Here is a 144,179-nt window from a genome sequence, read left to right as displayed (position 1 = left end):
ATTATGCAACTGAATTAACACACATTTAAAATGTAACTGTATTCAATTTCTTTTTAAACACAAATAAGATATATTCACACTAGGCACAACCAAGTCCGGGCTTCATTATCCCCACTGTCCCGACTGCCCATTATATAGTTATTTAGTTATATTGTTTTGTAATATTTTAGTCGTTCAGGATACAGGGATATACGGCTGAATATTTTGATGAACAGATTCACTGCTTTTGACCCTTAAAAAAATCATCATGCTCTCCTATTCCAACTGGGCCAGGGCACGGAGCACTTACACTAGAAGTCATCCTTGATGTGCTGAATTGAAATAGTTATTAGATATGGACAAGTGTTTACTTGTTGATTTTGAAACTAAGGTGTGCAGTATGAATGTATTTTTATAGTTTATATATATATATATATATATATATATATATATATATATATATATATATATATATATATATATATATATATATATATATATATATATATATATATAACTTATTTGATCTATCTTATTTGATCTTATCTGAGACCTCATCAAGATGGCGCCGCGGATGGCCGCTTCGGCGGGGGGCTCTCCAGTGTTTGCACTGTTTTTGTTAGTCTGTCCTGTTTTATGTTTGTCAAACACGATCAGTTACACCAGGGACGAGCTGCTGAACATTCGGCAGTGCACACCAACTAATCAAGAACTGGATTTTGATTTTTGTGGCGTTTTGCGGAACATTGTAGTCGGCGGAGCAGCCGCATTGTGGAAACGCTACAAGACGCGCAAGCGTGGGAAGCGAGCCGGCGCGCTCGTCAGGCTAAGACAGCGCGGCTTCAGAACGGCGCTGCCCAGCATTCACCTGGCGAATCTCCGCTCTCTTCCTAACAAAATGGACGAACTATTTCTGCTCACATGCAAAAACAAGAACTTTAACAACTCTGCTGTCCTGTGTTTCACGGAAACCTGGCTAAACGAAGCCATTCCGGACAGCGCATTAAACCTACCGGACTTTCAGCTGTACAGAGCAGATCGCGATACGGAGTCAACGGGCAAAACGCGCGGTGGTGGGACATGCTTTTACATCAACAGAAGGTGGTGTACGGATGTAACTGTGTTAAAGAAGATGTGCTGTCCTGATGTGGAAGTGCTTTTCATTAACTGTAAGCCGTTTTATTCACCAAGAGAGTTTTCCTCGTTCATTCTCGTCTGTGTTTACATTCCACCGCAAGCACACGTGAGTACTGCACTGCAACAGCTGGCTGATCTGATCACAGAGACAGAACAACAACACCCGGACTCTGCTTTTATCATACTTGGGGACTTTAATCAGGCAAAACTCACACATGAGCTGCCTAAATTCAAACAGCACATTACATGCCCCACCAGAGGCAATAAAATTTTGGACCATTGCTACACCACAATAAAGGATGCATATCGCTCCGTCGCCAGAGCAGCTCTAGGACTCTCCGATCACTGCCTGGTTCATCTTATACCAACTTACAGGCAAAAACTTAAAACTACTAAGCCAGTATTAAGGACTGTCAAGAGATGGACCAACGACACAGAGCAGGTCTTACAAGCCTGTTTTGAATGCACTGACTGGGATGTTTTTGAAGCTGCAGCCACAGATCTGGACGAGCTCACAGAGACTGTAACATCATACATCAGTTTCTGTGAGGAGTTATGCATCCCTACCAGGACCTACTTGTCATTTAACAATGATAAACCATGGTTCACACCAAAACTCAGACAGCTTCGTCAGGCCAAAGAGGATGCTTACAGGAGTGGTGACAGGATCCTGTACAATCGGGCCAGGAACACATTGACAAAGGAGATTGGTGTGGCTAAGAAAAGCTATGCCAAAAAGCTGCAAAACCAGTTTTCAGCTAACGACCCTGCATCAGTGTGGAGAGGCTTAAAAGATTTCACTAATTACAAGACACCGTCCCCCAGCATCGACAGCAATAAACATATTGCAAACGAGCTGAATATGTTCTACTGTAGGTTTGACACCTATGACCAGACACCTCACACCCACCCGGACCATCTCCCTACACAGCCATCAACACCACATCAACACAGCCCGGACCATCGCCCTACACGGCCATCAATACCACATCAACACAGCCCGGACCATCTCCCTACACAGCCATCAACACCACATAAACACAGCCCAGACCATCGCCCTACACAGCCATCAACACCTCCAGCCATCTTCCTCTCCCCCCCTGCTCTTCAGATCAGTGAGGAAAATGTGCGTCAGATCTTCAGTAAACAGAAGAGAAGGAAAGCACCAGGGCCAGATGGTGTCTCACCAGCCTGTCTGAGAACCTGCGCTGACCAGCTGGCTCCCATTTTCTCCCATATCTTCAATAGATCACTGGAACAGCGCAAAGTTCCATCCTGCTTTAAGCGCTCCACCATCATCCCAATCCCAAAGAAGCCAAAGATCACAGGACTCAATGACTACAGACCTGTGGCCTTAACATCTGTGGCCATGAAGTCATTCGAAAGACTGGTGCTAGCATATCTGAAGGACATCACTGGACCCCTGCTGGACCCCCTGCAGTTCGCCTATAGAGCAAACCGGTCTGTGGATGATGCAGTCAACATGGGACTGCATTATACCCTACAACATCTGGACAAACCAGGGAACTACGCAAGGATTCTGTTTGTGGACTTCAGTTCTGCCTTTAACACCATCGTCCCATCACTGCTTGAGTACAAACTGGCCCAGCTCTCTGTTCCTAGCTCTGTCTGTCAATGGATCACCAGCTCTCTGACAGATAGACAGCAGCTAGTCAGAATGGGCAAAATCACATCCGACAGCCGCACCATCAGCACTGGTGCCCCCCAGGGATGTGTTCTTTCTCCACTGCTCTTCTCCCTGTACACCAACGACTGCACTGCAAAAGACCCCTCCATCAAACTCATTAAGTTTGCAGACGACACTACTGTTATCGGCCTCATCCAGAACGGTGACGAGTCTGCATACAGACAGGAGGTGGAGCGGCTGGCGTTATGGTGCAGATACAACAACCTGGAGCTGAACACGCTCAAAACAGTGGAGATGATAGTGGACTTCAGGAGAAACCCCCCTGCACTCCCCCCACTCACCATCATGAACAGCACTGTGGCTGCAGTAGAGTCATTCAGGTTCCTGGGCACCACCATCTCTCAGGATCTGAAGTGGGACATTCATATAGACTCTATTGTGAAGAAAGCCCAGCAGAGACTGTACTTCCTTCGTCAGCTGAGGAAGTTCAACCTGCCACAGGAGCTGCTCGTACAGTTCTACTCAGCTGTCATCCAATCCATCCTCTGCACTTCAATCACCGTCTGGTTCGGCTCAGCTGCCAAAACTGACCTCCGTAGACTACAGCGAATAGTCCGGACTGCTGAACGAATCACTGGCACAACCCTTCCTACACTTCAAGAACTGTACTCTTCCAGAGTGAGTAAAAGGGCTCGCAAAATCACTCTGGACGCCTCACACCCAGCACACTACCTGTTCGAACTGTTACCGTCTGGTCGGCGCTTCAGAGCACCGAGCACAAAAACAGCCAGACACAGGAAAAGTTTCTTTCCTCAGGCTGTCTACCTTATGAACAGTTAAATATTCCCCTACTGTGCAATAAATATGTGCAATACTTTCTCATACGCACTTGTACACAGCACCTTATATCAATATACAATGCAATACTTTCTACATTCGCACTTGTACACAGCACCTTGTAACCCGCATATTTATAACAATCTGTACATACAACTCAACATCCAGGTTTCTTCACTAACCGCATCTGTTTAATGTTCATCATTTTTTATTATTATTATTTTATTTTTTCAGATTATTTTGTGTTGTCACATGTCACTTTATGTACACTGGAAGCTTCTGTAGCCAAAACAAATTCCTTGTGTGTGTGAAGCACACTTGGCAATAAAACCGATTCTGATTCTGATTCTGATTCTGATTCTGATTCTATTTTAGTATGTAGAGCTATGCTACGACATGTCCCTTTGGGGATTAATAAATTCAAACAAACAAACAAGTTACACAAACCAGGATAAGAGGGTCAAATGCAAAATGGTTCAGATAGTGTGAGTATACCCTAAGTCATCTCTATTCCATTAAAGATGTCATAGAATGCATCAATACAACATGCTAAATTGTTCTCTGAAATTTAAAGTTATTTGGCTTTGGCGAGTGCACAAATTCTCCAGAAAGATTTACCACCCTGATCTCACAAGAAAACGTAAGTATTTTACGCTTTGTCAGTTTAGTGGCTAATTCGTACAAATTCGTACAAGTTCATTCGTACGAAATTGTATGATTTTAAAAAGGAGGCGTGGCACCTAACCCCACCCCTAAACCCAACCTTCATTGGGGGATGAGCAAATCGTACTAAAGCGTACTAATTAGATCATACGAATTCATACGAATTAGCCACTAAATCAAAAAGTTACGAATTGCCGTGAGATTGTGTTGGATTTACCAGTCCATTTTCAACCTTACAGTAGGAACTAGCCCTCATGTGATAGAGTTGATTTTGAATAAATTTGGAGGGTCATATATCATATAATAAATAACGATCACTTCAACTGAACTGGTAGAGAGGTTTATTTTAGCTAGAAGGAGTGAGTGAGCTGTCTTTATGCCATCAGAGTATCCTAGTTTGCTCACAGAATGAGCTGAGTGATATGACACAATGCATAAGAACATGTGTCTGTTGACTCATTACAAACATATGCAGAAATTAAATTTCACAATATACACGTTAACAGGTTAAACAAAATATGCATTTAAACAAACACTATGCCTGTTCTGGGTGGTTTTAAATTGAATTTTAATCCATGTATGCTACATTTTGGGTTCTGATGCTGTGAGCAAATGCTTCATGGTTGCCTGCACTGCTTACTCTTCCCTAAAGCCTGTACCATTTTAAAAGTTAAAGTCGCACATACAAAGTAAATATAGTTATAGATAAGTGTAATAATAAGAGGAAAAAATATCTTTATTGCAATCCCATTTGGAAACATTGTGGATGTTCAATCATATTGAGGATCCTGTGTGTCAGTGTTTTGTTCCGATTGGCCTGTTTTTCACCAGAAATTTAGACAATTATGTTTGAGAATAACGCTATGTCATTTCCTCTTACTGAACTTATTCAGCTATGTCTGGGTATATGCAGATTTCATTCTATGGCATCCTTAATCTCCAACTTGTTAACTAATATTAAGCAGATGGTCTTCTAATATTTTAAAGACTTGAAGGTGGCATGTATTTGCATAAGCTATCAGTGTTACCCATTTACCATTAAACAAATCCTCTCTCTGCGTTTACTGTAGATTATTAAGAGCATTTTTTATTACAAATAAAATGCAAACTGCAAATAAAGAGCATTCATTTCTGAACGAACCATCTAAATGGGGCTGATTTATCAGATTGAGCAAACTACTGCATAGTGATAATAAATCTGAACAGTAGACATGGGGACATTGAAATATTATAAAATTTTTGCTAATATAAAATAATAATTAAATAGATAGTCAATGTTTTAACCCAGTGCTGTGGGGTATATTTTGTGTTTATATGCATTTAGCATTAATGCATGTCTAACCAATTAAAACATTAAGTCAGATATGCTTTCGTTAATGATACCAAACCATAACATCTCAAACTGAACAGGAAAACCATCATCATCTGAATCATTCTCCCCTGCAGCTGTCCATATGTCCTTCATCACTATGGCTAGCACCAAAATAGCTCTAGATTTACAAAAGCTGAAACTCAGAGAGAGATTTTCCCAGATGGTACAAGTTAGCACGGTTTACAATATTCTATTACCCCCACACAACTTCTCTCCAAACAAGTCAGATTGATTTTTCATGGAGGAGATTATGAGTAACTCACTCAGTATGTGCTTTATTTATAAACCCACGGGAGTCATCTTATGGAAACTATTTTCCTATGCGGGCTTTGCCAGTTCTGTGGCACAGGGCCTGGGCATAAAAGAGAAATTGTCTTTTTTTATGCTGATCTGTGATCAGGTTTGTTGTGTCTGTAGTAATAATTAAGTTCTGGATTTAGGATAAAAAATAAATAAATAAATCATATATTTCAAAACTGTTACTTATATAAACAGGATGTAACAGGGATCAAATCAAAACTGTTGACTTTTCCAATTCTTTTTTTTTGTGTGTGTGTGTGTGTGCAGTATTTGTTGAATCCTGAAAACTCCAGTATGACCACATGTGCCATGATTCAGAAATCGAAAGAGATCAACATAAACCCTTATCAAAGTTTGACCAAAATAAAAATTACAACCCTGTTTTTTTCTGAAGGCTCATTCTCTTTGGTATCATTACATACCACTATATACATTTGTGGAGAGCGCCAAATATGTTCCAGGAGGTCAAATTTTTTTCAGTTTTTGTTTTTGCGAATCCACCAGAGGCCGCTGTGTACGCTTTTTGAGATCTCAAATTTCTCTGGCGAGTGCCATTTGCACCTGCTGTTCTTACATAAATCCACCAGAGGCTGCTGTAGATTGACTGACTTGCTGACTGACTGATCGACTGACCCACCCTCCTCCTTCCTTAAACCCAACCAATAGTGTTTTCAAAAGCACCAATTGACCCATTTTTAAAAAACAATACAGAAATTTTTACCACGTTTTCAGATTTGACCACATTCTCACCGTTATTTACTTGTTTATTTTATATTTTGGCTTCTGTGTTTGTCTTACATGCTTTCTGGAACCGTTCTTCGCTGGACTTGAATCCCGTCGTCACAAGCAATTCCTCTCTGCCAACATACATTGCGAGCTAACTGGACAAACTTGTAACAGCAGGAAAGCCGTCCATACGGAGGTAAGCAGTCAGCTGATAAATGTGACAATACCGCCTCGTACCGCCCCGTAGCATTCATTTTAAAGACAAAATGCAGCCATACCGTATGTAGTTCTGGCTACATAATTAGCAATCTCCATGAATGTATATAGGGTTACGTTTTCAGAATGAGCCTATATTGAAAACTACTTGATCTATATAAATTGAGTTATCCTATTCACAGTGTTAATGCATCTAAGATCAATTTCAAAGCATTTTAGGATAATTTTAGCAGAAAATCTGGGACAAAGTTGGTACTGAGTTCACACACCACACCCTCTGGATGGCTACAATAGCTGTTCTTATGGATGTACTTGGGATTTGAAAACCGATACTTTTTTTCATACTGGCCCATATGTGTTGTGTTGAACGATTAGCTCAACTCTACATATTGCTTAAACAGAAGATGGGTGAGTGGGGTTACTTGAAGCTGGCGTACCCATGAGAATCAAAATCAGGTGTGACAGGGTGTGGAAACTCGGCTAAGACGGAGATTTACTGAAAGATACAATTAAGCTTTCTGCTCATCCTGCCACTTCATGACAAATGACTCATAATTACCTGCTGAATCCTGCTGATTATGGTACAAATAATCACCACCCTCTCAGTACAAAAGAGCAGTCTTCAAATGTAAATTTCCTTTAAAGAGGCCTAGGAAAATGATAAACATTATCAAGTCAAAGTTCATAGCATCGAATCATGATTAAACTGTTTTGAAGCAATAAACTATATAAAAAAAGAGTAATAAACTCCACATTATGACTTGAATGGATATGTTATAACTAAATGCCAATGACTCCGGCCATGTCGATGAGTAACTTGATTACAAACATAGCAATCCAGTGCAAAAGGGGAAATCCAACATTTTGAATTTGGTCTGGGCTGACAGAGCATCTGTAAATAGAGTTTCCATCCGGCCACATCTTGGCCACAGACTCTGCCAAGTGCACATTCGAGAGTGACACGCAGGTTGCTGTACTTTATGGCTGCGCAAGTCTGTGGTCCCAACAGAGGCTCATAAAACATGTTAAAGATGGAGTGACAGGGCAAAACTTGATGTCTGTCTAGACCCTGCACCTAGCCTGACCTTTATTTAACTCACCACAGTCAGTGGCATACAAATGGTTATGTGTCCTGCCGCGTCAAGTCAACTGACCCTATGCAAATACCTAAACCAAAATGGTAATTTCAGTCAATACTCTTTCTCTCTCTCTCTCTCTCTCTCTCTCTCTCTCTCTCTCTCTCTCTCTCTCTCTCTCTCTCTTTCTCTCTCTCTAAAACTGATAGATCAACAGTTTAAGAACATTTGGTTTTTAGCAATAATGTAATCCTCATTGTTCTAACCCTAAAAGAAACTTCGCTGTATCTTTACCATGCAAGTACAAAATAACCAAGGCAAACAACCAATAAAAACCCTGTGTTAACCGAAAAGCAATGGTTGTAACACAAACAAATATTACATCTAAATAGGTCATAGCAGTAACTGTACAAGCTCTTATTTTGACTTCAGCACATCTTTACCACAGGACACCGATATTCTCTAACAAGACATCACTATTCTTTAACAGGACATAACTAGTCTCTCACAGGACATCACTAGTCTCTCACAGGACATCACTAGTCTCTCACAGGACACCAATATTCTCTAGCAGGACATCACTAGTCTCTCACAGGACATCACTAGTCTCTCACAGGACACCAATATTCTCTAACAGGACATCACTTGTCTCTCACAGGACACCAATATTCTCTAACAGGACATCACTAGTCTCTCACAGGACATCACTAGTCTCTCACAGGACACCAATATTCTCTAACAGGACATCACTTGTCTCTCACAGGACACCAATATTCTCTAACAGGACATCACTAGTCTCTCACAGGACATCACTTGTCTCTCACAGGACATTAGTTGCTCGTAGGACATCATTAGACTTTCAAAGGAAAATATTAGTCTCTCACAGGACATCACAAGTCTCTCACAGGACATTACTAGTCTCTCACATCTCTTCTTCAGTCTCTTCCAGAGTTTCCTGTTAGTTTCCTAGCTATACTTTTTCCATGAGATTTTCCAGAGATTTTTAAATCAGATTTAGGTCAGGACTCTGGGCTGCCGTTTCATTGTTTTAATGTTTTCAGCTTCAAGAGACTACTTTACGGTACTCGTTGTCCTACATAAAAATTACTGGCTGATTGAATGATGAATGCAAGGAAAGAAATACTGCTAGATGCTGACAGAGTTTCTCATAAACATTTGCCTTCTCTCTGCCATCTAGCCACCAAACCATGACATTTCACCTCCACCTTTCACTGACTTTGCTGTTTGCTTCACTGAATATTCAGTTTTCCACATTTGATGACTACATTCTTTTTTACTAGACCCAAATAAACAAAGTTTCCTCAGCAAAGTTCAGTTTAATCCTTTGATTCATTCTGCTGATGAGGGATTTGTCAGAAGAAACTTTCAGTCCAAATTCTCTTAAATGCTGAGAGGCTGTAAGCCGAGAGACAAATCCTTACCCTGTTCAAAGCTGAACTAACTCATGCCTGATGCAAAAACTTATCTAATTATAATTGTCACATTCACTTACGTAATGTATGAATTCGTAACATGAAGATACAACACAGCACTCACACGAAGAAAAACATAAATATGCAAATAAGGAAACAACATTTCATTGTATACATACTGAGTAAAATTACCATTTTGGTTACGATATTTGCATTGGAACACAGAAGAAATGTGTGCCACTAACTGTGATGAGTTAAATGAAGGACAGCTAGGTGCAAGATCTGTAAACAAAACATGATTAGTCATAGGCAAAACTAATATTTCACATCACATGTGACCACTTTCTAGAATTAGACATTGCAGTGGAAAACCTTGGCACCTTGTCAAATTAAGTTACATATTCTTTTACTTCAAGTATAGATAGTTGTATGTGTGCATTACTGGATACCTACCAAGGGAAATGATGCACCAAGTTTGCTGTAAAAACCTTGAGTCTTGGCATGTAAATTTGACACATGCTACCTACTGTATCTAAACAGATCTGGTACACCCCTTCAGGACAAAAGGTGTTCCCTGGTGGAAGTTTATGCACCCTGCCACACATTTTGATGATGTGTTACCCTGACCTCCAAAGTTTTGGATGCCCTTAGTAAATGCAACAGCATAATAGGCAGTTGGTAATAATGTTTTGTCTTATCCGAGTGTATATGCGTGTATATAAATCCATTAAACACACCTTATCTGTAAAACAATGGCATACGATACTGAATGCTACTGACTCTCTTGTTCATGTTTTTTTCTATTATTGTTTCTATCATATAATATATTGAGCATATTTCAGTTTGTTCTGCCAAGCATTTAATTTTCCAGATAAAATAAATACCCAGATTGATTATAAATGATTGATTATAGTTTATTTATCAAGTATTGATTTATTATATCTGCCTTTTTCACGATATAGCCGATATGCTAAACGCTGATCAAATATTAGTGTCTGAAACATTGTTTGTCTCTAGTTTCAACACATTCCCGTTTCTTTCAGTACTATTAGAAGTCAATTAGCAATTTCACAGAACTTCCTTTAGAGTAATGGTCTTAAACTCAATTCCTGGAGGGCCGCAGCTCTGCATAGTTTAGCTCCAACCACAACTGCTTAATAATCTCTAGTAGTCTTGAACATTTTGATTAGTTGCATCAGCTGTGTTTGACTAGGGTTGGAGCAAAACTGTGCAGTGCTGCGGCCCTCCAGGAATCGAGTTTGAGACCTATGGTTTAGAGCAAAATCCAGTTTCATCAGCTGGCTCCTGTCCAGCAGGCCATCCTTATTGAACCCTGCTTACAATGTTCTTGTTCAGACCAGTCAGATCATTTTCTACAGTTTCAAGAGTCACTAACCTGCTCCTCTAATTCACAAGAAATAGTCCTGCTGCTACTGCATACACATACTTACTCCTGAAACACATGGACACAGATAGACACACAGCTGAAGCATCAACACACAAAGAGAGCCTCTTAGATGGAGCGGCGCGGCTTCCACAAAGAGCTCAGAACAGTGCTGTGATTCATCTTCTTATCGCTATCCAGAGGCCTGTGAATGGGCTGCTTCAGAAGAGCGAGGACTCTGGGTAATCTGACTCGCCGCTGTTTATCTCTGGTTTGGTGGGAGGGGGGAGGGTGGCACAGACCCACAGAGTGGTGTGGGGCAGGCAGGAAGAGGGTCAGGAGCCAGATCCGGGCACATTGGGGAAGCTGGTGTGCTGGGGCTGACAGCTGCAGATGACGCTGAGTGATGTAACCCCAGTGGGCTGCAGATGTGGAAGAACACAGGAAATGGCTCCGAGAGCAGTGTCATTGACCCTTTCCCCACTGCCCCTTGCCCTCTCCAGGTGGACAGACCTAAACGCCTGCTGAGCCACCAGCACTAGCAGAGCTGCCGGCAAACAGGGTCACTTCCCCACACAGGACTCATCCCTCAACGCTGGAAAGGACATAGGAAACTAGCTGTAGAAAAGCACTGGTGTAAGACCATAAACACAGATGAACAGCAACCCCCACTCCAGAACTCTTTTACGCTTCCAAAAGGGATGACGTTCATCTTTTGACAAAATTGTGGAAAGATGGCCGAGATACAGAGGTAAGATGAGCTGTCCAGAAAAGTCCTTTATGTTTCTATGGGGTCCTGGAGTGGTCAGTGAGAGGAGATAAAAAAAGTAAAGAAGAAAACAATTCAAGGGTTCATATGAAATTTGTTTCTCTTTAGGGAGCAAATGAAAACAGGAAATATTGCTGTTTTAAAGTCTATTCACCAAAACCTCTAATGTTTCAAATACATCAAAAACTCAGAATGAGTGGTTTAATCCTAGTCATCTGATAAGAAATAAGAGATAAGTGATTTATTTTAGACTTTTATTTAAATGTGAACATTGATCTGCAAATAATGTTTGTAGCATTAGCATTTGGGCACAGATTATCCAGATGCTTGATGCTTAGGAACAAAACAGGCTCATTGTAAATATGTGCCCCTGTCTACAGTTCTGGAGAGTGCAAATTATGTAGCCAGAGGTACAAATGGCTGCATTTCATCTATAAAATAAACACTATAGGGCGGTATGACTTCGTTTGGATGGCTTTCTTTAGTTTGTCCAGCAGCTCACCGCATACACTGATGAACTTGGGATGTGGAGCTGAGTTGACTGTCATGACGGAGTTTGAGTTTGTCAAAGAACGGTTCCAGAAAGCAGGTAAAACAAAAGCAAAAAAACAAAGACAACTTGGTGAAATTACGTGGCTGTAACTGCTTTTCTTTTCTAGATTGCTTTTGAAAACACTATCGGTTGGGTTTAGGGACGGGGGTGGGTGGGTCAGTTGGTCAGTCAGTCAGTTAGTTGACAGCTAGATGACCTGGACCGCTGAAGTGTATATTGCGCCCTCTGGTGGATTTAAGCGTGAAGTGGACATGCAAGAAAAATTTGAGATGATCAAAAAGCATACATAGTGGCCTGTGGTGGACTTGCAAAAACAAAAACAGTGAGAAGCTGGTGTACCTCCAGCTACGTATTTCACAAAAATACAGAAATGAAGACCTGGGTTAAGATCCGTAATGAACCTGGGTTGCTTAAGAACCACTAAGAGTAATTTGTGGGTATTACATGAGAGCAAGTTTGAATTCCACAAGAACCAATGAGGTTTAGTCTCATCGATCAAATAGTTATGATTGAAGACTTACCATAAACAAGCTGATTTGTCAGTTTGTTTGTTTGTTTTACTTTTAATTTTTTTTCTATTTCATTCATTTATATAATATTATAATATAATATATAATATTAGTTCTTTTCCATTTTCCAAAGGTGTATTTTGGGTTTGGAATAAGAGGCTAAATTAAGGATTTCAGTTTTAATTTGGGAGTGAACTAACCCAATATTTTTATATCTCTGCAAAAATGAACACTATTTGTTGAAATTGATCAAATAGAAAACAACAAAACCCAAACTAAGTTGCAAATTACTTCGATTTTATGACTGATAACTATGAAATGTGGAAAAATAGTGTTGAATTTTATTTTGTCTGAATAAATGCTTCAAAATGAACACAAAATTTTTTTTAGTATTAATACAATGGGCCCTATCATACACCCAGCGCAATAAAGTGCAAGACGTGTTTCCACAACGTTTTGCTATTTTCAGACCAACGCAACCCTAATTTTCCAACACAATCTCACGGCAATTTGTAACGTTTTGAATTAGTGGCTAATTCATATGAATTCGTACTAATTTGTACAATTTAGTACGATTTGCTCATCCCCCAATGACGATTGGGTTTAGGTGCCATGCCTCCTTTTTAAAATTGTACAATTTCATACGAATGAACTCGAAACTGAAAACTGACAAAACATAAAATACTTACATTTTTAAATCAGGCTGTAATTTTCCCGTTTTCCGCCACGTTGTTTAAACAGCAAACCCATTTGCGCCACTTTGTGGACTCATGGGTGTTTCGGTCTAGAAGAGAGGTGTTACGGCACATTGTTGGTGCGTTGCTATTTTGAGGAACTAAAATGACTGTTCAATAGACCAGCTGAAAGCAGGTCTAAAGTCCAGCGCAGAGCGCATAAGTTGTGCGTCTCGCTTATTGCTTAATACACACAGGATGTACAGCTATACGCAAATATCTTTACCAATGAAAAAGAAGTAAAGGGTTAAAATATTTTTTTAAATATAACTTTCTACATAAATATAAAAACCACTGCTTTCATGCCTTCTTCATCTCGGGGGGGCTTTTTTTAGTTTATTCATGACAATTTGCTTTGGTATAATGTTATTATTATCATTAGTATTATTTATTATATGCATATTTACATTTGTTTTATTAAAAACAAGCCTAGATTTGCCCACCTGTCAGGTTTTGGACCATATAGGGCAGGGATGGGCAAACTCGATCCTGGAGGGCCGGTGTCCTGCATAGTTTTGCACCAACCCTAATCAAACACACATGCTTGTAGCTTTCTAGTGATCTTGAAGACACTAATTAGGGTGGTCAGGTGTGTTTGATTAGTGTTGGAGCAAAACTCTGCAGGGACACCGGCCCTCAAGGATCGAGTTTGCCCATGCCTGATATAGGGCATAGCATGTGTATTTGGATATTACAGTTGTTTGACCACACTTTGTTATTATTGTTCATTTATTCGTTTGCTGGGAATTAACTGAATTTAGAAATAGTTTGAAACAAATCTTTGAGCTTAACAAACAAAAATAATCGATGTCTGTACGTACAAAATGTTTCCTTATCCACGAAAGAGAGAAAGTGAAAGTAAAGGCCGAATGGAGAAGGCTCATTCTCTCATTTTCGCACTGCAGATGGTCTCTCGCTAGTAAAGCATCCTGCCATGGTTGACGTAACTGACTCTTAAAGGGAAGGGGAGATGAGACTCTGATTGGTTTATTCTCAAAACACAACCAGAACATATTAAGAGAATAAGCTCAACCTTGTTAGACCATGTGCCATGGCACAGAGTGTATTTTTCCGTCTTTAAAACAGCAAAAGTGGATTAGTGCTTTTGCGCACTGCGCTTCAGACTTTGCGCCTAGATTGTTAAAATAGAGCCTGATAACTCATTCAACTAAAATTACATTATGATCAAACTTTACAATATGATACTTCATAATATGAAATGTTGCCAAACTCAGTTTTGGCTTATCTTATTTTTAAAGTTTTCATGAATCATTACTTGCTTTTTTAATGCATTATTTTTAATAAAGCTGCTTTACTAAATTCTCTGTAAAGTACTTTTAAAACAAAACTGATTTTAAAAGGATTACAAAAAATACAAACATAAAACATAATGCAAATAGTCTAATATCGGCCAATAAATTAATATGTGTTATGCAGCGGACAGGAGACAGAGGTAAGGAAACGTTAGGGTGTTTATTAAATGACAACAAGGAGCACATGAAGGATAGCCAGGAGGATCAGGAATGATGTTGGGGTCTTTTCCTCCGTGGCTGGGTAACAGGAATACACGAGGATGGACAGCACACACCAGATACAGCTGACAGAGGATGACACAGACTTGGAAGGACTGGAAGACAGGACGATTCGGGAGGACCAGGAAGACTAGGAGGAATACAAAGAGAACAGGTAAGTAAATCGTTTGTTTTAGCTGAGGATGACTACGCTGAGTGGTCGCTCAGTTGTCCGCTTTCGTCGAGACGAGCCCGGACAATGAGCGACTGGAGTGCTGTGCTTTTATCTGGTGCTCGTGAATGTGATGCAGCTGTGTGCTCATTAGAAGTCAGGTGATGGTGATCTTCGTGAGTGGGGGTCGTGAGAGCCTGACCAATCCATGACAGTACCCCCCTCCCCAGGGCCCGCTCCTGAGGGCCGACACCTCCGACGCCGTGGTGGTCTCCCTCTGCCTCTAGGCGCTGGGAACTCAGGGTGGCTCTCATGAAACTCCACCATGAGACTAGGATCGAGAATATCAGCTCTGGGAACCCATGTCCTTTCTTCGGGGCCGTACCCTTCCCAGTCCACCAGGTACTCCAACTGGCCACCACGACGTCGGGAACGCAAGATCTCCTTCACTGCGTAGACGGCTCCTTCTTCTAGGAGCAGTGGAGGAGGGGGTTCCTCTTCGTGGTCAGGCTCTGTGGAGGGAAGAACAGGATCGTGATAGGGTTTCAGGAGTGATACGTGGAATGTAGGGTGAATACGGTAGTGAGAGGGTAATTGTAGTTTGTAGGTGACGGGGTTAACCTGTTCCACGATGGTGAAGGGACCAACAAATCGGGGACTTAACTTGCGAGAGGGCAGTCGCATGCGTATGTCCCGGGTGGATAGCCACACCTTTTGTCCGGGTGTGTATCTGGGTTCTTCAGACCTTCTCCTATCGGCGGTTACCTTGCTTCGACGGACTGCCCTCTGCAGATGTTGATGAGCCTCGTCCCAGACTCTCTCGCTCTCCCGGAACCAGTGATCCACTGCGGGGACATCAGATGGTTCGCCATCCCAGGGAAAGAGCGGTGGTTGGAAGCCCAGGACGCACTGGAATGGCGTGAGTCCGGTGGAGGGTTGCCGCAGTGAATTTTGGGCATATTCTGCCCAGCCCAAATACTGGCTCCAGGAGTTCTGGTGACCACTGCAGAAGGTCCTCAGGAACCGTCCCACCTCCTGAATCTTCCTCTCTGTCTGCCCGTTGGTTTGGGGATGATATCCAGAAGAGAGGCTGACGGCCACACCTAGGAGCTTGAAGAAGGCTTTCCATAGACGTGAGATGAACTGTGGACCTCTGTCCGACACAATATCTTCTGGAATACCAAATGACCTGAAGACTTGATTAAAGATATTGTCGGCAGTTTCAAAGGCTGTGGGAAGACCTTTCAGAGGGATTAGTTTGACAAACTTTGAGAATCTATCTACTATGACTAGAATACAGGTATTACCTTCTGACGAAGGGAGGTCAGTGATAAAGTCCACTCCTAGGTGTGACCAGGGACGGTTCGGAATCGGCAAGGGATGGAGCTTTCCAGCGGGTAGATGACGTGGGCTCTTGGATTGGGCACAGTCCTTACAGCCCTGAACATATTGCCTCACATCCCTTGCCATGTTTGGCCACCAGAATCGTTGGGATACTAGCGAGAGAGTATTGTTGATCCCTGGATGTCCAGTGCCTAGCGAGGTATGTAAGGAGTGGATCAGATCTACCCGGTGTTCAGGTGGTATGAACTGCCGATGAGGAGGGCATCCCGGCGGAGCAGGGGCTTCCGGAGTGGCAACGACTGGAGGAGCGTTCCAGGTGATCGGACAAATGGAGATGTGTTCGGGAAGAATCTTCGTTGGGAGTTCTTCATGATCGTGATGCTCGTGTAAACGAGAGAGAGCGTCTGCTCTTAGATTCTTGGGTCCTGGACGATAGGAAATGGAGAAATCAAAACGTGAGAAGAAAAGTGACCATCTGGCTTGACGTGGACATAGTCTCTTGGCCTCTTTGATGTATTGGAGGTTTTTGTGATCTGTGATCACCTGGAACGGATGTTTGGCTCCCTCCAACCAGTGACGCCACTCCTCCAAGGCTAGCTTGATTGCTAGAAGCTCCCTGTCTCCTATGCTGTAATTCTGCTCCGCCGGGCTCAACTTCCGAGAGAAATAGGCACAGGGATGCAGTCGGGGCGGTGTATCATGATGTTGAGATAATACTGCCCCGACGCCGGTGGTGGATGCGTCCACTTCCACCACGAAAGGAAGATTTGGGTCAGGATGAGTCAGGAGTGGGGCCCTTGTGAACTCCTTCTTAAGAAGGCGGAAGGCTGCGGCTGCTTCTTTGGTCCACTCCAGTCCTTTGGGTTTACCCTTGAGGAGATTAGTGAGAGGTGATGTAATCCTGCTGTAGTCCTTGATAAACCGTCTATAAAAGTTAGCAAACCCAAGAAACCTCTGGAGCTCCTTAATGGAAGTGGGTTCTGACCAGGATAGAACAGCCTCAATTTTCTTCCCATCCATACGTATACCGGTTTGGTCAATGATGTATCCCAAGAAATGAATCGACTTCTGGTGGAATGAGCATTTCTCCGCTTTGAGGTAGAGGTGATGTTCTCTCAATGTGTGTAGGACCTCCGCAACGTGTTGGCGATGTTCGGCCTCACTCCGGGAGTAAATGAGGATGTCATCTATGTACACTATTACACAGTGGTGAAGAAACTCCCGGAGGACTTCATGAATGAAGTTTTGGAATACGGAGGGGGCGTTGACCAGACCGTAAGGCATGACCTCATATTCATAGTGGCCAGTAGGGGTCACGAATGCTGTCTTCCATTGGTCCCCCTCACGTATTCTTATCAGATTATACGCGCTGCGGAGGTCCAATTTAGTGAAGACTTTAGCTTCTCGGAGCTGTTCCAAAGCGGCTGGTACCAGAGGAAGGGGATATCGGTATTTTACTGTACCGTTATTTAGGACCCTGTAGTCGATGCATGGACGCAGCCCTCCGTCCTTCTTGGCCACAAAGAAGAAGCTTGAGGCGGCTGGTGATTTTGAGTGACGTATGTACCCCTGACTCAGAGCTTCCCTTATGTAATCTTCCATTGCCTGATTCTCTGGAAGCGAGAGCGGGTAGATCCTACCTCTTGGCAACTGGGCATCTGGAACTAGGTCGATCGCGCAGTCCCATGGCCGATGCGGCGGTAGCTGGGAAGCTCTCTTGGGGCAGAAGACATCATGAAAGGAGCTGTACTCCTTAGGAATGTGGATAGACTGCTTCTCAGGAGGGCTCTCGACCGATGTTGCAAACAAAGAAATGGGGTTCCGACCTTGAAGAGGGAGATTTGGAAAACAGGCAGGTGTACATCCAGATCCCCATTTCTTTATCTCTCCTGTGCCCCAAGAGATGATGGGATCGTGCTTCACCAGCCACGGGCGCCCTAGAATGATGTCCATATTTGCACCCTCCAGAACCAGAAATTGAATCCTCTCTTGATGTAACAACCCCACTTGAAGAAGGATGTCTTCGCATTGTCGATGGATACGGGTCGAAGATCGAGTGCACTGGGTTATCGGTTGTATCTGGTATATATGCGAGGACGCCTCAGTACGGAGGTGGAGTTGACGACAGAGGGATTGGGAGATGAAGTTCCCTGCTGACCCGGAGTCGATGAGGGCTGTGACAAGGAGAGAAATAGAGGCAGTAGTTATTTGTACGGTGGTAGTAAGTGGTTTACATTGTTCAATATTCGTACTGAATACACTCACTGAAGTCCGAATGGGACGAAGGGGACACTCCATACGGGTGTGTCCACTGACACCGCAGTATAGACACAGACCCCGGGTCAGCCTCCTCTGTCGTTCCGCTGATGTCAGTCTTCCAGACTCTATTATCATGGGTTCTGGTTCTGGAGAGGCTGTTGACTCAGGCGATTGGAGGAGTGCAGACGAGGGGGTGATGGTGTCCTGTTGATAGGAACGGAGACGATCGGAACATCGGAGAGAATGTTGGATGAATCTCTCCAGACCCATTGTATCATCTAATGTGGCCAGTTGGATTCGGAGAGTGGGTTCCAAGCCGAGCCGGTACGTGGTCAACAACGATCTCTCATTCCATCCACTTGCAGCTGCTAGAGTGCGAAACCGGAGAGCATATTCCTGTGTAGATAGAGTACCTTGCTTTAGATGATACAGCTGCTCTCCAGCGGCTACTTCCCCATCAGAACGTCCAAACACCTCTTTGAAATACTCCGTGAAGGTAGTGATGGAATTCATGACCGGCCCGGCTTGGTTCCAGATCGTCTCAGCCCATTTAAGTGCAGGTCCAGAGAGTAGAGATACGATGTAGGCGATCTTCGACTTATCTGTGGGATATAGAGAAGGTTGCATTTCGAATATGAGGGAACATTGTAACAGAAAACCATTGCACTCCCCCGCTCCGCCTGAGTAGGGCGCTGGTCGGGCCATGGGACTGGAAGGAAGGGCCGAAGAAGAAACTGTGGAGGCGGAAGTGCTCGGTGCTGGTGGTGCGTTGGAAAGTGGAGCTGGTGGCTGTAGAATCCGCTTCAACTGGTCCACCAGCTCTTGAAGGTGATCGGGGGTGCTCATGTTGTCGTCGTTATGGGTCCGGGCTTCTGTTATGCAGCGGACAGGAGACAGAGGTAAGGAAACGTTAGGGTGTTTATTAAATGACAACAAGGAGCACATGAAGGATAGCCAGGAGGATCAGGAATGATGTTGGGGTCTTTTCCTCCGTGGCTGGGTAACAGGAATACACGAGGATGGACAGCACACACCAGATACAGCTGACAGAGGATGACACAGACTTGGAAGGACTGGAAGACAGGACGATTCGGGAGGACCAGGAAGACTAGGAGGAATACAAAGAGAACAGGTAAGTAAATCGTTTGTTTTAGCTGAGGATGACTACGCTGAGTGGTCGCTCAGTTGTCCGCTTTCGTCGAGACGAGCCCGGACAATGAGCGACTGGAGTGCTGTGCTTTTATCTGGTGCTCGTGAATGTGATGCAGCTGTGTGCTCATTAGAAGTCAGGTGATGGTGATCTTCGTGAGTGGGGGTCGTGAGAGCCTGACCAATCCATGACAATATGGTACTGAAATATCATGTTTGCAACACGCAATGCTATCACCTGGAATGCCTTTTACCTCTTCAACATATTTCTGCTCAGGTTATCTGTGTGCCCTCTTTCTATCCACAGTGAGTCAAGATATAGAAAAGAGGTCAGCTTTGATCGGAGAAATACTGCCAAACTACCATTTCACTGACAGGCTGCATTACGCTACATTAGGTGGAAGGTATTTGAGGGTGCTGTTTTATCCCACGTCAACTTCTCAACTAAGCTTCTATCACCAGCATTTTACAGCCAATAAACAGTTTCCTCTTTAGCTCTAGTGGCATCTATAACATTTAACAGATGGGTTCAACATATGCAGCTTTGGCGAAGAGCTCAAACCACAGCTATAAGCCTTAAAGGGCTAGTTCGCCCAAATATATTCTGTTAACACTTATTCAAATTTAACTCCTTTCAAACTTGTACGGCTGGAGCTTCTTCTGTGGAAAACCTACATATTTTGAAGAATAGTGGTAACCAAACAGATTTTGACCATTTACTTCCATTCCCGGATAAAATATTGATCTGACTGAAATTGGACATCCATCAGAATGACTTGTTTTTGTTCCCAAGAAAGTGGTGACTAATTTTTTGTGACATAAACTATGTCTCAGAATTGGTAAAAGTCTACAATGTAACACTTAGTGCATTAATAAAAAGAAAAAAAATGTATGAATTGTATGAATAATCATTAGTTTCAATAGAAAAAAAACATTCTACCTTACGGTTTTATAATAAAGTAACCATCGACTGCTTTTAATGGCTATAATAATGAAAGTGGTTTTGTCGTAGGCTTTTATTGTACAGCCAGAAATGTGTGAAGCTTTAATTATTTCCAGATGTAGTGGACCTTTTTAAAGTACTGCTGGTCTGGCTTCAAACAAGTGTGTTTTTTGGGGGGGCAGAGGTGGTAGAAAACTCTATCAAATGAATCAAACTACAACCAGATTCAATCAATATCAAACTCAAGGAACTCTTATATAAATATACAATCTCAATCTGACCTCATTTGCTGTCTGAAGTAGCCTTTCAGGTGATATGTTAAAGCACGATTAAGCATGAAAGACATTCACTGAACAATAACATGTAAAGCAAACAAGTATTAACCTCTGCTAAAATGGTGGATTCAAAATCAAAGTTTATTGCTAAATTCATAGTTTCCTGCTTTGATGTGAAATTTTTAACAACATCACTGGCCTCAAAATGAAAATTATGCCAATATGCTTTGCTGATAAGATGACATGTTTATTACACGCCTGCAATAATTCCTGTTTGTAAGGAGTGCCAGTGATAAGATCATATCAGCAGTGTATCACTCATCAAGCTAACTTTTAGATTTAGATGCACTGTTTTGGATTGCTGCCTTGGACTTGAAAGTGTGAGTACATGTTTGAGTAATAAAATGAATGCAAACACAAATAACAGTTCTACTTATGTCATAAAATCAGTTTATTTTGTTATCAAAAACTCTGTTATCAATTAGTTAACTTGTTCTTCTGTTGAACACAAAATAAGATTTATTAAATAATGTTAGGCATTGACTTTCTTAATATATTTTTGTTAGATACCAATTGTCAATGGCTGCTTTTTTCTAACATTCTTTGGAATATCTTGTTTTGTGTTCAATAGAAGAAATAATTTACTTTTTTGGGTAAACTATCTCCATTAAGTTAGTTTTGTAGCTACAGTTGTGGTCAAAAGTTTACATACCCCTTGGAAAATCTGTTAAAATGTGAATAATTTGATTAAAATAAAAGAGGTCATACAAAATGCATGTTATTTTTTGTTTAGTAGTGTCCTGAGTAAGATATTTTAGATAAAAGATGTCTACATACAGTAGAGTTCACAATACAAAAACATAGCTAAAATTATTAAAATAACCCCCTGGAAAAGTTAATACCCCTGGAGGATTTTTAACTGAAGGACAGCTGTCAATTTAACAGTTCAAAACAAACAAGAGACTCATGAACAACCATCACAAAATAAATAAATAAATAAATAAATAGTAATAATAATAACACTCATAAATCATCAGCAAACCACGCAGAGTATTGAAAACCAAGGGTATGAAAATTTTTGCAAGAGGTTATTTTAATATTTTAAGCTTTGTTTTTGTTTTTTAAACTATATGTAAACAGCTTTTATGAAAAATATCTTACCCAAGACAATTTTAATAAAATATGCATTTTGTATGATCTCGTATTTTGTTAAACATGAATACTTTAACAGATTGTCAGTATGTAACAGTATGTAAACATTCAAGCTCAACTGTATATCTTACATGATATGTAAACTTGCGTGTGTGTATATGTAAAAAAATATGTAAAAAATGTGTGAATAATTTTTCATTTTCAAAAAGATGTTGAATTATCAGCCCCCCTTTGATTTGTTTGACAAATGTTTAACAAAGCAAGGAAATTTTCACAGTATGTCTGATAATATATTTTCCTCCGGAGAAAGTCTTATTTGTTTTATTTTGACTAGAATTAAAGCAGTTTTTAATCTTTTAAAAAACATTTTAAGGTCAAAATTATTAGACCCTTTAAGATATTTTTTTGATAGTCTACAGAACAAACCATCCTTATACAACAATTTGCCTAATAACCCTAACCTGCCTAGTTTACCTAATTAACCTAGTTAAGCCTTTAAATGTCACTTTAAGCTGTATAGAAGTGTCTTGAAAAATATCTAGTCAAATATTATTTACTGCCATCATGGCAAAGATAAAATAAATCAGTTATTAGAAATGAGTTATTAAAACTATTATGTTTTGAAATGTGTTGAAAACATCTGCTCTCCGTTAAACAGAAATTGGGGAAAAAATAAATAGAGGGGCTAATAATTCACGGGGGCTAATAATTCTGACTTCAACTTTATGTATATATGTATACCCCTGATTTGTATATATATTGTGAATTTTTTTTTCTGATAGTTAATACTGACTGAACTGTACACTGAAATTACTGAAATATTTGTCTACTGAATGTTTTTGCAATACCCTGACAAAAGACCTGTTCACACCGAGAATGATAACTATAAAGATGACTATCAACTATTTAGCATCCACATTATCAGAATCAATTATTACACATTAATAATATAATCCATATTATTAAAATCAATTGCAATTTTCAATTACAAATTATACAACTTGGCATCAGTGTCCTCCAGCTTTAAAAATGTATTACAACTTGTTGAACATCTCAAACGACTTTAATTGTCAGATCATTTCATTGATTTTCAACTGTCTCAGAGTGCATTCATTACTCCAACTGTAGTGTATTTTTAGATCTAAATTGTTATTGTTGTCAATGTTTTGGGCCTTTAATTTAGTATATTTATCATTCATTCATTTATTTTCTTTTCGGCTTAGTCGCTTTATTAATCTGGGGTCGCCACAGTGGAATGAACTGCCAACTTATCCAGCATATGTTTTACGCAGCGGATGCCCATCCAGCTGCAACACATCTCTGGGAAACATCCATACACACTCATGCTCTACGGACAAATTAGCCTACACAATTCACCTGTACCACATGTCTTTGGGCTGTGGGGGTAACCGGAGCACCTGGAGGAAACCCATGCCAAGACAGGGAGAACATGCAGACTCCACACAGAAACGCCAACTGACCCAGCCAAGGCTCGAACCAGTGACCTTCTTGCTGTGAGGCGACAGCACTACCTACTGCACCACCGTGTTTCCATAGTATATTATAATATAGTAAAAAAATTGTGATTTAATGTTCTTAATTGAAGAATTACCATGATGGCGTTTTGTAATTTTGCGACACTGTGCACCTTCTATATATTAGCAGTCTTTCTCAGTTTATGGAAAAGCTGTTTGTGTTGAGCTTTTGATTCATCATTTAACTTTCTCATCACCACCTTCTTTGGCAGTTAGTCAGTGTATTACAAAGGTACAAATCAGATATTAGAGCTTCAACGGTTTTTCTTCCAGTGCTGCATAGTGGTCCTTGTAGCTCAACAGGTGGTAGCAATATGGATTCAATTCTCAAAGAAAACACATACTGATACTAATAAAATATGTATATATCGAATACACTACGGGTTGCTTCAGATAAAAATGTCTTTCATGATTGAACACAGTATCGTAACACCTGAGTTACCTCATTTCGCTCATTTTTTCCAGTTTGGGCTTTAAAAAAAGAAAAAAAAAAGAAACATTATACCACATTGATGATATCTAAGATAAATAGAGGAATGTAGCCACTGATGCTTACGATAACCAAACGAAGCAGGGAATATGATTCTGCAGAGCTCTTCCTGTCTTGGGTGAGTCTCTGACTGTGCTTTGGCTGCAGTGTTTGTCCGAGTCAGCTGGCCGTCCAGCACCACGCTCTCAGATAACACTTGACTCCGGAACGTTCCACCACAGGACGCCTGCTTTGTTGAGTTCATAGTGATTACTGAGGCGATTAGAAGACCCCTGTGGGCAGTGAGGCTCAGTTGTACCTCACTCCTCAAGCAGGCAGCACCGGGCTGACTTCACAGCCAAACCCTCACACTGATGCACAGATTGAGCTGATCTCTCTTAAGGCACAAATCAAAACAATGCTTGTCCATACAGCAGGATTTCGAAATCAGCTCATTTAGACCATGAAGCTAAAAAGAAGTTTCTTTGAATGCCATATGGCACAACTAGTTATAAAAACAACTTGTGTTTTCCTAGCCTGGATGTCCTGTGACATGAGACCACCCCCTAGTGGATGAAGGTGCCATGTCAACTCTAATGAAGGCTGCTGTCTAACTTTGGGCACATGCCCAAAAGCCAGATTTTATAAGTTAATGAATACCACAATCACATTCATTGCCCTATTTCTCATTAAACCAACCTATCTGTTCAAAAATAAATAATCCTCCTGAGCTTTTATTAGCGCGAGCTCTACTGGCATTTTATTTGAAGTGAGAGGAGTGTTTTCACTGTAGAACTCCTTAAATATTTGGAAAGCTTACTTTACCCTGAACTTGGCTCAGGCCTCCTTCTTTCATTTCTCTTCAAATATTTATCTGCTGTCCAGCAGCTCGCCAGCAAGATTGGCTTTGCCTCAACTTTAGCTCAGAGGAACCAAGTATCTCTCTTGAGCTGTCACGAATCAAAAATTCGCATTCTGAGATGCACTTGTATATGTAGGCTACCGTGAAAAAGTTTTGGGTTGCTAAGATTTTAATGCTTTTGACAGAAGCCTCTTAAGCTTTTCAAAGATGCACTTATTTGATCAGCAATATTGTTACATTGCTCATTGGTTTTTTTTAGAAATCATTGTGATATGGTATTTTGCTAAAGTAACTTTAATTTAAATTAGAAATGCACTGAAAAAGGTGTTGCATGCAAAACTGTTGCAAACAATTTATATGTGTTGAATTTAAACAAACAAATTAAACTGAGCAATGTTCAACTTAATTTGTTTGTTTAAATTCAGCCCAAATAAATTGTTTACAACCACTTAACGTAAAAAAATTGAGTAAATCCAAGGAATCATCTTTGAATATTTTTTTTCAGTGTGTTCCGAATCTAGTTAACAGAACATTCTGAGCATCATTTAGTTGAAATATAATTTTTTTTTAATTGTTTGAAATTAATTTTCAAATAAAAAAATCTTACCAACACAAAGCTTTTGAACGATAGTGTAAAGTGCTTTTCAACAGGAACAGTGTTTCCAGTAAAAACAAGAGCATAAAAGAGAAATGCCATAAAATGTCACACTAAAACTTTAAAAAGCATTATCCGGCTCCCTCAAAGTCTCTGCCCACGCAACAGATTCTGAACACCTGTCATCCCCATTTCTCATACTTGCGCAATATTCCATTATATAACACAAAAAGTTTTGTTTACATTGCAGTACATGCAGTGATATCCAATGCACTATGAAGACCTAGACAATATTTTATTCAACAAAATGTGTAAGATGCTGGACATCTTACAGTTTGGTAGTCGGGGGGAAAGAGCAAACGCAAAACTCCAAATACTTTTGAGTACCACAAATGTATTGCATGCTCCATATAGTACACACAATCTATGGCAGAGCACATGGTGTGTAAAATAAGGACATAATTTGATATGCAACTGAAATTCTACTGCATATGTGGCATCTGGCACCCCTTGTTGCCAACTCATACAGCTATCTATAGGAGTGTAGTACTCTACACTTCAACTATAAGTTGCTAAATAAGTTAGTATATTCCATCAGCTGATGCTTAAACCATCTGTGTGCATCGAGAGTAAACAGCCTGCAAATGAAGCCTTGGACCTGAAGAACCACCCTGGGATCAGCAGGAAATTCAATCGCATCTCTTCTCTCTAGTAATTCAATGAAAACATACTTTAAGCGGGCTTATGTTTACTTGAGGCAGTCACCCCCCTGTTCCGCTCCTCTCTTCACCTCACCTCACCTCCCTGACCCACCAGTTCATCTGCCTTTATTAGACTGCAGTGCAGCTATTTTTAAAACTGGGTCCATGTTTGCATGAATACTGTTATGAGAGGCGACTGAGACAGCTGTATACTGTAGACAGACCCTTGAGCATGTGTGTGAGCACTCTCAGGTGACATTACATACAAACTCAAACTAACACCATGCTCAGACTGAACATGCTTTGTCTGTCATGTAAGTCAGTGTATTTCCAAAATTTGTGTCATGTTGTGGACAAGAAACATGCCAGACTACACATTGCTTCCTGAGTATTCATCACTTGCTGTTGCTTAACGACGTGCATTAAGAAGGCAAAAGCTAATTTAGACTTTCATAAATAAGATAGTAGACAAACCATGAGGGTGGCGCGGTGGTGCAATGGGTAGCGATGTCGCCAAGTTTGCAATGTTGGCGTGGGTTTCCACCGGGTGCTCCGGTTTCCCCCATAAGTCCAAAGACATGCGCTATAGGTGAATTGGGTAAGCTAAATTGTCTATAGTGTATGTGTGTGAATGTTTGGGTGTTTCCAGTGATGGGTTGCAGCTGGAGGGGCATCCACTGCGTAAAAACATTTGCTGGATAAGTTAGGGGTTCATTCCGCTGTGGCAACCCCTGATTAATAAAGGGACTTAGCCGAAATGAAAATAAATGAATGAATGAATAAACTAACCATGAAAAAACATAATGAGGCAGGAACCTTGTTGACAAAGATCCACAAACTAATTCTACGTTACAACACCAATTCATAATACCAATAATCCTAATACTAGCATGTTTGAAAGCTGTGTATTACAGAGTTTCTGTGTGCTCTTGTTGGTACAGTATGTGTCACAGATGTGACAGACCTGGGGCTTGTAGCATGAAGATGGATTAGCTGGCTAGCCAATGAAGTTTCAGGTTAGTTTGCATCAATCATGGGTTTTAGGTAAGATGAAGGCTTGTTCCCGTGGTATTATGGAGCAGATGAGCTGAGCTTTTTTCATGGTACCTAAAACCCAGAAATTTGTCAAACTAAACTGAAACATAACAGGCTAGCCTGCTAATATGGCTTCATTAATACAGGCCTATGCTGAGGAGGACCAAAAAACTAAGTCTTTCTAATCTTACTGTTGTGAGGAGTCCCAGAGCAGGATTGTCATCCACAATTAACCACTATCCAAAACAGAAACAATCGATGCTTGAGTCTTGAAACCCATTGTTATGTAAGAAACAAAGTACTAGGAAGTATCTAGCAACAAGTAGCAATGCAATGTAACTACCTTTTCAGTAAAAATGCTAATTTAGTACATATATTATTCCAACAGCTGCTAGTTAACAGTAAGAACTGCACTCTGTGAGGGCTTTTTTTAAAGACTCAGATGTTTAACTTACGTGACACAATGACATTCATTCTGGCACACCTAAATGTTACCTTAAGTTACTTTTTATTGCAGTTGTTTGTTATTGCAATGCTAAATGTGTTGAAATTTTTACTTGTTAATCATTATGTGTAATAAAATCAGGCTGATATCATATAGTCTGAACACATTAGACTTCTGTCCACATTATTTTACAACATGGAAGGATATTTTCTGTGACTGTCAGGAAATAAATTCTTTAGATTCTTTATCTAGTATAGTTAAATCACTAGAACCTAGTGTGATTATGATAATTATAATGAAAGTAAATTCAGTAATAGAATAGCAATTACCAGTTTGCAAATTTAAGCAACATAACACAATGATTTGTAAAGCTAATATAACAGGAAGTACATATGACCAGAAGCTAGTCGAACATAGACTCATTCTGAAAACGTAGCCCTATATAGATTTCTGGAGGTCGCGAACTATGTAGACAAACGTACGTATGGCTGAATTAAAACGAAAGTCTTTAAAACGAACGCTACTGGGTGGTATGATGCCGTTCCTTTTCGTGCTTACCAGCTGCTTACCTCAGGGGTCTTCTATGGACTGCTTTTCCGCTGTTACAAGTTTGTTCAGTAGCTCGCCATGTACGTCAACGGACTTGAGACACAGAGGAGTTGACTACAATGACATAGTTCAAGTCCGGTAAAAAAACGGTTCCAGAAAGTGGGCAAAAAACAGAAGCCAAACATAATTAAAATTAACAAGTAAATACCAGGGTGAGAAAGTGGTAAAATCTGAAAACGTGGTAAAAATCAGGGGGCTTTTCTTTTTCTGGATTGCTTTCCAAACACTGCTAAAAAAATGGGATGTAGTTGGCACTCTCCAAAAATGTATACAATGGTACGTTTTCAGAATGAACCTGGGTTGGCCAATCCTCCCTCTATGTAGAGTATGCACTTTGCGTAGGACTCCCTTGCAAACATGATATACAGTTGATGTCAGAATTATTAGCACCACTGAATCATTAGCCCCCTGTTTATTTTTTTCACAAATTTCTGTTTAACGGAGAGAAGATTTTCTAACACATTTCTAAACATAGTTTTAATAACTAATTTCTTATAACTGATTTATTTTATCTTTGCTATGATGACAGAACATAATATTTCACTAGATATTTTTCAGGACACTTCTATACAGCTTAAAGTGACATTTAAAGGCTTAACTAGGTTAATTAGGTAAACTAGGCAGGTTAGGGTAATTAGGCATGTTATTGTAAAATGATGGCTTGTTCTGTAGACTATCGAAAAAAAAAATAGCTTAAAGAGGCTAATAATTTTGACCTTAAAATGGTTTTTAAAAAAATTTAAAACTGCTTTTATTCTGGCCCGAAATAATACAAATAAGACTTTCTCCAGAAGAAAAAATATTATCAGACATACTGTGAACATTTCCTTGCTCTGTTAAACATAATTTGAGAAATATAAAAATTTGTTAAAAAAATTCAAAGGGGGGTCTGATAATTCTGACTTCAACTGTAACGGATGAATGTTGTTTTTGATTTTAGCTAACAACAATTATAAATTTCATTTTGATTACGAAAATGCCCACATTCCTTTACTTTAAAGCCATGTGTCGCAACCCTATGTAAACTCCAAATCAGTCAAATCTTGTAACAGTACATGACTATCGAAAGTGATAATAATAACAATGCAATAATGTTCATTTTGACATGTTTTATCTTAAACATGGTTAACTATGTCTCAAATTACCTAGTTCATCAAATATTTGTTTATATAGATCTGTGCATTCTCTTTTAAATTGATATTTAATGTTAATAAATATTTTATAAATAAATAAGATATTCATTCATTGCTTTTCACTGAAAATAAATATAGTAATTTAATAAGAATCAATGTATATTTAATTTCCCTTTTATCATATTACTGACTGTTTCAACTCACTGTTGTTTTTGACAGTGAATCTGCTCTGAATAAACAAATTAAGGAGTCATTTTGAGGTTTTTATTATTGCACTGGCAGGGCCTCCTCTCAGAGTTACTTAGGGCTCTTAGACGTCTAGGATCAGCTCTGCAACATATTGAAGTTACAATTGGCTGCACTCACTTTTACATTCAAAATAAGATGGAATTAACAGCGCTCTCAAAACATTTCAGCCTCAAGATGCAGCAACAGACAGCAGTAAAGTTCATTTAAAATGCGTTGACTGATATGGAACGTTTTATTTTTGGCTCAGATTACAGATGGGATCCAATCATAAACAGAAATATGCATTGGCAGATTATACAACTACCGCTAATTAAAAATAGGATTGATGGAGGCACATATTTCAGTGCAGGGTCAACCCAGCCTCACACATGCCACAGCAGCCTCAACAGATCTCATATTTGTCCCAGAGGAAACAAATGTTCTGCTGAAGCATGGGGAGTTCCCAGTGCAGTGATTACAATGTACCAGATCGCCAAGAGCAGTATACAATTAACTCATTTGGCTTCTGCTGCAGTGCTTTCCAGCTGTACACTTTACAAACCTCAGTTACTTCCCTGTCTTCCTACCTACATTTTTCCCTTCTCTTTCTACACTCAGCCCTCTGAACTTTTAGTTACTATATTTAAGAACCTGGAGAGACAAAAGAGTTTTCATGTTTTGGAGAGGAAACCGGTCTCATGCCATAATCTGAAAATGAGAGAGTTGATGTGTCACACTCATTTTTGTTGTGAGGATGCAGACGGATGCTGTAAAGGTCTGCTGAGGTGTCACCATGCGAGTTCTAATAGAAGTTATCATGATTCACACAATAATTAATACACAGGTGTTTGCACATACCAGCTGCACATATAACATTGTATATAGTAATATACCTGTACATACACTTGTTGATTTGTATATCTGCATTCACTACTTCACTACTAATTTTAAAATATATTTATTATCTGTTCTTTGTCTTATGTAATTCTGTTGCACTGTAGAAGCTCTGTCATGAAAACAAATTCCTCTTATGTGAACATACCTGGCAATAAAGCTCTTTCTGATTCTGTACTAGGATCTTCAGATTTAAATGAGGCCTCAGAATCTCAATCCATACAAACTGTCAACAATGCTAATTAGTGTTCATTTGTTTAGCTGCAGATATTGACGAACTCTCTAATAGTAAAATCTATCATTTGTTTCCGTTTAATTATAAAAACAACAATCATCCATAATACTAGAAACGATGAATACACTGTAAAAAACATCTGTAAACTAGCAGTTTTCTATATTTTGTGATTCATGTTTTTATTTTTTTATGATTTTGGATTCATTATGGGATCTTAATCTTACTAATAACAACTTTATTAACATTTTCACTAATTTAAAGTGATATATTGACAGAGATCAAGGTGCCGTATTGCAATTCACAACTGTAAATAAATAGAAAACATTTGTGAATCACAAAATAGAGAAATCGTTAACTAACAGATATTTTTACAGTGTAGAAATACTGAGAAATATAATTGGCATCTGGCTTAAAGCAAAAAAGAAAGCACATTGTTGCACACGTGTAAATATGAAAAAAAATGCACTGCTTAGGTTTAGAAAAAATATGAAGCATATCTAGAATGCACATCATTTTAAAATGAGATGTTAAAGTTTGAGGACGAACTTTATGGTGGCTTGAGAAAGCCTGTTAGAAGTAGCTTATTTAGTTTGAAAAAGTATCAAGTTGGCTAAAATAATGTTTAAGATTCCTGCAGACAACAATGTAACCACTTTAAAGACTGAAGCAAGCCAGTAAAAGGATTTAAAGCTGATCCCTGTGTCTGTGTGTGATCAGTAATAGCATGACATAGCATGAATTAGCATGATTCTAACAAATTAACATGATATTAGCATGTTGTTAGCATGATTCTAGCATGAATTAGCATGAATCTAACAAATTTGCATGTTATTAGAATGAGTTAACATGTTTCTAGCATGAATTAGCATGTTGCTAGCATGTTTCTAGCATGAACTTGCATGTTGTTAACATGATTCAAACATGAATTAGCATGTTTCTATCACAAATTTGCATGTGGTTAGCATGATCCTAGTATGAATTAGCATGTAATTAGCATTATTCTAACATGAATTAGCATGTTATTAGCATGTTTCCAACATAAATTGGCATGTTAATAGCATGATTCCAACATGAATTAGCATGTTGTATACATTTTAGAGCATGAATTATCATGTTGTTAGCATGATTCTAGCATGAATTAACATGTAACTAGCATGATTCGAACATGAATTAGCATTTTGTTACCATAAATCCAACATGAATTAGCATGTTGTTATCATGATTCTAGCATGAATATGCATGTTGTTAGCATGCCTCTAGCATAAATTAGCATGTAACTAGCATGATTTGAGCATTAATTACTGTTGTTAGCTTGATTCTAACATTGATTAGCAAGTTAACATGATTTCAACATGAAATAGCATGTTGTTAACATGTTTCTAACATGAATTAGCATGTTGTCATCATGATTCTAGCATGAATTAGCATGTTGTTAGCTTGTTTCTAACATTGATTAGCATGTTGTTAATATGAATCCAACTTGAATTTGCATTTTGTTATCATGATTCTAGCATGAATATGCATGTTGTTAGCATGCCTCTAGCATAAATTAGCATGTAACTAGCATGATTTGAGCATTAATTACTGTTGTTAGCTTGATTCTAACATTGATTAGCAAGTTAACATGATTTCAACATGAAATAGCATGTTGTTAACATGTTTCTAACATGAATTAGCATGTTGTCATCATGATTCTAGCATGAATTAGCATGTTGTTAGCTTGTTTCTAACATTGATTAGCATGTTGTTAATATGAATCCAACTTGAATTTGCATTTTGTTATCATGATTCTAGCATGAATATGCATGTTGTTAGCATGCCTCTAGCATAAATTAGCATGTAACTAGCATGATTTGAGCATTAATTACTGTTGTTAGCTTGATTCTAACATTGATTAGCAAGTTAACATGATTTCAACATGAAATAGCATGTTGTTAACATGTTTCTAACATGAATTAGCATGTTGTCATCATGATTCTAGCATGAATTAGCATGTTGTTAGCTTGTTTCTAACATTGATTAGCATGTTGTTAATATGAATCCAACTTGAATTAGCATTTTGTTATCATGATTCTAGCATGAATTAGCATGTTGTTAGCTTGTTTCTAACATTGATTAGCATGTTGTTAATATAAATCCAACTTGAATTAGCATTTTGTTATCATGATTCTAGCATGAATATGCTTGTTGTTAACATGTTTCTAGCATGAATTATCATGTTGTATGATTTCAACATGAATTAGCATGTTGTTAGTAAGATTCCAACATGAATTAGCATGTTGTTAGTATGATTCCAACATGAATTAGCATGTTGTTAGTATGATTCCAACATGAATTAGCATGTTGTTAGCATGATTCCAACATGAATTAGCATGTTGTTAGCACGTTTCTAGCATGAATTAGCATTTTTCTGTTTTTATTTTTTATGCTTTTGGATTCATTATGGGATCTTAATCTTACAACAACTTTTAACCTTGAAAACTTGAAAAAAAAGTGACGTTTATTAACATTTTCACTAGTTTAAAGTGATATATTGACAGAGATCAAGGTGCCGTTTTGCAATTCACAACTGTAAATAAATAGAAAACATTTGTGAATCACAAAATAGAGAAATCGTTAACTAACAGATATTTTTACAGTGTAGAAATACTGAGAAATATAATCGACATCTGGCTTAAAGCAGAAAAGAAAGCACATTGTTGCACACGTGTAAATAATATGAAAAGATGCACTGCTAAGGTTTAGAAAAAATATGAAGCATATCTAGAATGTACATCATTTTAAAACTATACTCTGGCAATCTTATGGGAATTGTTGTGTTGTGTTGTGGGGAATTGTCCGCAAAATGTGTTTGCTAAACCTGAGAGAAGGAAATAGCATCAATATTTTACTCACATTTTTACCACCATCTGCTGTCTTGTTTGATAAATGTTGCTGATGATGAATGGGGTACATGGCATCCAAGCCTCGGGCCTGTGTTATTAAACATAAATGATACAGTGTATATAAAAAACAAAAAAGAAACACCCACGCACGTTTAGCTAATGGGAACATGTCATTCGAATAACTCAATTATTGAAAACACAGTAAGAGCAGTAATCATACCTCTGAAACTGTGGACTCTGAAACTTGTGGATGCTATTGTGGTACTGAAGAACTGGTGAAATAACATCTCGTCTGGTTCTTCTCCTATGTGGGACAGTTTACGCCTTTGTTCTGACTGAATTCATTTTGATTTTGTTAAAGTGCACTGATTAATATGTCAAAATTGTTTTCCTACTACAAAGAGTTCATTGGTTTATTGAGCAATGATTGTGTCATTTGTTTAACCAAACACTTGAATCAAACCAATGAACACGGGAACTGTGGCCTTTGGATGACTAAACAGCATAATTGCAAAAAGATTGCGGGAAGAAACACAAGAGTAGAAAGACTAGTGAGTAAATTAATATTTTAACTAGAAAATACTTGGTGTGATATTGTGAACTAAACAAAATAATATGTGATACTAGTTTAAATACATTACGAAAGAAAAAATAAAACCACTTAAAAACCACATAAAATTACTTACTTTCAGCTGACGTTTTCATCTGTGAACCACAACAATATGAGGGATGAGAGGGAGTTGAGCCTTTTCAACAAAGTTTCTGAGGGGGGGAAATGCGGAAAACCGTAACTGAAGAAAAAATTTTCAACCATTTGAAATTTGGCGCGCCCGCGAGTTGTACGTGAGCGAAACTGAGCGCACGTGTTCAACGCCATATAAGGAGAAAAGGGCGGAGGGAGAAATGACCAACAAACACTAATTCGCCAAGTTCATCAACGCAAATGAAACAGTTGATTAAACTACATTTGAGAAGTCTTTCTGCATACAATGCATTCAAATATTTCATTTTCAAGACCATTACGTTTTAAGTTGTTCAGTTCAAAGTAGTAAGAAGTTTTAATATATAAATAACATGAACTTGACAACCTGGTCATGCAGTCTATTTTGAATAATAATATATAACTAAGAGTGTAACGGCATTAGTATTTGTCCCAAACCGTCTCTGACTGGCAAAAAAGACCATAGCACTAAGAAATCTGAGAAGCACACAAAATGCATCTTTGCTCAGGAAGGGTTTTGCCATGTTGCCATTGTCATACCAACTTACTAAGTAAACCCTTGCAAGCTTGTCCCACATCTGAGTTCTTCGAAACAAAGTTTTGAGACAATTGAACCAATTGCTTTGAAAAATGATTCACAGTTATGAATCATTCAAAACACTACGTGATAAATGCAATAAAACTCAGGCAAAACATCCATTAGAATTCACTTTTTCAAACATATTGAAAATTATAAACACAAGCAGGGGCGATTTTAGGATTTTCATATATATATATATATATATATATATATATATATATATATATATATATATATATATATATATATATATATATATATATAATATTACATTTGTAAGTAGTAATTTAATAGAAATACACTTAAGAATGTTTGTTTAATATGGGTTGTATACTAGTATTCCACTGTATTACATAGAGGCATAGCCACTTGAGTTCTAAATAGGCCAAATAGGCTCAACCCACCTGTTTACCGTAGTAAAAACCACTTTCTATATTCAAGGACATTTTTTGTTTCCATGTATTAAATAAATAAACTGCTACTTTTTTAATTAAATGGCATACATACAAATATATATTTTTAAACTTACAGGCTAATTCACATATTTCACGATCTGAATGATAATAATAAATACGACGTTTTTTAATACTAAACAACACTTGATGTTTCTATCTCTGTCAGTGACTCAGTGACAGTTAAAATGAATACATTCTCTAAGTGGTTCTGTCACTGTGTTTAATCCTTTCTGTGCAAGACTATACAGGTGATACAAGGTTATTTATGTCAAAGAACTGCAATTAAGCCATTTCAAATTTAAAGGGGGCAATAATGAGGCAATAATTTAGAGTAGTTTATGAGCTAATCGCAAAAGTTTTAAGGTGGCTGAGAAGAAATATAAGGCTACAGCCCCCCCTAAAATAGGCTTAGCAACGCCCATGAACACAAGCTTTTAATTGAAATTATAAATGTGTAATATCATTAAATATGTAATATCATTAAATAAGTTTACATGATATGCGAGGTATGCGTTAAACCATGTTTTGTTTTGTGTTTTGATTTTCAGACAGGTTGTTAAATGTGGTTTCATTAAGCCATCTGTTATGCTATTTTGGGTGGTTGCAAAATTATCAATTATTATTATATCCTGGATATTTCTATACCAACATGTTTATTATATTGCAAGCATTTTGTGGCATGTTTGTAGCACATTGTTAGCATGTTTTAAAACATTAACATGTCTAGCGATTGCTACCTTGTTTTAATATGATGTGAACATGTTTTACCGTATCACGGTATAGAACTTAGCTATTGTTTTTTAACACATTAACACTTTTAAATATGTCAGTATCTAGTTTTGGGATATTGGACACGTACAAATTCGAATGAATTAGCCACTAAACTGGCAAAACGTAAAATAGTGACGTTTCCTTGTAGGATTAGGCTGGTTTTGACACATTGATACGTTTAAAACTATTGCTTCTATGATTTGACATTGGTAGCTACTTTTAGCATTTCATTAACGTCCTACTCCTAGGATACGTTATAAGCATTGTTATTGATAGATATGGCTCATTTGAACATTCCACAAATGTATATCAAGTGGATTTTTTGGGAGATTTCATTGTTAATTTTGTGATTCTATATAAGCACACTCCATATAATGCTATATAACAAAGAAAATCTCAAGGTATGACTCCATTACAGCTGTAAAGACTAAGAAATATTAGTTTCATGATAACTATGATTCATAGTTTAATATTTTTATTATATATTTGGCTTTTCACAAACCAACATGCAAATTAAAGTTATGAAAAGCCTGTATGTGTAAAAGTGCCAGTGATTCATAGCCAGATACAGTTGGATACTGTGATTCATAGCCAGATACAGTTGGATACTGTGGCTGAGTAGGAATGCCTAAAAAACCAATAGCACAGTGACTCAGTGATCTTCAGTTATTTAATCACTGTCAGTTTGAACCACAGGTTTATTGAAACACACAGTGTGTCAGACTGAAATCAGAGTTACATTATCATCAAACTGTTGCTTGTGGTAACACTGTAGATTTCTTAAATTTTTTATGATTTGTTCGAACTGTACAATAAACAAACACACAATAGTAATTGGCAGAAATACTACATATTAATCTCCTTATACACTGGAAGAGATATGTTACATGCTGCACCACTTTTCTTGTGATTCTCACGGTTGGTTCTGCTTAGCAAAGCCCTTTTCTTTTTCCCTTCCCCCTCAACAAGTTTTTTTTTTTTCTATACATGCTTCATATGGAGTCCATTAGTTGTGCCATCTGAGCTTGCTTGTGGTGAAAAATGTTTGACGTCCATCAAGATGTGTGCTGTGATGTCATTAGTAGACCTAAGAGCACAGGGACTATCATATGGAATTGGGGGAGGTGGGAAGGATAGACGCTGTGCTTCAAGCTAAACCAGATGATGGAACAAAAAAACCTTGAAACCTCAAATGTGTTCATCTTAAAAGTCTGTTGATCCCAAGACATGTTCATGGTTTTTAGGATTGACATGCAATGTAATGTACAAAGCTTTGCACCAACGCATTTCCATAAGTCAGTCCGTGTTTCAAAACACTTTCAGTGTATTTGTTTGATGTTCTTTAAATAAAGCTTATGGCATGAAGTACTAAAGGGGTTTTGATGGTACAGATCATGTCTTTGAGGATATGAATTCCATACAACAGACACATGGGCTCTGTCTGAAATCTGATTTTCAAAAGAAGTATGCTATATATGTACTACTATATACAGTTAAAGTGAAAATTATTAGCCCTCCTGTGAATGTTATTTTCTTTTTCAAATATTTCCCAAATGATGTTTAAGAGGAGGTGACACAGTGGCTCAGTGGTTAGCAACTGTTGGCGTGGGTTTCCCCCAGGGGCTCCGGTTTCCCCCACAGTCCAAAAACATGTGGTATAGGTGAATTGAAAAAACTAAATTGGTCGTAGTGTATGTGTGTGAATGAGTGTGTATGGATGTTTCCCAGTACTAAGTTGCAGCTGGAAGAGCACTGCTGTGTAAAACATATACTGGATAAGATGGCGGTTCAATCTGTTGATGAATAAAGGGACTAAGCTTAAGGAAAATTAATGAATGAATGTTTAAGAGAGCAAGAAACACAGTATTTATTATAATATTTATTTTTCTTCTGGAGAAAGTCTTATTCGTTTTATTTTGGCTATAATAAAAGCGTTTTTTAATTTTTCTAATATTATTAGCAATATTTTCTTCGATTGTCTACAGAACAAACCGTTGTTATATAATGACTTGCCTATTTACCTTAATTAAGCTAGTTAAGCCTTTAAACTGGGGCTGAATACTACTATCTTAAAAATATTTATAATATTATTTACTGTCATCAAGATAAAATAAATCAGATTTTAGAAATTAGTTAATAAAACTATTATGGTTAGAAATGTGTTGAAAAAATATTTCCATTAAACAGATATTGGGGGAAAAATATGCAAGGGGGCTAATAACTCTAAAATTGCGGTCACACTTGACTTTTCTTCCCATAGACTTCCTTTCGTATTCACGCGAATGCGTCAGACTGGAAACGCTAGGTCATGCGTCAAGTTTCACATGTTGCTGCGGTGCAAAGTTCAAGCTTGGTGAACTCTGACCTGCGAAATCGCATCACTTGACTTCGTGAGACCAATCGAGGATAAAAACACGACCTCTCTGGACAGAAATTTAAAACATGGAGCAATCGCTCGCTTTTTTAAATGTCTAATCATCTTGTTTAATCCCGCCCCTTTTCGCAGCGCCGTACGACAGAATTTCGCACACACAAAGCCCAGTGTGACCGTAGCTTCACTGTATTGACTTATAGATTTATTATTTATGATTTTCTAACAAGATTGCTAACAAAATTTAAACACACTCACAGTAAAGTTATTTTTCATTCGTTGTTTAGTGGTAAAAATAAGTTAGAATGCCTACTTCTAATTAGCCAATTCTCCGCTCTGCTGAGAACAGTTTTTGATGAATACATTAATATGGTTTACATAATTTTCATAAAATAACTGTTGTTTACAATAAAGCGCTGAGAAAACAGTAGCTAAGAAAGCATCTAAAACTAGTGTTTTGAAAATTAGCATGAGCTTAATAATTCAATACAAGTAAACAAGAACTGCTACAGTCTCTAGACAGTCTGCTCCACTTCATTGACATGATGTCACAGAGATACCAGAAAGTATCCCAAAGCCTATTTAAAATGACATAACCAGGCCTGTAGTCAGCCTGGTGAAAGGGGTGGTTCTTTTTTTCTCAAAAAGTGGACTTTTTGGAGTTATTCGCTTCATTGTCTATTTAATTATGAGATTTAAATACTGCTTTTTAATGACATTTTAAGCTCTTTATTTTTAGCTGGATTAGCTTATCGGATGGTCTTCATAACCACACTTTTTGATGTAAAAAAATATTTCCTCAACATTTCAAATAAAGAAATATGAAAAAACATTTATTTTTAAAATTCAAATTACATCATAAATCATTAGAAAAAAATTAGGAATCTGTCAAAGTTTTAAATTGAAATCTGTAGTCTATTGTCATTTCTGTTATGTCAGATTGTATATTTTCTTGCACAGCTGGATGTTGGACTCATGAAAAATAATTGTTTGCATTGAGCAAAACGGATTAGCTGAAGTCACACTGAAGCAACAGCCAACAGAGGATTCTGCTTGGTCCTAAAACCTTTTTCGATGGGTTATTTTCATTATTTAAAATGGCATAGCAGTCAGTTGGCATTTCTGTGTGAAGTTTGCATGTTCTCCCCGTGTTCATGTGGGTTTCCTCCGGGTTCTCTGGTTTTCCCACAAGTCCAAAGACATGTGGTATAGGTGAATTTGGTAGGCTAAATTGCCCGTAGCGTATGTGTGTGAATGAGTGTGTATGGGTGTTTCCCAGTAATAGGTTGCGGCTGAAAAGCTATCCGCTGCATAAAACATATGCTGGATAAGTTAATAAACTAAGCCAAAAAGAAAATGAATGAGTAAATAATGGCATAGCAGCCAAAATAGGACAAATAAGCTCACGTATGGAACAAATTCTGGACCTTTGTCAGTGAGGGGTGGATTTTTCGAACCACCCGAACCCCCCTGGCTACAGGCGTGATAACAGTTCATTCTGTTCAATTACAGAGTTCATTCTTCAATTACATCTTATGTTTAAAGCGTTTATCCTCACCAAGGCTTTACTTACTAAAAACTTAATATACTAAATATCCAGTGTATAACTGTCTGGCATCGTACACAATGTATGGCAGCAAATGAAAAACATCCCAGTGACAGGAAGTGACAAAAAAAGAACATCCTGCCACACCATTGTCCTATTTTTTTTTTTCATTTTTCTGTGGAAATAATTTCACTTCCTATAAACATAAACCACAACTATGGGATTCTTTGTTCATTCAAGTTAGGCAACATCACCCTTTCCATTGAGCGGCTTGAGATAACATATTTCATTTAAAATGCAAGAATTGGAAGCCATATCATTGAATAAACACATTAAATACAATTTGTACTCAACGCGTGACCTACAAAATGGTTCATTCATATTCCTTGTAGAAGGAGGAGAGATGGCAGCACAGTAAGAGAGACAGAGATCTGCGGTTTCTCGTATGACCAACATTTATTCAGAGCTCAAAATATGAACCGTGGACATTTGACCTCTGTGTCTGTTACTCAGCGGATCTAAAATTAGTCATAATTGCAGGCTGAGGGGTGAAAAAAGACAGAATATATGGTCCGTTGGAGCCACAGCTTGGCGGCTACTTATTCCTAAGCATTTGGATGGACGAGAACAGCATGTCCTCCGCTGGAAACATCACAGCTCGGGGACTGCTAGTCCAGACCCTCTTTCACTGACCATTGAAAGCACATCATTCTCATTCCCAGAGGAATTGACACGAAAGGTGAAAGAAAACGTCTAGAAACCTCATCAATTATTTATCCGAACTATTTCTCAATACATCACATGTGGAAACATGTCAGACACTCAAGGAGATCAATATGACAACGTTTGTGTCTGAGAAATAATGTGGTGTTCAGGATATTTCCAGCTCCTAGAAGATGCTCTTTTGAGTCTCCATAGAAAGCAAATGTCTTGATTTTAGATGAAGACATCCAAAACTTTCATTCGATTATAGCATCCATGTGAGTCCTATTACTTTCAATCATGCATTCCAATAAAAAAAATGTGATTAAAAGGCCTCTGTGAAGCATTCCTCAGTGATATCTTTGACGTAGGTTATCTTGGCTCAAATAAGGGTGAGAGGGAATGAGGTTCAGTCACTGGAAAAAAGAAGAGAAAGAGATAAGAAGAGAGTGATTATGATAACATGTCAGTTCTATCATGCGGAAAGCAGAGTTAGGTTCATCTCCAAGTTTAATCTGGCCAGCATGGCGTATCGGTTTTCACTACTTAGTATAAATATTAAATTACTGCTCTAACGTTGTTTTTTTACAAGGCGGTTTTAACGAATGTTGAAACATCACAAGCTTTTCAAGAATCTGGATATAAAACAAATACACTTCAAGTTTTGTCATGTTCTGTTTTTTGGGGGCGTTTTTTAGTCAAGGATTTATCATTTTTTGAGACTGGAGTTCTTGAAAATATGGTCGAAACACTCAACTTTTAGAGTTAAATTAAAGATTACACATTTCGTTCCAAGATTCATCACTCTCAGAGAATTAAAAAAGCACAGCCAAGGCTTTAATCAGGAATTTCATCGCATAGTTCTTCAATCTATCTGTGAGTCAGACCTAAAATGAAAACCAGACGCACCCCCTATGAGGCTGCATTGAGATTTCATCTGTGAAGGTGAAGAGATTTAACAACATTTTTGCAAATTATGACGTTTTAGGAAAGCGTGAAGAGGATGATGAAGACGTACAGAATGATGATGTCTCGGTGGAGGAAGGGAAGAACAGAATGTTGTATGTGCAAATCACCCGAGCAGGTGTTAGAGACTCCGCCAAAGTGAGAGAAAACAGAACTGAAATGTTCCAAGGGTCTTATTACTGTTGCTGAGAGAGCACACAACACAAGCAATGTAAACAAGTAAGTCGAGAATGTCTCTATGATGCCCTCTGGTCATTTGAAAGCACCGTATCTCGCAAAAACATCTTGACACAAGTCATATCGAAAGATCAGTTAATGTGCAAAAGGCCGCAGCGCCGACTAAGATGAGTAAGACTGAGCAACTGCATTATACATTAGTGTTCAAATGAGTAGTTCAAAGTTAAGTTTTAACTAAAGTATAAGCAGAGACAAGCATCGGTTTCCTGATGTAAACCTTTATTTTTCCAGACAAGAATTCCTGTTCATGGCTTTATGGGTAATGAGCATGTGTGTTTGTGTAAAGAAGCTAAAGCTGATCGTATGCATCGTGTAAGTGGGTCATATATTATAGACATACCATTGAAGGCCACATATGAGTAACAGATGCGCTAAACTGGTTAACTAGCACTAAAGTGAAGATTTATGATCACCAAGTTTTCATGGATCACAGATGGGCAACAAACACACAGCTACAGAGAGCTTTTTAGTTAACCTTCATTGTTTTTTAACTGTATTTCATTTTAACGAATGACTAAGAGTGCATAGTTATTTTTCATTCAGAATTATTATTATATGCATATGTTTTACTACGAAGTCAGCACACACTCTTTCATAAAGTATCCAGATTACATCGTAAAAATACTATTATTCGCAGTTGTAAACAAAGGTTTCTGAAGTACTTTTACTAGACAATACAATGGCAGTATTTCTAGTTCAGTGAAGTAGTTTTGTTTGTTTGGGAAACTGTAGCATATATGTCTCTTTTTAGCATGATATCTGTTTGAAATTTGGTTTATAACCACTTGTTTAGATAGATTATTTGTTCCTTGCCATTATCTTGCTTGAGTTGTGTCTAGGGGTATGCTTACACGACAAGAATGTACTAAAAAGAAAAGTGTTTTCAATTGCATGTTTAAAATACTTTCAAAACAATTCCCTTAATATAAAAAAGCTGAATTGTTCTTTCACCCAACAGTTTGGTTGGTCCTTAACCCTTTAACTGACCCACCAAGAAAAATTGGATTGCATTTTTTAACTCCTAATGTTGCTAGTTAACACATCCAATGCATTTTTTCAACACCTCTACAAAATGGTTGATATGTCGGTTTAAGGTAAAAGTACTGGAATTAATAAATATATTATGAAAATCAGTTGTGAAAGTGTAAGAATCAGAATCAGAAAGCTTTATTGCCAGGTATGTTCACACATACGAGGAATTTGTTTTCGTGACAGAACTTCTACAGTGCAACAGGATTACAGAGACAGGACAAAAAACAGATAATAAATATATTTTTAAAAAATACAAGTAAGTAGTGAGTGCAAATATACAAATTGACAAGTGTATGTACGTGTTTATTACTATATACAATGTTATATGAGCAGATGTTATGTGCAAATTGGCATGTAAAGTGTGTTGTTAAATAAGTGTATATGTGTATAAAAGTGTATAGCAAGTAGTGATGTTGGTTTCGCAATTATTATCATCAAGTGTTCATGAGATGGATTGCCTGAGGGAAGAAACTGTTTCTGTGTCGGGCTGTTCTGGTGCGCAGTGCTCTGTAGCGTTGTGGCCCAGATTTGGCATAAAGCTGGCACAGCTGGCGTTCGTCCATCATTGGCATACAGCATGTGGGCCAAACATGGCCCGGGTTTGGCAGAGGTGGCACGCTATTTAAGCTAACACACAAGACTTGGGCCAGGTATCAAATGTAGTATTTGGACCAGATGTTAAAAAGTTATGTGTGGGTCACTTAAGTTTGGCCTTGACCCACTTTTTAAAAAAAATAATTAAAATTATTTTTGAGTAAAGAAAATATTCTACCAATCAGGTTGCTTTGAGAAAGTCTGTCAAAATCAAATTCATGCGGTCATTGTTTAGCTACAGCTGCATTATTGCTTCATTTTTTTTACGTTTACTGATTCTGAATCTCACTTTCTTTTTAGTATGAACTACAATAAAGCAACGTCTAATGTATTAAGAACTACAGGAAACCAAAAAGGTAGTCTAGTTTCCATTAAAAGAAAAAAGTCTGAGTTAATAGAAATGAATATTCATATTAATAGAAAACTGCCATTCTGTCTTATGAATGTGCAGTTGTGCACAAAGACGGTCCAGAATTTGAATACAATAAATTTCTGCAGTTTTTCCTGAAAAGTTATTATATGCCCAAAACATTTAGGGGCGACACGGTGGCTCAGTAATTAGCACTGTCGCCTCACAGCAAAAAGGTCACTGGTTTGAGTCCAGGCTGGGACAGTTGGCATTACTGCGTGGAGTTTGCATGTTCTCCCCATGGTTGCGTGGGTTTCCTCCTGGTGCTCTGGTTTTCCGCATAGTCCAAAGACATGCGGTATAAGTGAATTGAATAAACTAAATTGGCTGTAGTGTATGTGTGTGAATAAGAGTGTATGGATGTTTCCCAGAGATGGGTTGCGGCTGGAAGGGCATCCGCTGTGTAAAACATATTCTGGATAAGTTGGTGGTTCATTCTGTTGTGGCAACCCTTGATGTATAAAGGGACTAAGCTGAAGGAAAAACACTTGAAATGTATGAGTTGTCACATGGGACCATTCTTTGAGACCTTTGCATCTTTTAAATAAACCCAAGCAGTTTTTATTTGTTCTTACATTTCTCTGGTTTTGTAAAAAAAGGAGTGCATACATTAGATCTATTCATTTCAGCATGCTTTTTGGCTATTTGAATGACCCTCGGGTCTCCAAGACCTCAAACAGAACATGAGGGTTAACCATGGTGTTAAAGAATTCGAGAAAAAAAGCAAGATGTGGAAAGGGAGCCCAAGAGAGAAAGAGAAACGGAGAGCGAGATTTGCTGTGAGGAAGCTCTTGGCTCTGCTTGTCTGCACTTGCACACCAGATGCGCTCTGCCTCAGCTCTGGAATGTGTTTGTGAGAGCAGTTTAACCACTGACCCACCCAACCATTACCACAGAAATCTGATCCAGACAATCCACTCAGCCTCCTTCATTGTGTGTGCGTGTGTTCTTCTCTCTATTATCTTGCTTCCTCTATCAACTTTCTTTCACTCCTTTTCTCTAAAAGATGTGCCTTAACCTATTTTTTAAGATGCTGTTCCCACAAAGTTCTCCTTTCTTTGACCACTGATTACTCAATGTGTTCATGCAAACAAACACTTTACAGGCATGGGTTCGCACTCATACATGAGCACTCATGCTGATTGCGTTTTAATGGTAATCCATGAGCCGTGACAAGGCAATAAAATAAAACTTGAGAAGTTAAAGATGGTCCTTCATTCCGCACATAAAGGCATTGGGGGGGGGGGGGGGGGGGGGGGCACTTATATTGAATTTAGGACTTTCTCAAGTGAGAGTTTTATACTGACACGCAATGTCAGTCAGTTAACAGACATAAGGGCACCTATGATGAAAACCAAGCTGTTTGGACAGAACTGTGTGTGTGTGTAGTGTGTCTACTGTCATACTGGAGTGATATAAACCCAATAAGTTTCTTTTCTTTCCAGACGTTAAAATAGGATCTAGTTTTATAAGTTTAAAATGTTTTTTAAAACAGAGCATGTTTGTATTAAAGACAGTAAAATCGCTATCTTATTCTTAACCGATATAATAACCATGGCCCATGGTGTTAGTAAACATTAATATATATGTGTGTGTGTGTGTGTGTACTGCTAACGGCATTTGTGAGAGACTCATCATATCAGAAAGGCTTGAATTGACTCCACCATAACTACATGAAATAAACTTACTTGGTATTTTTGACTAATGAGCTGTATTTCAGCTTCATCCGAGTCTGTCTCTGTCACTGTGCTGTTTATCTGACATAATGCATGTTGAGAAGCAGACATGCATGTGGAAATGGTGGGTAGTAAATTATTTCATGCAAATGGCCATTTATTAAATTATAAAAAATGTCTTAATCGATTCAATATTCCCATCCCCCTAAAGAAACTGCTGTTGTATTTGATGCCATATTGGAAGTTATTAGATTATTCTAAGGCATTCCCGTATCCTTCTGTTTCCCCCCCTTTAGACCCTTTTACTACAATGGTAAGAAAATGTTGTTCCTCTGTAACTTCTTCAAAAACATCAATACACTCGTTATATTTTAATGGATTTGTATCAGTTCCAAATCTTACGTTTTATTTGAACTCTTTTGTTTATGATACATTTTGGATGAAAATATGGCTCATCCCAAATATCTACTTAGTTACAAATAAGATAAACAAGTTTCATTTAGAATTATTCATTATACATATCCAGTAAATACTCTCTTAGTAAAGTACAAAAAAAGATATTGATCCTAATAAGCAACACCCATAGTCCCTAGTTCACTTATTTTGTCAGTGCAGTTGTTCTAATTTGCTTTGAAAAGATTTTTCCTTTTTGTAACTGAAAATATTCATAAAGAAAATATATTTCCTTAATCTTCTTATTAACAAATTTTTTATACATAAATTTAAATTTAAAAACCAAAAACCTTTTTTTATATTTTACTTACTGAAATTGTCACAATCACCAGCAATCTAATCTTGGCAGATCTCTAGTAAACACATAGATCGCATTGAACTATAAATCCGATATTGTATGGACTACAAGATCCAGTCATGCACTGCACACACACACCAGTTTCTAATCCTGGATGATTGCTAACAGACACAGCTGAAGCATTTGGATCCACATTTCCGTTGTCAGCATCCACTTCACATTACAGAAATGCAATATTGCTTTGAAACTATTTCTCAACTTTAACTATTTCTTTAACTTGTGATGTATACCCCTTTTGTTTGTTTTCTTTACATTGTACTGTGATTATGTATTCTCTCTTTTCGCATAATAATGATAATAATAATAATAATATTAATTATAATAACAATATTTAAATCGGTGGGTGGGGAGAAGCAACTCATTTTCATTTAAAGCCACAAGCTACAGAAACAGCTACAGTATACTCAGAAATGGGCCCCAAAATGGGCAAATTCTGGAGGCTATAATAAATAACCTGATGAGTAATTTATGGGATGTAAAAATCCTGATGGGATGTAAAAAGGTTAAAATAGGTGCCCTTTAAATATATATATATATATATATATATATATATATATATATATATATATATATATATATATATATATATATATATATATATATATATATATATATATAAAATGAAAATAAATGATAGCATCTTTAGACAGATTGACATGTATTATTTTTCAATAGAAAAGAATAAAATGATTGCTTCGCTCTTTTACAGTTGTCTCTCTGCAGCTTGTTAGTTGTCAGCTGCCTAGTAAATCTGGGTTCAAAAGGACTGGGTTAAAAAAAAGTAATAAATTATTCCAGAAAACTTGACTCTAAGACTGTTTCTCTATCAAAAACCAAAAGCAGTTATTTTGTGGGATTCTGACATGACACTTTTGGCAATGATGGAGCCGAGATGAAATCTGATCAGACCAAAATATCTGACAAGGCTGTGCTGTTTATATGTAAATGTGATATTTACATGTAAATGCGTGCCAAGAACATAAATTTAATTAGAAACATATGAAATCATTGCTGAGATGAGATGTTTCTGGATGAGTTATGTGAATAACTTATTCAACGCAGTCCTGGAGCTTTTCTATCTTTAACCCATCACATATTTTTGTAAACATCCATAAATTCTGATACCATTTGAAAGCTTAAAAACTCAACTCATCCTGTGAAACTTATTTTGAAATCAGACCTCATGTTACCATGGAAATAGTACTTTTAGCAACAGTAACATTTAGCAAGCTCCTTCCCCCAGCTTAGGGTGACCAGATGTCCTGTTTTTCCTTAGACAGTGATGTATTTTAGCTCTATATTTAGTAGTGTTTTGTCCCATATTTCACTCTTCCTAAAAATTCTTCATTGCTGAGCACAAGTAATAGTCTTTGTCATTTGTTTATATAATGGTATATTTGAGAACAAAATTACCATTGCCCTCCAGTTTCCACATTGATCAAGTTTGGACAGTCAGGACCTGGACCACCTGGTGGAGAAATCTTCTCACCAAACTCATACTTGGCAGAGTCAAGTTTTATAATTCTGAATTTACCATGCTTCTTTCACTTCATTCATTTTCTTATCGGCTTAGTCCCTTTATTCATCAGGGGGTCACCACAGTGGAATGAACCACCAACGTATCCAGCATATGTTTTACGCAGCGGATGCCCTTCCAGTCGCAACCCAGAACTGTGAAACACTCATACACTCTTGCATTCACATACATTCACTACACCCAATTTAGTTTATTTAATTCACCTATAGCGCATGTCTCTGGACTGTGGGGCAAAACGGAGCACCCTGGGGAAACCCACGCAAACACGGGCAGAACATGCAAACTCCAAAAAGAAATGCCAACTGACTCGAACCAGCAGACTTCTTGCTGTGAGGTGACATTGCTGCCCACTGCACCACCGTGTCACCTTTAGTATGCCTCTTTATAATCAAATATTGAACATAGATAGTTTTAGATGGAGCTGCCTGTCGAGATTCCATATCTGTTGTCTATTTTATGACAAGTGTTATTGAAACAAAAATCAGTTTGGTATATGAATAGGAGAATTCCCCCAAAAATGTGAATTCTGTGTTTTTTTTTTTTTTTGTATATTGGAATTTTTGTGATATCAACTTAAATTTTAGAGCCTAACTTTGTTATATGCTTTGTAATATTTGTTATATGATTTGAATAGATTCCAAAATATTTCACGAAGTAATGTTAAAATTATAACAGCAATGAAGAAACAATAATTCACAGCAAGAAAGTCGCTGGTACGAGCCTCGGCTGGGTCAGTTGGCATTTCTGTGTGGAGTTTGCATGTTCTCCCCGTGTTTGTGTGGGTTTCCTCCGGCTGCTCTGGTTTCCCCCACAAGTCCAAAGATATGAGCTATAGGTGAATTGGGTAAACAAAATTGGTCGTAGTGTATGTGTGTGAATGTGAGAGTGTATGGGTGTTCCCAGTACTGGGTTCCAGCTGGAAGGGCATCCATTGTGTAAAACATGTGCTGGATAAGTTGGCAGTTCATTCCGCTGTGGTGACCCCTGTAGAATAAAGGGACTAAGCTGAAGGAAAATTTATGAATATTTGGACCTGTTAGTGATTCAAACCCGTACTGTGTGAGATTGGGCTGAACCCCATCACCGATATATTGTGAACAGTAACGACTGAATGCTACCCCAGATAGTCACAAACTGTTAAAACAATGGCGACAGATGACTTTGAACAGTTCAGTTTAAACTTAATATCAGTGTAAAACAGAATACTTACTCTTACCAAGAAGATGCTGACGTATGGTCCATTTACATATTGCATCTAAAAGCACATGGAAAGCAGGAGATGCGTCACTTCGTTCCCCAATTTCAACCTGTTTTTTGCTTGTACTCCTATTGCATCTGTTGTTTCTAGGCAACCATCAACCATTTTCTCAGTAGATGACAAACAACTGACAAACATTGCTGCAGCTCTGATACAACTTTTATTTATGGGAAAAATGTAAAAGCACTGCAGTGTTTGGGTGCCCTGTGTTTGTCCGAGGTCATTAGTCTACCGTTTTTATTGAATATGTATATTTCATACAAAGTTTGAAGCTGATAGGTCAGTTCTTGTCATGCTACTTGTGGTACACTTGTGGCATTCTGAAAAGTTGAGATGTTTTAAAACGCGAGCATGTCACGCCGCTTGTGTGTCACTCCCAATATGTGCATATCAAGCTGCGTACCTCCATTAGAAACAACGAAATTGCGTGAAGAAAAGATGACAAATGTAACAGCCCCTTAAGCTGCTTTTCCTTGTCTGTTATAGATCAGAATGGTCCAGAACGACACAGCACATCTTAGAATGATTCTTTCCAGAACGCGTTTTATCCCTCACAGACTAGGCAAACATTTCATCTGTAGTTTAGTATAACTTGAATGGGGATAATCACTTTAGTTGTGGCGAAAAAAAAAAAACAAGTAGACTTAATCGGTATAATAAGTTAAGTTAATAAAAATAATTTCATTATGAAACAATACAGCTAACCTTAACAAGCATAAATAAATAGTTCACTTTTGAGCTGTATATTTAGAATGACACTTTCCAGAAAGCATTTTATCTATGCATCCATTTCACCTGCAGTTTAGTATAACTTAAAGTGAGATAATCACTTTAGTTGTGCCATGATTTCCTGAAAAACGTTTTTATTCTAGGTGTCCCCATTCAGCTTTACTGAATCCATTCCTTGGCTACCAAAGAGAAGAATGTCTGGACATCTTCTGGCAATGATGCTACCATATCAGGTGTCTTTTTTGCAGTGGTTTAAAAGCAGTTTAGTCATGTGAACCAAGAATACTGCAGTGGCTTCTGCTAAATATTTAAATACAGCAGGTCTTGTCGCAAATGTGGTGATAATTGGATGAATAAATGAAAGTTATGGTTTGCTTGGAACCTCACAAGAGGGGGTACTAAAAAGGTACCAGGTATTAGGTATTGTTGCGCTTTTATCCTAAGACACTATCGGTGTATTAAGTGTACGTGGAGGCGTGAAAAAGGCACACAACAACAGCAATCCATGCAAAACGTTTACTTAAATAACACTTTGACAGCAGCGGGGTAATGCTCTCGCCCAGTATAGAGGAGTTTCTTAACCATCCACACTGGAACCTGCGAGCATCCAACTGAACTAAAAATCACACACAACAGTCAACTAACTTCCCGCGTGATAACAAAACAGCATGGGATTGGCTAATGCACAACTTGTGACTTAACGTAAAGTAGTTGTAGTTAATATAATCCTCTTTTCTTTTAATTACTAAGCATTACAACAGTATGAAACACAGTGGAAAAGCCCCTAAATATTTGCTGTATCAAACCATGTAGAACCATTCTGTAATTGAGGTTTTACAGATGTCTTCAGGACACTAAACAAACAAAACACTATATTTGCTAGACCACCGTTGTGGACACACCCTTCAACGAAAACTCAAGATCTTTCTAATTAAACAGGCCTTTAAATTACACTGACCAAATCTGTTGTTTGGTCAAATCTCTAGAGGTTTATTGAAATACAACTTCTGAAAACAGCTAATAAAAAACAAACAAACAAAACTGACCCAAAACTATAGGCATTAGGGCATTCAATGTATCCATTGGATTCTCTTTACATACATGTACCCTAAAAGGCTAGTTGATGCTACTGAGCCATTTTAAAAGGCAGTTGACAGATTAAACTAGTGAAGAAAAACAGACATTAACTTATTAAACGACTCTGTAAAGTTAAACAACCAAATGGACAGAAAAAAAGTAGACTTATCTGGTGTACTAGGTTTTTAAATTAATAAAAGTAATTTCATTGTGAAACAATACAGCTAGCCTAATTACCCATAAATAAATAATTAATTAAATAAATAAACTATTGTGCTGTATATTTAGAATGAATGACCCTTTCCAGAACGCATTTTCTCCCTCACAGTCTCACACACCTCAGAGTAAAAACAGCTACACAGAGCGCTGCGGTTTTAACACGTGGCGAATGTCTGCAAGCTGTTTTGCTTTGCTGAAAAGAAGCAACACTGTCCTCTAGAGGATACACCCCGTCATTGAAAGAGACAGTTGGAAAACACACCAAACGTACCTCACGTTAGCTTAATAGCACCATGCTAGCAGTATGAATATCCTTTATTTCAGTGGTGTCCAAACCTTGTCCAACACCGCCACAGTATTCCATCGTAATTAAAGACGCCTGAACAGGGAATGTCTTCAAATGAACTACAATACATCGATGAAAGTGTGCCAGGGGGTTTGATAATCGAGAATTTGAAGCTTGCCAAATCTACTTTCAGCACATGCTTACTTACGTGCCGTTCAGAACTTTCCACGATTTCTACATTGCACGGTTTTGGGTAACCGTTGTTATGTCTTGCAAAACACTGCTCCAGGTGAGGCTCGAACTCACAACCTCGGCATTGCTCTGCATTGTACTGCTGTATAAGTACCGCGCGCTAACCGATTGCGCCACTGGAGCTTCGGCGGTTCACTGCAATAACACAGTTTATGACCAATGCAATATCAGAAGAACGTTCATGTTTTATGTGTTTTCTGCTGCCTGTACTATTTTTTACTTTACCATGACTGAATTAACGCTACTTTTACATACCAATAATAGCCACAATACAGACCATTTCCCCGCAGCAATACCCCGGTCGTATTTATTCGTAATGTTACGAAACTACTAAATGCATAATACTTTCTGAAGCATTAATAATATTTTATTATTATTATATTATATTAAATACTAACATATTTTTATTCACCTGCTTTAGATTTAGAAACACGTAGGCTAAGTGAAAATGGGACATTTAAGCATCTGTGTAAAACTTGAAAACCTGGTTATGCGAAGTTAAAGTACATATAAGTTGTTTTATAACATTAAAACATCACGCATTAAATTATCCTCCAGATATGAAATACAAATAGGCTACAAATTGGCTTAAAAGCCAGCATCATTCATTCTTATTTTAAATGATCTGTTTCTGTTTTTTTTGTCGACTGTCATAATCTTAAACGCATACAGGGAAAACAGATTTTACAAACATACATTTTCCTCGTGTTAAAATGAAATACTGTTATAAAAAAAATTGTTGCGACATATCTCAAACGCTTGCACATTTCCTTTCATTTCTCAACACAGTTAAAGCTCTGCCCTAAAATGACATCACATTTCGAGAGGAAAAAAAATGACCTCGCCCTCTTTATTTCATCCTCTTTCGTACGGTCAGCATGTCGTAAAGCCAAAATCCACATAGAAGATGTGAATAATACTACTTTCCGTTGTCTAAACAAAACAACAACTAATAACTTAATTAGAAGAATCGTAAAGATCACATGATGTTTCTTAACTGTTAGCCAATAGTGCTATCGTTGCCAAACGACAACTTCAGTTCCGAACGCCTGGTAAGTCTGAATATTTGATTCACTTTTAAATTATAGCCTATTTATTTAATTATTTTAGACTATCAAGGACTAGATGGAAAAATTCGATTTCACTATACCTGAACTGTATTTCACAACCTAACTCGAAGTGTAAAGTTAAATACATTTGTGGTGGTGCTTAAACTTTTGTGTGTGAGTCATATTAACTTGAACACAATAATAATACAAAAAAACATCTGTAAATCTATTGTCTATTATGAATATTTGAATTTAAATTAGCCTAATTCATTGTGATTTATATTTTGATCATGTTTTAAAGCTTGTTACTATAATGGAACAGAAATCTCTTTGATTTCATAAACATCCATGTACATTCTGAAGATCAATGAACCACCTTAAAGGTGAAAAAGAGATGGCTAACCCTTTAATCTCTACATTTAGGTCACAGGATCGCACCACTTCTCATGATGAGTAACTTCACCTCTTGCATGGAACCTCACTCCCTTATTTCTTCCATTTTAAAGCCCATTTTCATATTGGAGTTCATTTTTGGGTTACCTGGAAATGTGTTTGCTGTGTGGATTTTATTTTTCAAGTCTCCATGGAAAGCCTGCAATGTGTATCTCTTCAGCCTGGTAATATCTGACCTCCTACTCCTCACTGGGATGCCTTTCCGCATCGATTATTTTTTTCGTGGTGAAGACTGGATATTTGGCGAATCCACTTGCCGCCTTGTTTTAGATGTCATATCAGTAAACTCCTCAGCAAGCGTGGCTTTCATGACAATTTTAGCCGTAGACCGTTTCTTCAGGATCCTTCACCCACACCACCGTATTTGTCGAATGAATGTGAAACAAGGATTAATGTTGTCTAGCATGACTTGGGTGATTGTTCTTCTCCTTCGTCTTCCATCTGCACTCAGCCCGGTCCTCACGTCACAGAAAAACTCCTCAAAGCTCACATGCCACAGTTTCCTCTCATGGACCTCACCATCGGTTCAGATGAGAATATATAATTCAATACAGCTAATAGAGGTCCTGGTGGCTTTCACGTTGGTGGTTTTCTGCTTTGTGCGTGTTTTCTCTCACACTAACATTCGCCAGACTAAGGGGCCGCACCGCAGGGTGAAGAGGGCTGTGAGATTGCTTTTCATTTTTGTGATCATCTTTGTTCTCTGTTTCCTACCTACAGTCATCTTTGGCAACTTCCTTCAAGTGTTTTCTTGCTCTGAATCCCTCATTGTGTGTCTCCATGCCTCTTTAGCTTTATCCTACACGAACAGTGCGCTGGATCCAGTCATCTACTGCCACATTAACGCTTGGTTCCGTGACACCCTGAAAGGCAAATCCAACTCATTGGGAATGACGAAGTTTAAGATGAGTGCGAAGACAAACAAAAAACCTTGATCTCTTTGAGGAACTGAGGAAATTAAAACATGTTTAACTTAAGCACAAAATATACTTCTCTTTTTATGTGTAAACATGGGTGACTATAGAATACACAAGACATGTCATTCGTATAGTTTTGAATGGGGAAAAGTGTAACGGTCAATATGGTATGAAGCCCCGCCTACTAGTACAGGAGCCAATCATTGATTGCTATAGACTGAGGACTCTCCGGGGAGAAGCTTGTATCAGGCGTGTGCTTTTACAACAGTTTGACAGTGGTCAACAAACATGCTGGAATCTCACAGGCATAAGAAATATATTCACATGAAGCTTGAAGTCTGTACTTTTAAATGAACCAAGTGCACTTGATAACAACAGTTTTTTGGTTTTGTAATTGGCATTAAACGAACGCGAGGTACAGTCAGTCCTGTCAAAAGCACATCACATGACAGCAACTACTCAACCACCCACAAACTTGTAAACAAAGAGTTACTGTCATTTTATTTCAGAAGAGCAGCGCGATCAGACGATCATTACCCAGAGGATGTTAATATGTAGAACAGCTATAAATGAGGTTGGTGTCGTGATCTCGATCCTTTTGAGCAGGGGTGGGCAAACTTAGTCCTGGAGGGCCGGTGTCCTGCAAAGTTTAGCTCCAACTCTAATCAAACACACCTGCTTATGGATTTCTAGCGATCTTGGAGACACTGATTAGCTTGTTCAGGTGTGTTTGATTAGTGTTGGAGCTAAACTGTGCAGGACACCGGCCCTCCAGGACCGAGTTTGCCCACCCCTGCTTTTGAGTGTGCATGCGCATTAGCTTGGGCAACCTGAAAATATGCCGATTTTATCTGAATCAGACATTTAGAAATGAAACTTATGAGACAGATGTTGTTTGATTCTATTGGTGGTTCCAAATACGTAATGTAATCGTAAGCTTGGCAAACAGCCTTGGAGACAGAAAACTGTTCGACAGAAAACAATTCAGACAGAATGCCCGTGCATACTGCCTGAGAGGCGTTTCAAAGATGGCCTTCAAGTGAAATGACTTGCCTTAAAGAAACTTTGGCGGACCTTACTGGATTAAGTTGACTTCTGAAATCTGATACTGATAGCCTTGTGTGGTTGACCACATAAAGCAGGTGTTCTTGATTTAAAAATTCCAATGTAGGTCTCTTTTTTAAAATTTACTAACGTTAAAATAGGATCCAAATCCCAGTGATTTTGAGGCCGCAACGTGACGTAAGAGTGCGGTTTACCCTCCCACCGAATTGATTGACAGGCACCATGTTTCTATAATAACATGTATACACATGTCCACAGAGCATTTGTTTTTTGCAAATAAACTGAGATTAAAACATTTGTTCCAACTCTCTGTGATTTTTATTAGTTTTATAAGTTTAAAACGTTTTTAAAGCAGCAAGTTTGCAATAAATACAGTAAAATTGCTATGTAATAATTACCTGCTATAATTATCATGGCAGCGTGGTTCTGTAAATGCTATTATATGTGCGTGTGTGTGTGTGTGTGTGTGTGTGTGTGTGTGACTCATCATTTCAGAAAGGCTTGAATAAACTCCACCACAAATACATCAAATAAACTTACTTGGTATTTCAACTTCATCCGAGTCTGTGGCTGTTTCTCAATATGCGTTTTTCAGTGATCTTGCGTCCTCGTTTTCTCGTGTAACATCATCAACCGCCAAAGTTCAGGTTCAAAACTCAAGACCGCAAGACAGAGGACACCTGAAAGTTCCCTGATGTGTTCTTGATATCGAGGTTGCGTTGATGCAGACTTGAGCACCGCTCATGAAGTCCGAGAAGTCATTGCGGCTGAATAAAGGAGGTGGGAAACGCAGCATTCTAGACCTGTTTATCATTAAAGATTAGAGATATAACTTATTCATCTCAGGAGCTTCCCTAAATAAGACGGTGACAGTAAACATTATCATGAAAATCTTGATAAAGGCACATTAAGGATGTTTATTTACTGAAATTTGTGTTAAAATCAGTTTTATTTGTATTGTGCAAAGTATATTTGTAAGGCTTTTGTGCATGTTATATATAAATATATATTGAAAAGGGGAAAAAAGACAATAAATCGTTATGAATGCTGTAATGTTTAAATAGTTTTCGTTATAAATACGCGAAGGTCATGTGACCATCAGGAAGAACGCAGCATCTCATTTCTCACAGGACACGTTCTGTGTTCTCACAGTCTCCAGAGTTCGTTTTTCTGAGGTGACCTGGCAAGACCGTTCTTCACAAAAATGCAAGTCCGCTACCTGTGTTCTTGGAATTGAGAAACAGCCTGTCTCTGTCACTGTGCTGTTTATCTGACGTAACACATGAGGCTGGGAGAAGCAGCTCATTTGGATTTAAAGCCACATCCTACAAAAACAGCTATATAATCTGGAGGCTATAATAAAAGATCTGATGGGTGTTTTGAGCTGAAAATTTACAGACACATTCTGGAGACACCAAAGGCTTATCTTACATCTTGCAAAAGGGGTGAAATTGGTGCCCTTTAAATTCAGATTAAGTAGTTTCACAGTGGTTTTAATACAGAAAACCTGAAAGTGTGATGTGCAAAAATGTACAAATTTTAAAACTGCTTGTCTGAATGCTTTAAATTGTCTTAGGGCTTAAACATGTGCAGATGATAAACTTTTGCTCCATTAAGGTTAAACTCTGCAGTAACTCAACAAATCTCATGTATTTTGAACTGTGTGACTATATAATCCCAATATAATATATATAATCTTAAACTATATAATCCCAATTTAACAATGCAGATCCTGCGATGTGCAGCCCTAATGTAAATGTTTAAATGTAAAGTTATTATTAATATTAAATGACAAGCTATTTGAATATATAAAGTATAAATAATCAGCTACATACATATAATAAATTATTTGACAAATAACTGGCAATTTCGTGTTTTTGAATGCTTTTGGTGTGATTGTTCATGTTTTGGTTTACAATCTAAACCTAGATTAAAACCTGCTCTGAAGAAGGGTCTCCATGTAGTGCAAGTTATCATGGCGACAAAACTCAATCAAGACCAACCCCCATTCTTGAGCCTGAAATTTATTTTGAGCCTCAAAAAAAATGCAAACTTACCACGGTAAAACCTAAACTGGCTTTGTGCAACAAGATGCTCAACCAGTAGAAACTGGAACTCAGATATGGTGTAGTGTATATGGAGGATGATTGAATACCAATCAAGAACACATTTGGAAATCTGCACTCGTCCACAGCATCTTGTTACTATTGTATACTCTGAACATTTACTAGGCATGATTTGTCTTCTTTTTCATAAAGAAACAATTGTGTGTCACATTTCATTAGGAGGACCATCTTAGCATGTAACCTCATGAAGCCTCACGACTGCTTTGAATCCTATTGTCATTCATTGTTTTGTTTTGTGTGTCTTTTTTGTATTCCACATCAGAAAAAAAAGTCAAATTGGTTTAAAATGATGATGTGAACTTTATATGAACTGTCCTATCAAGACTTTAAGACTCCTGAATGCATGAATGATGCTTTTGTCATCGAAATGGCACACTATCCCCCTTTCAGTCTTTTTTTTGATTGTATTAACATGCAACTACGCTTCATACTATTACACAAGCATACAATCTGTTCTGCGCTTTTTTATTTAGCATATTTCAATAATTATGTGACATACAATGAAGTACAACATAAATGTATGAGGCATAGAAAACAAAATAGCTTGTTTTACTGTCACATGCTATATACACGGCCTGAATACAGAATATTTCCATAGCCGAATTTCAATCATGACTTCTGTCAATTTCTGATTTGAATTACTTAAAGGGTTAGTTCACCCACAAAATTTATATTCTGTCATTAATAATTACTCAACCTCATGCCATTCCACACCCCTGAGGCCTTGTGACCTTCAGAACACAATTGAAGATATTTTAGATGAAATCGCTTTGAATCTTCGTAGACAGTGGGTGTACCAAAACACCCCATAAAGGTACCAATACACATTCACTGTAAAAAATGCAAGGTTCCACATAATTCTTTCATGTTGTCTTAACACAAATCAATTAAGTTAACTTCTTTGTTTTTACAAATTTAAGTCAATTGAACATAAAACAATTAAGTGATCTAAAAACCCTCAAGAATTGTGTAGATTCAGCTCATTTTAATTAAGTAGTTTGAACACGCAGAAACAATATTGATTTGAGTGTTCCATGTGGCTCAACCATAATTTTAGATAGCTACGAGAATACTTTTGTGCATGAAAAAAATTAAAAATAAATAAAATAAATAAATAACCATTTTGTTCAACAATTTATTCTCTTCAGTACCAGTTCTGTGTGCACAAAAGTAGTCATGTATAGGGCCATTTGCACCAAGCATTATAATTATAGTGGTAATGCTAAATTTTCAAATATCGGATTAGCTCACTGCTTGATGTTAAGCCCTCTTTTGTACGACTTAAAGATAATGACTATCTGGAAGTTAATTGGTTATACCATGGATGAAAACAATTACATTGAAGCTATGCAAGCCAGGCTATTAAACTGAAGTATAAAAATAAAAGTACCTCAGGTGTCTAGTATAGTTTAGAAATAGTTTTACTTAGAAAATGCTGAGGAAAATCTATTTTTATATTTTTATTCCACTACACTGAGTGCTATTGCTAAGTTTTCTGATTGATTTGATGGATTAAACGAGCTGGATTCACTGGTCAGATGCGCTAAAAATATAGCACACCGAGGACATCTGCTGGTTACAAGGCAGTAATGCAAAAAGAAAAGCAAAAAAAATAAAATAAATAATTTGCTGATGTGGACACAACTATAGTTATCATTATGGGCCCTATCATACACCTGGCGCAGTAAGGCGCAAGATGTGTTTGGTGTGATTTGTTGCTATTTTCAGACCAGTGCAACCCTAATTTTCACATTTTTGCACCACGTTGTTTGAAAAGCAAATCGCTTTGCGCCATTTTGTGGACTCATGAGTGTTCCGGTCTAAAAAGGAGATGTGTTAAGGTGCATTGTTGGCGCTTTGCTATACAAATATGTATCAAGAGTCAAGCTTTAAATAGGAAAATTATATATACATTAATTTAGTGAGATGCTAATGGTCTAATCTGATTCAATGATCTATGCTAAGCTAAGCTAAAATGCTTCTGCCAAAATAGTTATGTTTTCCTGTGAAATCAGGTTGTATCAATCCCTAAAAGCGAACCTAAGCTTTCAAGATATCTGGTATTTTGTTCATTCGTTTTCTTTCTTTCTTTCTTTCTTTCTTTCTTTCTTTCTTTCTTTCTTTCTCTTTCTTTCTTTCTTTCTTTCTTTCTGTTTAGTAAATATATAAATATAGACTACCAGTCAAATGTCTAGAGGTCATTAACTAATGAACTCACATTTGCTTGTTATTAAGGCAATTGTGTAATACCAAAGATGTGTCACTCGTATAGTTTTAAATGGGGAAAAATTGATGTCTTTAGCAGAGTGCGTACAACACCATTACATGAAAGTAAAGGAGTAGAGTTAAAGTAAAATAAAAAGAAAGTAAAGAGGCCAAATAAAGGAGGCTCATTCTTCATCCTCGGGCTGCAGATGGTCTGTTTAACTGTTTTCTTTCTAGTGAAGCGTTCAGTTTTTCCTCTTACAAAGTCTGCCATGTAAATAGCAAATGTGCCATGCGGCGGGGCGCAGAGTATATTTTTCTGTCAAAATATACTATTTATAGCAAAAGTGGATTTGGACATTCCATCATGCGCTTTAGACTTTGCGCCTAGATCGTTAAAATAGAGCCCTATATGTATTGTTCTTGGTGTGAACGGCAATTTAACCTGTGTTCTGAAAATGAACAAAGATCTGAGAGGTTTGGATTGACATGAGGCTGAGTGATTAACGACAGAATTTTCATTTTTTGTTTGAACTAACCCTTTTAGAGCTAAAATTGGCTATATATGTTTATTCTTTTATCATTTCCCCCTTGTTATGCTAATTTTCTGCCTTACAAAACATTCAAAAGATATTACTGGCATCTGAAAGAATGAGAACAGAACCATAATGTCCTGAAGTAATATTTAAGAGTTGCAAAGACTGCTTTGACTTGCACAAATCATTACAACATCTCCAGTTAAAAGAATCTATAGAACATGCTCTCAAGTTAAGACCACCGAATAGCCAGCAACTCGACATACAACCCGTCCTCGCTTGAATACGATATAAAAACAGCTCACAAATGTGTACTCGTCATGATACGCACAGAAGATACAGAGGGGGGAAAAGAATGAAAACCATTCAATGCGGAGCTAAAAGAATTTACAAAGAATACACCAACACGTCTCAAAAGAGTCTGTTGAGCGCTCAGCATCAAACAGCGTTAATCTGTACATGATACACAAATGTGGCACGGCCACTGGTGGAACCCTGTACGTTTAGTTCCCAAAGCCACAGATTTAAACCAAACCAGACTTGACGTTATAAGTCGTTACAAGATAAAAAGTTTATAAGCTGAGCTTGTATTGAAATTGAATGAGCACTTAAGAGATACTGAACATTTTAGGCTGCCATCCTGCCATCATTTTAGTGTGGTTTAATTGCTAAATGCTTTAATATTAGGTGCCTATTATCTCCAAGAGGAAGCGAAAGCTTTCAAGAGGAAGTAGAGTAAGAAGTGTTTAGTGGCTTGTGGCCTGTTCAGCAGCAGCAAATGAGAAATGAAAGAATAGGCTGAGGGAACAATGCAGATGAGGGTCAGTCATGGATGACGATTGGGCCTCGCATCCGTAAACTGGGGTGAGGAGGTGCCAGGACGGGTACCTGTGAGGGCCCCTGGGGGACCCTGCGCAGGCTGATCTGCTCACATGGTTGTCTACATGCTCTTCTCAACTGTGAACGGGACAGCATCCTCCTGGCTTTTCTGAGAAGAGAAGAAAGATAAAACCCTTGTTATTTGTTGTCACCTTGCCAAACTTGGATTTAATAACACATTAGGCAGCTTTTTATACTGTAAACAAAAGGTTTCTGCTTTAAAATGTTAAAGTTGAATCAAATTAAATTTATATTTTAACTTGCGTCAATTTAACAAATGAAGTTTAAACATTATAAATTATTAATTAAAGTTAAAGAAACAAAATTGTAGGTTGTTATGATTATTTTTAATCATATTTTAATCAGTGATGAGCATGATAAATATACACTGTATGTATATTGGGAATTACTGATATGATATGATGTAACAAAATCCTATGGCGATTTGTAACTATTTGACATTTTACATCACACCCCAGTGACGTTTATGTTTAGAAATGGGTTTAAGGATGGGCCTTCTTTTTAATAATACAAATGAAATTGCGTGACTTTAGATACAAATTTGTTTAAACATAAAAGAGTTATGTTTTTAGTTCATTATAACTTACTAAACTAAGTTAATCATGTTCTTACTTGTATACTCATTTTAAGTGAGTTTAACATAATAGAAGTTCAATGAACTCATAAGGTTATTTTGATTCAGCTTAAAAATTTAAGGCAACCGGTATTTTTTTATTATTATTTTTTTATTTAAGGCAAGACCAACAGATAATTAAAAAGTGCTATTTTCTGAGCTATAGTTACAAAACGTACTAACATGTAAAATGAAAAGTTGGTATTTTCTAGATTGATATGGCTAGGAACTATACTATTATTCTGGCTTAATACTAAAAAAAACGTTGCTGCCGTAGTACCATGGCTGCAGCAGGGGCAATGATATTACGAAGCACCTGAAAATAGTCCCCAGCACTAAGCCCTACACTTGCACCGCCAGTTAGAATCTCCGTAATATTATTGCACCTGCTGCATCCATAATACAGCAGCAAAGTATCTTGATTATTATGCCAGAATGTGTATAGTTCCTTGCCATATTGACCTAGAAAATACCAACTTTTCATTTTACGTCAGTCTTAGTACACTATGTAAGAAGAGTCAAGCTTTAAATAGGAAAACTATATATACATTAATTTAGTGGGATGCCAATGGTCTAATCTGATTTAATGATCTGTGCTAAGCTAAGCTAAGCTAAAATGCGCCTGCCAAAATAGTTATGTTTTCCTGTGAAATCAGGTTATATCAATCCCTAAAAGCTAAGATATCTAGTATTTTGTTCATTCGTTCTCTTTCTTTCTTTCTTTTTTTTTAGTAAATAAATAAATATAGACTACCAGTCAAATGTCCAGAGGTCATTGCAACTCACATTTGCTTGTTATTAAGGCAATTGTGTAATAATAAGACGTGTCACTCGTATTGTTTTGAATGGGGAAAAGTGTAACGGTCAATATGGCTAATAAAGCCTGCCTTCTAGTACAAGAGCCAATCATCGATTGATATCTGGCGAATAAAGTCCGTCTTCTAGTACAAGAGCCAATCATCGATCGATATAGACTGACAATACTCCTGGGGAGGAGCTTGGACCAGATGTGAGTTTCTGCAGATGTTGTGTGATTCAAACATTTAGAAAGGAAACTTTTAAGACAGTTGTTTAGTTTTATTGCTGATTATTCCAAATTCTGTCAGAATGCCCGAGCATACTGCCCGAGAGGCTTTTCAAAGATGGCTGCCGAGTGAAATGACTTGTCTTAAAGGGACTTTGGTAATACCAAAGACTATAGAATACACAAGACATGTCACTCATATAGTTTTGAATTGGGAAAAGTGTAACGGTCAATATGGTGAATAAAGCCCTTCCTACTAGTTCAGGAGCCAATCATTGATCGCTATATGGCGAATAAAGCCCGCCTTCTAGTACAGGAGCCAATCATCGACCAGGCGTGAATCCCAGAGCATACTGCCCGAGAAGTGTTTCAAAGATGGCCACCGAGTGAAATGACTTGCCTTAAAGGGACTACAAGTGGTAATACTTGAATTTGAGTCAGAGTTTCAAGAAAAATTTACTCGAATTCTGACTTTTTTCTCAGGATTTTGAGATATAAACTCAGAATTGCAAGTTATAAAGTCTAATTCTAAGAGAAATGTTCCTACGTTCCAAAAGAGGTAATATGAAAGATTGTCAAAAGTTTCAATTCTGAGGAAAAAATGTCAGAAGGTACAAAAAAATAAAGCTATGTTTTACAATTTTGAGATTACAACAAGCAATTGAGGGTTGATAAATCACAACTGCTAGAAATTTTGTTATTGAAAGATGAAAATACATGAATTGTGTGATAGATAGCTACAGTCAGCTTTTTATCTTAATTTTAGTGGTGGAAACAAGTTTATAACTAATAAAAAGCGACAGTGATGACTTGCATCCCTATTTCAAATAAATACTTTTGATTTTCTATCTATATTTCATGATTTTACCATTTATTAAGATGCATAAGAAGTTGCTTTTTGAAACATTTAAAAATAATAATGACCCCAAACATGTGAGCAGCAGGGTTTATTTTACAACTTTTCAGCATATTTTTTGTATTAAACATCCATCCATTAATTTAAATATATCTTTGACTCTGAAGATTCACTGTGATAATTCTAAAAGGTTATTATTGTATCATATAAACTGTGTTGAGCAATCATCTGCTTGCAAACAGGATATTTCATGTTGTAGCGATAATAGGAACTAACAAGCTTTATTTTATTTATTTCCTGAGCGGTGAATGAGCACAATTACTTGTATTTAAAATATCTACATATTTTGTTTGTCACGCAACGTTTGTTTTCAGCACAGCATGTTACAGATGTAATTATTAATTAGAACTCCACATGGTTTATTGACATAATTAATGATCAAGTCTGTATAACAGAGAAATAAAATAATCGCCTGGGTCTAATGTTCATGTAAAATGAATGAGGCCGACAGGCATCCACAGGGGACAGCCCTTAGATTAGATTGGCCCTAATGAAAAAAACCTTAACTGGGTCTCGAACAACAAATACATAATGTGGATCTAGAATGTGCAGTGCACATGCAGTGCTTGCACTTATAGCACTGTTTACTTCATAAATCACGCAGACACACATAATCAGCCAATTTTTCCCAACACAGAGCCTCAGTATATCTGCGGTTAGGCTGTATGCTTTTGAAAAACATTTTAGAATATCCAAAAATGTCATTAAAAGATGGTTTCAGTTGAGGAAACCTTCCTATTATTCGCTAACCAACATCTGAAAGCAGAACTGAGTGATAATCAGACTCCTGACAGTCAGTGATTGTGGTGTAAAACCCGCTAGAGAACCAGACTGAGCCGCAGACCAGTTCCCATTTGTCTCTGGGTCTCCTGCCTAGTTAAAGGCTAATCTTTCAGAGCAGGGGCGCTAAATTTAGCCTAGCATCCGCTCCAGCGCTGGAGGCCATAGGGAGTTGTGCAAGTCATGGCTCATATGGATGTTGCTGTAATGGAGAGGCATTTTTCTTTAAGCTCTAGCTCACATCTACCTCTCAATGCCAGAGATATTAAAAACCAAACCCCTTGCTGCTGTGGGTGAACGTTTATGACTTCTATCTATGCAGACTTCTATCTGTATTAAAAACACTCCACTTTTTGAAGAAAATAGGCTTATTTTAGAATTTTCCCAAAGTAAAACAGTTGAGTTTTACCAGTTTGGAAGCCATCCAATCGATCTCTGGGAGCACTTTTAGCTTAGCTTAGCATAGTGCATTGAATTAGATTAGACCATTAGCATCTCTCTCAAAAATAACCAATGAGTCTAGATAATTTTTATTATTTAAAACTCCTCTATAGTTACGTTGTGTACTAAGACCAACAGATAATTAAAATTTGCTATTTTCTGGGCTATGTAGTCACATAATGTACTAAGACTGAAGTAAAATGAGAAGTTGGTATTTTCTAGGTCGATATGGATAGGAACTATGTATTATTCTGGCGTAATAATGAAGGAACTTTGCTGTCATAGTACCATGGCTGCAGCAGACGCAATGATATTACACAGCACCTGAAAATAGTCCCCAGCACCAAGCTCTACACTTACACCACCAGTTAGAATCTTCATAATTTTATTGCACCTGCTGCAGCCATAATACAGCAGCAAAGTTTCTTGATTATTACGCCAGAATGAGAGTATAGTTCTTAATCATATCGACCTAGAAAAGGAAGGGTCAAGCTTTAAATAGGAAAATTATATATACATTAATTTAGTGAGATGCTAATGGTCTAATTTGATTCAATGATCTATGCTAAGCTAAGCTAAAAATGCTCCTGCTAGACCCGGAAATCGGCTGAATGGTTAAAAAAGGTAAAAGAACTGTTTACCTCTGAGGAAGTTGTAAAATGAGACTATTTTTTAAAGAAAAGTGGAATGTTCCTTTAAGAACGAACATATTTGGCAGGCTGAGGTGTCAAAAGCCACCGGTATTAGTGTTAAGGTTAACTGTGTATGTCTTTTGGCTATACATTTTGTAAGACTCCACAGGTAATGTGTGTATGGTGTGTGCAATCTTACCATGATCAGGTGTCTAACAGCTGCAGCAACAAAACGAGACAAGCAAACAGTCACTAAAAAGTAGGCAAAAACACTTTGATCCATGTCAAACAGGGCAAATCATCTGTTCAATTTCCCCTGCTCAAAACCAGCTACGTTTGTTTGTATTCAATTAACTTTAGCTGAATTTCAGACACACTTCACACATACAGTCTCTAAACTGCAAACAGGGATGTCAGTCATTAGCATGTGGATGTGTGAAATTCATGCAGTTTTACGTATTTGGTAAAAAGTGAGCCACATCGCTTAATCCTTTTATATTTCATTTCAGATGACTGAGAATCATGAGCAAATAACAGTTAATCTTTTCTATGTATTACTGAGAAATGATGGAGGATGGCTGTGGAGACCATCTCCAGTATAAATAACACTGCTGAATATTTTTGTATGCCTGTTCTTTGTTATGAGGAAGTGAAGAAAGAACATTCACAAAGAACTTTGTAATGAATTTTAGCGATGGAAAGTTTGGATGCACTCGTTATTTTTATGGGTGATTTTTGTATTCAAAAACAAATGTCACATGAATTGAAAACTAAAACTAAAATGTCAGACTAAATAGGCAAACCAAAACAAAACTTGATAACCAAACAAAGAATCAAAATGCAAAACAAAAGAGGACATTTTTTTACAACTTAAAACTTGTTGCTAGAAGGGATACAGCTTCAGCCGGACGTTAACGAGAATAATTAAAGCATTTATTCAATTACCCATTAATAATAATAATAATAATAATAATAATAATAATAATAATAATAATAATAATAATAATAATAATAATAATAATTTCTTACATTTATAAAGAGATTTTCTGGACACTCAAAGCCTTTACACATTTTTGGGGGAATCTCCTCATCCACCACCACTGTGCAGTTTCAACCTGGATGACGCGATGGCAGCTATATTGCGTCAGACCGCACACCACACACCAGCTGATTGGTGGAGAGGAGACAGAGTGATGAAGCCAATTACGATATTATGATGGTTAGGAAGCCACTTATGATATTAATAAAATTTGGCTAGGATGCTAGGGTAACTCTTTTTCGAAGTACATCCTGGGATTTTTAATGACCACAGAGAGTTGGGATCTACGGTTTAACATCTAATCTGAAAGATGGCGCTTACTGAGCAGTATAGAGTCCCCATCAATATACTGGGGCATTAGGACCCACACAGACTGCCAGTTGAGTGCCCCCTGCTAGTCTCACCAAAGCCTGATTTATACTTTCGCCTGGTGCCGCGTAGTGGACCACCACTGCATGCACACCTCACGAAACGGACAAGGCTTTTGTACTTGACGTTTTCGCCGTTATGATATTCTTTAAAACGACAGGGCGTGGTCAAAAGAAACCCACCGTAAAATCAAACATACAGTTGAAGTCAGAATTATTAGCCCCCCTATTTATTTTTTTTTCCCCCAATTTCTGTTTAACGGAGAGAAGATTTTTTTTTAACACATTTCTAAACATAATAGTTTTAATAACTCATTTCTGATAACTGATTTATTTTGTCTTTGCCATGATGACAGTAAATAATATATTACTAGATATTTTTCAAGACACTTCTAAACAGCTTAAAGTGGCATTTAAAGGCTTAAATAAGTTAATAAGGTAAACTAGGCAGGTTAGGGTAGTTAGGCAAGTTATTGTATAATGATGATTTGTTCTGTAGACTGTCGAAAAACAAAAAACTTAAAGGGGCTAATAATTTTGACCTTAAAATTGTGTTTAAAAAATTTAAAACTGCTTTTATTCTAGCTGAAATAAAACAAATAAGACTTTCTCCAGACGAAAAAAAATTACCAGACATACTGTAAAAATCTTGCTCTGTTAAACACCATTTGTGAAATATTTGAAAAAAAAAAAAATTCAAAGGGGGGCTAATAATTCTGACTTCAACTGTATAAACAGAGAAGAAGAAAGTTGTCATTAATATTGTGATATCATTAATATTGAATATTAAGATTTTGAAACTAATTATTTTTATATATTATTTTAATGATTATAAAGGTTTTTATAACCATTCAAGACTTTTTAAATTCAAATTTTGATGCATCACTTGCTTTTGTTCATATCTTGAACAGTTTCACCTTTTAAAGTTTATTAAAATATGAATGACAACAGAGTATGGGTTACTCTACAAGTATATTTTTATTATGGCAAGATAAAGAGCAAAAAAGAAAGTAAAAATCTAAAAACTAAATTCTTTTTTTTTTATTTAACCTTAAAAACCCACACATTTACTGTCTTGCTAGTTTCTGTCCTCTACTGACATTCCTGACCATTATCACCAATAAAGCCTAGAAAAACAGGCCATTATTATTGTAGACCAATAGGTTCAAATATTCTTTTCCAATTATCAAAGAAATAATTTATGACTTCGTTTTAGATTTATTACTATTAAATTGTTTTAAATTCAAAATTGTAATATATTGTAATATAATAATATGTAATATATGTAATTGTATATATATATATATATATATATCAGTGTAAAAACCTATGAATGGTGGAAAAACATATTTCTGTAATTGTCTACCTGTCTCCACTTTTGCCACGGCCTCTCTTTTTGGTTTTAACAAACTTATCTCTCAAATTTACTAAACTATTACAAAAACTTTCCTCCTTTGCAACTGCTGTTGTAATTTCTAGCCAAGAATTATTGGTCATCTGATTATCATAAAAATGTCTGTCCAGTCGTACCTGTTTCATACAAAATAACTTCAACGTGTTTCATATTCAACTCAAGTCAAATGTGGCGCCGTTTGAACTGTTCGCTCGAGTCAAAAAAAAAAATGGCACTAAGCCAGCCGAAATCATGTCGCATGCACCCAAAGTGAACCCTTCGCAAACGCACCAATGACATCACATTCGCCGCGTGCACAACTAGTGGACGCGTCGAGCATAAACCAGGCAGCAACCTAGCTTTCCCATGTGGTCTCTGATCCAGGTATGGGCGCAGCCCTGCTTAGCTTAGAGAGCTAGCTGCCATCTAAGATTGTGCCCCAGCTGCCATCTAAGATTCTACCCCAACCCTAAACTTACCCCTCACAGTAATGTAAAAATAGTATCTGCAGCTGTATCCCTTTTAGACTTTACTTTTGTCCACCAAACAAAACTCTAATAACAAGCAAGCCAAAACAAAACACTACAAATTAAAAAATCTCAAATCAAACAAGCAAAACAAAACAAAAGCAGACGAAATTTAATGTTTTCAACTTAAAAATACTGTATTTTATCTTAAAAAAAAACTACAAACAAATTAACAAAACAAGCAAAGCAATACAAAACACAACACAAAACAAATTAATACAAATCAATCACAAATGGCAGTATGGGTAAGTGCTTTTCTGCAATAAAACTGAAATAAATGAAACCAGGCAAAACGTAAAAACACAAGATAGACCAGATGTCTTGAAGGTTAATTTCAAGCATTTAAGTGTGTTTAGACTTTGACAGTTAGTGTTGGTGTGTTTGTGAAGTGTTGCGTTACCTGTGGAGTCTCTGTGGATAAAAAAAACTAACCTCAATCTGCATCAATAATCATTTGTTTTCAGTTGTCTCTCCATGCCACCACAGATTAATGGGATCATGGGTATAGTTAATTATAGGATCTTTGTTACTGATGTCTGGGATTGACTGGCCCATTTCCTAGATTGACAACTCCGGCTTAGACCCTCTTACCCATCAGTGTCACTGAGTATGACCAATGCAGTAATTACACATGTGCCAATCCTGTCACCAAGATCAGTCACTCCTAGGTGAAGGTTGAATCAGAATGATGGAAACTTAATCAGATGTGTCATGCCATCTCAGGGGATAATCTCTGCAGGTGCCAATCATGGAGGAACAAGGTAAGGGCTGCTTTTTGTCGTGGAGTGTGTCTGCCCTGCTGTTTTCTATTACGTTTGTCTCTAGGCTCTATGTACGGGTCGGAGTACAGCTAACTATATGAGCGCGCACAAAAGGCACGACAAGTTTGGCTTTGAGGAGTGCGATGCCATGGGAAATAATGCCAAAATGGTCAGCGAGGTTGGTTTGCACACCTCGTCTCTCGGGAAACCAGGAAGAAGCTGTCATCAGGAGCATCGATCCAGTTGGGTCGTCTCTTACGGAGCATCAAGCCACTGCCACGAAGGCTGGAGCCACCGGTGCTGCTTCCATTATGCTGCTGAAAAAAGAGAAGAGATGGGACTCTTAAAGGCGAAGTGGGTTTTAATCTCAAAACAACCCCTTAACCCAGTTTGTTGTTCATTATCTATTGCTAACGTGGGGTTTATCTGCCTTACAAAAGAAAACACTGAGCCTTTCTGAGCACCATACATAAATATAGTGAGCAGCCTACCCAAATGTGTCAATCACTTTGTGATTTGACCAATAGTGAGAACTTGGGGCGGGGCTACTGAAGCAGGCTGAGCCAGAGAGAGTGGCTGTTTCTAAATATGCGTTCTTCAGGATCTTGCATCCTCGTGTTCTTGTGTAACTTCATCATCAACCGCCAAAGTTAAGTTCCAAAACTCAAGAACGCAAGACAGAGGACGCATGAAAGTTCCCTGATGCGTTCTTGGTATCGAGGATGCACCGATGCAGACTTAAGCACCGAGCTCGCTGGAGAAGTCCCAGAAGTCATTGCGACAGAATAAAGGGGGTGGGAAACTCAGCATTTTATATAGATTTGTTATTAAAGTTTAGAGATATGACTTCATCTCAGGAGTTTCTCTAAATAAGACGGTGTAAGTAAACATACATTAATCTTTTGAAATTCTGACAAGGTTCCTGCTCTTTTTAAGAAATTATTTTCCAATATATTTTCAGTAGCTTTTTTAGGTAATTTACGACTGGAGTTGGTCACAAAAGAACCTCAGAGGGTCAAAACTCAAAAGCAATTGTCATTATGGAGCAGGGCTAGCTCAGCTGTCATCATTTGTAGGTTTACAAATAAAAACAATTCAACTACAAGAATGATTTCCAGGACATTTGGTCATTTCTTTTTTATATACAATTCATTTTTAGGGGTTTTTATCCTTTAATGGATACAATAGTGCAAAGAATTTATAGCAAATAGTTGGGAGCAAAGAGAGGGGAAGGATCGACAAAGGACCTGCAGCCGGGAGTCGAACTCTGGTCACCGTGAGCACATATGTCGGCGCACATAACCACTAGGCTATTGACACCAACAACGTTTGGTCATTTCTACCAATTTTCATGAATAAAACACTCTTTTACAACCCCTTTTTACAGGCCTTCCAGGATGTGGGAACCCTATCTAAACATTGTTTTCTACGAGTGTACACACATCGGAGGTGCCATTTGGACTAGTAATAGAAAACAATGTAAAGAAAGCTATACTGCGCTGCACTTGTGCACTGCACAAATCTCATCCCATGTGAGACAGGTTGGAGAGGGCGTTTTGCCGGATGTTTACAAAATTTACAGCCATTGTTGTTGTGTATAGGGGTACTTGCGAGCAGAGTGACACGTTTACAATCTTGCAGTAAAAACAGTACTCAGCCTTTTCAAACTTATTTTTGCACTTAAATGTAGAACGGGCAAAAAACTAAGTTTTAAGTATATTGGGGCCTTAATTTTTGCCACAATAAAAAGTGAACTCTAGTTACCTTGAAATCGCAAAAGGCACAAAGTCTTAATAACAAAGCAGTTCTCCAATATTGGTGTTTTTCCTCTGAAACCCAACCTAGGACTTATAAATGTGCCTGGTCCTGCATGTCAAATAAAAATAATATCTTCAGTGAAGAACAGCATATATAATAAAGCAACTTCTAATATTCTTCCCTTTTAGAAGTGACAGGCCAAAAATGAGGTGAAGATCCATCCACTATATTTACATTATTCATCTCATGTCACAAACAGCGGCTGCCTTTGTGTTTGTTTTGGTGTCCCTCACTCCTCATTTCCATTTTATCCATCTGCAATAATCTGTGGAAAACCGCAGAAGCTGGAGATTGAAGCTGTCACCTGAAGCAATTCACATCATCAGCAGTATCTGAATATGTTATAAGATGGGCTCTCTCCTTCTCAGCAATGCAAATGCCAGTGAGTTATTATCTCCCAGCTCGATGAAAACACACAGATGATATCAAGAGACTTTCCTGCTTTAGTCTAGGTAGTGGGACAAGAACAGCACCCATAAAACGGAGCAACACAAAATTATGGTGTGTGGGAGGAGACGTGTGTTTTGTTTAGTTTTACTGTAGCCACAACATTATAACTTGTGGGAATGGTCTATGTCCAGGACATATTAATTTATTGGAATGCCATAGCATGTTGAGGCCATGACATATTAACTATTGGCAATGAGATCACTTTGTGACAGCCATGGAATGTGACAACGGCAAAATGCTCAGTATGAAAATTGATTTTTGGGGGTTGAAAAGGACCTGCATTCAGGCAGGGATGCCCCGTGGTAGAAATTTACAGTGGAACCCTGTGGCAGTCATGGAGGAGCGGAGAGCATGAGACTGAAAGACCACAGTGACAGACGAGTCTTCACATTGATCCCATGGGCCAGCCTGATCACTGGCCAGTGACCTACTCACACCTGCAGCTTTTTCATGATGGACGTCCAGCATTCTTCAGCCTTCCGTGCCTAGACTGCAGCTCTGCACTAGAAGTTTGGCCAGAGGAGAAATGGTCGTGCCCAACTGAGCCTGGTTTCCAGGTTTTTTTACTTCACTTTTGTTACTTAGTGAAGTTTGTTCCTCACCACTGGCTTGCTTGGATTGAGACTTGTAGAGCTGCACATCGATGGATTTGCTCTTCATTGTTTGGACTTTCAGCAGTGAAATGTAAACCACACTGAACTAAACTGAACTTCATCTCTGAAAACTGGACTGACACTGTTTCAGTTTACTAGAACTTCTATGTTAAGCTGCTTTGACACAATCTACATTGTAAAAGTGCTATATGAATAAACATGAACTGAATTCAATTGAACCCTAAAACATCTTGCCTCTCAGCACTCTGTCCGTTTTCCCCACAGTTGCAAAACTCCTGTTTCTTCAACAAATCAAGACCATGACTCCATGACAAGGGTGGTTCCTCACCTCTTGGTATGATCACCTTCCAGGTTGGGTTCCCTTGAGTAGAATTACCATTTGTTAACCCCCTTGGTACTATACTAATCCTGAGGGGGCACCCTCAAAATCTGGGGCCCCAGGCAATTTCCTGCCCGTTCTGATTCCTCTAGATATAAATATGTTTTTACTGCAAGATCTTGTGGTCACAAGCTACCATGTCATGCCCTCAACATGCTATGATGTTCCCACAAATGATCGTTCTGTGGCCTTGTTGCCTGGTTACAACACAAAAGCCAGTAAGATGTTTTCTAATATGTAACCTTTTAATTTTAAGAGAAATAAAAAGCACCAGTAAATTCTAGAAACCATCTGGCTTCAGTCAATCCCAATGATACCAATAAATAAAGTCTGATACTTACCAGAATGGGCCCCACAATATGAGCTGGATTTTCTATGACAAAAAAGAGGTATGTAGTAAGAAATCTGCACATTATCTTTAAAAATATTCAAGTTTCCATTTTAACAGTAAACCCACCTTGTCCTGCAGCACCAGCCCTCCTTTCTGCAGATTCAACTCTGCTGTGGTGATGGTAGCTTCGTTTCCCCAACATTCCAAGTGGGCCATGACTGGGAAGAGAGGAAAGCAGGCGTCGTGGAGGCTGCACCTGTAGGCCAGGGGTGCGGTGAGGCCGTTGAACATGAGTTGCTGGACGGGACTCTGAAATGACAGAAGATTCACTGTGATCTGAGAGGTACAACTCAGTGGAGACAACTCAGATCTCGTGTGGCTCACCAAGATACTGCAAGACACTGGTCAGGGTGCTCCTTGGAGAAGATTTGGGCTTCAAAGGTCTCCCTGTCATGCCCTCTGACACCCGGATCATATCTATTCATCAACCAGCAGTACAGAACAGACAAACGGAGACAGAAGCAAGTCAAAGAGCATGAAAGAGACATTCACACTTAGACACCAACATGAGGCATTCTGAACAGGATGGCTTGATGGATGTTGCAGCGTAACACCATCCCTGCGGTGACAAATCTTTCTGACCGGACAACAATTTTCATGGAAGCAGCAGGCAGAGTCAAATCTTATTTGTTGCACTGTTCATTCTTTCTGCCCTAATGAACATATTTCTTGGAGCTGAACTCCGGAACATTGATCGGACCACGATGAACCCATTAAAATCTTGCCAACTTTGCCTTAAAATTCATTAAAACTCCAGAGGTGTCGGAAGTTGTTTAAAACCTTTCTCTTCAGGCAGTTCTTCTTGTTTTCTTGGCAAACCTGGAGAGAAACAGTCTAGAAGATGTACCGATATAACTTCAATTCATTACCTCTTCAACAATTTATATCGAATGTGCAAAAAAAGGAGTTGAACTGGGTGATGCATTATCTACTGACACAAAATCCATTCTTTAAATTGAATGAAACCTGTGTCTTCGGGCTGAGGACGGTGCTGAGAGGGTGTTTCTCCAACTTCAACGTGTAAAACAAACTGCATTCTTCACCCCAGAGTTGTATTATCCCCCATAAAATTTATTGTCTCATATGTACATCACATTTCAACGTTGTAAACCTGATTATTGTCATGCATAGTCTCTGATGAGCAGGCAAGATGTTGAACATAACCTGGTTAGCCAGCATGTTAAATGAGGTTGGAAAGAGGAAAACAAATGCAATGTTGCATTCACGGCAGCTTTCTTATGAGTGTGTGCATGTCAACAAGTCATGAAGGCACGGCAGGAGCCGATGGAGCTCATGCTGTCAGAGATTTCACATGATTGCCGCTCTGCTCGGCCTGTCGGAGTGCGTGCAACAGAGTGATGGACAGGTACACGAGACACATGAAACTACAAGGACTCAGATAGGATGGTTTCAGCCATGGTTTTATTTGTGTTTTGGTTGCCCACAAGACATTCACACAAAGAAAAATAAAAGAGAGACAAACCAAACAGCATGCCCCCAACCCAGGTCCCTCGTGCTTCAGGACACAGATGTCAGAACAACTTCTTATGGCTGGGGATACATACAGACGTGTCTGGGGTGAAGACAGAGGTGGAATGGAAGCATAGAATGGAGGTTTCGCATGATGGGAGGGGACGATGCAAAAAAAAGAAGCTGAAAACTTCTGATTGGACAGACGCAGAGCAAGTGACTGGCTCCCTTTCCCTGTGGATACGAGCTCCCCCTGTAAAACTGACCTATATACAAGTGCCTGTCAAGAGGGAACTGCTCTCCTCTGAGCAAAGCCTGGCTACCATGATCTGTAACTTTATCTTTGGGCTTGATTGAAAGTGTGTTGCATATTTTGGGGTTTGTAGTTTGATGTATTTGAAAAATGAAGTATAGGAGATGCATATTTCCCTTTCAATCAAACTCAGCATTTTATTGATTAACATCGGTGGTGTCCATACTGGTTCCTGGAAGACCATTACGCTGCAGAGTTTAGCTCTAACACTGATTAGTGAAGGTTAATCAAGATCACCCCTGATGATTTACCTTGGAGTCCCTACAATTGATGTTACACCAGTATCATTGAGAGGTAAAAGTCTGCATTGAAGGTGCATTGCATCCATAAATAGGCACCAAGAAGGCACCCTTCTGAAAGCATGTCATTTAAGATTGGTCCTTCATGTACACTTGAGATTTTGTGGTCTTTAAATGGCCACCATTTTCACGTGGCCAAACGCTTATTTCGCAAGGCCGCCATTTAAACAAAATGAAAGTGAGGCTGTGGTGGGAAAAAACCCTGAAGTATAGGGTCAGCACTGTAAACATTAAGAGTAATAGACTTAAATTGAAGGAACCAGGTAAACACATTGGGGACGCTTCCCTACAGCATCCAATGTAACCCAATAAAACAATACAGTCCTCTGTAGCACACCCTTGTGTTGTCTGTAATATTGTTGTCCAAGTACTGAAATTTTAAAAACGTCCATTTCCCACTAACATTTAAGTTTGTTCTTAAACACAGCTGATCTGCCATAGTATTCACCAGTACTCAATAGAAACGACTGTGATTGACCGTGAAGGTCATCAGTTCACTGTCCTAGTGCATACACAGATACAGGGACACTGGAGAGTTTTAAAGCCGCAAAGATCAGTCGAGTTTTCAGCGGATTGCTCATTTGTGTTTGCACTCGACAAAACATCGGTGAAGTGCAGTGAACTGCTGTCCTTCACAGCCAATCAGTCATTTCTGTTGAGCACTGGTGCTCACAATGGCAAATCAGCTGTTTAAGAACGAGCGCTTAAATGTTAGCGGGAAATGGACTTTAAAAAAAAATTCAGTACTGATTGGTCCTGAAATTCGGTATCGTGACAAGTCTAATATTGTGAAAGAATTCGTTTATTATCTAAAGTTTGATAAATGGCATCTAAAACGTGTGCTTAAGAAAGAAAATGTTAACAAGTGCCATTTCGCTTAACTTAGATGAAAATTTGTCTGATATCCTTTTTATTCTTACTATACATTCAAAACGGACTATTGTGTCACTCGGAAGGAGGTGAAATTATAAATTTGTGTCACTTTTTCTACACCGATAAGGTATACAGCCAGGCCATACTTCTGGGTTTCTTCCCACCACAGCCTCGATTTTGTTTTTAAAATGATGGCCGCGTGAAATCAGCCTATTGAGTCCATAAGGCTGCAAGTTGTCCCATTCATTGCTTTATACTTTTTAACGGAGACAAAGTGTGGACCCTGTGGTTTATGGTAGCATTTGGGATTGGACATTAGAATGTTTCTGTGCAACTTTTGGTAAGTAGTAATGGTAGGTAATGGATTTTTATTTGCTTTCCAGAAGCAAGGTTGGACATGTCTGATTAACACCAACCACATGCCAAATAATTAATTTGTAACTATTTGCGAACCTTTAAATTATTGGCATCATTGCAGATGATTCCCTTTGAACATGACTTAAGGGCCATTTCTTCTATCTGTGCCAACATAACACTTCCTAAGGCACAACGTCCCAATCAATTACCTGACCATTGACCAACTCCCTCAGCATTTTAAATTGGCAATTTGACAAATGACATATTAGTGTGCAAACTCTTGAACTTCAGGTTTTAAACATCAGCAATCATAAATAAGAGAACATCTTGTCTATCACTGTTCCAACGTCATGACTTCATATTTTATAAATGACGCCTTCCAACATAATTAATTAGTCTATAAACTGCACCAATAATGAGACTGTCCATCATCCTTGCTTTACAGAAAACACTCTTGAAGAGTTAGTTGTTAACCAACACTTCATCATTTAATTATTTACATGCATGCACTCTGAGCAGCTTGTCAATGTTAGCTACCGAATGATTGATTGGTTGCGCGCATAATAGCAATTCAATTAGCTATTCTACATAGTAGTTCATGAAATATTGTGTTGTATAGCAGTCTTCCTTAATGAAATAAAGACATATTCCTCTCTTAGAGACATTAATGCTCTCTTGGGTGTAATCAGTGGTAAACTCTTTAAGGCAGTTCAGTGTTAACAAAAAACAAAACGCAAACAAATAAAAAGCTAAAATTACAGTTGAAGCCTCAATACACAACATTAACCCACTTTCAACATTATGGAGGTAAATTTTCATTGATTATTCTCCCTTAGACAGTTCTTTTACTATAAATTATGCCATGTACCATTACAAAAAAAAATCCTAATGACTTGTTTGAAAAAATTTCCACATCAACATCAGAGGGTGTTTATTCTGTGCAAAAGCAAGGAGATCCATCTGCCTGAATCTATCCTGAGAACATCCCAACAACGAAACCTTCAACCTCTTGCCATTAAAGGCCATTAAGGCTTTTTGACCAGTGCAAAACCTATTCACAAAGTATTTAGATATAAAACATGTATGTTTCGACTTTAACACTTTAAAATCTTGTGCCAATCTAACTCGAAAACCAAATTCATGAATCAAATTCTTTAAACATTCCCTAAATATGCCTATAAAACCCACAAAAACATTTTCCTTCATCTTTAATAGTCGTGCTCAAAATAATACGAGTACAGGAAACAATATTAAGGGAGGAAAATGTAAAACAGATCATTTAAGAGGAAAAAAAAAAAGAGTAAACCTACTGTCAATTTTGCATATCACAGTGTGCAAAATATAGCTTTCATTATATGTACAGTCAAGTCTCTCTGAAGCTTTTAATAAATATAAGGCTCAGACTATGATATGCAATTCAAGTATAATTACATTTTAAGGTGAAGCAAGCATAATAGGGCATGTGTGTGTGTGTGTGTGTGTGTGTGTGTGTGTGTGTGTAATGCGCGCATAAAAAAAAAAAAAGCTCTGTTCAACAAACTGAGAAGTGCTAAAAACGTTCTTGTCAAATTTAAACAGCCGTCATGACACCCTTAAATCAAGTCAACCAAATGTGGGGGGAAAGACAGTGAATCTGAACTGAAAAGATGATTGAAACGCAAAATATGGAGGACAGGCAGTCTTTATTGGAAATGGGGTGGGGAGAATACAAAAAACAAAATAAAATATAATAACAATAATTATAATAATAAAAACAGTACAAGACAGGAAGATGGAAGGGGGGGGGATGACAGCGAGATGTGGACAGGTGTGGTCGGGGAACAGAGCGGGTGGGACAATGTGGGGATGTGTGTGTGTTTGTACGCGACGCTGAAGTTAGGAATTTAAAGAGCTCTTACACTCCGCCTTTATGGCACCACAGTTAATGGGCACAAAGGGGCGGCGCGCGGCCCGGCGCAGCCTGATGAGATCGCGGCACATGTGACGCGCCAGCTTGGTGAGGCGCGTGGCCTGCAGAAGGAACGCCTGCTTGGTCTTCATGGAGGATTTTGGGCTACCGCTGTTCCGGATGGGGACCATGTGGGAAGACTGACGGGCACAGTGGCCACGAGAACGTGATTCCTGTGAGGAAATGAGATTAATGGATTAATTTCAGGAAAACAACAGAAAGAGTATAATAACAAGGAAATACAAGGGGACAAATTTCAGAAACTACTTGGCAGGTCGCTAATATTCTTCTTAAAATACCTCAAAATGCATTACGATTTTGCCCAATTATTAAAGCACAAGATATTGCACTGTAATTAAACTATAAATAGTTAATGTTATGTGCAGCACTGATCTTTTCAACTGAGCAGCTCACAATAAGTGTGTTTTTTTTAGTGTCTTGGAGTGGCTCAATTGACAGATAGCAACACGAGATATACATAAAAATACGCTGTATGATTAAAATCTTTTAACAAAAAAAAGGCCAAAAAAAGTAAGTTATTTCAATATTATTATTATTATTATTATTATTATTGGTAACAAATAACTTCACAGTTAATAGTACTGATTTTCATAATTTCAATAACAATGAAGATGAATCAGCTTTATAACTGAAAATACTTGAAATAGCCAATTCTGACTGGCTAATTACAGATGACGCTTTTCTTACAAACCGTGCAAAAGCTCTGGTATTTTAGCACTTGTCATGACATCCATATTTATGTTTTGTTCCCTTCATTAGGTTCTCTTTGTTATGCACACAAAAATTTAATAAAATGAAAAATTCTGAACAAAATGGCTGAACAAAATGTTTTTTTTTTTTGCAATTCATATAATTTGTTTTCACATTAAGGCATCATTCTTTCGTTCGCTCTTTTTCCAGGTTATCCCATAATGACTGAAAATTAAGGTCTGGACACTATGGAGGCCACTTCATGATTGTGATGCTGCATTCACACCAGACGCGGATGAGGGAACAAGTGCGAGTGATTTAAATGTCAATGCAAAGACACAAATAGACATCCAGTGTTGCATTCATGTGATTGACGCACTGCGAATGACGCGATTCGGGTGAATGAATTGGTGCGAATCGAGCGTTTTGAGCAAATCGTTTGATTTTGAAATCTGAACTTCGCGCCGAGAAAACCAATCATGAGCTTGGTTTTGTAGGGGCGTGATTATGACGTAGTGCCTGTTGTTGGTGTCCCGAAGGAAAATCCTCTTGCCGACGCTGGACAACAGCTCATCAAACTGGGCTTGGCTCATTCTGAAGCACCGCTGAAAGCCTCCATGATCCAGGTATAGTTTCTGGACGAGTTGATGAACTCTCAGAGCTGGGTGCACCTCTATAAGGATCTAGAGGACAGCGCTAAACTATGCTGTTTTTTAGTCTTCCTAAAGCACATAAACACAGCTATTCTCTCAATAAGATCCATGTTAGCCATTTAGCAACGAAGCTAGAATCACAGAGCAGACAGAAGCCCTGCCCATGGCGTGAATCTGCATCTATTGTGAATTGAATTTGATGCACAAACGAACCGAGCAAACTCAAAATGTTCACGTGTCTATTTAAGCGCAAATATTGTGATTTATTCGCTCAGGCCGCGTTTGGTGTGAACACAGCATCAGTGTTTTATATGACTTTGATATTCAGATGCAGAGCAAAATATAATCTTTTTGTTCATTATAACTTTGTTAAAACAATAAATTAAATACTTGCCAAATAGTATTGCATATTCACAGTAGTTTGCACAAATTTGGGTCAAAAGATACTGTATGAACAGTTACTTACGTTAGGTGCAGGGCTTGGAGGTGTTTTTTCCTCTGCCCCCTCAGCTCTGCTTGGCATCTTCAGGCCACCGTACTTCTTCCAGTACATCCAACAGGAAACACACAGGCGACACTGCATATTAGGAGGACCCCAGGAGTACCACTGAGCAGACTGTACAGCTGTCAACAAACAACAACAAATGAATGCCTCAGAAACAAACTAGAACTCTAATTACGCCTGATGGGTCTCATTTTTAATTCTAGAAAATCTCCTAACAATTCAATTAATTCTGTATTACCAAGTATGTCTGACGGAAAACTATAATTTCAGACTGAAAAGAAACATGGCATACAACAAAATGAAAGGATTATGTGTAGAGAAATAATCATTTTCGTGCTCCCAACTGAGAGTTCATTACTAAAAAGTAATATTGACCCAGACTAATCATTGCTGTTCACATAGATTGTGATGCGGCAGCTCTGATTGATCCGATCGGAAGATAAAAAGGGTGAAAATGCAGTGTGCAGCCCCATTGATTACAAGAGGCGTGACACGTCCTCCGGGAGAAGCAGAGAATTGATTGGATGGCTGTGTTGACTGTAATTAGGTGAAGAGGGTCCTTTACTCACCAAAGCAGCTCTCGCAGGCGCGGCCCCCTCCAGCTGTGTGGAAACTGCCTGTGCCTGCTGCTGCACCGTTCACAGTTGCCATCTTGCCATTACTGACGGAGATCTGGTTTGGGTTGGGTTTATTGCTGTGAGGCAAAAGCAAACAACATTCACATATACTATAAAATAACATACACTCTCTTACAAGTTTACAACCATGGATAATAGAATTATCATCACATTTTCATGTGTTTTGTGTATTAATTAAATGTAACATTTCCCATAATTGCCTTTACTTTTCAAATAAAAAAAAATAGCAAACATCCTGAATTTTCAGTTGTAACTGCTGTAGTTGTAACTGCTGTAGTTGTAACTGCTGCAGCTGTTACTGCTGCAGTTGTTACTGCTGTGCGTCTCCTCCGGTACGCAATAAACAGTAATGACTCCTGTGACTTTTGTGCCACTATTGCAGTGTAAATTTGACCTCATGCTCATTGACAACAAGCTAATAATAAAAAGGGCCATATTCACAAAACATTTTTGTTCTTAACAACAGTAAAAAAAAATTAAAGGAAGAGTTTCTCTTAAAACCTGCAGACAGTTTTTCCCCCCACAAACATTTACTAAGGATTATATTGAAATTTTAAGCTAAGTGTAAGGGCAGGGTTGACCTTGTTGCTATGAATGGTGACGTCAGCATGATTACCAACTATGCACACAGTGATTGGCTGATAGAGGAGGGGAGGAGTCTCTGTCAGAGACTTTGTATGGCGCAATATTATGTTGCCATATTCAAACAAAGATTTTAAAATACAGATTAAGGGTGTACTCACACTAGGTATAGTAGCCTTGAACAGTGCTGAAGCACGATTGTCACCCCTCCCCTCTCCCCTGATGGCCTTCACTCACACTGCATTTTGCCTTCCAAACTGGAGTACACTTACATCATCGATGATGCGACTGTTCAGTTTAACAGGAAGAGAAGTGGTCTCGCTCAGCACAGTTGAGACTGCTTTAGGTATATCGTTTTAGTCTTTGAGATGCAATGACATGCAGTCAAATATTTTGCCGAACAGATCCACCACTTTTGAAGCTCATAAATTATCCTAAAAGTCATCGTGCTGCAGGTATTAGGAGGTTTGCTGAAGGGGCTGCTGTCGTGCAGTGAGGGGTTTGCGTCTTTAATGAACTATGACAGTTCGTGTTCATTGAAAAGAATGATTCATAAATCCATATGAAACGGTTCCTTAAAAGTGACGTTGTGTCTTCAGTTTTGGGATCAGGTGCTCTTTGCACTCAAACTACAAGCATGCCGTGCCAAAGTCCAACCAAACTACGCTCTGGCACACCTCTTACAAACCTGGCCAGGGCCAGCCAACTGAACCGCGCCTGGGCCCGATTTGGAGCCCTTTCACACTTGTCAAACAAACTGAAAAATACGCCTGGGCACGGTTCAGATAGTATAGTATGAGTGCACCCTAAATTAAGAATTGCAATCTAATAAGTATGTTCTTTGCTTTTAATGTTAAAGACATTAAATAAAGACTTTCGTTCAGTGTTAGAACGCAACGTATTTTCTTATATTATTATTATTATTATTATTATTATATCATATATAATTACACAAATACCTTTTTAAATGCTTTAATTTTTTTAAATATATCTTTAGAAAAATATATAAAAAATGCTTTTACAGAACATATATTTGCTTGAATGCTTTGGTCTTTTTTGTGCAATTGATATAAATGCAAAAAATGTGAAAGCCTATTTTTTTACCATACAAGACTATCGGTAACACTTTATTTTGGTGGAGCTTTTGAGTATTAGTAGACTGTCTGCTTAATATCTGCTGATACTGCTCCATCAACAGACATTTAAATGACTATAAGAAACTTTGCAAGTACATGTCAACTTACACTAACCCTAACCCCAACCTGACAGTCTACTTATGATCCAATGAGAATTAGTTGGCATGTAGATGCAGTGTAACTTAAATTCAACAAACGGACCATCAAAATAAAGTGTGACCAGACTCTCTCTATGATTAAGGTGATAACTTCTTACAAGCCCATTGTGATCGAATGTTTTCTTTTCTATGCAGAATGTAGGCAACAACCATTTTATGACACTTGGTGGTTTAGGAGTCCTCTTCATTGATCCTAATGTTTCACAGATTAAGATTAGATTAGATTAGATTCAACTTTATTGTCATTACATATGTACAAGTACAAGGCAACGAAATGCAGTTTCGGTCTAACCAGCAGTGCAATAGCAGCAAGTGCAGGATACAGGTATAAGTTATAAAGTGCAGTTATAGAAAAACTATGGTAATATTTACAGATGGATGTACTATGAACATTATATACACAGGTCGTATTAGCTATGAACAGATTTACAATCAATATAATAAATGAATATATATATTAAGGAGCTATTTTAGTGCTAAAGCACTTGTGAAACACTCTTAGAGTAACAGAGTCCTTAAATTAGGTCTGACACATCCATTATTTTTACAACATTCTCCTAAGATTGCAAGGTTAGAAGCCATTTTTAGCCTTAAGATGTGAACACTGGACCGGTACTGCTAATTTTTTTTTAAAAGAGCACATTCACACAGGAAAAGTGCTTTCACACTGGGAAACTACAGGAACCTGTGTCTACACTGGATAGGAATGACTTAATGCACTCATGCTACTTTTTTTTTTTTTTTTTTTAATAACACTGGTACCGAATTTATACTTTTAAAATGATATATATAACATTTTTTGCGAAAAAAAGTGGCAGGTTGAAAAGTAGAGTTATTGTCTTTGAGTTTACAAAAGCTTTACAGATAATAATAGACTACTACTAGTGTAACACTTTTAGCCCTTTTGAGACCTCTAGAACTAAATATTTACATTTCGGCTAAGAAATATTTAGCATTTTTCTCATTTTATATTAAATCTAAATATAAATGAGATGTTTAACACAAATGAATGTGTTTTACACTAACACCATTGATCAATTTGAGTGTAGAGAACTTAAAATTATCTATAAACAGACATCTATAAATGGTTTTCAATAGAGTTCAATATTTATTGAATTCGGCAAGTTCTGGAAAATATTTTTCTTTCAGCAATGATCACGGATCAAGCTGTCTCTGAAGATGCATCTGTAACTGATACTACGATCAGCTGTAAAAAGGACCATATGAATCTTTGAACAGATGATTTTTTTGTCACTCACTATGTAGGGATGTAGACTTGCTTCAGTTTGCTCTCTGCTTCAGCTGCCTTTAGTCGTTTCTGCACATAACGATAAATATTCAGCACTAAGTAAGATCAAGGATGGTCAGAGCAAAAAAAGACATTTTCAGATAATTACTGTTGCTTCAACAAAAACCAAAAACAACTTGTTAATTCGTGTGACAATGCTGCTCACCTGCTGAACGTATCTGTCTGTGGTTTTCCACATGTAATAATACTCAATGATGCTGGTCAGCGACTTCCAGGGAAGCTGAAATAAAGCAGGTCATTTAAAACGTCAGAAAGGCTGTGAGGAGATGTGGTACTTATCATACAGCTTTTTTGAGAGGATGGAATTTATGGGATATTTATTCTGAGCGTGGTATGTCTGGAATCACATGCAGACGTGCATGATTATTCATGAGCACCTGCTGAGCGCAACCAAACGTGCATGAAACCAGTCGCAAAGAATTTAAGAAATCTTAATATAAAACTGGCCGAGCCCCCACTTTTGGCCAGCATCTAAGCGAGGGTGAGCGGTGTATAAAAATGAACACAGAGGTGTTCAATGCCGACAGCTGGTGTTATGAAGAACATTTAGATTAACATCCTGAGGTGCTGCTATGTATATTTAGTGTCTGTTTCTCTGCTGCTTTTAAGGTTTCTGAACCCAGTACTGAATAAGGATGGGAATCAACGTATGGATCTTCTCTATGAATCCATTTGTACAATATTTTGAACAGTTACGTTTAAGTTCACTATATGCTTTATTAACAATTTCACTAGCATTATTCTTTATTAAAACGGTCGTCTTTTCACAGGTGGTGTGTTTTCAGCATATTTTTGCAAAGAAAACTTATCTTGTAAACTTTATATACCATGTATATAGAGAGTGAGGAAAATAATTATTCAACACGTCACAATTTTTCTCAGAAAACATATTTCTAAAGGTGCTGTCGACTTCAAATTTTCACCAGATGTTGGTAAAAAACAAAGAACTCTATGAACGCGAAAAAAACAACAACATAAATCAGTTTACAAATCAAGTTTTGTGTAATAAAATGACACATGAAAAAAGTATTGAACATATGAAGAAAGGGAGCTGTAGAAAAGCTGTGAAAGCCCAGACTGCAGCTGAAATCTCTAAGTTATTCAGCAACACTCTGCCCTTCGTCATTGTAAATTAGTATGAGCTGCTTCACTCCAACATCTACACTACCAGGAGGATGAAGATGAAACCAGGGTGGACATTTCAGCAAGACAATGATCCAAAACACAGCCAAGGAAACTCTCAAAATGGTTTCACAGAAAGAAAATCAAGCTGTATAATGTGCCATCCAAAAAAGGCTTTTATATAAAGTATTAAATACATTTTTATAGTTAAGTATTTCTCCTTGTGTCATTCCATTATTGCACATAATTTTTTCAGATTTGTTGTTGTTTTGTTATATTTGCATGTTTGTATTGTTTGGATTTTTACCAAAATTTGGTTCAATTCCATGTCAACAGCTTCTTTAGAATATTTTTTGCCAGAAAAAAAAAATGATGTGTTGAATACTTTCCCCCACTGTATCTACCACTTATCATTTTCAAGTGTAACAAAATGTGGGGTGAGAGTTAAGGGATTAATAACAAACTTCAGATGATTGTCAGGGTGTTAATAATGTAACCTCAATTTGTTTCCTTTAAACTAGCACATGTTTTGTTGTTAACAATTGTTAACAATAATTAAAAAATATTTTTGGATTTTGTGCAAGTATCTTGGGTGCCATGAATAAATAAATATGGCAATAAAACTGCCAGTTGGTTGTGATGCATCCATGTCTAAATGAGTGTTTCATGAAATCATTCATCCAAACAATTTTTTCTTAAAGCCAGATTTTTGCAACAAAACATCAAGTTAGTAGTTTTTATAACTAAATTCTTTATTCAAATGGTTTCTTTAACAACAGATTCATCCAGAAAAAACAACAATATTGAAAAAATATACAGCAAAAATATTGCAAGGTTGATCTGAGATCAAATGGTCTACTCTGACTTTGTTTAAACTATTTTGTTGGCAAATAAAATCTAAACAGTCAATTTCGCATCTAAAAATGCTAATTACTACATTTTTAAATGTTGAATGCATATGCAATTAATATCACTTGCAATTGCGGTAATTTACAGTTATTGAGGAAAAGAACACTCTTGTTTGTGTAATATTACTGAACTATATCATATCTCATATATCATAATATAAGAAATGTATTCTTTCTTCATTCTAATAGGTTTCATCATTCAGTAAAATGCCTTTGGAACATTAAAGCATGTTTTAATTTAGTTTTTGTCAGTAAGTGATTGTAATGGTGGTCCCTCGCCATAATGCGTTTCACCTTTTGCAGTCTCGCAAGATTAAAAAGTCTTTGCAGATTATTTTAGTGCATGTTTACAATTATTAAAAATAAAGCTGACTAATTCAAGGATTTCACCTATTGTGGGCTATTTTTAGAACATAACTCCTGCGATTAATGAGGGACCACTGTACTTGTTAATGTTAGCTTGCTAAGAAACAAAATATCGACAATGATATGGTTCTGAGATGACAATAGCTACGTTTCCATCCACCTATTTTCAGGCGCATTTTGGATATGCGCATAAAAAAATAAATAATAAATAAATAAATAAATAATAATTATAATTAAAAAAATGGGTTGATGGAAACACCAAGATGCACTTAAATTTTGAATATACACATAAAAAACATGAACACATGAGCATAACTGAAAAGTCTTGTGATTTACTTAAATAGACAAACCAGCAGGCTGAGCACACTGTAAAACATCTGAAATGTTGTTTTGGTCTTTCTAAAATGCCTTAATCATTTCAGTATTAGTGTTATTATATTATTAATGACCTCCAGAATCAGGAGCGTCTGTGCTCCGCGTCTGACACCTTTAAACGCCACCGCGCGTTCACTGCGTGTCAGGATTGTCTTCTGAGGTGCAAGTCATTTATTAAATGAAGAAAAGATTCACGCAGCTTCTCCTACCACAGGAAATTCTGTTTTTACTGTTGAAATTTGGTGGCAGATAATTAGGAAGTGGCGATTTTGTTCGCTTTGACTCGTTGGACATCTTTTATGCGATAATCCAGTTTTACACATTGTTAATTAGCATTTTTAGATGTAAACATAGCTAATGTGCGCTAGAGGTGTGCAACGCAGTTGTGTAAAAACTATTTCGAAGGTGTGTAAGCTTAGATCAGATCAGTTCCAATAATCTTACTGAAAAAAAAAACTGATGATAAAAAGAATACAATATTTCTCATCTCATTTTCCTCCGCTTCTCCAGGGCTGGGTCGTGGACAATTAAAAAACTAAAACTAGGAAAGTTGTTCCACCCAAAAGTCTGAGCATTTAACTCTGGTGTGAAAACTAGCATTTTCTGAGAAAAAAGAAAACCTTTCTCATGCCAAATTAATCACAGTATAAATCGATCGCTACTGATGACTGCTTTAAGACAGAGTTGAAAACGAAGAGCAGAAGAAAACCAGTGCATCATTCACTGTGACCCATCCTGCCAAATCAATCTGATATTTGTGAACAAGTGGTTCTTATTGTGCTCAACAAAATGGCTCAGTTGAAGAGCTTTACTTTTTCATTTCATTTTGAGAAGTAAAGCCCCAGAGTATAGAAACCCCATTTCTCAGAGCAATAGAAAACAGCTTTTCCTCGTGTTCACAACCTAACACCAAAGCTCTCACTCCAGCTCCCATACAAATAAGTACCCTTGTCTCTGAATGAGCAGATCAAATGTGCTCAAGCTAGGTCAAGAAGAAACACGCTCCAAAACCAAATCCTTTCAGCTGCTCCAATCTTCCCATCGCTCAGCCTCAAATAATGTCTTCACTTCATCTGAGCTGTGGCTCCTCCATCCTGTCATTTGAAGGACTTTTTTTTTTTTGCTTTGCAGCTCTGAACGGTTTAATTTTGCCTTTTTTTTTTTTTTTTAAAAACAGAACCACTTATCCTGTTTAAACTGTCCTTATTTTGCCCTTCAGCGCCTCACAAGACATCTTTTTCTTCTAGGGGTGAGAATATTTAGACATCTCATGATTTGATTTCATAATGATTCTCGGTTCACCTTTTAGCAACTCTTTTGTGGCTGTTAAGTAACAAAATAGCTCATGGCAAAGTCGTGAGCAAAGATTATAAATAAAAGTAATGAAATGTATCTTCCTTGACATAGTATGAACCCTAAAAAAATCTGTTTTTTCCTCCCGTCATTTCATTTTTAATTTTTTAGACTTTATTTTTATAGTTACATGACTTTTAGTAGTGCTGTCAAACAATTAATTGTGAATAATCACATCCAAAATAAAGGTTTGCATTTACATAATGTATGTGTTTGTGCTGTGTATACTTAAATATAATGAAACACAAACATACATAAAAACAAAAAATAGTGAACACACACAAACAGTCTTATTATTATTACCCCTGGCAAATTCTTTCTTCATGTTTTGTTCAAATGTAAACATAAGCTGAGAAATACGGTCTTCCACAATGATGCCTCTGGTACAGTCTTATTATCTTTTGGAAGAAGCCTGTGTCATTTCCGGTCCAAAACAAACTTGCTAGTCGAATAAAAATATCTTTAAGTAAAAATTTGCCATATAAAGGCATACACGACAGTTCAATCTGGTTCATGAATCTGCAATATCGGAGCTCGTACAGCCTCTTCACTTTTTTGTATTACTCCCCCATATGAGTGGCAAGCAGAGGACTACAGTTTGACAAATATTGCATCTGTTGGACAACATAATGTAATTTTGAGGCTTTTTTAGGTGAGAATGTAGTTATTTAGATTGCAACTATGCAGTTTATTTTTGAGGATAGTGCCTATTTTAAATATTTATCATTTCAAAGATACATCACATCGGTATCCATCATGTCATACTGAGCAGAGCAAAGATGGTTGACATTGTCCATTCACAAGATGGCGATAATAAGAACACATAATAAGCCCTTAAAAGAGAAAAACTCAGCATAAAACTTCAAACTACAGCTGATCAATTCATTAAAAACTGGTAAATGACATTCTAAGTTTATCTCTCTCTTTTGTATGTTGTAGTGCTGTATTTATTCCATTGTAATTGTAGTGTGTTGAGTGTGAGATAGGACTCGTATATCAGGAATGTGTGTATTTTGTGTTGGCCACTCTTTGTATAACCCTGAGTTTTTGGTTGGCCATCTGTTTGTTTCTAATGAGTCTTCTGTTTTTGTTACTGGAGATTAGTTCAGTAAAAAGAAAGAAAGAAATGCACGCATGTGTTTAGTGTTTTCTGGTAGTGTTTGCATTGCTTTTCAGGGTTTTCAGGGTTAATTATTGTGATATCCTGATTGCAACAAAAAAAATACTGGGAAATTTCTTCAGCCTTAAAACCTTAAAATGTCAACAAAATCACCTGTTTTGTGTTCACTTTAGACATTATGCTAGAGAATCATTCAAAAACTAGCTCTAAAGTGACGTTTGTGATGTAGCAACGATTTCTGCTGTTCTGACGTCAGCTGCAGATGTGAATGAATGGCAAAAGAAAGTAGTTCCTTATACAAAAGGACTTTTGAGTCCTTCCATGCTTGATTTTCTTCAATATATAAATGATTATGTCGTCGAACAGTTGTATAAACACAATATCACACTCGTAGCATCTAAAAATGAACTTAAATTTCAGTTATGAAACTTATAAGCAACTTTAACTTTTTATGAGTTCACAGCTTATGGAATTAATTTTCAGTAAACCAATAATTTTGTCAAATTCTCTTTTATGCCCATTTAAAACAGAAAAAAACTGATTATTTCTTAAATTCTAGATTACATAATTATTCTATAATTTTGATCATAATTATTGCTATTTGTATGATTATGATTACTATTATTACTACTACACTGAGAAACACATTCTAATGGGTAATAAGATTGGGCCATATTTTAAGTTCACCTAATAATTTAGAGAGATTAACAGAATTCTTGACTGCCTAGTTATTACTCACTTTATGTAATATCTATGAAAAGTGCACAGATGTGTACTAGTGACAATGATTCTACGATCAACTTAGGCTTACAATGCTTTTGAAAAACACCGCCCTCTACGGTAAAATAAAGTGCTACCAAAAATTGCATGAGTGAATCACACAGTAAACAGTCACTTTCTGATTTTACTCACAAAGTCTTGCCGGATATCGTTGAAGTCTTTGCCGTATTTCTCCAGGGCCTCTTCAAACAGATTGGCCTCTGACGAGCTCCACTCCTCCATCTCATCCCGACACAAGACTGGCCCACCTTGAGGAACAAGAACGCTGAGAGCACTGGACAGGTCATAGCCATGCCGATGCAGTGTGTCCATAGCATGAAACTTCAGAAAGCGAGACAGGAAAAGAATTAATCAGGGTTTTCACATCTCTGGTGGATATAGAGAGAGTGAGAGACAGATGGTGCTGATGGGACGGGTACCAGTGTGATGTCTCGTGAGGCTGCCGCGGCGCTCATGTGTAAGCTGGGCTGTCTGACGGAGCTGCTGCAGTCCAATGCCCGGGCAAACGTACCAACCGCTCTGCACACAGTTTCATCATGCAAATTTAATTATGCCATCAGTTTCCTCGCTGACACACTTTACAGTGGCTTCTACGGCAGAGGTTACAAACTCATGGGTCAAAACCCGAAAACGAGTCACGGGTCTGATATGATGGGTTCACAAAAAGCATGAGGGGGGAACATGATGCATCCGTTTATTGCAAATTTATTTTTTGAACTGGAATAAGATACATATTTCTTGGCTGGATAGCAATTCACAAACTCTCGGATCAATTGATTTGGAGTATATTTGAGTTTCTTTGGTAATAAGAATAGACATAGAGATCAATCAAACACTACTGATGGTATGTTTACACAACACCTTTTACAGCTAAAAGGCTGGGACACACCAAGTCGACAGTTAGCCATTGGGCTTTGTGGGGCCAATGGTCCGGCTAGTTGCAAACAATACAGCGGATCCTGTTCTGGCTACTTGACATGTGGCTGTTTGTCATAAAAAGACAACAAGGTATGTTTGAGCTTAGGACGACCATGGTTTACTGCTGTGCACCATGACTGTATTATTACGACAGGGCTCAACAATAAGGACTGTGTGAGAGACGCTCGGGACAGGAACATTACTCAAGTTTACTAGTGTAACTAAAATTTAATTTGTCTGCAACTATTTGTATATTGCAGGCAAATACAGTCTTAGAATCGAGAAACAGTTTGTGCTTTTAAGCCTTTAATTGCTGCCTTATCCATGCTATCGTAAACACCATATTGCTGTTCCTCTTATCTGATTGGATGTTGTGAGCATGTTATTTTTTCCATAACCTGGTAACAACCAGAACAGCAAAGAAACAGCAACATGACGGCAACATAACATTATGAGGCTAAGAGAAAACGTCTGTTTCTAACATCTTGGAAGCAGACATTTAAGCGGGTACAACACCACAAAAAAATCAGGGATCAGAACGTGGGGTCAAATTTGGGTTAAAATAGATGACATCCAAGCCATCTAGCCTAAGAAGTCCAAATGTTTCAATGTATCCAAAGCTCAAATTCAATCTCAAATTTACATATGATTAGAGCTTCATGCATCTCCTGAACTCCCCACCATATGAAACGAATGCCTTCCAGTCTGTCGCTTGTCATTTGTCAGAGATATTGGAAAGGCGGATACAAGCTTTCAAATCAATTCAATTTGAGTACACTTCAGTTATCTCGTCCATTTTGCTCCCTGGGATGGGAAAATACATTTTTTCCTAAAGCCATATCAATTACCGTTGAATAGCAGACCTATAGAAACCAAACAAGTGTGAGGCAAGTAACTGGTTTAAGAGAGAAACCGCTACAAATCATCAACATATAGTTTATGCTAACAAAAACAGACTTCAGTGCCTGATTAAAGAAATAGATCAAGCTAAGATGAAAATTGTCATCATTGACTCATCTTCCACTTCTTCTGTTGAACACAAAGGATGATATACTGAGGAAGGTTAGGAGAAAAACATTGATTTCCATAGGATTTTTTGTTCCAACTATGGATGTCAATGGCAGCTTTTTAGTAAATGGAGAGTAAATCTTCATTTTTAGGTGTACTGTCCTTTTAAAGAGACATTTACAAGGCTTAAAAAACGATGTTACAATGGAGAACAATGCATATTTGCTGTATTAAAATTACAGATAATAAAATATAGAAAGCTCCAAAGACATACCGAGCAACCACAAGAAACTGGTCGATCTGTTTGTTGGTCAGCGGACACTCTGGATCCCACATCTTTATCTCCAGTTTGGACTGGTCTCTGTCATCGGCTTCTCCTAAAGAAACATTTACATTCATCAGAGCTGGCTACGTAAAACCATTGAGTAAAATCTGCCATCATCCACATTTCGGTCAAGACAACCTAGGCAACTTGTTCCCGTGGAAACGATGGGAATTAACACGTAAATCAAACCTGGCGTTAGGTAATGATGGAAGACAGCCTGCTTAGCAAGATCATGAAGAACGATGATGATGACAGGTATTATCATCATCAGCCCACCCGCCTGTCATTTGAATGAAGAGCAAAGCACTTAATCCTGCCTTGCATAAATGCTGAACGGACAGGGAAAAACACTCTAAATGAGAAGGTCAGAAGCCATCGGTTCAAATGAAACCTCTTTCTTAACCGTTTAAAGAGATAGGTCACACAAACCTGTTTCAGTATCTTCTGTTAAACAAAAAAAGGAGATATTCTGTTTAAAGAAGCATCCAATTTGTGATTGGTTTCTACTACGGCCGTCGATGGCTGATGGTTTCCATGATATTGTTTTGTTGTTCAACAGAAGCAAGAACTCCAACTCATTTTGGAACCACTTTAAAGGGTCACGAAAAACTAAAACACATTTTTTGGGATGTTGACAGTCATATCTGTGTCCCACGTTGCTAAAAACACTATTAAGACACATATTTCACTAAATAGTGAAATTAATTTGAGCAAATTCGATCTTCCGGTTTAAAAATAAATTTTGAAGCTACGTCATGGCCATGAGATCATTGTGTAAATCCAGCATGTAGACTGGATGTCTATACCGGCTGGTACAACGTGACGTCTTTGAGTTTTCAGCATTAATTCACGAGAAAGACTTGATTCCAACCAATTAGCACGCTCTATTGTGAATGAGATGCAACTTCATTAATATGCATGATAGCTTTGAAGACCTGTTACAGTGTTCAGACGGCAGTGAGATGTCACATTGTGTTGCCAACCGTAATTAAAACAAGTAGAAGAAGAATTGTTCCAAGACATGGGTTATCAGTGTTGTGTTTATAAATGTGCCGCAACGAAGGTTTAGTTTTCATTTTCCCGCAATGAGAGCACTGCTACGTGTGGGCCCACATTTGACTTACAGATTACGTGTCTGCTAAAACGGGACAAAAATGTGTTTTTAAGGAACATTTTTTACCCGAGAGCTTTTTGCTTCTGGAAATGGTGAAATCCAGATTTGCTACTTGTCTACTTTTTAAAAAGACGCGGTTCAAGTTTGTGTTAATTGTCCTGCCTCTACAGATTTGTAAGTGTGTGATCGGTGTTTTTTGTTTATGTTTATTCAGGTGGCGAAGTTAGTTAGTATCGTCAGCAGTACTCTCAGTTTTTAAAAACGTACCCAATTTAAAGTGATTTAGTTACTACGTTTACAGTACGTTAATATCACTACAATATAATAGACCGAAAGATTCGCTGTTATTGCTGCTCTCTGAATGCAAACATGTAAACACTTTAATCAAGCTATTACCATCGTGTATGATTTTCGCTGGGTATGATTTTCAGCACATTTTGTGACAGGATAGTCTATACACACACAGCTGTTTGACGCTATTCTCTGCATCTACCGAGTCTCTGCATTTACCGAGAAATGCAGAGGTTTTTTTTTCTCCCATATGGCGCGTGGTATCAAAAATTCCATTGAAACTACACTATTCCAGCAGTTCATACTTGCATCCAATATCTCATTTGTCACGGGGGGCATGCAGGAAATGTTCCTGAATGAAAGTGAAAGTGCTGAACTGCAGTTAAAAATTGACAAATTAAAAATAAAACACCCGAAGTTACATGAGACTCTGGAGGAACTGTGGATGACGCAATGATGTCAATCGAATTATGTGCTATAACATGTAAAACGGTATCATAAAAGAAACATTTAAAAAGCAACTCATGTAAACACCTTAATCATATTATTGTCTTATTCAGATTAAAGCAAATCATTTGATTACTCATGTCCATGTAAACGTAGTTACTGTCTATCCCCCCTGCGTCTGTGTTTGTGTTGCTGCTGTGAAAATCAGCTGTAGTGCATGTCTTGAAACTCCCCCTTTTCATTCAAATCCTTCCTTCTCTTGTAACTCGACACTCCCACCTAAACCAAGCTGGAGTCACCCCCTTTCTTGATTTTTACTAGAAGTGTGAAAACACCCCATTAAGACGCGGGGGTGGGGGGTTGTTCATGGCCCTTTAAGATGAGTAAATGATAACGGTTTTAATTTGAGTGCTCTGTCCCCTTAATTATAATTTAAAAATTGACACGCTGTATCCAATATAGATGGAAAAGTTTGTCAAAAGGCAGGTCGAAATCGAAATCTAAAAAGTGCTTCCTTGACATCGTCTCTCTTAGGTTTGCGAGAGGACTAGGGTCACAGACTTATAGCGTGGGTAATAGTAAGGTCACAGATTGTCAGAAGAGCAATTTCACACTTGGCTGGTAGAACACTGCAATATTGTAAATGTGCCAGTTTCCTTGTGATGCTTCGATGCGCAAGATCCAAACTCGTAAAATTTGAACACCGCAGCACAAGTCTAAGACTACTACTTCCTAAGCCAAAAAACCTTACTCTTAAGAAACAAAAGTAAATCACCTTCCAGCCCCAAACCATAGACACTTCACAAAAAGCAATGAGTGTAACTTAATCTTAAATCTGGTCAGGTCTACAGTCCAAAAGACATAACAAGCTGACATCTAAGAAATACCTTAGAGGTTTTGTCTTATGTCTCCTGATTTTCGGCCAAAACGTTGTGCAGTACTACACTCTGCACCTGCATGACAGATAATAATTCTTTATAGCAGTAAATAGAAAAAGACTGGGGCTGTGGATTTCTAAATTGCAAACAAAGAACTATTGTTTACATTGCATTTTTATAAATTAATTTTTATGGTCAAACAATAAAATATTCTTTCTTTGAAAGCTTTTCTGATAAATAGCATATGACTTTAATTAACACCACTAGTATTATTTAACATTTAAAATTAATTGGGGTTTTTTAATTGTTGATTGTTTGAAGTTGATTCTCAAATGAAAGTCATGCAAGATGCCTTTAAAGTCACAAGATTAATGAATACAGCTCACTAAAAGACAACATTTCCTAACTTGATAATTAATATTAATTTTTTTGTTCCAGTGGTATTTTAAGTAATTGGATGCAAGCAGAGTATGACTGTTTGCAAAGCATACAGCGCCATCTGCTGGTAAAAAGTAAACTCAAAAGTAGATTCAAGAGGGAATGACGATGCATTTAAAAAAAATTATAAAATTGGTAAACAAACTGTTATTTATATAGCATTTTTAAAACAATTGTGGGCCACTGATAAAATATTCATAAAACATCTTTGAAAGTTTGTGTGATAAATAGCATATGACATTAATTGAAACACTGAAAAGTAACTATTTTTTGTGTTTTCATTTACTTCGAAGTTGATTCTCAAATTAAAGTCATGTTAGCTGCCTTTAAGATCACAAGATTAATGACAACAGCTCACTAAAACATTTTCTAACTTTATAATTAATATTCATTTCAGGTTCAAGTGGTATTTGCATGTAATTGGATGCAGGCAGAGTGCAACTGTTTCCAAAACATACACCGCCATCTGCTGGTAAAAACTAAACTCAAAAGAAGATTCAAAACGGAATAGTGATGCGTTTTAAAAATCTCAGAATCAACACAGAATCAATTTCTGAAATGATTTTTTTTGCCACAGCTTTACATTTCATCAGCCTTTTTTTACTATTGTGCTCTTTGCAAAAAAGAATATCAAATATAGGCTTTATATCATAGGCTTCATCACAACTCAATGCTGACTTCCAGCTGAGATCCTAATAGTGCAAATCACAATACAAAAAAAACTTTTAAAAACACACTGCAAAATTAATCTTTTGTACTTTGCATCTGAACTTTGTTGTCGACGATAAGACAGCTTTCAATACTGCGCAGTTCAGTGAGTGGATTTCTTCATCACTGATGACTAATCTAAAATCCCCTGATTGTCTGTTACATTAAAGAAACATGCTTGCTTGTAACATTAATGCTGCAAAAAAGTAAAAGAAATATCTGATGCAATGCGAGATGATCTAAATGTAATTCTGCAATCAACACTTTCATTCAACTTCACTTTAATAGCAACCATCATAATCTACTATTGAGCCTTGCAGATATCAAAGGCTCTCAGCAATCAGATTCCAAAAGCAAGCAACGAATGCTGCTAATGCACAGCTGCAATGTGCTTTACTATGACAGAAAAATATGATATATACTTTAATAAGATATAAATAAAATAAAAAATGTAACAAAATAATTAAAAATAATAAAATAAAATAAATAAATCAAAAAAATAAAAACAACCGTCATCCTAAACTTTAATCTCCAAAAAAAAAAAAAATAAATCCTCAAATAGTATAGATTTTATTGTAGACTGTGATATACACTCACCAGACACTTTAATATGTACACCTTACTAGTACTGGGTTGGATCCTCTTTTGCCTTCGGAACTGCCCTAAATCCTTCGTGGTTTAGATTCAACAAGGTACTGGAAATATTCCTCAGAGATTTTGGTCCATATTGATACGACAGCATCATGCAGTTGCTGCAGATTTGTGGGCTGCACATCCATCATGCAAATCTCCGGTCTAAGATGATTTGCGCTTTATGACATGGCGCGCTATACTGCTAGAAGTAGTCATTAGAAGATGGCTACACTGTGGTCATTAAGGGATGGACATGGTCAGCAACAATACACAGAAACGCTGTGACGTTGACACGATGCTCAAATGGTACCAATGGACGCAAAGTGTGCCAAGAAAATATCCCCTGCACAATTACACCACCACCAGCAGCCTGAACCATTGATACAAGGCAGGATGGATTCATGCTTTCATGTTGTTGACATCAAATTCTGACCCTACCTTATGAATGTCGCAGCAGAAATCGAGACTCATCAGATCAGGCAACATTTTTCCAATCTTCTATTGTCCAGTTTTAGTAAGCCTGCGTGAATTGTAGACTCAGTTTCCTGTTCTTAGCTGATAGGAGTGACACCCTGTGTGGCCTTCTGCTGCTGTAGCTCATCTGCCTCAAGGTTCAACATGTTGTGCGTTCTGAGATGATCTTCTGCATACCTCGGTTGTAACGAGGGATTGTTTGAGTTACTGTTGCTTTTCTATCAGCTAGAATCAGTCTGGTCATTCTCCCCTGACCTCTGGCATCAACAAGGCATTTGTGCCCACAGAACTGCCGCTTACTGGATATTTTCTCTTTTTCAGACCCATCCCTGCAAACCCTAGAAATGGTTGTGCCTGAAAATCCCATTAGATCAGCAGTTTCTGAAATACTCAGACCAGCCCGTCTGGCACTAACGAGCAGTTAGACAGGTGTACGTAATAACGTTGCCAGTGAGTGTACATAAAGTGATTATAAACACAGTTTATTGAATTAGCAATTTAAACCAGGACTGGACAGATTTTGTTTAATGGTGCAGGTCATATTTGCAGCTTTAGGTTAAATTTGGAGGATATTTTTAGTGGCATTTATGAAGTCCCCATTCATTTTTTTTAGAATACATTTTCACTCACTTGCTCCAACAGCCACAAAAACAACTCTGACTCGTTTACTTCATTTGAGTTACTCACAAAAGACAAAAAAGTGAAATATCCACAGCGTTAAAAACACACCAATAGCTATGATAAACACAATACACTAACTACGGCTGCACGATATTGGAGAAATCTGACATTGCAATATTTTGTTTTCCTGTGATATATAATGCGATACGAGTACAACTTTACCATAAGGCTTTAATAGCTCTATTTGGAAAGATCGATTGGAATGGTTCTCTATGGGAATGCATCTGTGTAAAATGTAATAATATACAAGCATTAAGGCGGGCCGATAAATCGAATTTATCCATTAACTCCAGTGTGAAGTTCACATCGATTTGCTTGAATGAAAATCAGTTTTCAAGACACTCCCCTCTGGGCTCCCATAGTTCCCAGTTCATAAAAATGCACAAACAACATGCAGCGAGAAAAGTTGTGCTTTTTGAAATAAAATAAAATTTTTAAAACAAGCATGCTAAAAAAAAGGTCACAACTCAGGGCTCGCAGTCACGTATTCACCGCAAGACACGAGTATTTGGAACTGTGCGTCTCACCTTGTATTTCTCACAGTGAGAAGTAACAGAAAAGAATTTATGAAGAAGACACGCATATGAAAGGAATTGTTACCCATAAATATATCTAATGTAAATATCTATGACTGTTACCGATCTAATGTTGGAACGTTGAATCCAACGTTTCCGTTTCCGGATAAATGATGTGACCCACCAGCCGAAAAGATGTTAATTACTGTAAATATCGACACTTACAAAACTCACTCAGTGCACTAGACTAGTCTACCAAAGCAATAAAATGCAGCCCACTAGCCTAATGAGAGTAATTTATATGAACTAATGTGACACAAAATAACAACGAATAAACCTCTGAACGCATGTTCATTGAAAAAAATTATCTTAACATAGTCCTCTTTTTAATTATCATGAGTTTACTTTCACTGTAATTGTATAAAATGGTGTAATTTATATTATTATTACAAAAGTCTTGCATGCAATTATAAATAGAGCTCGTGAAATTTGATCTTTAAATGACAACTTTTTTCTTTAGCATTTTGTGTCCAATAATTATAATTATGATAAAGGTTATATATGTTAATAACCATTAAATCAAATCATTTGTTTTGTTGGGGGAATCAATTTAAATTGGATTTTTTTGTGAAAAAATATGGGATTCTTTAAAAAGGCCATATCGTCCAGTCCTAACAAGCATAGATGAATGCAATAAAGAAAATTATACAAATGAAATAAATAGTGTTTTATTATTTTCCGAGGAGTCTAAGAGTATTCTGGTGCAATAATTGAAATGTAAAACAATACTGCATAGTCTTTCAAATGGTACAATTTCTTATGCCTGAATGTTTTTGAAACCCTCATATAGTCACAGGCCTCAAAATCACATGCAAACAATTAAATAAAATCCAGACTAGACATTGCATATCTTACCTTCCTGTAGCATTTCAGGAACATCAGCCTGAAAGCGTGGACCAACGCGAATCTCCCCCTTGTCCGCCAATAGCGTCTTCTGTGTTGGGTCGTACACCAATGAGTAAAAAAATGTGTCCTGAAAAAGAATGAAAACTTGAATTAGACAATCAACAACAGATATAAAACAGCACTGAAAACAAAAACATACCTCTTTCTCTAGGTAGGAGAGCACAACTTCTGTCTCGTTAAGGAGGGCCACGCTGCACTTCCCCCTATTTCCAACAGAAAAAAAGATAAGTGATTAAAACCCTCAGCCCCATGTGCTGTGTTCTGCATCCAGCTGTCTCCACGGGTCCTCTAATGCGTCGCGCAGTAAAACGGGAGAGATACAAGGTGCAAGATTGCACAAGAATGTGTGAGTGTGTGATGGTGACATGAGCAAAGATGGAAAGGTGAGAATAGAGCAGATGGGTGAGAGGACTATAATAAAATTCAGGAAATTAAAGGAGAAAGGGCAGCGAGAGGAAACAGATAAGGCCAGCCACAAGACAATGAGGGAGCGCTGAACAAAAACATTATGGGACTACTAGACAGTGGAAAAACGGATGCTAATCACTCGCTGCTCCTCTGAAAGAGCTTTTAATCAGGAACACTGCCACGTCTACAGACAAGCTTCACTGCCGCGGAAGCTATGCTCAAAGTGTGCTATTCAAAGCTACAAACTGCTAATTTAAAGAAACAGTTCGGCAAAATAACACAAGATTATGCTTTCTGTTTATGGAGTTTAAATATAAAAAATGTAAAAGTAATAAATAAATAAAAATAAGAATAAAAATCCTTTAAAATATAGTTGTGTTCTACAAAAGCCATTCAGGTTGAGAACGATGTGTGTGTGACATTATGACAGAACTCTATTTTGGAATGAGTTAAAATATATATTAGACATACTACAGATAACCCATTTTAGCCAACTACGCGAGACTACCACTTTCCGCATAAATTAATAGCCTAATTATCAGATTTTAAATGTAAAAACCAATTCGAATTTTAACTTTAAACACAAAAAACAAGAAATCAGCACATCAGCTAGGCATGGACTGGTATAAGATTCTGAAAGTATGAAAACCTTGCATAAAAAATATATATATCACGGTTTTATGATATGACGTTATTGTGATTAGTGCTCTCAAATATGTTAAATAGACACTTTGTTCCTATTGAATATTTAAAATATGTTGGAACAGTAAACATGTCAGGCTAAAAAATTAAATAAATCATTGACTTGTCATCTTAGTTTACAAACAGATTTCTTTAATCCTTGAAAAAGCATCTTTGGATATCTTTCTTTTCTATGGATATAAAGTAGGTAAGCCGCTGCACTGTTCAGGTGCATAGCACTTAGAATGCACATAGCAACATGGGATGTTAGTTTATATGCGATTTGTTTCTCAAATGTCAGCTGAATCATGTGCTGACCATTAGCTTTTGATGTGGAGGGTCTTTTTCTGCTAAAGATACTGTTGCTCTTAAAAACTAAAATCATTGTACAAAAAACACTTACATATACCTTAGAAATGGTATAACTAAATTTTTGCGATGTTAAAACCTTGACTTTTATAAACCACAATGTCACAGCCATATCACCCTGCAGCCAAAGACCGGATTCTCTCTGAAACTAGGCAGGGCTTAGCCTGGTCAGTACCTGCATGGGAGACCACATGGGAAAACTTGGTTGCTGTTGGAAGTGGTGTGAGTGAGGCAAGCAGGGGGTGCTTAACTTGCTGTCTGTGAGAGTCCTAATGCCCCAGTAATAAGTGAAAGGGACACCATTACTGTCAGTCTTTCAGATGAGACGTTAAACCGAGGTCCTGACTCTCAGTGGTTATTAAAAATTCTATGGCACTTCTCGTAAAGAGTAGGGGTGTAACTCCGGTGTCCAGGCCAAATTCCCTCCATCGGCCCTTATGATCATGGCCTCCCAATCATCCCCATCCACTGAATTGCCTGCATCACTGTATCTCCACTCCACCAATAGCTAGCGTGTGGTAACCGCACTGGCGCCTTTGTCCTGTGTGTGCAGTCGCATCATCCAAGTGGATGCTGCACACTGGTGGTGGTGTGGAGAGATTTCGCTCATGATTGTGAAGCGCTTTGGGTATATGGCCATACACAATAAATGCGCTATATAAATACACATTACATTATATTACAAACCGCGGTAAACCTTGAAAACGGTTATCGTCCCATGCCTAATATCAGCACAGATAATACAATGCAGTATGAGACTAATGAAATTATGGCAGTGGTTCTCATCCAGGGATCTTTAGGAGGGAGCAAGCGATGCCTTAATTGTATTACAATAATACAATCTCTTGTAAAAATGTTACGTAAAACCCCCCCAAAAATGAAATCTCTGCCATTATTTACTCACTTTCCACTTTTAACAATATAAAAACCAATGTGAGTTTTTTCTGTAGAACACAAAGGAAGTTTTCAAAGGATTAGAAGAATTTTGAGGAATCCTGGTTGATGTTTCCCATAGTAATTTTTTCCCTACTATGAAAATAAATATCCAGCATTTTTCAAAATATCTTTAACCAGCATTTTTCAAAATACCTTCTTTTGTGAAGAAATAGACTGAACTCATATGTTTAAAACCACATCAGAGAGAGTAAATGATGAGGTTATTTAAATTTTGGGGTGAACCGTCCCTTTAAGAAGTGATCGATATGCCATAAATTACTAACAAAGTACCTTGATGCAAAAATATTTTCTGTATTTCGAAAAAAGAAATCAATAAAATCCCAATTGCTACTGGTTGGAAAAGAGAAACTCAAACTTCAGCTATCAATTGCGCCAATGTCAAAAGTCAAAAACAGAAAACAACTCTAAAACTAAAGTTAGACTCATGACTGGGAAAAGAACATTGTGTGCATGTGTGTTTTTTTTTAACCTTTAAACCAAACTTCAAAAACTTGCCTAGTAATGTTTCAGATGGTGCCAGGTGGACATGTCTTTTGTGGATATGCAGCCACGTGGTCAACCACATAAACAACATCATAGCAATATGCTTTTTACAGCAGTTTCTGGAAGTGGTGTACAACCTGACAAGTCCAATTCTTTCCGTCCCTGTTTACCCACCACCATCATCCACATCAATGAAAACATCTAACCAGGGCCAAACTAACCAACCTACATTGATTCAATTACTAATGTCAATTAAAATATGAAGCTTAAATTACGGATTTTTATGCAAATGCTATCTGTACAGCTTGCATGATGCAAATTTCATCACCAGCAGTCAGATTTTGTAGCACATGCACTTTTAAAAGTGCAGTATGCAAGTTTGACACCCAATGGTTGAACTAGGTACTGCATGCCTGGTTCAAAACAGGCAAGTGCAGGTTACCAGATTGACAACAGCAACAGGAGCGAGCCTGAAAGCTGATTTAAGGTTCATTTAAGTCGTGTTCTAAATAAAAGCAACGGCACACGAAAGATGAAATATTTTCCATATTAAAAAGAGATATTGTTCTAACCATCTCCTAAAATTTACATTTTATTTCTTGCAGCTGAACATTACCATAAACTGTGATCAGCTCAGGTATACCACATGTGCTTTATTCAATTTTAAATGCTAATAACGTGAGTATGAATGCCATTTTACATGACATTTATTGCCATACTACTGCAAGCAGCAGCAGATAGTTCACCTCAGATCTTGAAAGTAAAAAAAAAAACATTTAAAACCGAACTTGAATACTGGGACTCAAAACCAACACATATCAGTGATTCAGCATCTACATTTAATAATGTAAAAGGTTTAATATGTATTATTTAGATTATAAACTTTACAATTTTGTTGGAGTGCATATATATTCTGTGCTTCTGAATGGCTTTATTCAAATTTGTCGTGTTTTATCTGGTGCAAACAGCCAAATTGCTTATCACTGCAAATCTTGTCACGTAGCGTGTTGTTAGGACACAGGGTTACAATGTAATTTGCTCACCTAATGCTTATGCAAGTAATTTTTGTATTATTTGCCAATTAATAACTACCTCATGTGGAACTCTGAATCTGCATCTCATTTCGGAAGCTGTAACTGTCCACCGGAGGTCAAATTTCGGTCACAGCGCATGCTTTGGGAGCCTTCATGACTGAATGATTGAAATATGCGGTTTTCCACCAAGGCAACCAAGGGTGCTAAAATATAATTGGCTAAACTGGCATAGGGCCAAACACAAAGACAGACGTTCCGGCACGGAAAACACATTTTCAAAGCAGAATATCTGACTTCAGCATCGTTTTTCAGATAAACAAGTACGTTTACAAGCATGTTTCTTAAATATCTGCAAACATATTATGGTATTTTTAGACTTTAGAAGACTCCAAAGTTACATACAGCACAGCACCTTTAATGCTTTTTCATCAGCATAGTACATACTTTGGTACCATATTATCCTCAATAACTCATTTTTGTTTAAAAGCGCAATTCTCTCTCAGTTTTTGGCCTTCCATCCACTAAAATGCATCTTTTTATTTAAACCCTCTCTGAAGTGGCTAAATTTGTGTGTGTGTGGGGGGGGGGGGGGGGGGGGGGGAGGGGGGGGGGGGAGGGGGTGTCTTCGTTTTGACAGCATTATTAAAGATTAATGTCAGTTTGTACATGCTCCAGATTGCTTTTCTTCAAAGGCCACAATGTTTATTCAGAGCTGTTGTTTTGGCAAGTTTCCCAGCCTATATTCTCACTCTTATATGCAACTTCATACTCCTGTGTTACTCACAGCAACAATTCCATCTCACTGTCCACCCATTTATGAAACTCCCTGCTTTTCCTCAACATTTTGCAGTGACGTTTTGAAGAGCCAGAAAGTAAATTATTGATGCAATTCAAGGCATCTTGCATTAAACTCCTTTATTGAAAACGATAGAGAGGGTGTTTTTAGACAAAACAGCATTTTCAAATGTATTCGGATTAGTGTAAATGTACATTTTTTTTAGAAACATATCCATGCCTTAAATGTATTTGCTGCACTAAATTATAAGCTATTGACCTTATTCTGCAATGCGGAAGTGCACTCATTTTTGCGATTGCTTAAGAACTTCCAATTCAATTGCCTATGGAACAAATTACTCGGGAAAATAAACGACAGAAAACTTGCTTTCCAAATAAGTGTGTTCACGACTATACAAAAAAAGTAGAAAAATATAATGAGAAAATATCAGTTTGCAACATGAAGCAGCTTAACGAGCTGTTTTTAACATCTAAATATAAAAGAAAGTGAATGAGACAGGAAGTCTCAATCAAAAAAAGATTTGAATGGCTGCATCTGCTCAATAATAGTCAATACTACTGCAGTCAGAAAAGAAACAAAGGAGAAGAATCAACAACCTAATAAAGAAAAACAACAACAAAAAAAGAATAAGAAAGACTGAACTAGTTTACAATACAATGATTTTGTACATAACATTTGGGGAGAAAAGCTGAGATAGTGGACAAGGATAAATCTTTGTAGTGAGCATGTATTACCCAAAAGGTTGTGAGTTCAACTTGTGCATGGAGAATTGGGGATGGGACAGAACAAACAAACAAACCGTTCAGTTCTCTTGTCACGGTTCGATACGCTTATTATTTTATATTATTTATTTTATGATTTGACAGGCAAGCGAGTGTTTGGAGTGGTATCTGACTGGATTGTGGTATACCTGCCATGTCTCTCATGTCTGCGACTCTTTGCCTACTTGACGCTTCGTACGTGTCACTCCCTATTTGCGTCTCAATCTGAAACAACAAACTTGTGTGTGCAAAAGATGTGATATGTGAACAGCCTTCTGCGTTTCTCTCTCAGATCACAATGCTGAGGTATTTTTGTTCTTGTACCTGCAACTATAATCTGAGTGCATGTAACATAACGTCTGGATACCCATCTTTAACTGGCAGCTATTCTGAGTCTAAAGTGAAAGTAAACATTCAGAAAAGAATTTCTAAATTACACCTTCCTAAATTACATTTCCCCTCTTGCTGTATCAGAATTACACGTAATTTTTTAAAGGGCACCTATGGTGAAAAATCTACATTTCAAGCTGTTTGGACAGAAATGTGTGTAAGTATAGTGTATAAACTGTCATATTGGGGTGAAATAAACACACCCAGTCCTTTTTTTCAAATTTAACAACATAAAAACGGTGGACCAATTGGAGCGGTTTTCAGATCGACTGCAACTTTACGTAGAAGTGCGGCCCCCCCCCGCCAACCAATATTGATTGACAGCTGCGTATTAACATTTCCGGTAGTCACGTGTATAATCATATAATCAAGACAGGACGAGCACAAAGCAGCCGGGAATTAAAGGTGTGTTCAGTTCGTTAGGATCATCAATCATCATCAAACGTGATCAATAGTGAGTTTTACAAGTTTAAAATGTTTTAAAACAGAGCATGTGTGTAATGAATAATAGCGCTTCACTTCAGATGCACTTAATCAGCACAGCCGCGTGTCAGAATAATTATAAAGGAAGACGCTTCAATCGCGGTTTGTGGACGTTAAATCAGGTTTATTTTGTACATTAATAAGAGATATTCATACAGCAGTGGAGATTACCAGTATCATGACACATATGCGTGCAAAACGAAGGCAAAGCTTAGAGCGCTGTCTCTCTCTTTCTCTGTGTGTCTGAGCTATGTGTGTGTGTGTGTATGTCTGCACTACATTTGTGTGTGTGTGTGTGTGTGTGTGTATATGTGTCTGCGCTATGTGTTTGTGTCCTTGCTGTGTGTGTGCGTGAACTTTGTAATGACATTGTGTGTGACTCATTGTTGCAACTCCACAAAAAATGCATCAAATACTGATTGTTAAATTTCTTACTGTAGTATTTCTCACACACGTTACGTGAGATCTGCTTCCTGAGGCAGCGGAGGGCGGCGATTGCTAACAGGCACGTGGGAACGGTGGGCGGGGAGGACTAGCCTTAAAGGGCCAGTACATAAAAACAGCAAAACCTTTTTTCTAGCTATAATATAGACACTTCAAACAGCTATAATAAATAATCTGATGGGTGTTTTGAGCTGAAACTTTACAGACACATTCTGGGCACACAAAAGACTTATATTAAATATGAAAAAAGGGGTAACCTATGTGCCCTTTAAAATAACGTGTCTTTTACTGCTATCAAGCTGCTTAGTACATTCAGCTTCGTTGATTACATGGCCTTTTTAAAGGTCCCATGAAGTAGTTTTTTGAAATGTGCATTTTGACTTGGTGTTTGACGGATTCTCAACCGAAACACAAAGAGAGGGTGGGACAGATTACCTCCACCCCTTTAAAGGGGTGGTCCACTACGATATCATATTTGAACTTTAGTTGATGTGTAATGTAGCTGTGTGAACATAAACACAATCAGGTGTAATACGCTCAAAAATACGCTCAAATGTAATACGTTCAAAAAAGTCAAAAGTTCAATGCAAAGAGAGACCTTGGTTTTTACAGAGTTAGCTTAGCAAAGCCTACAATGAACACATTTTGGAGACTCCAAAAAAAATACTTCCAGGCCTGTGAGATCACAAACGTGCTTTTACCGCGCACACACACTGCACAGCTAAGGGGCGTGGCCAGAGGCGCTGTAATGATCCAAATGCCATCCAAACGCTGCTATTCCAACAGAGCTTCTTCTGTTTCTGTTTTTGGCCTTCCAAATGACACGACACTAAGACAGAAGTGCTTGCAGTTACATATTAATTATGTTCCAGAGAATTATAAAACACATAGCAAGCATGATTTGACAAAACACAGCTTCCAGAATCTCTCCCATTTCAGTGCTGGATTTGGTTAAAATCTCCTCAAAGAAGGAGCAGCTCCAACAAGCAGAAGCTGTCGCCTGTAAGTTTTTATTTGTTAAATTTGATCATGACATGTACAGTGTCTAGCCTTAACAGTATGTTGTAGCAAAGACGTAAACAACGGGAAAAGCTGTTTGGCACCGCTAACGATTTAGCAACAAATTAATATTAATCAGTCAAACTGCTGTAAACACACACTCTCTTCACCAGCACTTGCGTGTCTCTCTATAGGCAGCTTTTTCTGCGTTCCACATCTCAGATACTGAACTCGCAAACGATATGTGAACGATTCATAATACTTACACATGCATATTCCGAATATATGTGAAAGACGCAGTGTAACTCATTGAGTTAAAAAAAAATACAGGAGAGCTTGCCTAACTCATGTAGCAGCAGAAAAGTAAATCAAGGCTCACACAGCTCGCAAGCCACATCTTGTGCTTTATTCTTCTGTCAACAGCGTCACTGTATATTACAGAACACTAACTTAATCCGAGCATCAGAGAAAAATAAAAATAAACATCGGTCCTGCGCACATGCGCTTCTCGTGTTACATGCGTCTACAGACAGTTCACATGCACATACACACACACACACACAGACACACACACACACAACGGCGATCTCTCTTAAAGGAGCCGAACCCTATTTTCACTTGTTATAGACACTGGTCAGATTTTATTTTAGAGAGCGGGCATGAGGTTGACTGACTGTATACACAATAATCTGATCCGATAATCGCAGCACATTATGACACATGACCAATCAAAGTCACTTGAGGGTGGGCCTTTCGGAGGAACTAGGGAATATGACAGTCGTTTTCATGTTAGCTGAGTAGCTGTATATAATCAAAGTGAAATTTATGAAAAAAATAACGTGATTTCCTTCCAAGTGAAACATGAGCACATATTGCTTTGCATCTTATAAACACAACCAAGCCTTAAAATTACATTCTGGACCACCCCTTTAAAAAAAAACAGCCAATTGTTTCATCACCGCTCTGCCAGTGAGAGTGGTTGAGCTCAAGCGCATCAAATGTGAGGCGTCTTGAAGGGGGTGGGGCAAATCAGATACCTGAGCGCATTTGATTGGTCATGATTTGATGAGAAAGTGAAGTTTGAGGTGATGTCAATAAAACCATTGATCCTTTTAGGCGGAAGTGACAAACTAAACGCTTCACATGTTTATATCAGTTTTATATCTTCGAAATGCAAATTTTGTAACTGTTTTGGTGCACACTAGCTTCTTGTATTTTTCTTTAAAGTTTTATAGGTTATTTAGTTTATTTACTTTGCAGATTCTTTTGTTTGTTATTTTGGACAGTGGCCACCCTGAAGATATTCTCTTTTTATATTTTTTTACAATAAATCTATTCAATTACTCTCAACTGAGTGTCTGAGTTCGGTTGTCGACTGAAGGGGATCATTTGCATACGTTTTTTTGTTTGTTTGTTTGTTTTCTCTGAGAAATCCACAACCCACAACCTTATTTCGTTTATTAGGCCCATAGTTGTTTTCCCCCAGACTTGGGGCGGAATAATGCGATACGAAACAACAACTTTGTGAACCACGCCACCCTAATGCTTTATGCATAATACCCAAATTATATGTATAATAAAAACTAATTCAGCTAGTGTGTCAATTATGCATACATTTAGAACATTTTATTAAGCTATTATATAAGATATTATACAAGATATTAAAACTCATTCTTATTTATGCATAATTAAAGTTCAATACACATTAATTTTCTTGATTTGGATGGAGAGCAATACAAAAAATAAATAAATAAATAAACCGAACTCAACCCTGACATGTGTCCAGTTCCACACAAAATACATTATGCCCTGTAAAGGCCATCTAGTCTCCCACAATGACTGCTCAATATTTATGGATCACAGAAGCCAAAAGAAAAAAGAAACAAAACAAGAAGAAAGGGAGTGACATTTCCTTTATTTGGAGGCTGATATCAATTTCAGCGAGCACAGCAGGCCTCTCCGAACCCCGGCACCAGCGCTAATGTTTCTCATAGGAGGCTTCTCCTTTGATTAGAAGCACTGCCACCCGGCACCAGTCTGCTAATGCATTTATCACCTGAATCACAGCGGGTGCTACAAAAGCCCTGGGGTGCCACTGGTCAGCTAAAGAATGGATGCAGAACAGTGACTCAGAGCCTGGTGCGGGCCGAGAGTTATGCTGTGCTGACTTGGGGGCTGTTATCTTGCCTCAACTGCCCCCGGAAAACGTAAAGCGAGGATTAAACGTAATGTTTAGGCCTAAGAGAGATTTCCAAGCGTTTTGATGTGGGTGGGTTTACCTGATGTGCGTGGCAGGGAGGGATTCGTACTGGCGGGAGAGGAAAAGCTCTCTGTGGCGGAGCTGATGTTTCTGTTTTTCAGTGAGTTCGGACTCTGGGGGGCTTTCCTTCTCTTCTTCCAGGTCCTCTGTATATAGGGAAATTAAAAAATATATATATGTCAAATAGATCAAAAGGCATGATCACGAGTGCAGAATACAAATGAGTCAAAGAAAAACACATATTTACTTTACGGATAGTTTGCATTAGTGGGCGCATTAAAAGAGGAGAGCAACCGAATCAGCCGAATGCAAATATGTTTTGCATATACAAAGCAGATGTTAAAGATGACAGATTTCTTATTGTCAGTTTGGTGTTTACTGTGACGTGACCAACACTAAGCATTACAGTCAAAATTGTTGTAAATGGGCTACATGCACGGCGAGTGTTTTTTTAGCCACCGACTAACTCCAAGAAAAGGTTAATGTGACTACTTTAAATGTGATATGATTCCTTTTACAGCATCTAAAGGGAATTAACAAGACATAATAAAAGCACCTAAGATAAAAAAAAACAATGTTTGTCTTTAAGCAAGTACCCATTGCATTTATTAAAAGTAACTATAAACACAGGTTTCCATTTTAAATGAATACCACTAACTTCCTATATTAATAAAAACGCATGAAAAGTTTTCGAGTGACAGTATTTACTTTTTTAAAGATTTGATTAATTTTCAAAACAAACAATGAATTCGAAATGATAGTCTCAATCATGTTTGCCCCATCACTTTATTCACAAATGGGATGGTGGGTCAAATCAAAGGTTAGCATGGGCCAACTTTTGTCCACAGGCCCTACTTTGGGCATCTCTGGTATAAATGGAAATTATTAACAGAATCTGCATGTATTTCTACGCCAAAAGTTCACCCAAAAATGTTTAAAATAAATGTTTAGGCAGAAAACCTCTGGTATTTTTTTTACTCAAGCTAGTAAAAGTGTTAATAAAATCATCCATTTCAATATTTATCAGGCTATAATTATGAATAAATAAAATATATCAAAACTACAACATATACATATCATTTACTGCAAAATAACTGAAACATCATTTTTATGGCTAAAACTTTAATGCTCTTTATCTCAGAATTAGATCACAGATTCACAAAGGGGGTCACAACTTGGCAAAATGTGTTACCTGTAGTACCTTTTTTGAGAAAAAAAAGTGTCAATAAAAATGGATTTATTTAATTGAATATTGGTGGCAGATGCATCAGCCAGGGAAAAAGATCAAATGACTAGATGTATTCGCTTATAAAAAAAAAAATAAAAAAAACAAGGATATTATAGATTTGCATTTTTCATTTAGCTTTAATTTCGATATTATTGTAGAATTTGCTGTATACTCCAGTTTAAATTTAGCTCGTTTTATTAAACCGGTTTAGTTTTTATTTTGAGAACGCATTTCTCGTCAGTTTTAATATTTTTAGTTTCAATTTTAGCTATTCTAATTTAACAGTCAACAGGAAACGTCCAGTGACAAGAGCAAAGTTTAATGTTTGTTCAGCTTACATTAGCCTGTTCAAACGATAAAAAAAGTAAAATAATAGTTTGAACAAACACTGGATCCAAAACTACTTCTTGTTAAATTTCATGCACTTAAAGGGTAAAAATAACCTTTTTTTTGAAGAAAATGTGTTTGTCTGTAAAAGTGCCATCTATATGTACTTCTCTACAAAGTCACAAGTCAGATTTTCAGTGTTATTATTTTATTTCAATTAGTTTTAAAGCAAATGTTGCGAGTTTTACTTCGTTTTACTTAGTTTTTCATTTATTGTGATTTATTGTGATTTGACTTAAGAAAATGTTTTGACCAACAGTTTCAGTCTTTGAGTTTGAATTTACTAAAATAACCTTCACTAGATTTTGCAATTTATCAAACTAAGTCGATATGAAAATAATGTGTAATTGAGAAAAAAGATTTTAAGTTTTAGTTTAGAAATACATTTCTGCTACTTCACCAACTCCCTAAACGACACTGAAACACACACACAAAAGCATATTCACAACGACTATTTTACAGGAAATGACACAATATGGTTATACACAAGCATGAGATGACATCCATATTTGGGACTTACTAATTCTAAAGCCTAGCAGTTCGTCTTAAACAACAATCCCCCAGATTTATCTCACTTAGACTTCTCCTATGTTTTCATTTAACCAACATCGAAACACTGAGCCAAGCCAAACTGGTCATACGGTGGCCAGTTGATTAAGACAAATTTGATTGTGGGCCGCTGAAAGAGTAAGAAAATAAGGAAACACTGCTGCCCAATTATGAGCATCTGGTCCTGGTACTCCAGTGATTACAACTCCCATGCTGACTTACCCAAGCACCAGAAACACAGACGCACACGCATATACATCAGTAATTTCAAATGACTTATCATTATCATGCTAATGAGCACTCACGCATGCCACGTCACAGATCACACTTTGGTTACCCTGACAGTGCATTGACATTGGCATGGAAAAGCCTGTTCACTCACTTGCGTGTTTGTCTGCCAGCTGGATGAGGCTCTGAGAGATGTCCCGCCTCCTGTAGAAACAGACCACCTTTGCCTCCACATTTCCGCTTGCAGTCTGAAAGACACAAAGTCACCTTGAGAAACTTCATGCTGTATCTTGGGATGTTGAATTTAACACTTCCGTTAATCGATACTGAAAAAGCTTGAACCTGAGGTTGCAGTCTATTATGTTTAATCAGCAGCGCGGTGATGAATTTATCAACACGCGCTGCGTCTGCACTCTTGAGGGTTAATCGAAAAACACTAGACTAAAAAAAATAAAACTGTGACTGTGTACGACAGATAAAAACAAGATTTAATTTGGTCTCAAGCAGTTTAATAAAACAAAGCAGACATGATGGAATATTTAACACGCTAAATACAAGATATTTATGTTTGTTTAAGAGTTAAAACTACATGAAATTAATCATTTCAATTACATAATCAAATATTGAATAAAATATTTCCCAACATAAATCAATTAAGGGCTGGGTGATATGGCAAAAATGCAAACTCGATTAATCATGTTAAATGATAACGATATATTTTAGGGTTGGGCGATGTTGACCAATTTGGCATTGTACAATGTCTAATGTGAAACATCGCGATGGACGATGGCATCGTTGTCGTAGGCAGCGGTGAGTTATTCATGAAAAATTAATTCCTTCATAAATTAATTATTTGTAGCCCACCGTTTCAACTACCTGACCCACATGGTCTTTGTTTTACCCATAACCAAATCATAAATAAATAAAAATTCATTTACCACCTGTCAATCACTTTTTCCCCGGGACTCTGGCATGAACAGGCAGAGTGATCTGTGTCGTTATAATGGCATCGACAAACTTGGTTGGTAAAAAAGGTGCACAACCAACAAGAACCAACCAACAGTATCTGAGGTTTTTGCTAAAATTACAAAGTTCAAGCATGAAAGCAAAAGACCGAAGCAGTTTACTGACGCTGTGACACGTTACCTGATAGATTCAAAAGATGGAAGAGTAGTTAGATGGAGACAAGATAACTTAAATATCATGTTTAACAACTAAAGTGAGACGCGATTCAGCGGTACATCTTTTCAGTAATTCTAGATGAAATGCCAGTGAAGACGTGGATCATTTTCGATCTAAAATGCCATTTTAAAACTAAGACATGTTAGTGTAAACGCGGCCTCAGTGTGTATTTTTCGTGAGCGGGTTGCTGTGATGGGGGTGGAGGATCGCGATACTGGCTCAGCATCATAATGTCTATCGGTCATCAGCCATGTCATCGTCTATCGACCCAACCCTAATATATATTTCGATACAAGTTGTTAATGCAGCCACATTTTAAAAAGTACCGCAACAATGACTGTAGCCAAAAAAATGAGAGGGTCCATTTAATGGCATAACATATTTTCAGCAGATACATTTTTGGTGGCTGAAAATTCGATATATCTTCAATAGAAACACTTTTAGATTCTCATTGTTGCACATTTCTGCTGTGTGATTGGCTCTTAGATCAATATAGAGTACAAAAGTCCAGAGCTTATCATTGTTATTGACATAAATATTGTCGCGATTCGATATAATATTGTTTATCAGCCCAGCCCTAATTTAACAAAATGGTTTTTACAAATTTAAATGGATTGAACACAAAACAATTAAGTTGTCCCAAAAAAGCCTCAAGAAATGTGTTGATACGGTTCATTTTTAATATGTAGTTTGAACAAGCATCAAAAATACTTTTTGAGTAATGTTTGAAAATAATAAAATAGCTTCACTAAATTAAGTTAAATTGACAGCTCTGAAATAAATAATAAAATTCATTATTTACATGCATTAATTTAGCAGATGCTTATATGAAATGCAACAAACGATACAACAATAAGGGAAAAATCTATTACTAGTAACACAAAGTTTAAAAATAAATAAATAAATAAATAAACAAACAAACGAACAAATAAAAAGTCAGAAAGGGGATTTTTTTGTGAGACATAGTCTAGTGCAAAAGAGATTTCAGATGTCTCTTGAATACTGTCAGTGTATTTGCATTTCGGATGGGTTTGACAAGATCATTCCAGTGAATGAGAATTATACATTAATAATATATTTGTAATGAATTATACATGCAACACATTGGAAATGTACATTTGGCCTGTATGTACACTCACAATCTTTCACATGAACCTATAGCTGCTTCATTTCATGCATCTGCACTAATTAAGCATTATCGGTACACCGACATTTGCCATTTTTTATTTAGCAGCACTGGCAGATGCGTTCATTCAAACAAGTTTGGTGACTTATATTTATCCTTTTTTTTATTATTTGGCAGCCAACTGATATTTGGCAGATGGTTTTTAAATTATCAGCATTGGCAAATGTTTTAACTGATTGTCAAAAAAAGATTACTTAAAATTCAAAATATAGAAATGTCTTTAAACATTGACAAAACTTTGTTAGTGTTTAATCATTATGTAAGAGTTATTTAATGTATAGCATGTCAGTTTTAATGCATCAAGATAAAGTGTTTCTTTTTATTTATTTTCAATTTTTTTATTATTTATTTTTAATTCATTACATAAACATTCATTTTAAAGATTCTGTCACATTTTATAAATATTTACATGTCTAAATTAATAAAGCCATTCTCTAAGATACGAGCATCAGCAATCAAAACATAAATTCAATATCATTCAACTATATAGTATCTAATCGATACCCCATAGCGTTTTCTACTACTATCTAACAGCACTATCAATACATAAAGTCTGGCCGAAAAGAATAATGCAGACCAAGCGCATCTCAATGGCCGCAGGGAGAACATTTGTTTGGATGCTCGGCAGGGCTTATGTGCAAGGCCAAAGCAGAAAAAACCTGAAGAGAACTGAATATGCCAAACAACCAAGTCCTCTTTTTTGACAAATATATCAGTGTGGTAGATCTAATAACAAATCCATGAGAATATTGTGCACGGAGAATGCTGACAGTGAAAGCAGAATGGCAAAAGACTTATTTGAATTATGCATTGTGTTTAAACAGGGCTGTTTAAAAAAATCCTTCAGCATTTAATATTTAAAGAGTTGAATCTTCTTTGATCATAATACAGACATCCTACAGGGAAAAAAAAGATGTCGGTTTCACACCACAGCCTACTTCTCTAAGGGACTCCTGGATGCAGTCTGGTGTTTTGCGTATCTCGCACAGATATGGTTTCTCGGCAAACAAGCTTTGGAGTGAAAACACAACAGACTGACGAGAGAAGCGCACAGAAATGCAAGTAATTTGGCTCTATGTGAAGTGGCTGAGCTTTTTTGCGTCAATGTCATGACAATGTTGTGTTGACACCCTACTAGTACACCCACTGTCCAACTATCTACATCTCCCTCCCAGCCCCGAGGGTAATAATGTACCTTATTCAGTTCCTCTATTCGCCTGATCAGATAGGGGTTGCTTGAAGAATTCTCGAAGAAGACATAATCTGCAGAAGAAAAAAAAGAAAAAAAAGATTAAATGATCTGAATTATTTTGTTGGAAGAAGTCAAAACTTGGGAATGGATGATGAGTTAAATGTCTCAGAGACTCGGAAAGCAAAAAACAACAACAACACACAAAAAGAAACAGAGGAATGGTGAACATCATTATGCTATTATATACATCATTATACTATTATACTAATTTATCTAATGCTATATAGTAAATATGGATTTAATCAGGACACTATCTTCTTTGATAGGAAATTTTACCAAACAAATGTGTGCTAGAAATACTGAACCTTTCATTGTGTAAAATTAGCATTAAACACACCTCAAAGCAATATACTGGGGCCCAACTGGTTACCGCAGATATTCCTTAATTAACAGGTTCGCAAGTTGTATTATGAAGGATTTATGTTGATCAGACCACAAGTAGAAAGGAGGGAACATTAACTACGTTTACATGGACATCGGTAATTGGATTATTTGCCTTAATAGGCGTTTACATGAGCTGCTTTTTCAATGTTCCTTTCATAATCCTGTTTAACGTTATAGTACATAATTCGATTAACGTCATCGCGTCACCACACTATCCACATTTCCTCTCCAGTTTCACTTTTAATTTGTCGACTTTAACCGCAGTTTGGCACTCCACTTGCATTCAGGAACATTTCATGCATGCCCCCGTGACAAATGAGATATTGGATACGAGTATGAACTGCTGGAAGAGTGTTGTTTTAATGGAGCTTGATACCGCATGCCGCATGGGGAAAAAAACCTCTGCATTTCACAACGCAGATGTCTGTGGTCCTTCACTGACTCAGTAGGTGCAAAGAATAGTGTCAAACAGCCATGTGTGTATAGACTATCTTGTCTCAAAATGAGGTGAAAATCCTACACCCCGGTAATAGTTTGATTAAAGGGTTTACATGTCTGTTACATGTCTTACATGTCTGTCAGAATTCAATTTCTTTTTAGTTCAATTATGACCTTAAGCAGATTAAATTAATACAAATAAATGGTAGACTCTTAATCAGAGTGTTGTCTTAATCGTATTATTGGTGTCCATGTATATGATAACTGATGTTTAAATCCATCTCATTTGGCCACTTTACTAGTTTTCTGAAGTGGAGTCTATGAGTGGATGTATGAATGGGCCTTTTCCAATTTTTATTTATAATATTGTAATATAAACGTGTGAACCATATATTTAAGCTTGAAAATAAGGAGCGAAGCAGCTTTTGTTTCTGCTCTGATAGCCACAAAACTACATTAAACACCAGACATGCTTTCATGCACCAACTTCTGTCAATCTGAATTGGACTGCACATCAGCTTACACAATCTAAAAATTGTAATCTGATTCAAATATCAGTTTATATACATTCTGAATGAAACTTTTGTGACTGAAACTTGTGACAGCATTTTACACTTTAGGAAACAGCATGGAAGTAACACCAACAGATCTCATTGCTATTTTTGCCCTGTTGGCAACGGCATACACATTCATAAACCAGCAACATCATTTTTTTGTGAAATTTTACTTCTTCCATCGACAAGTTTTTCAACCTGATGCCATCATGGCATCTTAAGACATGTATGTAAACTATTTAATTCAAGTCACACAGCACTGTGCATATGCCCCAGACAATTTTTGCATACTTCGAAGCTTTTTGGGTGAAGGAGACATTCCTCACAGTTAGGTATAACGGATAACTAATATCCAAGGTATTTAATGTAAAATATCATTTCGATTTCAGGAATTCTTCTTGCACTTATATTTTGGTAAAGATGGAAATTCCTAGAAATAGCACATTTTATAATGCATTAGGTTTTTTTTTTAACTATTCTAAAATATTACCAAAAAGGTTTTGTGACCTGACAAGACACTAAGACCTTAGACCTTTGACTGAGGCTGAGAAATTTGTGAAGTTTATGTCTGGGATGCATTTGTATACAAGGCATTTTGTCAAAAACAAGACGATGAGGTGAAGAATGTGCATTCCTAAACAAACACTTCATTCATGCAAACAAGCATTTTCTCTTCATTGCCATTTAAATGACATTCTTATACATGTATCAGCACATAACATCACACAAGGAGCGTGTCATAATGTAACCGTGTGAAGTATTCAATCATTACGATAATTGTCTATTAAATTTGCAGTGAATTCATTGAAACTATGCCCCTCCAGCTGCAAAAGCATTTTCAATGGCACTGCATTATCGCCGCCATGAAACAATGTCAAATTCCGCGGCATGTAGCCGGCTAATTGCACAAACAAACGACGCGGCGGTTTTGTTAAATACACGCTGTTAATTACACGCATGACAACAAATGCACATCAAAACAGTGCAAATTCATAACGCTTCAGCGAATAAGTGGGCAGAAGTTGAATGTGGTTTCTCTAAGGAAATCGAGTGAGGGGTGTTAAATGCTAGCTCGCTTTGCTATCCTTGCATGCCGAATGAGGACCCGTAACTAATGGATACGTGCCAAAAAATGAGACAAATGATCACAAAGAAAAACATCGGCGTCTAAAATTGGCATGGTTAAATAGCAAGCATATCTCGCTTTTATCCAATGTGGTTACATCTAAGAGAAACGTGCTCTAAGTGTGCGTTTCCGTGTGTTTTACATATAGTAGTGATTATTTGTTTATGATGTGGCTAGCTAGCAACATAGCCTGCTTGCTAAAATGCTAGTGCGGCTATGATAGTTTAAGAGGCCTGACCCAAATCAGAACCCAAAATATTCTGCATCCACGTTATCGTTTTCTTTTGCAAGGACACTGCACGTGTTAAAGAGTTTAAAAGTGCGCGGCCGGTTTCGGGAATTCGTATGAAATGAGCCCCTGCCTTCCAGTCAGGTCTTACGGTGGTGCCTGTGTTTTGACTTGCGTTAATTCAGAATATAGACGGACATACCTCCGACCCGGTACATGTTGGCCGCCATTTCTGCCCTCCCGGAGTGTTAAAAAACCAAACCATAAACTAAAATAAAAACAAAATAAATATGTGAATCAAGAAGGCATCTACGTCCTGTGACCTGTTGGAAAGCAATCTGGCTTAAGAAGTTTTAAATACGGGGGGTGGACCACAGTAAGAATAGGAGATTTTTTGCAGCCCCCCTCCCGAGATTCACAGTACAATACAGTAACTCACTCACGCGCTAGAAAAGGCTCGAGCGCAGCAGCTTCCTGATGATGAGATGAGAGGAGGAGAGAAAAGAGGAGGAAGGAAGGAGGAGGGTGAATGAAGTCTACAGACTGCAACCTCAACACGACACTCATGACCGTTTTACCCACGGAATTCATTTAATCATGGTTATGATGTGCATTTAAGATATTTTAAATAATGTTTTCATTTTTTGCCAGTGTTTGTTGTGACAATAAGTGTCTTTAAAAAGCTGTTAACTGTGGAAAACAAGGATGATATACTTGATTCACTGTTCAATTTATTTTGGAACATATATCACAACCCGATGCACAATGTTTTAGCAAACTATATAACTCAGAGCGGCAAAAGAAAGTTCACACCACTGATAAATGCTGACAGATACTTTGTTTGGTTTTATTAGCATGTTACCTTGTCTGTCTGTGTCTGTTGTTTTAAAAAAGTTACTTTTGTTGACATTTCAATAGTTTAAAACAATATATAGTATAAAAAATAATAATATATTTAACAACTGAAAAAGTAGTTAGTCTTTTTAATTTGCTGTGAATTTATTGAATGTGCTTAGATTTTTTTTTCTTTTATTGTCCTCAGTAAGGTGGCGAGGTGGCTCAGTGGTTAGCACTGTCTCCTCACAGCAAGAAGGTTGCTGATTTGAGTCCCGGCTGGGCATTTCTGCGTGGAGTTTGTGTGTTCTCCGCGTGTTTGTGTGGGTTTCCCCCACAGTCCAAAGCAAGGGCGTAGATTTGGCATGGACGGAGGGGATGTGTCCCCACCAATATCTAGAAATTACTGAAACGTCCCCGCCTAAAATTGACTCACCTTCAAAATAAAATAATGCTCCGTCAACCCTTAGTAACCTTGACATGCAGAAATGGTTAATCACATTCTCTTCTCAGGTCCTCCCTGCCGCAAACATATAAGGACAGTGTGATTGGCTGGGCCTATTTATGCTGCTAATGACAGCTAATTACTTTTGGATGTGTGAAATGCCAAAACAAGGAAATTTTCCAGTCCTCCTTCACTGTACAACATGTGGACATTAGTAGTTACTTTTCAGAGAGTCGAGTTTTTAAAGTCAAGTTCGCTTAAAGCCCACTATAGTAATATTAACCAAGGCTGTGCAATTGATCGAAATTCTTAAATTGCGTCACATGCCTCTCTAAGTTTCACATTCATACCTCCTGAAGCCAGATTGCAGTAAATTCATCTAAATTGACATGGTACATGCTTCATTAATTGTTATTTGTATTATTAATAGTTTAAAGCCTTTATTCATGTTTTTAAAAGCACAAAAGAGAATTTGTGCTGTTCTATGCATGCGTTATAGGGGTGTATGTCCGCGCCAGTGTCTAGTGGCAAATCTACACCCCTGGTCCAAAGACATGCGGTATAGGTGAATTGAATAAACTAAATTGGCCGTAGTGTATGAATGTAAAAGTGTTTGGTTGTTTCCCAGAATTGGGTTGGGCATCCCTCTATAAAGCAAATGCTGGATAAGTTGGTAGTTTATTCCGGTGTGGCGACCCCTGATGAATAAAGGGATTAAGCTGAAGGAAAATGAATGAATGAATGAATGAATGTCCTCACTAATTAGTTACTTTGGGTAAAATCATGTATGAATAAACGTAATGAAACTGCATTTCCAGCACAGGGGTTCACGAGTTAGTGTACTCTCAGGGTTGGGTTGCGGGTATTAAGGGCATTCACTGGTAAATCATATGCCAGACTAATTGGTGGTTACTTCCTCGGTGGCAACCCCTGAAAAAACAGGAACTAAGCTTAAAGAAGATGAGAGAGGGAGCAAGTAACCGCCACCAAAGAACAGCCATTAAGGAAAGCCAACGCATAGCCTTGCATCATCTAGTTCATTAATCAGTGGTCGCCACAGCAGAATAAACCGCCAATTACTCTGGCATGTTTTATGCAGCCCTTCCAGCTGCAACCCAGTGCAGAGAAACACACTCTCATTCACACACACATTCTTTCACTATGGCCAATTAAGTTTACCCAATTCATCTATACCGCATGTCTTAGGACTGTAAGGGAAACCCGAGCACCCAGAGGAAACATGCAAACTCCACAAAGAAGTGTCTCCAGGCCCAGCTGGGACTGGAACCAGCGACCTTGTTAATTACAGGGAGGTGTGTTTGATATGGATTACAACTGAAATCTGCAGGAAGGTAGATCTCCAGGAACAGGGTTGGTCACCCCGGCAGTAGAGGTCTTCAGTCATGCTCCTGGAGGCCAACTATCCTGTAGAGCTTATAGCTTCTACATCTGAAGCAGCTTAGAATACAGGTTGGAAATAAACATTGCAGGTCAGTGGGTCACAGAGTGGAGCTGAAGATCTCAGCATATAAAGGCCCCTGGCCAAATAGCATGTACAGAGTGTGTGTGTTTCCTTATATTTGCCACAAATTCATTGCAGAATTAATCTAAAACAGCAGATGGAATCTGGCCAATTATGCCGGCACCGCCAACCTGATTTCACCAAGTAGGACATGTTTCTGGACATGTTCATCTATGTTGATCCTCAAACAACATTCCAATCAGCCAATCAGAATTTAGGAATACGTTTACTGTTTATGTTAAGTTTAGACTTTCGATGTGATTGTTATCCAACTATTATTCCCCTGTGATTTTAGTAATGGGTATGCATTACATTTTTGAACAAAAATGATGTTCCAGGATCAACATAGAACACAGGTGGGCCTCAGCTCTGCAGTTTAGCTTTAACCCTAATTTAACACATCTATTCAAACTAATTGAGCCCTTAGGTTTGTTTGAAACCTATAGGTAAGTGCGTTGAAGTAGGGTTGGACTGGAAACTGTGCAGAGCTGTAGCCCACCAGGAACTGGATTTGACACAGATGTTAATCCAGGATTGCACCGTACTTGCCAATATCATGGCTGATCATCAGTTTGTTGTTTCTAGGGGTTTAAATGTGACTTATTATTCGGCTATGCTATGTAGACCAGTTCTAAACAGCCAACCAAAGACATACGTTACATTTTAACAAAAGATAATTGATAAAAAAGAAGCAATTTGTTGTTGGCTAAAGGTACACGATTTTACAAAAATGACAGCATTTAAAACTTTTTTAAATAAAAGTTAAGAATCTACCAAGCTCTTTTGATTTCAATAAAATATGCTTCCTTTTGTCATAACTCTTTTGAATTTTCTATGGTTCTTCACTTGGAGACACTTGAACCATGCAGGTTTGCTGAGATTTCCCTGATGCCAAACTATTGAAGAAATGCATGTTTGGCATAGTTTTTTGTTGCGTTTACACAACATTGACCAGCAGGCATCGCTATAGCGTGTGGTGTTTGGAACGCTTCAAATCAGCGAAGCAGTTGGTTCAACTGAATGCGAGTTTTGAAAAGCTTTATTGCTCCCCTCACTACTGATTCATGTTCACCCAGCAAAAACTAATTTGACAGACATTCAAACCAACAGGGGTAACACACCATAGACGGCGCACTCGAGTGCTAATGAATAGTAGAAAGTGCATCACACAGTATGGCACACAAGTCCCGCCTTCTAAATAAAATAGCCAATCGTTAACTGGTAAAGTCATCACATCACTGAAGCTGCCATTAAAAGCACCAGTTGCATTTTGAGATGTGTGATTGGGACTACATGCATTGGCAGATATAATATGACATTATATTTGTAACATTGTTTCAGCTCAAGAATGAAATTTAATAAGCTCACTAATTTGCTTTGAAGAATTTTTCCCAATTCAAAGAGGTAGAAGCTGTTATTGGATGACTAAAATAGCTGCCAGAGCAGAGTTTCAGAGATGGATGCTGAGTGAAATGGTTGGCCAGGGACTTTGTAACACACTAAAACTGTATTTTTCTATAACCGTTTGTCATTGTGGTGTGTATTAGCCTATGCAGCAATGATGTGCACTTATAACAGAAATGTTTTTACTTTGCATTTTTAAAAAATGTTCAATCATAACAATCATACTGATTTATGAATATGGCTAAAAATGCTGTATTGCGCATGGCAGGCCAGTAAGTTGAAGATGTCACTCAGTACCTTGAGCAGAACAAACACTTTTCTGTAGTTTGGCATTGTTTTGATTGTCAAGTTAACAAATTATTTGCATGTGCATGACATCATCATTCCCATTTGTGTGGCTGCAAAGACGTTATCATATTCAAAGGACCCCAAAACACTGTAATTATGTAAATTAATGGCCAAAACACATTAAATGATTTCCAATAAATGTTTTGAAAACAATGCCTTGTAAATGTCACCTCATGGAATCTCACTCTTTTCTTCAAACCCTACCCCTATGACCAAGAATACAATATTTCTTTTTATTTTGTATTCTTTAAAATATTTAGCATAAAATATTTTAGCATAAGCCAATAAATGTATATTGATTAAACATTGAGTTTCAAATTGCACCTATTTTACCCCTCTTTCAAGATTTAAGATAAGTGTTTTGTGTCTCCAGAATGTGTCTGTAAAGTTTCAGCTCAAAACACTCATCAGATTATTTATTACATTTTTCAGAATATTGGATTTTCTGCTTTGAACACAATGTAGCTGTTTTTGTTGCCTGTGCCTGTAATGCTATAGTATCCCCACCCACCATTCCCATGTGCCTGTCAGTGCCTCAATCTCCACCTTTGGCTGCATCAGATAAACAGCACAGTGACAGACATGAAGAAAGCAGATCTCACATAATGTTTGTGAGAAACACCACAGTAAGAACTTTCCCAATGATTATTTGATGTATGTGTTGTGGAGTTAATTCAAGCCTTTTGATGAGTCAAACACACAGTGCGCACGTTTAACTTTGCACTGTTTTTGCACAGCAAATGTGACTGGACACACGTTAATATTCACTGCTGTATGGATATCTGTTATGCTAATGTACAAAGTAGACCTGATTTAACATCCATAAACTGGGATTGAAGCGTCTTCTTTTAGAATTGTACTGACACGCAGAGGATGACACGCGGTGATGAAGTGAAGACTGTAAAATCGCTGTAATTCATTACAAACATGCACTGTTTTAAAAACGTTTTAAACTTGTAAAACTCATTCTTGGTCACATTTGATGATGATTGATGGTCACAACCAGTTGATATGATTATACGCATTACTTCGGGACATGTTAATACGTGGCTGTCAATCAATTCAGTGGGTGGGGAAACTGCACTCCTACCTCATGTTGCGGTCGGCCTCAAAATGGGAGGGTTTTGGATCCTCAGGAAATTTACAAAAAGAGACCTATTGTCTTTGTATCACCCCAATACGACTGTGGACACACTATACCTATACACAGTTCTGTCCAAACAGCTTCCAAAAAATAATTTTCATTAAAGGTGCCCTTTAAATAAAATAAATATTTATTTGATTTTAATTCTAGTTTATTTTATTAATTAACATGGCATTTCTGGGTCTACAAATCACTCAAAAAGTAGATTTTTAAAGTTTAAGCGATTATTTATAAGAATAAATATATCTTTGAAGTCCTATTTAAAGTTTGTTGTGGTCCCTTGATTTGTTCAGGGTGTGTGGATGGACAACCAGTGGGAAACATGCAGACGTCCAATATTGATTTTAGTATTGAACATTTAATTTAGTTCTCCAGTGTGATGTGCGCCCTCTGGCTCTATTCTTTTCCTATCAGCAGAGAAGTGGAGTACAATATCAAGTTCACTCGTAAATCCCAGACACATGCGCGCGTCGTGGAAAACTCGTCGCTTGTGGCTTGGGAACGCCCGTTCACCGGGAGCGCATAACCGAGCGCAATAGGCTTGTCGATCTGTGACATCACTGTATGAAGCAGCCCACTGAAGGCTGGAGTTTAGATGATGCACAAAGAAAGAAGTCACTTTTCCACGGTTCTCCTGACTGACACGCGCTCAATCTGGAAAATTCCTCTTCTGATCTGACTTGACGAGTTGGATTCGCGAGTTTGGAGCCGTTTGTTTATCTCACGCTTACAGAATTATACTGGATTTCAACTATGACTACCATTAAGCCATATTGCACGTCGTTCAAGTCTTTTTCTTTCGAATACGCGATGTCAGTCTGATCCAAAATGAAGTTTGGGAAGAACATATGCATCCTAAACGTCGGTGGCACCAAGTACGCGTTCACAAGAGAAGTTATCAAGGATTTTCCTCTGCGAAGAGTGAGCAGGCTCCACAGCTGTTCCTCAGAAAAGGAGGTTTTGGAGGTTTGTGATGATTATGACCGAGAAAGGAACGAGTTTTTCTTCGACAGGCACTCGGAGGCGTTTGTTTTCATCATGCTTTACGTTCGTTCGGGAAAGCTCAGGTTTGTCCCGCAAATGTGCGAGCTTTCTTTTTACAACGAGATGATTTACTGGGGTTTGGAGAGCTCACATTTGGAGTTTTGCTGCCAGCGACGACTGGAGGATAGGATGTCCGACACATATACGTACTTTTCTGAGGACGACATGAAGGCAGAAGTGGAGTCCAGAGGTGAGGAGGAGCAGGTCAGCAGGTTCGCGCCTGACAGAGGGAGCGCGCGGTGGCTGGAGAGGATGCGGAGGACTTTTGAGGAGCCAGCCTCTTCCATCGCTGCGCAGATCCTGGCGTCAGTGTCAGTGGTTTTTGTCATTATGTCTATGGTCATCCTCTGTGCGAGCACTCTGCCGGACTGGGATACAGCAAAAAACAATACAGTGGAAGAACACAGGTATACGCATGAATTCAACTTTTGTGGTCTGTGGTATGGGTTGTGAAAAATTAAAGATGCATCTTTGGTAGGACAGATCAGATTTATGAGCATGACAAGACGTACGTAGCTCCATATAATAGAAGAAATTGCTCATATCCACACATAACGTCTCAAAATATTCAGTAACGGTTCAAATGTGTCTTTCTGAACTTAGCTTGAGATTCTTTCCATGGTTTGTGTTCAGTTGATTTGCAATCTGCGTTCAAAACACATTTTACCCATAAATCATTACAGCTGCGTTGAAATAACTTAAACTGATCTATATGTCAATATATAAAATAAATAAGTTATATGATTATAGTTGAATCGGACTGTCAAAAAATTAAATTACGTGATTAAAGACATTGTGAATATAAATATAACGCAGCCTGATGTAATAAATTATAACGGTAAGAATTAAGTCTTCTAAGTATTTATTTATTTATTTTTTGTTCATTATTTGATACTGAAAAATATTACAGTAAAACAATGGTAGCATAAAAAACAAGTATTGTTTTAGTAGTATCTATGTAATGGTGATGCAAGGCTGCAAAGTGGATGTAGATTTAGTTTTCTACTTCGATTGGCCAGTAGACGTCGCTAAAAATATCTAATGTCAACATACAGTATGGGGAGACCAGTTGACTATTTTTGAGCTCTATGCGTCACAATCTTTGATACCATATTCTTATATTTGGTGTAAATCAATTTAGGACAGCAACGTTTATTCTCCAACTGTGTAATTTTTTATGACAACAGCAAAATAAAAATAAAAATGCTATGTATCTCGTTACACGTGAATTGTTACACCATTTGAAAACATTTTATCATTTAACTGTGCATGAAAATAATGTGACAATCATGAAGCAAAATAGTTGAAAAGCAGCTCTGCCACACAGTATTTCATATTAATTATTATGTTGTTTGTTACTAGGGTGACAAAAAGCTTTAAAAGTTGAATGATTATTATTCTGGTTTGCCTCAATGGTCTAAAAGTGTCATAAATGTCAAAATGACTGAAATAGCCAACAAAATCACAAAGAGCTTTACTGTTCATAGATAGGCCAAAGACAAATTCCTAGTGTTATGATGAAACAGTGACAGGAAAGATATAAGTAGCTCTGTTTAATATATACAACTGTTTTAGATTGTTAAATATATATATATATATATATATATATATATTTAAATTGAATTTATTATATTTTATTTTAATTGTTAATGATAGACAAAAATATCCTCTGACGTAAACTTGCCAACTGGGCTTTGTTTTGTCAAATTTGGCTAAAGATACTGAATTAATCATTTAATGATTCATGTAATTCACAACTGAATGCGACAATTCAAGAAACATTTTACCCTTTTGCATTTTAATATGCACAATTTCACTTCTATTCATATCATAAAATTCAAAATGATTTAAATTGATGGCAAAAAATAAATGTCATTGTAAATTATACAATTTGTAAATGTAATGAATAAATTATAACAGTATAATAATATGATGATATGTGATAAATGAATAATATGATATGATATGATTGTCACATTATTTTCATGCACAGTCAAATGATAAAATGTTTTGAACTGCTGTAATAAATCACTCGTGTAATGAGATACATTGCATTTTTTAATGTAATAATTTTTTTTCATGTCTTTTATTCCAATTTTAATGCTCGTGTAATTATTTCAAATAAAAATATCATTACATCCCCAAGATTCCCTTTTATTATATATATTATATACATTTGAATTCATGAAGAGCATTTTCTAGCATCCTATGTTAATGTTCAGTTATTTTACTTTAAAGACCATGAAAATAGACTATTCTTTGTCATAAAACTGAAATGACTGAACCTACACACATAAGCCTGAGAAAAATGCAAATTTTTTAAAGAAAATTTCAGATGGCACTTTGAGGTTTTTGACCTTATTTGAGCTCTTCATATTTGTTTCATTTAAATCAAACGAATCAAGGTTAAATTTATTAAATTACACACTCCAAAAAAAACTATTTTTCTTACTCAGCTTTTTGCCTTGTTTCTAGTCCAAATATCAAAAAATTCTTAAATCAAGAATCATTTTCTTTACTAGCAAAAAATAAAGCCTTGTTTCAAGAAATAATACATCAAAATTAAGTAAGTTTTTCCTTAAAACAAGCAAAATAATGGGGTAAGCAAAATAGTTTTCTTCTTTGTTTTGACATAAGATAATTTTGCTTACCCCGGTGGCAGATTACTTAGCTTGTTTTAAGGAAAAACGCACTTAATTTGGCATATTATTTCTTAAAACAAGATATATTTTTTTTGCTTGTAAAGAAAATGATTCTTGATTTAAGAATTTTTAGATATTTGGACTAGAAACAAGACCAAAAGGATGAGTTTGAAAAGCATTTTTTTTGCTGTGCATTATTATAGTTGTTTATATACATTGTATTTTTTCAAACTTATCTCAGGAGAATTTCATCCATGTTGCTTAACAGTTCAAAAACTATGTTGCGATGACACATTCTGTTCCAGTGCTCCCATCCAGTCTCTTCAGCATTTTGACCTGTTTTAGAAATGATTAAAATGAGCTTTTCCATATTCCATGTGCAGACATTTTGTCATGTGGACATGACATCTACATAGTACTCTCCATCAAAAATGAAAAAGTCCAGTCTTGTTTTCATATTCCCTGTCAAATTGTCATTTTGGGCATTCCCTTGTCCCCGTCTCTCTCTGTCTGGAAGTATGTGTGAGTACAGCCTAAGGTTTTTTTCTTTATGTATCCAGTACAGTCTTGATTCCATATCCCACAGTGGCCTCTGTTTGTCTCAGGGTTCAGGTATGTGTTTTCATTCGTGTTGACGAGCTGGTAAGAAACGGAAATAAAAACCAGTTCATGCATGTTGTCTTATAGTCTTTCCAAAAATGACACAAATGTTTTTTTTTTATTTGGATATCATTCTATTGTTTTGTGTTCGTCTTTAAATCTCTATTCATCTGTTGCTTGTAAAGGTCCAAATGTATCATTTTTGTGTTCATAATGCCAACTGTTGATATACGCACTCACTGTTAACCCAGCACTCTGGCATTTGCGGGCACATTTACATATTTTATCACATCTCCGCTTATTTCACAGTAATTCCTGGCCCTGTTTTCTTGCCAAAGCAACTGTACTAACTGTAATTCCAAGTCAGTCACTGCTTTTGAGAAATGTGCTTTCAAAGACACAGTAAAAACCGTTCAGTGTGAAAGAGCAAATCCAAGGGCAAAGTCTTTTATAGATGCAGCCTTTTGAAATAGTGCTGTCTTTGTTCAAATAGTAAATGGATATCGAGTCAAATATGCACTCAAATATTTAAAAAAATCTATTAAATTGGATGTTTTTTGGATCAGAAGTTCAAGGACTAGTTAGCAAGCGTGCCTTCTTGCATTTCAGCTTCCATATGCGCTGACACACCACTGTCAACAACACACTGGAGCTGTTTACACAATCTCAATGAGAGGACTTTTTCCATATAAAACACATTTGCTGCATGGTTGCATGGAATCTGATCTAACTACATTGCATGACATATTTACATGGACAAGATCAATTTTAATCAACGGTTGCTAAGCAACATTTGTAGTGGTTATTGTTGATATAGTCACACTCACTGTTAATATTTAAAGGAGTGTTTGGCAGAGGAATATTCAAGGTTCAATACAAGTTAAGCTGAATCCACAGCATTTGCGGCATATTGTTGAATCCTCACAATTTTTTTTTTTCTCAGAAATGTGAATCTTATTGTTTTATTCAAAAAGCATTCTTGTGTTAAAACCCGTGTATGATTTGAGCTGCAATTTGTAGAGTTGTTTTATACTGAATAATTGTACTTTTAATTAGGGTTGCAGTTTACCGGTACTATGATAGTATCGCGATACTATGGCTCCAAAATACTGGCGGTGCCACAGTAGTTTGTAAACGATAGCATCGTCATTAATGGTCTATCTACCATAGATAATGTTGCATGTGGAAAAGTCACTAAAATGCTCACACATTTGCGCAACAATAAACCATTTTATTTTAATAGTCTGTGGAGCCCTTTAAGGTTGCAAAACTGTAGAATTTGCGCCTTTTATGGTAGCTTGTTGCACGTTTTCTAATGCTTCAGTTCAAACACACATCTGAATTGGATAATTTCTGTTCCTGTCCATATGTTTAGTAGCTACAACAACTGCAGCAATCTCTTAAAAAGAACGACTCACAAAGTGACATTTTGAATTACTTTGGATAGTTACCAGATAAGACTGAAAAAAAAAAAACAATAGATGAAAAACACAAAATAGCAACAGGAAACATTGAAACAATTTTTGACCACCTCATATAGCCTAATTGTATTGGTAAAAATGCTCCTTTTGTAACAAATTTCATTTGGTATAATTTGTATCTTTATTTTAATGCTTTTTTGTTGGTATTTTTTGTTAAAATTCTACATTTTAGGTAAAGTGACGTGCAAATAATACTTTTTCTAATAAGGGAATCATTAATTCAATTCAAGTAGGCCTATTAGAGGATAAAATAAAAAAATGGACTATTTTTTTTTATAATTTGAGTTATGAATTACAGTATTACAATATTACTTGGTATTATGATACTTCAGCTGGTATAGTATCGTAAGATGAATTAATGGTATCACGACAAACCTACTTTTAATATAACTTTACACAGGAAAAAGCTAGTTTAAGTTACAAAAATTGTATGTTTTGTGGTCAGCGAAACCGTGACTGTTTTATTGTTAAACGACAAGCTCTATTAAGTCACATTATGGCTCCAGTTAAATTATAATAATTTATTAAAGCCTAAATCTAATCTAAATTCTGTGTCTAATCATTCATTTTCACAATAATTTACACAGTGGCTTTCATAATTTGATTTATTATACATTAGGGTTGCACAATATATAATTTTCTGAATCGATATCATTATCGTTCGCAATACTCACAGCGCAGGATCTGCAATGTTGAGTCTGGATTATAATTGATCATTTTGCAAGTGTTTTTTTGAGGCCTGTGACAATGTGAGGAATTTAAAAGCATTCAGGCCTAAGAAACTGTACCGTTTGTAACTTTAATAATGATTAATTTTATCGAACCATTTATACAAAGGAGACAACGCAGTATTATTTTACATCTGATTATTCAATTACTGTATACCTGAATAGTTTTAAGACTCCATGCAAAACTATAAAACACTGTTTATTTTATTTGGATCTTTTTCTTTATTGAATTTATCTATAATTACAGATTGTCGATTACACTGTTTGCAGATGCACTCTAACCATTGAGAATAATCCCAATCTAAAATGATAAATTCTTTCTAAATAAAAAAGTCATCTGGTGAAATTGTATTCATATATATATATATATATATATATATATATATATATATATATATATATATATATATCAAAAATAAATACAAAAATAAAAATCGCAATGATAGATTTTTCTAATTTCATGCAGCCCTAGTATACATACACATTAAAACCATCTTGAAATCAACATTGACACTACTTGTTAGCTCACATTGCCATTATGGGCATAATTCTGATAATGTCAGTTTGTCAGTCTGGCTTTCAACCACAATACAACCACTAGTTTGCTATGAGTGAGAAAAAGCGAGGAGGAGTGCTACAATAAAATTCCACACACTCACTGCTCAGTATTCTGTTTCTGTGAACTGTACGTCCGAGCACATGTGCTGTTTGGTCCAAGTGATTAAGGTGTTTTCACGCTTGTTAGTTGCGATTAAAATCAGCCAATGGCAAATAGTTTAATGCAATTATAATTATGAGCTTAATCAAAACAGTTTCGGAAATTGGAATGGGGCCAAAATCTCTTACATTAGCATGATGAGCGTGCATGGAAATGTAGTCAATAGCCTTTTGTTCAAAACCTTTGTGATATTTTCTAAATGTTGATAACAAAAATAATCCCAAAATTACAGTGCTTCTATTTACTGATGTTATTTGACTGAAATGTTAATTAGTCATAAAATCTTAACAAAAAAATGGTAGGTTTACATCTTAAATAATCAATAACAATAAGTGATAAAGATTGCTTAAAATTAAAATATATAAAATTATAAATGTCACACTAAACTCTGCACATGCAGTAGTTAATACAACAAATGCTTGCAAAAATGTGTGTTATTATATCCCTGGTTATTAGCAATGTGCCACAAATGCTGTCAGTTGATCTTAATTAGTACTGAACTCTAAGATTATCTTGTTCTAATTCTCTGTTATTTTTTTCTTCCCATATCCCCCTTTTTCTCTTCTCCTAATTTCCTGTAGGATCATCGAGGCAGTTTGCATCGGGTGGTTCACTGCCGAATGCATAGTGCGCTTTATTGTCTCGCGGGACAAATGTGAGTTTGTGCGCCGCCCCCTTAACATTATTGACCTGCTGGCGATCACCCCTTACTACGTGTCTGTGGCAATGACAGCGCTGACTGGAGAAAACCCTCAGCTACAGCGAGCAGGAGTCACCCTGCGTGTGCTGCGAATGATGCGCATCTTTTGGCTGATCAAGCTAGCCCGTCACTTCCTCGGTTTGCAGACGCTGGGATTGACACTGCGCAGGTGCTACCGTGAGATGGTCATGCTGTTGGTGTTCGTCTGCGTGGCCATGGCCATATTCAGTGCTCTTGCACAGCTGCTGGAGCACGGCCTTGACCTGGAGACTAGCAACGAGGACTACGCCAGCATCCCGGCATCCTGCTGGTGGGTTATTATCTCCATGACGACCGTCGGCTATGGAGACATGTATCCCATCACCGTTCCGGGACGCGTGCTGGGTGGTGTGTGCGTTGTGAGTGGCATTGTGCTGCTGGCTCTGCCCATTACCTTCATCTACCACAGCTTCGTGCAGTGCTACCACGAACTCAAATTCCGCTCAGCACGCTGTGTGCGAAGTCTCTCCTCTGAGTTTCTCAACTGACCTTAGCAGAGTCCGTCCTGAGATCCTCCGAACCCGCTGGTCTTCAGCTGGGCAACGTCACCTGCTCTTCTGTGCCTTTATTTTTGTACTAAGACCTAAAGTGAAAATGGGGAAAGTCAGCATTTAGCATTTAGTCAGCATTGTGGGAACCTTTTCAATCCAAATAATAACATAAGTACCTCTGTACTCAAGGAGATATTGCGGAATAATGGACAATACAGGAATCTGGAACAATTTGAGGCAAAAGGCCCCGATATACAAAGAGAGTTAAATATCTTTTTCGTTCATCTGCATGAAATCAAAATTTACAATGTTTATTTTGCTGGTGCACATATTCAGTGAACAATTAATCCATGCAAGCTAATCCACTTTAAAAAAATAAATAAATAAATAAATTTTGGTAATCTTAAATACACAATCTTACCATTTGCTTCCACTCTGGAATGGCAATCCTTCTCTGATGACATCAGTTTGACGGTTGGGGCAAAATCTTCTTAGCTACACCCCTCCAATCAGCAGTTTGATTTGAGAGGAGGAGCGCAAAAATAAATGTTCAATATACCTTTTTAGGCGATTCAGTGGTGCATTGGGTAGCGATGTCGCCTCACAACAAGGAGGTCGCTGGTTCAAGCCTCGGCTGGGTTAGTTGGCATTTCTGAGTGGAGTTTGCATGTTCTCTGCTTGTTCGATGGGTTTTCTCCGGGTGCTCCGGTTTCCCTCACAGTCCAAAGACATGCGCTATAGGTGAATTGGGTATGCTAAAATTGACCGTAATGTATGTGTGTGAATGGAAGTGTATGGGTGTTTCCCAGTGATGGGTTGCAGCTAGAAGGGCATCTGCTGCATAAAAAAACATATGCTGGATAAGTTGGCGGTTCATTCCGTTGTGGCGACCTCAGATTAATAAAGTGACTAAGCCGAAAAGAAAATGAATGAATGAATGAATATTTGCTGAACATTTCCAATAAAATGCATAACAAATCTTACAATAGGATATTCAAATTTTAGCATAAATCATGTAAGTAAAATAACAAAAAGAAAGAAGGAGAAAAAACTAAGAACAAGAGCGCATAAACAAAACAATTACCATAGAGGAGTTTAGTTTTTGGAGTATATTTACAGTTCTGGTTGCTTTAGGACTTGAAAGTCCTTTAAGAGTTTCAAAATAAATTTTTAAATCAGCCTTGAAGTGGGAGATATTAGGCTTCCTCTCTGACTATTTACATGTGTATGTGATACTTGCCTATTAATATCAATAGATTTAACATTAACAACAGAGTCTTATCTATATCTTTTTTATCTATGTAACGGAGGCCAGCCAGTGACGTGCTATGCAGGTAAACTTCACTCATCTCACCTCAAAAAGTACTCTAGCGACAGACGCTAGAGGCCATGGTCTTTAGCCTCCTTGTTAGAGCAACCGACTCCCTTGCAAAGAATCGCTGGTTCGATCCCAGCTCAGACTGGGTTGGATGCAGTAGAACCGGTGAGTTACGTCTACATCAAATATGGCATCTCTTTTCTTTATATTAATTCTGTGACCACTCAGTATAATAAAAAGACATTCAACATCAAAGCAGAAAGTTTGACAGCTGAGGCAAAATCTTTTTAGCCACACACCTCCAATCATTAGATTCCTGCAAGTGATAGTTGAGAGGAGGAGCACAAAAATAAATGTTCCATATACCGTTTTAGTTTGAAATACCTTATCATACTGAGGTAAACAATTTTAAGGGGAAAATATGAAGTTTAAAGTTCATTAGCAGCGTTACATTAGTCTCCTTTATAATATACACTACCAGTCAAAAGTTTGGGGTCAGTTTTTATTTTTATGTTTTATTCTGTTCATCAAGGTCACATTTATTAAATGTAAAAAAAAAGTGTTAAATATAAATATAAATATATATATATACATACAGAGAATTTTGTAAAAAATCTGCGGATTTATGCGGAATGATTTTGGGAGTAGCATAACTAAAAACTTAATATATGAAATAAAAAAACAATAGCTTTTTAACTTTTATTCAATGTTTACAATGCAAATTCAATTAGATCCACTTATTTGGTAAACTAAGCAAGTCTCAAGTATCTACTAATATAATACATCTACATATAATACATCTACTAATAGATATATTATCATATGAGCATTTTCATAATCAATAATATTACTGAAATTAACTGAATATAATTAAATGAAACTGAATAAATATAAATTTACACACATTTACACAAGTAAATAAATAGACTCAACGACAGGCTAAAAATCTATGGATTTCTGCACGTGGAGAGTTCATGTGGGCCTATTTATCGCTTATTGTTATTGGCTGAAATTTTAATATTGGTGCATTCCTGAAACAGATGCATTGGACTGGTGAAGATTTCCTCAATTTCTTTACTTACCTATCATGAAATTACCACTGAGTAGTTCGAAATTGTTTATCAGATGGGGCAAAAAAAATTCAGCAAACTCCCTAAACTCTTTTGTTCAAAATGATGTCACACCCATTTATTTTTCAGTTTTGCTTGAAGTATATCGGGGCCTTAACAGAACAGGAGAAAATGGACAAATCCCCAGCTCAAAGCTGGGCAGTGCACAAAAAAGCATTACGATCCAAAGGAAATACATTAGCCAATGTTTGTGTTGTAACCCTCTTTGCCGTGTGAACGAACAAAACCGATCCAACAGCATTTCCTGCGTATGAAATGGACAACTGTGGCATTTGACGACTACAGATGGCCAAGCTGCCTGGAACGGGCATCTGGCGGGACCTTGTGTCCTGACAGTGCTCCAGCCTAGACAGAGCTTACACGAATTCTCATGTTTCCATGGTGAGGTCCCTCCGACTCGCTAAATCATTAATTCAGCTCCCAATAAAGCAAGGGGAACTAAAGTGGCAGAACAGACATGGAAGCAAATACTGTGAAGCGCATATTGTTAAGTCACTCTCCGAATGTGCAATTTCAAATAAAGTTAAAGGTCTTGCTCAGAGAATGCTAGTTTATATTACTAAGACACAAAAAGACAAACATCAGCTGTTCATCCAGACAGCGACATTACTGCAACCTGTCCATACACGACTGTGTGAATCAAGAGGCGTTAACTAAATTGATTAGCAAACACCTCACCCACACGCTCAGCAGTAGGAGGGCTGTCACTCGCTTCCTTCTTCCTCTTTGAATACAAGCACAAAATCAAACCTCCTTTCCACGCTCGAGGCCCTTGAATGTGTCTCCTGTAATAAAAACATGAAATTTTACTGGTTTAGCGCTGCATATGTTATGATTTATTGGGGAATATACAGTAGATTTTATAATAGCATTTCATTATATTAAAGTACCATCAAGACGAACATGAATTAAGCTTATATAATCTACAAATTGTTTAGCTAAATTGATGATAATGTCACAATAAAGATAGAGTGCATTGTTTAATTCAGGTTATCCTCTAATGACATCGTTTGTCTTTAGCCTAAATTGTCATGTCAACATAGGGATCTTGTTTGAATAATCACAGTTACATTGCTTAGTTGATGTCACACCACACGATGGTTATTATTTGCATCTGTAAGATGTATGCCTTCACATCTTTAGCATTTTGTATATTTGTGGCTATTTTGAAAAGGTCATAATGATGCAAATGAAATCTTATGTAGCTCTATACTGTAACCTAAAATGTAATGTAATTGCTAAAAACAAGGTTATATTTATGTGTATGAAGAAAATAAAGAAATGTTTATGATTCATGCAATGATTTTTTTTAATGCGGAAAGAAAGAAACAAACGAAGCAAATGCACAGTACTTAATAAAGATGAAATGATCTAGGTGTAATTTTTTACATGATTTTTTTCACATTCAGTTTCTGCAAACCTTGAAGTCTTGGCAACAAAAGGTTCCACATTTCCATCATTATTGCCCAGGAGAAAAGATTGAGTTCAGCGAACACATGTTGACCTTTTCTTACAATAGCAGACCATGCTGTCACATGGAGTTACACAATGGGAACCTGCCATTTAACTGTCCTTTCTTAGGATAAGCATTTTTTATCCTCAGGTCAAAGAATGTAGTTATTTCAAGAGTTCCCACTTAGATATGCTTGGCGTATAAAGCTGGTTTGGCATGCTGTCCCGGGAGAGAACCCTGAGCTCGGAGATCTTTGAGCCCAGGGCTCCCGCCCGGTCGATAAGCATATCAGGGGATCCGAGATCAGGTAGGTCTCGAGAGCTCCCCCTTTTTGAAAAGGGAGGAAAGGAGGAGAGAAGGGGTGGAAGGGGGGATTCTTCCAAACGAAGATAAAACATTAGGGAGAAAATGATCCATTTATAGTAAACTAGGATCGCTCTGATTGGATTGTTACTGATTACAGATGAGTGGCCAGACGTGCTCAATCATATCACGTGCTCCTCTCGAAATTTGGTTTATGAAACTTCACTTAATAGGCCTGTCACAAAAATCAATCTATTGACTTATCGCACCACACATGGACATGACCTCATTCATTTTTGGTGATGCAATATATATCGCCCATACATAAAAAAACAATTGTAGCAACATGTTAGCTGATTGTGCAACATCTCTAGCTCTATTGGAGGTGTCAGTATGGTTAAAAAAACACTATAGTATTTACTATAAATTACTTTAGTATTATTTCCTGTGGATGTCAGACAACTGAAAATAGATCAGGTAGGCTACCAGATCACAGCCTCTGTTACTTCTTGTTACTTCTACTTTTTGTTAACATATACAGTGCTCAACATAAATGAATACGCCCCATTTTGAAAATGAATATTTTTATCCGTTTCTCAGTGAATATGGGTAATATATAGTGGAGCATTTGAACAAAATAGATTTATTAGACAGATATATTTATAAAAATTATATTTTAGTCACAGAACATCTTTAGAAATGGAAAGATAATACATTTAAATTAATGCAAAATATTGCAGAAAAAAAATACAAACTACAACATTTCAACAAAATTGTATATATTTTTTGTTTCTCTTGATTTGCTATTTTTGAACATTTTATTTAACATTTAACCCTAACATATAAGTTTGGGCTACAAATTTTTGAACCATTATTGTGAGTTATTTTGTTAGATTAGCTCCAGATTTGGCTTTAGTATTGATTAAACTAATGTATATGCACAAATATAATATTGTAAAGCTTCCTAGAGAAAATATTAATTTAAATTAGAGATTTGCGAGGGGTGTACTTATGTGCTGAGCCCTGTATTATTTATTTAGGATTTGCGTTTTCACATTCTGATTCCAATACCTTATTAATAAATTGTAAAAATCATTATAATTAAATTAAATATTCTGAAAAATTAAATATTGTGTGTTGTTTGGAAGAGTGCGCATGCATTGTGATCATATATATATATATATATATATATATATATATATATATATATATATATATATATATATATATATATATATATATATTCAGGCATTATGATCTTAAAATGACAATAATAGCGTTTATCGCAATATATTTTGGTGCAATATATCGTACAACAAAAAACAGATATTGTGACAGGCCTAATATTTAAGAATATGTTATCATTTCTTATATATAAATATATATATATTATTTACAACTATATTTTATTAGGGTATGCAAAAAATTATTAGTTCAAAGCTCGCAAAAAAGAGGACCTTTGATGTTTTCTAAGTTATAAGTAACGGTCCAAAACCATAAGATGTAATAACTGCAGCAATATTTATTTATTATTAACATTAGTAACAGGAGAAGATACATAAAACATTAATTTGTACTAATATTGTGTGACCTGAATACAAATGATACATATTCATTGTACAGCTAGTTACACAAATGTTACAAAAATAAATAAATAAATACATGAAAGAAAAATAAATATTTAAAGAAAACAAAATAAAAAAAATCTAAAGAAATAAAACATAAATATCTCAAACCATAAGTAAATTATTAAGACTGTTACATTGGCGTATTAAGAGGGGACCTGATTATTTAAAAGTAATACTTATAATGATTTTTTTTCAGCAGTACTGTTGTTTTGGCAGCTTCCTTATTTAATGATAGGCAGACAGACTCATAATAAAGTTTCAAGTCAATGCAAAATGTTCTAAAATTAGGCAAACACTCAATAACTCTACATTTGTAAAGATGAAAAGGCCACAAAGAGTTAAAAAATTCAACACATTGTCCATTTCCTTACAATCTCACTCCCAAATCAAAAACAAGAAAATTAATTGTCTAAAAATCAAAAACTTTTTTTGAGAAAACAAGCCAAGATATTTGTCCAAAGTTTTTCTAGACAACTGCATTCTAAAAATAATGTGCTATTATTTCCAGATTAGAATTACAGAATATGCATGGTGAAGAATTTATATTAAATTTAGAGAGTAAAGAATTACAAGGGAAATAATTATGAAGGATTTTAACATAAAGTTAATCTGATTAGGTACTAAAAACTTATAAAATGCTTTAGGATAGAAGCTAAACTTATTAACAAAATTTCTTCTAATGTACCAATTATTAAATTTCATATCAGTAATTTGCACACTTCCAATGGGTTCTAGTCAAATGTAATAGTTATAGAGAAATAGATTTTATAACCCAATCATATACTCTGGGTGAAATATCCCTTTCTTAAACTGCAGAAAACTCAAAGTAAGAGTCAATGTTACCGTCCATTTTACTTTACTTATTCCTCTGTCCACTCATAATTCCATATTATAGATTTATGAGGGGAATAATTGTGGCTTACCTGCTTCTAAAGCTTGCTTGTGAAAATAAGCAAGTTTGATAGGAAGTGTATTACCAACTGTAGCAATATGTGTATTAATAAATCCAAATCAGTCATGAAAAAAGTTATAACGGCTATTTTTTTTACAAATATACGCACCTTAACACTGAAGACGCTTCTTAGACAAAAACGTATTAACTAAATCCACCAAAATGCCAGCCTTTAGAAGTGTGACTTGGCTTTTAGATGTTGGAGCTACATAATAGGTTTAGCCTTAGTGACGTCATATCAACGCGACAAGTTCTTGCACAAGGAAAAGCCGGTGGAGTTGCGTCTGTCCGACGGTCACTGTCACCTCGTTTTCGTCGGTTACCACCTAAAAATCGAAATGTATTACAAATTTAGTGGTTTTACACAAAGACTGACGGGAGCCGCGCCATCCACCGCCTACAGCCCTCAGGTACGTGCGCGTGATTCCGTTTCTGAAAGGTTTAGTCAGTGACCTTGATTCTCCGCTGTCTGCTCCATGTGACCGTTGGTGTGTTTTAAACGTGTCAAGACACGTTAAATGCTCTCATCTAGTAATATGATAGCCTAAATTATTGTAAAAACTAAAGCTAGTGATTGGTAATATATAAAAGCGACTTGAGAGGTGACTGTTAACCAAAATTCATCCCATAGCTTGCTAGCTAGCTACAAGCTATATAGCTATAACTTTATATTGAATAATGGTTTTGCTTGATTGTTCGTAAATGGTTTAAACAGTAAATATCAACATATTAGTAGTTATTTGCACTGTCTCATTACTGATTTTTAACAAAACAGGTGAAGAATTAATGTGGTTACCATCAAAGGAGCGGGGACTCAGTTAGACTACCCACGACAAATTAATATTATTAAAGATTAAAATGTTAAAACTTAGTTAATCACGAATAAAAAAAATGTAGTTTCAATATATATTATCAAGTAGAAGTCTGAAAATTGTATGTCTGCCTTCCAATATATTTGAGGACAAAGGGATCCAGGTAAGGTGACCTCCTGGTTATATACTTCTATTAGACTATGTAAATATCGATTAGTTAGTTGAACGAAGTTTTTTCCAGTATTTAGGCAAAATTGATTTTATGTTCTCACATTCAGACTTTCTCCTTAATAATATACTTTCAGAAAAGCATTCGTTGCTAATTCTAAATAGGGCAATCATATTAGCAGCCAATGATGTCAAAGTACAACATTGTTCACAGTCAATTAAATGGTCCTAATGTTGACTTTTACATACGATTCAGGACTGAAAATTCAAAGTAGCCTGGTAAACAATATAGGGACCGTGTCACAAGTTGCCACTGAACGAATTTGTAAATATAAATCCAACTTTACCTCAGTTTTTCCAGTAGCATTGGTCTCATGCTTTAAATCAACATTAATCTTATTTCCGATTGCCTTTAAACTAGATTTGATTATTCAAATAATTGACATAACAATAAAGCGACAGACGAGTAGGTAAAATTATTTTGCACCAGAGTGTTTTAAATTGATGACTAGTGTGTACCTTCATAGATAACCTTGTTGTGTGTGTGTGTGTTTAACCAGATTCAGTGCAACTTGACCTTTTCACTGTTGTTGTACATTCTTGTTTAGTCTATCTCTAGAAATATTGACATGTTTTCCTTTAATTCACTCTGGTTATTTCACACTTTTGTTTACACATTTTGAACTCAATGTTGCTTTGAATGAATATATTGTGTAAAAATACTGAAAGAGATGCGTATAAACTTAAACTCTTTAAACTCTCTTTAGGGCTTAAGGGCAAATGTACCCTCTGAATCCCCCGCTATGATCTTCGGTACCCCAACTAAGCTGGTATCAGAGTCGAGTGCCACAGTGGAGTACATGGGTAAAAACAGGGTTCCGGACCTCCAGAGAATATTTCAGGTGTGTATTTGATTTATGTGAGTGATTTAGTCAAAGTCAGCTTTGTTTTCAATTTAACCACATGTACAGGACATACAGAGAATTGAAACTTTGTTACTCTCAGACCCCAGGTGCCTAACATATAATATTAGTATAAAAAGTAGAATTTTAAAAAGAAATTACAATAAATACTATTATGCATGAAATGTTTTCAAATTTGAATTTTTACTTATATTTTTTGATAACAATACAATTCAACTTAAAGGCATATGGCAAGGAGTGCAAACCAGAGTTGTGCAGATGCAAACAGTGTATAGCGCAAAAAATACAGTATATTGTAAAACAGTAAATAATGCAAATAAAAGGATAGTCCACCCCTAAATATCAACATTGTTTATTAGGGCTTTACAATTAATTGTAGATGACTCTCATGCGCATTTGTCAGTAAAGCCAGTTCTGTAATCAGTAGTAAGTAAAGCTGCATGATATTGGAAAAATCTGACATTGCTATATTTAGTTTTTCTGCGATTTATATATTCCAATATGAATATAATTTCACATAATAGCTTGAATAGCTCTATTTGGGACGGAAATAATTATTTAGTGTTGATTGAGGCGATTTTATAAGGGTGTGAACCATGTATAAAAAGAATAAACAAATTGCAAGTGAGAATAATTACCATAGAGTAAAAAAAAAAAGTAAAATGAAAAGTGCTTTATGGTTTTCCGGATTGTATAGTCTTCTTCTGACTGTATAGTCTTCATTGTATTAATAATTCAGTAAAATAGTTTTTCATTAACATTACAAATGTTGTACGTTATTGTGCCGAATGCTTTACACTCTCTTGAAATGCCTTTAAAACACATGCAAATGATAAAATTTCACTCTGTTAAGGTTCTACTTTGCAATGACTCCACAAATCTAATATATTCTCAATTGTTGATCAACTATAATCCCAACTCAATATTGCATATCCTGTGATGTAACTATTGCGGACACTCGCATTGCGATATCAATGCTAAAATAAGATATTGTGCAGCCCTAGTAGGAAGTCTTCAGTACCTGCTTTCAGAGCAGCGCTTGCTATACAGAGCTATAGTTTATAACAAGCTGAGCAAAATTATAGTCATAATTCCAGATTAATCACATTGTAATTAAATGAATAGATAGTTCAGTGATCATGACAGCTGTTTGTGTTGCTTTTCAGTGAACTACAGCTTTATGTAGTAGCTACATCTGAAAGTGTGTGAAAATACCAGATTTAATGACCACTCGCAAATCTTTCCTCTGTTAAACACAAAAGAATATATTTTGAAAAATGTGTAACCATTGACTTCCATAGTAAGAGAAGCAAATATTATAATGTTTATTTATATAGCGTATTTATTGTGTATGGACATACACCCAAAGAACTTAACAATCATAAGGGGGGTCTTCTTTACTCCACCACCAGTGTGCAGCATCCACATGGATGATGTGACGGCAGCCACAGGGCAACAGCGCCAGTGCGCTCACCAGCTATAGGTGGAGTGGAGAGACAGTGAAAGAGCCGATTCGGTGAATAGGGATAATTGGGGGGTCATAATGGGTAAGGGCCGATGAAGGGAATTTGGCCAGGACACCAGGGTTACACCCCTACTTTTACGAGAAGTGCCAGAGGATTTTTAATGACCACAGAGAGTCAGGACCTCGGTTTAACTAATGACTGTAAAAAAAAATATATGGACAATGCCTTTTCCCATAAAATGCTTTTAAGGCAAAACGCCTCGTGACAGGCACAAACTGTCGCAAAACACTGCTGAAATTGGAGCCTGGGCATGCATAGAAGGGACTACCTGAAGGAACTAGAGGCGGAGCCACGGAATCAAGCTTCCAACCAAACGCTTGTACATCAAATCAACCATCAAATCTCATTTGACCGCCTATATCTGCACTATAACAAAGGCTCGCTAATATAATTATAAGCACTTGCTGTTAAAAACACGTAATAATATAAGATTTAAAAACTTTGTCACGTGAGCTGTTATAATTTAATAAAAACAATACATGTTAGACTAAGCTATGAGCACAAAAAATATTTCTCTTATAACAGGGTTGTTGGTATTTGTTATCTTCACAGGGGTAGAAATAACACTTGTAAAATATGAACAAGAACAAATCAACAACACATACATTTTTATCAATTTGTACAATAAACTTTGCAGTATTAATACATCAACTGATGTCTATGAGCTGCTGCAACATTGCTTGTATCTTATTTATCATTTCTTTGTCTCTGTTTTCATGTGGTTTATTTGATGGTATTTGATGCCTTAATATCTTAAATTATATATATGTGTGTGTGTGTATGTATATATGTATGTGTATATGTATGTATGTATGTATGTATGTATGTATGTGTGTGTATATATATATATATATATATATATATATATATATATATAAAATATCATTTACAGCTCTATTTGTTATACATGATTCAGTTTCTAGAACATTAATATTTTATAACAGCAAATTCAGTAGCTCAACCACATGCCAAAACTAATATTTCAGACCCATAAAGATAAACCCGACAAAGCCCTGACCTCACCGAATAAACAGTGTTCTACCAGATCCTGTATGTCAGAAAGTATAGTTTACTGCTGAACAACTCCTTTTATCAGGGTAAAATAACACAGAAATCAAATAATAGCCCTTCAATCTCCTGCTGAAGCTCCGACAGTCTGCTTTGAGAAACTGTCAAGCACGATGACACCCCCGTTTTTATAGCGTTAAATTACTGGCTTAAAACCATAGACTGTAAAATATATGGACGGAGTA

General features: G+C 37.1%; 4 protein-coding genes and 1 non-coding gene across 5 annotated transcripts in view; 3 read left to right on the top strand and 2 right to left on the bottom strand.

Moving 5' to 3' along the window:
- Positions 1-52,025: 52,025 nt before the first annotated feature.
- On the bottom strand, positions 52,026-52,119 carry trnai-uau (transfer RNA isoleucine (anticodon UAU)). The gene is made up of 2 exons: positions 52,082-52,119; positions 52,026-52,061 (listed from the first exon to the last, which is right to left on the bottom strand). It is a non-coding gene; the product is annotated as a tRNA-Ile (tRNA).
- Positions 52,120-52,831: 712 nt separating this feature from the next.
- Positions 52,832-55,777, top strand: hcar1-4 (hydroxycarboxylic acid receptor 1-4). Its single transcript, XM_056469326.1, has 2 exons — positions 52,832-53,048; positions 53,469-55,777. Exon 2 carries the CDS (start codon positions 53,492-53,494, stop codon positions 54,431-54,433), a length of 942 nt encoding a protein of 313 aa, XP_056325301.1. The 5' UTR covers positions 52,832-53,048; positions 53,469-53,491; the 3' UTR covers positions 54,434-55,777.
- Positions 55,778-60,180: 4,403 nt separating this feature from the next.
- Positions 60,181-119,036, bottom strand: mta3 (metastasis associated 1 family, member 3). Its single transcript, XM_056469450.1, has 19 exons — positions 118,776-119,036; positions 115,786-115,853; positions 112,377-112,470; positions 109,850-109,976; positions 99,905-99,968; positions 99,715-99,832; positions 92,570-92,672; positions 90,789-90,888; positions 90,502-90,690; positions 84,491-84,565; positions 84,296-84,354; positions 81,092-81,216; positions 80,484-80,641; positions 78,604-78,826; positions 73,718-73,810; positions 73,460-73,642; positions 73,344-73,375; positions 69,934-70,058; positions 60,181-61,335 (listed from the first exon to the last, which is right to left on the bottom strand). The coding sequence occupies exons 1-19, from the start codon at positions 118,801-118,803 to the stop codon at positions 61,170-61,172; spliced, it is 2,130 nt and encodes a 709-aa protein (XP_056325425.1). The 5' UTR covers positions 118,804-119,036; the 3' UTR covers positions 60,181-61,169.
- A 5,814-nt stretch (positions 119,037-124,850) lies between these two features.
- kcng3 (potassium voltage-gated channel, subfamily G, member 3) lies at positions 124,851-134,583 on the top strand. The gene is made up of 2 exons (XM_056469805.1): positions 124,851-125,721; positions 132,065-134,583. The coding sequence occupies exons 1-2, from the start codon at positions 125,099-125,101 to the stop codon at positions 132,708-132,710; spliced, it is 1,269 nt and encodes a 422-aa protein (XP_056325780.1). The 5' UTR covers positions 124,851-125,098; the 3' UTR covers positions 132,711-134,583.
- A 5,157-nt stretch (positions 134,584-139,740) lies between these two features.
- LOC130238627 (cytochrome c oxidase subunit 7A-related protein, mitochondrial) overlaps positions 139,741-144,179 on the top strand; it is a 6,685-nt gene continuing 2,246 nt past the window's right edge. Inside the window, exons 1-2 of the mRNA XM_056469706.1 lie at positions 139,741-139,907; positions 141,245-141,379. Of these exons, the coding sequence (XP_056325681.1) occupies positions 139,836-139,907; positions 141,245-141,379 (207 nt within the window). The 5' untranslated portion in view covers positions 139,741-139,835. The remainder of the gene's footprint in view (positions 139,908-141,244; positions 141,380-144,179) is intronic.

This window comes from Danio aesculapii, chromosome 12 (assembly GCF_903798145.1).
Source record: "Danio aesculapii chromosome 12, fDanAes4.1, whole genome shotgun sequence".
Taxonomy (NCBI): Eukaryota; Metazoa; Chordata; class Actinopteri; order Cypriniformes; family Danionidae; genus Danio; species Danio aesculapii.
The sequence above is the reverse complement of the archived record's forward strand: the minus strand, read 5'-3'. Positions and strand labels throughout refer to the sequence as shown.

Bases quoted from the DNA above. Each gene is read 5' to 3' on its own strand.
- hcar1-4 (XM_056469326.1), top strand. From the start codon at position 53,492: ATGATGAGTAACTTCACCTCTTGCATGGAACCTCACTCCCTTATTTCT.
- mta3 (XM_056469450.1), bottom strand. From the start codon at position 118,803: ATGGCGGCCAACATGTACCGGGTCGGAG. The intron at 80,642-81,091 runs GTGAGTAAAGGA...GTTTGTTGACAG, and splicing joins CGCCTGCGAGAGCTGCTTTG to CTGTACAGTCTGCTCAGTGG. The intron at 73,811-78,603 runs GTAAGAGCTCTT...GTTGATGAATAG, and splicing joins TGGTGCCATAAAGGCGGAGT to ATATGATCCGGGTGTCAGAG.
- kcng3 (XM_056469805.1), top strand. From the start codon at position 125,099: ATGAAGTTTGGGAAGAACATATGCATCCTAAACGTCGGTGGCACCAAG. The intron at 125,722-132,064 runs GTATACGCATGA...AATTTCCTGTAG, and splicing joins AATACAGTGGAAGAACACAG to GATCATCGAGGCAGTTTGCA.